This window comes from Amblyomma maculatum, chromosome 7, assembly GCF_055883805.1.
Source record: "Amblyomma maculatum isolate TAMU_Amacu chromosome 7, ASM5588380v1, whole genome shotgun sequence".
Classification (NCBI taxonomy): Eukaryota; Metazoa; Arthropoda; class Arachnida; order Ixodida; family Ixodidae; genus Amblyomma; species Amblyomma maculatum.
In genome coordinates this window covers 62,894,220-63,038,398 of record NC_139350.1, presented here as the reverse complement: position 1 = coordinate 63,038,398, position 144,179 = coordinate 62,894,220, and positions in this window count along the sequence as shown.

Sequence of the window (144,179 nt, the reverse complement as noted above, 5' to 3'; positions counted from 1 at the left end):
TGCGCGTAAATGTTATGTAGACTGCATAAAGAGCAACGAGTCTGCTATGTCATCAATAAACCCATAAAGCTGCAGATAGCTATCGGTAACTGATTTCAAAATTAGCGATTCTTGAATGTCTTCATTGTGATGTCAGTAATGCGCAGATAAATGATCCTGTTCCTGTAGTGACGTTTGTAGGTCGCTTACTCCTGAAAAAGAAACCTCCAATTTCTTCAGTACAATAATGGCTGACGAAGTAGGGCACATTAAATTCCTTTGTAAAATATATTTCCTATCTCATTCTGAGAGTAAACATTATGTAGACTGCATAAAGAGCAACGAGTCTGCTATGTCATCAATAAACCCATAAAGCTGCAGATAGCTATCGGTAACTGATTTCAAAATTAGCGATTCTTGAATGTCTTAATTGTGATGTCAGTAATGCGCAGATAAATGATCCTGTTCCTGTAGTGACGTTTGTAGGTAGCTTACTCCTGAAAAAGAAACCTCCAATTTCTTCAGTACTATAATGGCTGACGAAGTAGGGCACATTAAATTCCTTTGTGAAATATATTTCCTATCTCATTCTGCGAGTAAACATTATGTAGACTGCATAAAGAGCAACGAGTCTGCTATGTCATCAATAAACCCATAAAGCTGCAGATAGCTATCGGTAACTGATTTCAAAATTAGCGATTCTTGAATGTCTTCATTGTGATGTCAGTAATGCGCAGATAAATGATCCTGTTCCTGTAGTGATGTTTGTAGGTCGCTTACTCCTGAAAAAGAAACCTCCAATTTCTTCAGTATAATAATGGCTGACGAAGTAGGGCACATTAAATTTCTTTGTAAAATATATTTCCTATCTCTTTCTGCGCGTAAAATTTATGTAGACTGCATAAAGAGCAACGAGTCTGCTATGTCATCAATAAACTCACGCAGCTGCAGATAGCTATCGGTAACTGATTTCAAAATTAGCGATTCTTGAATGTCTTCATTGTGATGTCAGTAATGCGCAGATAAATGATCCTGTTGCCGTAGTGACGTTTGTAGGTCGCTTACTCCTGAAAAAGAAACCTCCAATTTCTTCAGTATAATAATGGCTGACGAAGTAGGGCACATTAAATTCCTTTGTAAAATATATTTCCTATCTCATTCTGAGAGTAAACATTATGTAGACTGCATAAAGAGCAACGAGTCTGCTATGTCATCAATAAACTCACACAGCTGCAGATAGCTATCGGTAACTGATTTCAAAATTAGCGATTCTTGAATGTCTTCATTGCGATGTCAGTAATGCGCAGATAAATGATCCTGTTCCTGTAGTGACGTTTGTAGGTCGCTTACACCTGAAAAGAAACCTCCAATTTCTTCAGTACAATAATGGCTGACGAAGTAGGGCACATTAAATTCCTTTGTAAAATATATTTCCTATCTCATTCTGCGAGTAAACATAATGTAGACTGCATAAAGAGCAACGAGTCTGCTATGTCATCAATAAACCCATAAAGCTGCAGATAGCTATCGGTAACTGATTTCAAAATTAGCGATTCTTGAATGTCTTCATTGTGATGTCAGTAATGCGCAGATAAATGATCCTGTTGCCGTAGTGACGTTTGTAGGTCGCTTACTCCTGAAAAAGAAACCTCCAATTTCTTCAGTATAATAATGGCTGACGAAGTAGGGCACATTAAATTCCTTTGTAAAATATATTTCCTATCTCATTCTGAGAGTAAACATTATGTAGACTGCATAAAGAGCAACGAGTCTGCTATGTCATCAATAAACTCACACAGCTGCAGATAGCTATCGGTAACTGATTTCAAAATTAGCGATTCTTGAATGTCTTCATTGCGATGTCAGTAATGCGCAGATAAATGATCCTGTTCCTGTAGTGACGTTTGTAGGTCGCTTACACCTGAAAAGAAACCTCCAATTTCTTCAGTACAATAATGGCTGACGAAGTAGGGCACATTAAATTCCTTTGTAAAATATATTTCCTATCTCATTCTGCGAGTAAACATAATGTAGACTGCATAAAGAGCAACGAGTCTGCTATGTCATCAATAAACCCATAAAGCTGCAGATAGCTATCGGTAACTGATTTCAAAATTAGCGATTCTTGACTGCCTTCATTGTGATGTCAGTAATGCGCAGATAAATGATCCTATTCCCGTAGTGACGTTTGTAGGTCGCTTACTCATGAAAAAGAAACCTCCAATTTCTTCAGTACAATAATGGCTGACGAAGTATGGCACATTAAATTCCTTTGTAAAATATATTTCCTATCTCATTCTGCGCGTAAACGTTATGTAGACTGCATAAAGAGCAACGAGTCTGCTATGTCATCAATAAACCCATAAAGCTGCAGATAGCTATCGGTAACTGATTTCAAAATTAGCGATTCTTGACTGCCTTCATTGTGATGTCAGTAATGCGCAGATAAATGATCCTGTTCCCGTAGTGACGTTTGTATGTCGCTTACTCCTGAAAAAGAAACCTCCAATTTCTTCAGTATAATAATGGCTGACGAAGTAGGGCACATTAAATTTCTTTGTAAAATATATTTCCTATCTCTTTCTGCGCGTAAAATTTATGTAGACTGCATAAAGAGCAACGAGTCTGCTATGTCATCAATAAACTCACGCAGCTGCAGATAGCTATCGGTAACTGATTTCAAAATTAGCGATTCTTGAATGTCTTCATTGTGATGTCAGTAATGCGCAGATAAATGATCCTGTTCCTGTAGTGACGTTTGTAGGTCGCTTACTCCTGAAAAAGAAACCTCCAATTTCTTCAGTACAATAATGGCTGACGAAGTAGGGCACATTAAATTCCTTTGTGAAATATATTTCCTATCTCATTCTGCGAGTAAACGTTATGTAGACTGCATAAAGAGCAACGAGTCTGCTATGTCATCAATAAACCCATAAAGCTGCAGATAGCTATCGGTAACTGATTTCAAAATTAGCGATTCTTGAATGTCTTCATTGTGATGTCAGTAATGCGCAGATAAATGATCCTGTTCCTGTAGTGACGTTTGTAGGTCGCTTACTCCTGAAAAAGAAACCTCCAATTTCTTCAGTACAATAATGGCTGACGAAGTAGGGCACAATAAATTCGTTTGTAAAATATATTTCCTGTCTCATTCTCCGCGTAAACATTATGTAGACTGCATAAAGAGGAACGAGTCTGCTATGTCATCAATAAACCCATAAAGCGTCAGATAGCTATCGGTAACTGATTTCAAAATTAGCGATTCTTGAATGTCTTCATTGTGATGTCAGTAATGCGCAGATAAATGATCCTGCTCCCGTAATGACGTTTGTAGGTCGCTTACTCCTGAAAAAGAAACCTCCAATTTCTTCAGTATAATAATGGCTGACGAAGTAGGGCACATTAAATTCCTTTGTAAAATATATTTCCTATCTCATTCTGCGCGTAAACATTATGTAGACTGCATAAAGAGCAACGAGTCTGCCATGTCATCAATAAACCCATAAAGCTGCAGATAGCTATCGGTAACTGATATCAAAATTAGCGATTCTTGAATGTCTTCATTGTGATGTCAGTAATGCGCAGATAAATGATCCTGTTCCTGTAGTGACGTTTGTAGGTCGCTTACACCTGAAAAGAAACCTCCAATTTCTTCAGTACAATAATGGCTGACGAAGAAGGGCACATTAAATTCCTTTGTAAAATATATTTCCTATCTCATTCTGCGAGTAAACATTGTGTAGACTGCATAAAGAGCAACGAGTCTGCTATGTCATCAATAAACCCATAAAGCTGCAGATAGCTATCGGTAACTGATTTCAAAATCAGCGATTCTTGACTGCCTTCATTGTGATGTCAGTAATGCGCAGATAAATGATCCTGTTCCCGTAGTGACGTTTGTAGGTCGCTTACTCATGAAAAAGAAACCTCCAATTTCTTCAGTACAATAATGGCTGACGAAGTAGGGCACATTAAATTCCTTTGTAAAATATATTTCCTATCTCATTCTGAGAGTAAACATTATGTAGACTGCATAAAGAGCAACGAGTCTGCTATGTCATCAATAAACCCATAAAGCTGCAGATAGCTATCGGTAACTGATTTCAAAATTAGCGATTTTTGAATGTCTTCATTGTGATGTCAGTAATGCGCAGATAAATGATCCTGTTCCTGTAGTGACGTTTGTAGGTAGCTTACTCCTGAAAAAGAAACCTCCAATTTCTTCAGTACAATAATGGCTGACGAAGTAGGGCACATTAAATTCCTTTGTGAAATATATTTCCTATCTCATTCTGCGAGTAAACATTATGTAGACTGCATAAAGGGCAACGAGTCTGCTATGTCATCAATAAACCCATAAAGCTGCAGATAGCTATCGGTAACTGATTTCAAAATTAGCGATTCTTGAATGTCTTCATTGTGATGGCAGTAATGCGCAGATAAATGATCCTGTTCCTGTAGTGACGTTTGTAGGTCGCTTACTCCTGAAAAAGAAACCTCCAATTTCTTCAGTACAATAATGGCTGACGAAGTAGGGCACATTAAATTCGTTTGTAAAATATATTTCCTGTCTCATTCTGCGCGTAAACATTATGTAGACTGCATAAAGAGCAACGAGTCTGCTATGTCATCAATAAACCCATAAAGCTGCAGATAGCTATCGGTAACTGATTTCAAAATTAGCGATTCTTGACTGCCTTCATTGTGATGTCAGTAATGCGCAGATAAATGATCCTGTTCCCGTAGTGACGTTTGTAGGTCGCTTACTCCTGAAAAAGAAACCTCCAATTTCTTCAGTATAATAATGGCTGACGAAGTAGGGCACATTAAATTTCTTTGTAAAATATATTTCCTATCTCTTTCTGCGCGTAAACATTATGTAGACTGCATAAAGAGCAACGAGTCTGCTATGTCATCAATAAACTCACACAGCTGCAGATAGCTATCGGTAACTGATTTCAAAATTAGCGATTCTTGAATGTCTTCATTGTGATGTCAGTAATGCGCAGATAAATGATCCTGTTCCTGTAGTGACGTTTGTAGGTCGTTTACACCTGAAAAGAAACCTCCAATTTCTTCAGTACAATAATGGCTGACGAAGTATGGCACATTAAATTCCTTTGTAAAATATATTTCCTATCTCATTCTGTGAGTAAACATTATGTAGACTGCATAAAGAGCAACGAGTCTGCTATGTCATCAAAAAACCCATAAAGCTGCAGATAGCTATCGGTAACTGATTTCAAAATTAGCGATTCTTGACTGCCTTCATTGTGATGTCGGTAATGCGCAGATAAATGATCCTGTTCCCGTAGTGACGTTTGTAGGTCGCTTACTCATGAAAAAGAAACCTCCAATTTCTTCAGTACAATAATGGCTGACGAAGTATGGCACATTAAATTTCTTTGTAAAATATATTTGCTATCTCTTTCTGCGCGTAAAATTTATGTAGACTGCATAAAGAGCAACGAGTCTGCTATGTCATCAATAAACTCACGCAGCTGCAGATAGCTATCGGTAACTGATTTCAAAATTAGCGATTCTTGAATGTCTTCATTGTGATGTCAGTAATGCGCAGATAAATGATCCTGTTCCTGTAGTGACGTTTGTAGGTCGCTTACTCCTGAAAAAGAAACCTCCAATTTCTTCAGTACAATAATGGCTGACGAAGTAGGGCACATTAAATTCCTTTGTGAAATATATTTCCTATCTCATTCTGCGAGTAAACGTTATGTAGACTGCATAAAGAGCAACGAGTCTGCTATGTCATCAATAAACCCATAAAGCTGCAGATAGCTATCGGTAACTGATTTCAAAATTAGCGATTCTTGAATGTCTTCATTGTGATGTCAGTAATGCGCAGATAAATGATCCTGTTCCTGTAGTGACGTTTGTAGGTCGCTTACTCCTGAAAAAGAAACCTCCAATTTCTTCAGTACAATAATGGCTGACGAAGTAGGGCACATTAAATTCGTTTGTAAAATATATTTCCTGTCTCATTCTCCGCGTAAACATTATGTAGACTGCATAAAGAGGAACGAGTCTGCTATGTCATCAATAAACCCATAAAGCGTCAGATAGCTATCGGTAACTGATTTCAAAATTAGCGATTCTTGAATGTCTTCATTGTGATGTCAGTAATGCGCAGATAAATGATCCTGCTCCCGTAATGACGTTTGTAGGTCGCTTACTCCTGAAAAAGAAACCTCCAATTTCTTCAGTATAATAATGGCTGACGAAGTAGGGCACATTAAATTCCTTTGTAAAATATATTTCCTATCTCATTCTGCGCGTAAACATTATGTAGACTGCATAAAGAGCAACGAGTCTGCCATGTCATCAATAAACCCATAAAGCTGCAGATAGCTATCGGTAACTGATATCAAAATTAGCGATTCTTGAATGTCTTCATTGTGATGTCAGTAATGCGCAGATAAATGATCCTGTTCCTGTAGTGACGTTTGTAGGTCGCTTACACCTGAAAAGAAACCTCCAATTTCTTCAGTACAATAATGGCTGACGAAGAAGGGCACATTAAATTCCTTTGTAAAATATATTTCCTATCTCATTCTGCGAGTAAACTTTGTGTAGACTGCATAAAGAGCAACGAGTCTGCTATGTCATCAATAAACCCATAAAGCTGCAGATAGCTATCGGTAACTGATTTCAAAATCAGCGATTCTTGACTGCCTTCATTGTGATGTCAGTAATGCGCAGATAAATGATCCTGTTCCCGTAGTGACGTTTGTAGGTCGCTTACTCATGAAAAAGAAACCTCCAATTTCTTCAGTACAATAATGGCTGACGAAGTAGGGCACATTAAATTCCTTTGTGAAATATATTTCCTATCTCATTCTGCGAGTAAACATTATGTAGACTGCATAAAGGGCAACGAGTCTGCTATGTCATCAATAAACCCATAAAGCTGCAGATAGCTATCGGTAACTGATTTCAAAATTAGCGATTCTTGAATGTCTTCATTGTGATGGCAGTAATGCGCAGATAAATGATCCTGTTCCTGTAGTGACGTTTGTAGGTCGCTTACTCCTGAAAAAGAAACCTCCAATTTCTTCAGTACAATAATGGCTGACGAAGTAGGGCACATTAAATTCGTTTGTAAAATATATTTCCTGTCTCATTCTGCGCGTAAACATTATGTAGACTGCATAAAGAGCAACGAGTCTGCTATGTCATCAATAAACCCATAAAGCTGCAGATAGCTATCGGTAACTGATTTCAAAATTAGCGATTCTTGACTGCCTTCATTGTGATGTCAGTAATGCGCAGATAAATGATCCTGTTCCCGTAGTGACGTTTGTAGGTCGCTTACTCCTGAAAAAGAAACCTCCAATTTCTTCAGTATAATAATGGCTGACGAAGTAGGGCACATTAAATTTCTTTGTAAAATATATTTCCTATCTCTTTCTGCGCGTAAACATTATGTAGACTGCATAAAGAGCAACGAGTCTGCTATGTCATCAATAAACTCACACAGCTGCAGATAGCTATCGGTAACTGATTTCAAAATTAGCGATTCTTGAATGTCTTCATTGTGATGTCAGTAATGCGCAGATAAATGATCCTGTTCCTGTAGTGACGTTTGTAGGTCGTTTACACCTGAAAAGAAACCTCCAATTTCTTCAGTACAATAATGGCTGACGAAGTATGGCACATTAAATTCCTTTGTAAAATATATTTCCTATCTCATTCTGTGAGTAAACATTATGTAGACTGCATAAAGAGCAACGAGTCTGCTATGTCATCAAAAAACCCATAAAGCTGCAGATAGCTATCGGTAACTGATTTCAAAATTAGCGATTCTTGACTGCCTTCATTGTGATGTCAGTAATGCGCAGATAAATGATCCTGTTCCCGTAGTGACGTTTGTAGGTCGCTTACTCATGAAAAAGAAACCTCCAATTTCTTCAGTACAATAATGGCTGACGAAGTATGACACATTAAATTCCTTTGTAAAATATATTTCCTATCTCATTCTGCGCGTAAACGTTATGTAGACTGCATAAAGAGCAACGAGTCTGCTATGTCATCAATAAACCCATAAAGCTGCAGATAGCTATCGGTAACTGATTTCAAAATTAGCGATTCTTGACTGCCTTCATTGTGATGTCAGTAATGCGCAGATAAATGATCCTGTTCCCGTAGTGACGTTTGTAGGTCGCTTACTCCTGAAAAAGAAACCTCCAATTTCTTCAGTATAATAATGGCTGACGAAGTAGGGCACATTAAATTTCTTTGTAAAATATATTTGCTATCTCTTTCTGCGCGTAAAATTTATGTAGACTGCATAAAGAGCAACGAGTCTGCTATGTCATCAATAAACTCACGCAGCTGCAGATAGCTATCGGTAACTGATTTCAAAATTAGCGATTCTTGAATGTCTTCATTGTGATGTCAGTAATGCGCAGATAAATGATCCTGTTCCTGTAGTGATGTTTGTAGGTCGCTTACTCCTGAAAAAGAAACCTCCAATTTCTTCAGTACAATAATGGCTGACGAAGTAGGGCACATTAAATTCCTTTGTGAAATATATTTCCTATCTCATTCTGCGAGTAAACGTTATGTAGACTGCATAAAGAGCAACGAGTCTGCTATGTCATCAATAAACCCATAAAGCTGCAGATAGCTATCGGTAACTGATTTCAAAATTAGCGATTCTTGAATGTCTTCATTGTGATGTCAGTAATGCGCAGATAAATGATCCTGTTCCTGTAGTGACGTTTGTAGGTCGCTTACTCCTGAAAAAGAAACCTCCAATTTCTTCAGTACAATAATGGCTGACGAAGTAGGGCACATTAAATTCGTTTGTAAAATATATTTCCTGTCTCATTCTCCGCGTAAACATTATGTAGACTGCATAAAGAGGAACGAGTCTGCTATGTCATCAATAAACCCATAAAGCGTCAGATAGCTATCGGTAACTGATTTCAAAATTAGCGATTCTTGAATGTCTTCATTGTGATGTCAGTAATGCGCAGATAAATGATCCTGCTCCCGTAATGACGTTTGTAGGTCGCTTACTCCTGAAAAAGAAACCTCCAATTTCTTCAGTATAATAATGGCTGACGAAGTAGGGCACATTAAATTCCTTTGTAAAATATATTTCCTATCTCATTCTGCGCGTAAACATTATGTAGACTGCATAAAGAGCAACGAGTCTGCCATGTCATCAATAAACCCATAAAGCTGCAGATAGCTATCGGTAACTGATATCAAAATTAGCGATTCTTGAATGTCTTCATTGTGATGTCAGTAATGCGCAGATAAATGATCCTGTTCCTGTAGTGACATTTGTAGGTCGCTTACACCTGAAAAGAAACCTCCAATTTCTTCAGTACAATAATGGCTGACGAAGAAGGGCACATTAAATTCCTTTGTAAAATATATTTCCTATCTCATTCTGCGAGTAAACTTTGTGTAGACTGCATAAAGAGCAACGAGTCTGCTATGTCATCAATAAACCCATAAAGCTGCAGATAGCTATCGGTAACTGATTTCAAAATCAGCGATTCTTGACTGCCTTCATTGTGATGTCAGTAATGCGCAGATAAATGATCCTGTTCCCGTAGTGACGTTTGTAGGTCGCTTACTCATGAAAAAGAAACCTCCAATTTCTTCAGTACAATAATGGCTGACGAAGTAGGGCACATTAAATTCCTTTGTAAAATATATTTCCTATCTCATTCTGAGAGTAAACATTATGTAGACTGCATAAAGAGCAACGAGTCTGCTATGTCATCAATAAACCCATAAAGCTGCAGATAGCTATCGGTAACTGATTTCAAAATTAGCGATTTTTGAATGGGTTCATTGTGATGTCAGTAATGCGCAGATAAATGATCCTGTTCCTGTAGTGACGTTTGTAGGTAGCTTACTCCTGAAAAAGAAACCTCCAATTTCTTCAGTACAATAATGGCTGACGAAGTAGGGCACATTAAATTCCTTTGTGAAATATATTTCCTATCTCATTCTGCGAGTAAACATTATGTACACTGCATAAAGGGCAACGAGTCTGCTATGTCATCAATAAACCCATAAAGCTGCAGATAGCTATCGGTAACTGATTTCAAAATTAGCGATTCTTGAATGTCTTCATTGTGATGGCAGTAATGCGCAGATAAATGATCCTGTTCCTGTAGTGACGTTTGTAGGTCGCTTACTCCTGAAAAAGAAACCTCCAATTTCTTCAGTACAATAATGGCTGACGAAGTAGGGCACATTAAATTCGTTTGTAAAATATATTTCCTGTCTCATTCTGCGCGTAAACATTATGTAGACTGCATAAAGAGCAACGAGTCTGCTATGTCATCAATAAACACATAAAGCTGCAGATAGCTATCGGTAACTGATTTCAAAATTAGCGATTCTTGACTGCCTTCATTGTGATGTCAGTAATGCGCAGATAAATGATCCTGTTCCCGTAGTGACGTTTGTAGGTCGCTTACTCCTGAAAAAGAAACCTCCAATTTCTTCAGTATAATAATGGCTGACGAAGTAGGGCACATTAAATTTCTTTGTAAAATATATTTCCTATCTCTTTCTGCGCGTAAACATTATGTAGACTGCATAAAGAGCAACGAGTCTGCTATGTCATCAATAAACTCACACAGCTGCAGATAGCTATCGGTAACTGATTTCAAAATTAGCGATTCTTGAATGTCTTCATTGTGATGTCAGTAATGCGCAGATAAATGATCCTGTTCCTGTAGTGACGTTTGTAGGTCGTTTACACCTGAAAAGAAACCTCCAATTTCTTCAGTACAATAATGGCTGACGAAGTATGGCACATTAAATTCCTTTGTAAAATATATTTCCTATCTCATTCTGTGAGTAAACATTATGTAGACTGCATAAAGAGCAACGAGTCTGCTATGTCATCAAAAAACCCATAAAGCTGCAGATAGCTATCGGTAACTGATTTCAAAATTAGCGATTCTTGACTGCCTTCATTGTGATGTCAGTAATGCGCAGATAAATGATCCTGTTCCCGTAGTGACGTTTGTAGGTCGCTTACTCATGAAAAAGAAACCTCCAATTTCTTCAGTACAATAATGGCTGACGAAGTATGGCACATTAAATTCCTTTGTAAAATATATTTCCTATCTCATTCTGCGCGTAAACGTTATGTAGACTGCATAAAGAGCAACGAGTCTGCTATGTCATCAATAAACCCATAAAGCTGCAGATAGCTATCGGTAACTGATTTCAAAATTAGCGATTCTTGACTGCCTTCATTGTGATGTCAGTAATGCGCAGATAAATGATCCTGTTCCCGTAGTGACGTTTGTAGGTCGCTTACTCCTGAAAAAGAAACCTCCAATTTCTTCAGTATAATAATGGCTGACGAAGTAGGGCACATTAAATTTCTTTGTAAAATATATTTGCTATCTCTTTCTGCGCGTAAAATTTATGTAGACTGCATAAAGAGCAACGAGTCTGCTATGTCATCAATAAACTCACGCAGCTGCAGATAGCTATCGGTAACTGATTTCAAAATTAGCGATTCTTGAATGTCTTCATTGTGATGTCAGTAATGCGCAGATAAATGATCCTGTTCCTGTAGTGACGTTTGTAGGTCGCTTACTCCTGAAAAAGAAACCTCCAATTTCTTCAGTACAATAATGGCTGACGAAGTAGGGCACATTAAATTCCTTTGTGAAATATATTTCCTATCTCATTCTGCGAGTAAACTTTATGTAGACTGCATAAAGAGCAACGAGTCTGCTATGTCATCAATAAACCCATAAAGCTGCAGATAGCTATCGGTAACTGATTTCAAAATTAGCGATTCTTGAATGTCTTCATTGTGATGTCAGTAATGCGCAGATAAATGATCCTGTTCCTGTAGTGACGTTTGTAGGTCGCTTACTCCTGAAAAAGAAACCTCCAATTTCTTCAGTACAATAATGGCTGACGAAGTAGGGCACATTAAATTCGTTTGTAAAATATATTTCCTGTCTCATTCTGCGCGTAAACATTATGTAGACTGCATAAAGAGCAACGAGTCTGCTATGTCATCAATAAACACATAAAGCTGCAGATAGCTATCGGTAACTGATTTCAAAATTAGCGATTCTTGACTGCCTTCATTGTGATGTCAGTAATGCGCAGATAAATGATCCTGTTCCCGTAGTGACGTTTGTAGGTCGCTTACTCCTGAAAAAGAAACCTCCAATTTCTTCAGTATAATAATGGCTGACGAAGTAGGGCACATTAAATTTCTTTGTAAAATATATTTCCTATCTCTTTCTGCGCGTAAACATTATGTAGACTGCATAAAGAGCAACGAGTCTGCTATGTCATCAATAAACTCACACAGCTGCAGATAGCTATCGGTAACTGATTTCAAAATTAGCGATTCTTGAATGTCTTCATTGTGATGTCAGTAATGCGCAGATAAATGATCCTGTTCCTGTAGTGACGTTTGTAGGTCGTTTACACCTGAAAAGAAACCTCCAATTTCTTCAGTACAATAATGGCTGACGAAGTATGGCACATTAAATTCCTTTGTAAAATATATTTCCTATCTCATTCTGTGAGTAAACATTATGTAGACTGCATAAAGAGCAACGAGTCTGCTATGTCATCAAAAAACCCATAAAGCTGCAGATAGCTATCGGTAACTGATTTCAAAATTAGCGATTCTTGACTGCCTTCATTGTGATGTCAGTAATGCGCAGATAAATGATCCTGTTCCCGTAGTGACGTTTGTAGGTCGCTTACTCATGAAAAAGAAACCTCCAATTTCTTCAGTACAATAATGGCTGACGAAGTATGGCACATTAAATTCCTTTGTAAAATATATTTCCTATCTCATTCTGCGCGTAAACGTTATGTAGACTGCATAAAGAGCAACGAGTCTGCTATGTCATCAATAAACCCATAAAGCTGCAGATAGCTATCGGTAACTGATTTCAAAATTAGCGATTCTTGACTGCCTTCATTGTGATGTCAGTAATGCGCAGATAAATGATCCTGTTCCCGTAGTGACGTTTGTAGGTCGCTTACTCCTGAAAAAGAAACCTCCAATTTCTTCAGTATAATAATGGCTGACGAAGTAGGGCACATTAAATTTCTTTGTAAAATATATTTGCTATCTCTTTCTGCGCGTAAAATTTATGTAGACTGCATAAAGAGCAACGAGTCTGCTATGTCATCAATAAACTCACGCAGCTGCAGATAGCTATCGGTAACTGATTTCAAAATTAGCGATTCTTGAATGTCTTCATTGTGATGTCAGTAATGCGCAGATAAATGATCCTGTTCCTGTAGTGACGTTTGTAGGTCGCTTACTCCTGAAAAAGAAACCTCCAATTTCTTCAGTACAATAATGGCTGACGAAGTAGGGCACATTAAATTCGTTTGTAAAATATATTTCCTGTCTCATTCTCCGCGTAAACATTATGTAGACTGCATAAAGAGCAACGAGTCTGCTATGTCATCAATAAACCCATAAAGCGTCAGATAGCTATCGGTAACTGATTTCAAAATTAGCGATTCTTGAATGTCTTCATTGTGATGTCAGTAATGCGCAGATAAATGATCCTGCTCCCGTAATGACGTTTGTAGGTCGCTTACTCCTGAAAAAGAAACCTCCAATTTCTTCAGTATAATAATGGCTGACGAAGTAGGGCACATTAAATTCCTTTGTAAAATATATTTCCTATCTCATTCTGCGCGTAAACATTATGTAGACTGCATAAAGAGCAACGAGTCTGCTATGTCATCAATAAACTCACACAGCTGCAGATAGCTATCGGTAACTGATTTCAAAATTAGCGATTCTTGAATGTCTTCATTGTGATGTCAGTAATGCGCAGATAAATGATCCTGTTGCCGTAGTGACGTTTGTAGGTCGCTTACTCCTGAAAAAGAAACCTGCAATTTCTTCAGTATAATAATATTTGACGAAGTAGGGCACATTAAATTCCTTTGTAAAATATATTTCCTATCTCATTCTGCGAGTAAACATTATGTAGACTGCATAAAGAGCAACGAGTCAGCTATGTCATCAATAAACCCATAAAGCTGCAGATAGCTATCGGTAACTGATTTCAAAATTAGCGATTTTTGACTGTCTTCATTGTGATGTCAGTAATGCGCAGATAAATGATCCTGTTCCCGTAGTGATGTTTGTAGGTCGCTTACTCATGAAAAAGAAACCTCCAATTTCTTCAGTATAATAATGGCTGAAGAAGTAGGGCACATTAAATTCCTTTGTAAAATATATTTCCTATCTCATTCTGCGAGTAAACATTATGTAGACTGCATAAAGAGCAACGAGTCAGCTATGTCTTCAATAAACCCATAAAGCTGCAGATAGCTATCGGTAACTGATTTCAAAATTAGCGATTCTTGACTGTCTTCATTGTGATGTCAGTAATGCGCAGATAAATAATCCTGTTGCCGTAGTGACGTTTGTAGGTCGCTTACTCCTGAAAAAGAAACCTCCAATTTCTTCAGTATAATAATGGCTGACGAAGTTGGGCACATTAAATTCCTTTGTAAAATATATTTCCTATCTCATTCTGCGAGTAAAAATTATGTAGACTGCGTAAAGAGCAACGAGTCTGCTATGTCATCAATAAACCCATAAAGCTGCAGATAGCTATCGGTAACTGATTTCAAAATTAGCGATTCTTGAATGTCTTCATTGTGATGCCAGTAATGCGCAGATAAATGATCCTGTTCCTGTAGTGACGTTTGTAGGTCGCTTACGCCTGAAAAGAAACCTCCAATTTCTTCTGTACAATAATGGCAGACGAAGTAGGGCACATTAAATTCGTTTGTAAAATATATTTCCTATCTCATTCTGCGCGTAAACATTATGTAGACTGCATAAAGAGCAACGATTCTGCTATGTCATCAATAAACTCACACAGCTGCAGATAGCTATCGGTAACTGATTTCAAAATTAGCGATTCTTGAATGTCTTCATTGTGATGTCAGTAATGCGCAGATAAATGATCCTGTTCCCGTAGTGACGTTTGTAGGTCGCTTACTCATGAAAAAGAAACCTCCAATTTCTTCAGTACAATAATGGCTGACGAAGTAGGGCACATTAAATTCTTTTGTAAAATATATTTCCTATCTCATTCTGCGCGTAAACGTTATGTAGACTGCATAAAGAGCAACGAGTCTGCTATGTCATCAATAAACCCATAAAGCTGCAGATAGCTATCGGTAACTGATTTCAAAATTAGCGATTCTTGAATGTCTTCATTGTGATGTCAGTAATGCGCAGATAAATGATCTTGTTCCTGTAGTGACGTTTGTAGGTCGCTTACTCCTGAAAAAGAAACCTCAAATTTCTTCAGTACAATAATGGCTGACGAAGTAGGGCACATTAAATTCGTTTGTAAAATATATTTCCTGTCTCATTCTCCGCGTAAACATTATGTAGACTGCATAAAGAGCAACGAGTCTGCTATGTCATCAATAAACCCATAAAGCGTCAGATAGCTATCGGTAACTGATTTCAAAATTAGCGATTCTTGAATGTCTTCATTGTGATGTCAGTAATGCGCAGATAAATGATCCTGCTCCCGTAATGACGTTTGTAGGTCGCTTACTCCTGAAAAAGAAACCTCCAATTTCTTCAGTATAATAATGGCTGACGAAGTAGGGCACATTAAATTCCTTTGTAAAATATATTTCCTATCTCATTCTGCGCGTAAACATTATGTAGACTGCATAAAGAGCAACGAGTCTGCCATGTCATCAATAAACCCATAAAGCTGCAGATAGCTATCGGTAACTGATATCAAAATTAGCGATTCTTGAATGTCTTCATTGTGATGTCAGTAATGCGCAGATAAATGATCCTGTTCCTGCAGTGACGTTTGTAGGTCGCTTACACCTGAAAAGAAACCTCCAATTTCTTCAGTACAATAATGGCTGACGAAGTAGGGCACATTAAATTCCTTTGTAAAATATATTTCCTATCTCATTCTGCGAGTAAACATTGTGTAGACTGCATAAAGAGCAACGAGTCTGCTATGTCATCAATAAACCCATAAAGCTGCAGATAGCTATCGGTAACTGATTTCAAAATTAGCGATTCTTGACTGCCTTCATTGTGATGTCAGTAATGCGCAGATAAATGATCCTGTTCCCGTAGTGACGTTTGTAGGTCGCTTACTCATGAAAAAGAAACCTCCAATTTCTTCAGTACAATAATGGCTGACGAAGTAGGGCACATTAAATTCCTTTGTAAAATATATTTCCTATCTCATTCTGAGAGTAAACATTATGTAGACTGCATAAAGAGCAACGAGTCTGCTATGTCATCAATAAACCCATAAAGCTGCAGATAGCTATCGGTAACTGATTTCAAAATTAGCGATTCTTGAATGTCTTCATTGTGATGTCAGTAATGCGCAGATAAATGATCCTGTTCCTGTAGTGACGTTTGTAGGTAGCTTACTCCTGAAAAAGAAACCTCCAATTTCTTCAGTACAATAATGGCTGACGAAGTAGGGCACATTAAATTCCTTTGTGAAATATATTTCCTATCTCATTCTGCGAGTAAACATTATGTAGACTGCATAAAGAGCAACGAGTCTGCTATGTCATCAATAAACTCACGCAGCTGCAGATAGCTATCGGTAACTGATTTCAAAATTAGCGATTCTTGAATGTCTTCATTGTGATGTCAGTAATGCGCAGATAAATGATCCTGTTGCCGTAGTGACGTTTGTAGGTCGCTTACTCCTGAAAAAGAAACCTCCAATTTCTTCAGTATAATAATGGCTGACGAAGTAGGGCACATTAAATTCCTTTGTAAAATATATTTCCTATCTCATTCTGAGAGTAAACATTATGTAGACTGCATAAAGAGCAACGAGTCTTCTATGTCATCAATAAACCCATAAAGCTGCAGATAGCTATCGGTAACTGATTTCAAAATTAGCGATTCTTGAATGTCTTCATTGTGATGTCAGTAATGCGCAGATAAATGATCCTGTTCCTGTAGTGACGTTTGTAGGTCGCTTACTCCTGAAAAAGAAACCTCCAATTTCTTCAGTACAATAATGGCTGACGAAGTAGGGCACATTAAATTCCTTTGTGAAATATATTTCCTGTCTCATTCTCCGCGTAAACATTATGTAGACTGGATAAAGAGCAACGAGTCTGCTATGTCATCAATAAACCCATAAAGCGTCAGATAGCTATCGGTAACTGATTTCAAAATTAGCGATTCTTGAATGTCTTCATTGTGATGTCAGTAATGTGCAGATAAATGATCCTGCTCCCGTAATGACGTTTGTAGGTCGCTTACTCCTGAAAAAGAAACCTCCAATTTCTTCAGTATAATAATGGCTGACGAAGTAGGGCACATTAAATTCCTTTGTAAAATATATTTCCTATCTCATTCTGCGCGTAAACATTATGTAGACTGCATAAAGAGCAACGAGTCTGCTATGTCATCAATAAACTCACACAGCTGCAGATAGCTATCGGTAACTGATTTCAAAATTAGCGATTCTTGAATGTCTTCATTGTGATGTCAGTAATGCGCAGATAAATGATCCTGTTGCCGTAGTGACGTTTGTAGGTCGCTTACTCCTGAAAAAGAAACCTGCAATTTCTTCAGTATAATAATGGCTGACGAAGTAGGGCACATTAAATTCCTTTGTAAAATATATTTCCTATCTCATTCTGCGAGTAAACATTATGTAGACTGCATAAAGAGCAACGAGTCAGCTATGTCATCAAAAAACCCATAAAGCTGCAGATAGCTATCGGTAACTGATTTCAAAATTAGCGATTTTTGACTGTCTTCATTGTGATGTCAGTAATGCGCAGATAAATGATCCTATTCCCGTAGTGATGTTTGTAGGTCGCTTACTCATGAAAAAGAAACCTCCAATTTCTTCAGTATAATAATGGCTGAAGAAGTAGGGCACATTAAATTCCTTTGTAAAATATATTTCCTATCTCATTCTGCGAGTAAACATTATGTAGACTGCATAAAGAGCAACGAGTCTGCTATGTCATCAATAAACCCATAAAGCTGCAGATAGCTATCGGTAACTGATTTCAAAATTAGCGATTCTTGAATGTCTTCATTGTGATGGCAGTAATGCGCAGATAAATGATCCTGTTCCTGTAGTGACGTTTGTAGGTCGCTTACTCCTGAAAAAGAAACCTCCAATTTCTTCAGTACAATAATGGCTGACGAAGTAGGGCACATTAAATTCGTTTGTAAAATATATTTCCTATCTCATTCTGCGCGTAAACATTATGTAGACTGCATAAAGAGCAACGAGTCTGCTATGTCATCAATAAACCCATAAAGCTGCAGATAGCTATCGGTAACTGATTTCAAAATTAGCGATTCTTGACTGCCTTCATTGTGATGTCAGTAATGCGCAGATAAATGATCCTGTTCCCGTAGTGACGTTTGTAGGTCGCTTACTCCTGAAAAAGAAACCTCCAATTTCTTCAGTACAATAATGGCTGACGAAGTATGGCACATTAAATTCCTTTGTAAAATATATTTCCTATCTCATTCTGCGAGTAAACATTATGTAGACTGCATAAAGAGCAACGAGTCTGCTATGTCATCAAAAAACCCATAAAGCTGCAGATAGCTATCGGTAACTGATTTCAAAATTAGCGATTCTTGACTGCCTTCATTGTGATGTCAGTAATGCGCAGATAAATGATCCTGTTCCCGTAGTGACGTTTGTAGGTCGCTTACTCATGAAAAAGAAACCTCCAATTTCTTCAGTACAATAATGGCTGACGAAGTATGGCACATTAAATTCCTTTGTAAAATATATTTCCTATCTCATTCTGCGCGTAAACGTTATGTAGACTGCATAAAGAGCAACGAGTCTGCTATGTCATCAATAAACCCATAAAGCTGCAGATAGCTATCGGTAACTGATTTCAAAATTAGCGATTCTTGACTGCCTTCATTGTGATGTCAGTAATGCGCAGATAAATGATCCTGTTCCCGTAGTGACGTTTGTAGGTCGCTTACTCCTGAAAAAGAAACCTCCAATTTCTTCAGTATAATAATGGCTGACGAAGTAGGGCACATTAAATTTCTTTGTAAAATATATTTCCTATCTCTTTCTGCGCGTAAAATTTATGTAGACTGCATAAAGAGCAACGAGTCTGCTATGTCATCAATAAACTCACGCAGCTGCGGATAGCTATCGGTAACTGATTTCAAAATTAGCGATTCTTGAATGTCTTCATTGTGATGTCAGTAATGCGCAGATAAATGATCCTGTTGCCGTAGTGACGTTTGTAGGTCGCTTACTCCTGAAAAAGAAACCTCCAATTTCTTCAGTATAATAATGGCTGACGAAGTAGGGCACATTAAATTCCTTTGTAAAATATATTTCCTATCTCATTCTGAGAGTAAACATTATGTAGACTGCATAAAGAGCAACGAGTCTTCTATGTCATCAATAAACCCATAAAGCTGCAGATAGCTATCGGTAACTGATTTCAAAATTAGCGATTCTTGAATGTCTTCATTGTGATGTCAGTAATGCGCAGATAAATGATCCTGTTCCTGTAGTGACGTTTGTAGGTCGCTTACTCCTGAAAAAGAAACCTCCAATTTCTTCAGTACAATAATGGCTGACGAAGTAGGGCACATTAAATTCCTTTGTGAAATATATTTCCTATCTCATTCTGCGAGTAAACGTTATGTAGACTGCATAAAGAGCAACGAGTCTGCTATGTCATCAATAAACCCATAAAGCTGCAGATAGCTATCGGTAACTGATTTCAAAATTAGCGATTCTTGAATGTCTTCATTGTGATGTCAGTAATGCGCAGATAAATGATCCTGTTCCTGTAGTGACGTTTGTAGGTCGCTTACTCCTGAAAAAGAAACCTCCAATTTCTTCAGTACAATAATGGCTGACGAAGTAGGGCACATTAAATTCGTTTGTAAAATATATTTCCTGTCTCATTCTCCGCGTAAACATTATGTAGACTGCATAAAGAGCAACGAGTCTGCTATGTCATCAATAAACCCATAAAGCGTCAGATAGCTATCGGTAACTGATTTCAAAATTAGCGATTCTTGAATGTCTTCATTGTGATGTCAGTAATGCGCAGATAAATGATCCTGCTCCCGTAATGACGTTTGTAGGTCGCTTACTCCTGAAAAAGAAACCTCCAATTTCTTCAGTATAATAATGCCTGACGAAGTAGGGCACATTAAATTCCTTTGTAAAATATATTTCCTATCTCATTCTGCGCGTAAACATTATGTAGACTGCATAAAGAGCAACGAGTCTGCTATGTCATCAATAAACTCACACAGCTGCAGATAGCTATCGGTAACTGATTTCAAAATTAGCGATTCTTGAATGTCTTCATTGTGATGTCAGTAATGCGCAGATAAATGATCCTGTTGCCGTAGTGACGTTTGTAGGTCGCTTACTCCTGAAAAAGAAACCTGCAATTTCTTCAGTATAATAATGGCTGACGAAGTAGGGCACATTAAATTCCTTTGTAAAATATATTTCCTATCTCATTCTGCGAGTAAACATTATGTAGACTGCATAAAGAGCAACGAGTCAGCTATGTCTTCAATAAACCCATAAAGCTGCAGATAGCTATCGGTAACTGATTTCAAAATTAGCGATTCTTGACTGTCTTCATTGTGATGTCAGTAATGCGCAGATAAATGATCCTGTTGCCGTAGTGACGTTTGTAGGTCGCTTACTCCTGAAAAAGAAACCTCCAATTTCTTCAGTATAATAATGGCTGAAGAAGTAGGGCACATTAAATTCCTTTGTAAAATATATTTCCTATCTCATTCTGCGAGTAAACATTATGTAGACTGCATAAAGAGCAACGAGTCTGCTATGTCATCAATAAACCCATAAAGCTGCAGATAGCTATCGGTAACTGATTTCAAAATTAGCGATTCTTGAATGTCTTCATTGTGATGGCAGTAATGCGCAGATAAATGATCCTGTTCCTGTAGTGACGTTTGTAGGTCGCTTACTCCTGAAAAAGAAACCTCCAATTTCTTCAGTACAATAATGGCTGACGAAGTAGGGCACATTAAATTCGTTTGTAAAATATATTTCCTATCTCATTCTGCGCGTAAACATTATGTAGACTGCATAAAGAGCAACGAGTCTGCTATGTCATCAATAAACCCATAAAGCTGCAGATAGCTATCGGTAACTGATTTCAAAATTAGCGATTCTTGACTGCCTTCATTGTGATGTCAGTAATGCGCAGATAAATGATCCTGTTCCCGTAGTGACGTTTGTAGGTCGCTTACTCCTGAAAAAGAAACCTCCAATTTCTTCAGTACAATAATGGCTGACGAAGTATGGCACATTAAATTCCTTTGTAAAATATATTTCCTATCTCATTCTGCGAGTAAACATTATGTAGACTGCATAAAGAGCAACGAGTCTGCTATGTCATCAAAAAACCCATAAAGCTGCAGATAGCTATCGGTAACTGATTTCAAAATTAGCGATTCTTGACTGCCTTCATTGTGATGTCAGTAATGCGCAGATAAATGATCCTGTTCCCGTAGTGACGTTTGTAGGTCGCTTACTCATGAAAAAGAAACCTCCAATTTCTTCAGTACAATAATGGCTGACGAAGTATGGCACATTAAATTCCTTTGTAAAATATATTTCCTATCTCATTCTGCGCGTAAACGTTATGTAGACTGCATAAAGAGCAACGAGTCTGCTATGTCATCAATAAACCCATAAAGCTGCAGATAGCTATCGGTAACTGATTTCAAAATTAGCGATTCTTGACTGCCTTCATTGTGATGTCAGTAATGCGCAGATAAATGATCCTGTTCCCGTAGTGACGTTTGTAGGTCGCTTACTCCTGAAAAAGAAACCTCCAATTTCTTCAGTATAATAATGGCTGACGAAGTAGGGCACATTAAATTTCTTTGTAAAATATATTTCCTATCTCTTTCTGCGCGTAAAATTTATGTAGACTGCATAAAGAGCAACGAGTCTGCTATGTCATCAATAAACTCACGCAGCTGCAGATAGCTATCGGTAACTGATTTCAAAATTAGCGATTCTTGAATGTCTTCATTGTGATGTCAGTAATGCGCAGATAAATGATCCTGTTGCCGTAGTGACGTTTGTAGGTCGCTTACTCCTGAAAAAGAAACCTCCAATTTCTTCAGTATAATAATGGCTGACGAAGTAGGGCACATTAAATTCCTTTGTAAAATATATTTCCTATCTCATTCTGAGAGTAAACATTATGTAGACTGCATAAAGAGCAACGAGTCTTCTATGTCATCAATAAACCCATAAAGCTGCAGATAGCTATCGGTAACTGATTTCAAAATTAGCGATTCTTGAATGTCTTCATTGTGATGTCAGTAATGCGCAGATAAATGATCCTGTTCCTGTAGTGACGTTTGTAGGTCGCTTACTCCTGAAAAAGAAACCTCCAATTTCTTCAGTACAATAATGGCTGACGAAGTAGGGCACATTAAATTCCTTTGTGAAATATATTTCCTATCTCATTCTGCGAGTAAACGTTATGTAGACTGCATAAAGAGCAACGAGTCTGCTATGTCATCAATAAACCCATAAAGCTGCAGATAGCTATCGGTAACTGATTTCAAAATTAGCGATTCTTGAATGTCTTCATTGTGATGTCAGTAATGCGCAGATAAATGATCCTGTTCCTGTAGTGACGTTTGTAGGTCGCTTACTCCTGAAAAAGAAACCTCCAATTTCTTCAGTACAATAATGGCTGACGAAGTAGGGCACATTAAATTCGTTTGTAAAATATATTTCCTGTCTCATTCTCCGCGTAAACATTATGTAGACTGCATAAAGAGCAACGAGTCTGCTATGTCATCAATAAACCCATAAAGCGTCAGATAGCTATCGGTAACTGATTTCAAAATTAGCGATTCTTGAATGTCTTCATTGTGATGTCAGTAATGCGCAGATAAATGATCCTGCTCCCGTAATGACGTTTGTAGGTCGCTTACTCCTGAAAAAGAAACCTCCAATTTCTTCAGTATAATAATGGCTGACGAAGTAGGGCACATTAAATTCCTTTGTAAAATATATTTCCTATCTCATTCTGCGCGTAAACATTATGTAGACTGCATAAAGAGCAACGAGTCTGCTATGTCATCAATAAACTCACACAGCTGCAGATAGCTATCGGTAACTGATTTCAAAATTAGCGATTCTTGAATGTCTTCATTGTGATGTCAGTAATGCGCAGATAAATGATCCTGTTGCCGTAGTGACGTTTGTAGGTCGCTTACTCCTGAAAAAGAAACCTGCAATTTCTTCAGTATAATAATGGCTGACGAAGTAGGGCACATTAAATTCATTTGTAAAATATATTTCCTATCTCATTCTGCGAGTAAACATTATGTAGACTGCATAAAGAGCAACGAGTCAGCTATGTCTTCAATAAACCCATAAAGCTGCAGATAGCTATCGGTAACTGATTTCAAAATTAGCGATTCTTGACTGTCTTCATTGTGATGTCAGTAATGCGCAGATAAATGATCCTGTTGCCGTAGTGACGTTTGTAGGTCGCTTACTCCTGAAAAAGAAACCTCCAAGTTCTTCAGTATAATAATGGCTGACGAAGTTGGGCACATTAAATTCGTTTGTAAAATATATTTCCTATCTCATTCTGCGCGTAAACATTATGTAGACTGCATAAAGAGCAACGATTCTGCTATGTCATCAATAAACTCACACAGCTGCAGATAGCTATCGGTAACTGATTTCAAAATTAGCGATTCTTGAATGTCTTCATTGTGATGTCAGTAATGCGCAGATAAATGATCCTGTTCCCGTAGTGACGTTTGTAGGTCGCTTACTCATGAAAAAGAAACCTCCAATTTCTTCAGTACAATAATGGCTGACGAAGTAGGGCACATTAAATTCTTTTGTAAAATATATTTCCTATCTCATTCTGCGCGTAAACGTTATGTAGACTGCATAAAGAGCAACGAGTCTGCTATGTCATCAATAAAACCATAAAGCTGCAGATAGCTATCAGTAACTGATTTCAAAATTAGCGATTCTTGAATGTCTTCATTGTGATGTCAGTAATGCGCAGATAAATGATCCTGTTCCTGTAGTGACGTTTGTAGGTCGCTTACACCTGAAAAGAAACCTCCAATTTCTTCAGTATAATGATGGCTGACGAAGTAGGGCACATTAACTTCCTTTGTAAAATTGATTTCCTATCTCATTCTGCGCGTAAACGTTATGTAGACTGCATAAAAAGCAACGAGTCTGCTATGTCATCAATAAACCCATAAAGCTGCAGATAGCTATCGGTAACTGATTTCAAAATTAGCGATTCTTGAATGTCTTCATTGTGATGTCAGTAATGCGCAGATAAATGATCCTGTTCCTGTAGTGACGTTTGTAGGTCGCTTACTCCTGAAAAAGAAACCTCCAATTTCTTCAGTACAATAATGGCTGACGAAGTAGGGCACATTAAATTCCTTTGTGAAATATATTTCCTATCTCATTCTGCGAGTAAACATTATGTAGACTGCATAAAGAGCTACGAGTCTGCTATGTCATCAATAAACCCATAAAGCTGCAGATAGCTATCGGTAACTGATTTCAAAATTAGCGATTCTTGAATGTCTTCATTGTGATGTCAGTAATGCGCAGATAAATGATCCTGTTGCCGTAGTGACGTTTGTAGGTCGCTTACTCCTGAAAAAGAAACCTCCAATTTCTTCAGTATAATAATGGCTGACAAAGTAGGGCACATTAAATTCCTTTGTAAAATATATTTCCTATCTCATTCTGAGAGTAAACATTATGTAGACTGCATAAAGAGCAACGAGTCTGCTATGTCATCAATAAACCCATAAAGCTGCAGATAGCTATCGGTAACTGATTTCAAAATTAGCGATTGTTGAATGTCTTCATTGTGATGTCAGTAATGCGCAGATAAATGATCCTGTTCCTGTAGTGACGTTTGTAGGTCGCTTACTCCTGAAAAAGAAACCTCCAATTTCTTCAGTACAATAATGGCTGACGAAGTAGGGCACATTAAATTCCTTTGTGAAATATATTTCCTATCTCATTCTGCGAGTAAACATTATGTAGACTGCATAAAGAGCAACGAGTCTGCTATGTCACCAATAAACCCATAAAGCTGCAGATAGCTATCGGTAACTGATTTCAAAATTAGCGATTCTTGAATGTCTTCATTGTGATGTCAGTAATGCGCAGATAAATGATCCTGTTCCTGTAGTGACGTTTGCAGGTCGCTTACTCCTGAAAAAGAAACCTCCAATTTCTTCAGTACAATAATGGCTGACGAAGTAGGGCACATTAAATTCGTTTGTAAAATATATTTCCTGTCTCATTCTCCGCGTAAACATTATGTAGACTGCATAAAGAGCAACGAGTCTGCTATGTCATCAATAAACCCATAAAGCGTCGGATAGCTATCGGTAACTGATTTCAAAATTAGCGATTCTTGAATGTCTTCATTGTGATGTCAGTAATGCGCAGATAAATGATCCTGCTTCCGTAATGACGTTTGTAGGTCGCTTACTCCTGAAAAAGAAACCTCCAATTTCTTCAGTATAATAATGGCTGACGAAGTAGGGCACATTAAATTCCTTTGTAAAATATATTTCCTATCTCATTCTGCGCGTAAACATTATGTAGACTGCATAAAGAGCAACGAGTCTGCTATGTCATCAATAAACTCACACAGCTGCAGATAGCTATCGGTAACTGATTTCAAAATTAGCGATTATTGAATGTCTTCATTGTGATGTCAGTAATGCGCAGATAAATGATCCTGTTGCCGTAGTGACGTTTGTAGGTCGCTTACTCCTGAAAAAGAAACCTGCAATTTCTTCAGTATAATAATGGCTGACGAAGTAGGGCACATTAAATTCCTTTGTAAAATATATTTCCTATCTCATTCTGCGAGTAAACATTATGTAGACTGCATAAAGAGCAACGAGTCAGCTATGTCATCAATAAACCCATAAAGCTGCAGATAGCTATCGGTAACTGATTTCAAAATTAGCGATTTTTGACTGTCTTCATTGTGATGTCAGTAATGCGCAGATAAATGATCCTGTTCCCGTAGTGATGTTTGTAGGTCGCTTACTCATGAAAAAGAAACCTCCAATTTCTTCAGTATAATAATGGCTGAAGAAGTAGGGCACATTAAATTCCTTTGTAAAATATATTTCCTATCTCATTCTGCGAGTAAACATTATGTAGACTGCATAAAGAGCAACGAGTCTGCTATGTCATCAATAAACCCATAAAGCTGCAGATAGCTATCGGTAACTGATTTCAAAATTAGCGATTCTTGAATGTCTTCATTGTGATGGCAGTAATGCGCAGATAAATGATCCTGTTCCTGTAGTGACGTTTGTAGGTCGCTTACTCCTGAAAAAGAAACCTCCAATTTCTTCAGTACAATAATGGCTGACGAAGTATGGCACATTAAATTCCTTTGTAAAATATATTTCCTATCTCATTCTGCGAGTAAACATTATGTAGACTGCATAAAGAGCAACGAGTCTGCTATGTCATCAAAAAACCCATAAAGCTGCAGGTAGCTATTGGTAACTGATTTCAAAATTAGCGATTCTTGACTGCCTTCATTGTGATGTCAGTAATGCGCAGATAAATGATCCTGTTCCCGTAGTGACGTTTGTAGGTCGCTTACTCATGAAAAAGAAACCTCCAATTTCTTCAGTACAATAATGGCTGACGAAGTATGGCACATTAAATTCCTTTGTAAAATATATTTCCTATCTCATTCTGCGCGTAAACGTTATGTAGACTGCATAAAGAGCAACGAGTCTGCTATGTCATCAATAAACCCATAAAGCTGCAGATAGCTATCGGTAACTGATTTCAAAATTAGCGATTCTTGACTGCCTTCATTGTGATGTCAGTAATGCGCAGATAAATGATCCTGTTGCCGTAGTGACGTTTGTAGGTCGCTTACTCCTGAAAAAGAAACCTCCAATTTCTTCAGTATAATAATGGCTGACGAAGTAGGGCACATTAAATTCCTTTGTAAAATATATTTCCTATCTCATTCTGAGAGTAAACATTATGTAGACTGCATAAAGAGCAACGAGTCTTCTATGTCATCAATAAACCCATAAAGCTGCAGATAGCTATCGGTAACTGATTTCAAAATTAGCGATTCTTGAATGTCTTCATTGTGATGTCAGTAATGCGCAGATAAATGATCCTGTTCCTGTAGTGACGTTTGTAGGTCGCTTACTCCTGAAAAAGAAACCTCCAATTTCTTCAGTACAATAATGGCTGACGAAGTAGGGCACATTAAATTCCTTTGTGAAATATATTTCCTATCTCATTCTGCGAGTAAACGTTATGTAGACTGCATAAAGAGCAACGACTCTGCTATGTCATCAATAAACCCATAAAGCTGCAGATAGCTATCGGTAACTGATTTCAAAATTAGCGATTCTTGAATGTCTTCATTGTGATGTCAGTAATGCGCAGATAAATGATCCTGTTCCTGTAGTGACGTTTGTAGGTCGCTTACTCCTGAAAAAGAAACCTCCAATTTCTTCAGTACAATAATGGCTGACGAAGTAGGGCACATTAAATTCGTTTGTAAAATATATTTCCTGTCTCATTCTCCGCGTAAACATTATGTAGACTGCATAAAGAGCAACGAGTCTGCTATGTCATCAATAAACCCATAAAGCGTCAGATAGCTATCGGTAACTGATTTCAAAATTAGCGATTCTTGAATGTCTTCATTGTGATGTCAGTAATGCGCAGATAAATGATCCTGCTCCCGTAATGACGTTTGTAGGTCGCTTACTCCTGAAAAAGAAACCTCCAATTTCTTCAGTATAATAATGGCTGACGAAGTAGGGCACATTAAATTCCTTTGTAAAATATATTTCCTATCTCATTCTGCGCGTAAACATTATGTAGACTGCATAAAGAGCAACGAGTCTGCTATGTCATCAATAAACTCACACAGCTGCAGATAGCTATCGGTAACTGATTTCAAAATTAGCGATTCTTGAATGTCTTCATTGTGATGTCAGTAATGCGCAGATAAATGATCCTGTTGCTTTAGTGACGTTTGTAGGTCGCTTACTCCTGAAAAAGAAACCTGCAATTTCTTCAGTATAATAATGGCTGACGAAGTAGGGCACATTAAATTCCTTTGTAAAATATATTTCCTATCTCATTCTGCGAGTAAACATTATGTAGACTGCATAAAGAGCAACGAGTCAGCTATGTCTTCAATAAACCCATAAAGCTGCAGATAGCTATCGGTAACTGATTTCAAAATTAGCGATTCTTGACTGTCTTCATTGTGATGTCAGTAATGCGCAGATAAATGATCCTGTTGCCGTAGTGACGTTTGTAGGTCGCTTACTCCTGAAAAAGAAACCTCCAATTTCTTCAGTATAATAATGGCTGACGAAGTTGGGCACATTAAATTCCTTTGTAAAATATATTTCCTCTCTTATTCTGCGAGTAAAAATTATGTAGACTGCATAAAGAGCAACGAGTCTGCTATGTCATCAATAAACCCATAAAGCTGCAGATAGCTATCGGTAACTGATTTCAAAATTAGCGATTCTTGAATGTCTTCATTGTGATGCCAGTAATGCGCAGATAAATGATCCTGTTCCTGTAGTGACGTTTGTAGGTCGCTTACACCTGAAAAGAAACCTCCAATTTCTTCAGTACAATAATGGCTGACGAAGTAGGGCACATTAAATTCGTTTGTAAAATATATTTCCTATCTCATTCTGCGCGTAAACATTATGTAGACTGCATAAAGAGCAACGATTCTGCTATGTCATCAATAAACTCACACAGCTGCAGATAGCTATCGGTAACTGATTTCAAAATTAGCGATTCTTGAATGTCTTCATTGTGATGTCAGTAATGCGCAGATAAATGATCCTGTTCCCGTAGTGACGTTTGTAGGTCGCTTACTCATGAAAAAGAAACCTCCAATTTCTTCAGTACAATAATGGCTGACGAAGTAGGGCACATTAAATTCTTTTGTAAAATATATTTCCTATCTCATTCTGCGCGTAAACGTTATGTAGACTGCATAAAGAGCAACGAGTCTGCTATGTCATCAATAAACCCATAAAGCTGCAGATAGCTATCGGTAACTGATTTCAAAATTAGCGATTCTTCAATGTCTTCATTGTGATGTCAGTAATGCGCAGATAAATGATCCTGTTCCTGTAGTGACGTTTGTAGGTCGCTTACACCTGAAAAGAAACCTCCAATTTCTTCAGTATAATGATGGCTGACGAAGTAGGGCACATTAAATTCCTTTGTAAAATATATTTCCTATCTCATTCTGCGCGTAAACGTTATGTAGACTGCATAAAGAGCAACGATTCTGCTATGTCATCAATAAACTCACACAGCTGCAGATAGCTATCGGTAACTGATTTCAAAATTAGCGATTCTTGAATGTCTTCATTGTGATGTCAGTAATGCGCAGATAAATGATCCTGTTCCCGTAGTGACGTTTGTAGGTCGCTTACTCATGAAAAAGAAACCTCCAATTTCTTCAGTACAATAATGGCTGACGAAGTAGGGCACATTAAATTCTTTTGTAAAATATATTTCCTATCCCATTCTGCGCGTGAACGTTATGTAGACTGCATAAAGAGCAACGAGTCTGCTATGTCATCAATAAAACCATAAAGCTGCAGATAGCTATCAGTAACTGATTTCAAAATTAGCGATTCTTGAATGTCTTCATTGTGATGTCAGTAATGCGCAGATAAATGATCCTGTTCCTGTAGTGACGTTTGTAGGTCGTTTACACCTGAAAAGAAACCTCCAATTTCTTCAGTATAATGATGGCTGACGAAGTAGGGCACATTAACTTCCTTTGTAAAATTGATTTCCTATCTCATTCTGCGCGTAAACGTTATGTAGACTGCATAAAAAGCAACGAGTCTGCTATGTCATCAATAAACCCATAAAGCTGCAGATAGCTATCGGTAACTGATTTCAAAATTAGCGATTCTTGAATGTCTTCATTGTGATGTCAGTAATGCGCAGATAAATGATCCTGTTCCTGTAGTGACGTTTGTAGGTCGCTTACTCCTAAAAAAGAAACCTCCAATTTCTTCAGTACAATAATGGCTGACGAAGTAGGGCACATTAAATTCCTTTGTGAAATATATTTCCTATCTCATTCTGCGAGTAAACATTATGTAGACTGCATAAAGAGCAACGAGTCTGCTATGTCATCAATAAACCCATAAAGCTGCAGATAGCTATCGGTAACTGATTTCAAAATTAGCGATTCTTGAATGTCTTCATTGTGATGTCAGTAATGCGCAGATAAATGATCCTGTTGCCGTAGTGACGTTTGTAGGTCGCTTACTCCTGAAAAAGAAACCTCCAATTTCTTCAGTATAATAATGGCTGACAAAGTAGGGCACATTAAATTCCTTTGTAAAATATATTTCCTATCTCATTCTGAGAGTAAACATTATGTAGACTGCATAAAGAGCAACGAGTCTGCTATGTCATCAATAAACCCATAAAGCTGCAGATAGCTATCGGTAACTGATTTCAAAATTAGCGATTGTTGAATGTCTTCATTGTGATGTCAGTAATGCGCAGATAAATGATCCTGTTCCTGTAGTGACGTTTGTAGGTCGCTTACTCCTGAAAAAGAAACCTCCAATTTCTTCAGTACAATAATGGCTGACGAAGTAGGGCACATTAAATTCCTTTGTGAAATATATTTCCTATCTCATTCTGCGAGTAAACATTATGTAGACTGCATAAAGAGCAACGAGTCTGCTATGTCACCAATAAACCCATAAAGCTGCAGATAGCTATCGGTAACTGATTTCAAAATTAGCGATTCTTGAATGTCTTCATTGTGATGTCAGTAATGCGCAGATAAATGATCCTGTTCCTGTAGTGACGTTTGTAGGTCGCTTACTCCTGAAAAAGAAACCTCCAATTTCTTCAGTACAATAATGGCTGACGAAGTAGGGCACATTAAATTCGTTTGTAAAATATATTTCCTGTCTCATTCTCCGCGTAAACATTATGTAGACTGCATAAAGAGCAACGAGTCTGCTATGTCATCAATAAACCCATAAAGCGTCGGATAGCTATCGGTAACTGATTTCAAAATTAGCGATTCTTGAATGTCTTCATTGTGATGTCAGTAATGCGCCGATAAATGATCCTGCTCCCGTAATGACGTTTGTAGGTCGCTTACTCCTGAAAAAGAAACCTCCAATTTCTTCAGTATAATAATGGCTGACGAAGTTGGGCACATTAAATTCCTTTGTAAAATATATTTCCTATCTCATTCTGCGCGTAAACATTATGTAGACTGCATAAAGAGCAACGAGTCTGCTATGTCATCAATAAACTCACACAGCTGCAGATAGCTATCGGTAACTGATTTCAAAATTAGCGATTATTGAATGTCTTCATTGTGATGTCAGTAATGCGCAGATAAATGATCCTGTTGCCGTAGTGACGTTTGTAGGTCGCTTACTCCTGAAAAAGAAACCTGCAATTTCTTCAGTATAATAATGGCTGACGAAGTAGGGCACATTAAATTCCTTTGTAAAATATATTTCCTATCTCATTCTGCGAGTAAACATTATGTAGACTGCATAAAGAGCAACGAGTCAGCTATGTCATCAATAAACCCATAAAGCTGCAGATAGCTATCGGTAACTGATTTCAAAATTAGCGATTTTTGACTGTCTTCATTGTGATGTCAGTAATGCGCAGATAAATGATCCTGTTCCCGTAGTGATGTTTGTAGGTCGCTTACTCATGAAAAAGAAACCTCCAATTTCTTCAGTATAATAATGGCTGAAGAAGTAGGGCACATTAAATTCCTTTGTAAAATATATTTCCTATCTCATTCTGCGAGTAAACATTATGTAAACTGCATAAAGAGCAACGAGTCAGCTATGTCTTCAATAAACCCTTAAAGCTGCAGATTGCTATCGGTAACTGATTTCAAAATTAGCGATTCTTGACTGTCTTCATTGTGATGTCAGTAATGCGCAGATAAATGATCCTGTTGCCGTAGTGACGTTTGTAGGTCGCTTACTCCTGAAAAAGAAACCTCCAATTTCTTCAGTATAATAATGGCTGACGAAGTTGGGCACATTAAATTCCTTTGTAAAATATATTTCCTATCTCATTCTGCGAGTAAAAATTATGTAGACTGCATAAAGAGCAACGAGTCTGCTATGTCATCAATAAACCCATAAAGCTGCAGATAGCTATCGGTAACTGATTTCAAAATTAGCGATTCTTGAATGTCTTCATTGTGATGCCAGTAATGCGCAGATAAATGATCCTGTTCCTGTAGTGACGTTTGTAGGTCGCTTACACCTGAAAAGAAACCTCCAATTTCTTCAGTACAATAATGGCTGACGAAGTAGGGCACATTAAATTCGTTTGTAAAATATATTTCCTATCTCATTCTGCGCGTAAACATTATGTAGACTGCATAAAGAGCAACGATTCTGCTATGTCATCAATAAACTCACACAGCTGCAGATAGCTATCGGTAACTGATTTCAAAATTAGCGATTCTTGAATGTCTTCATTGTGATGTCAGTAATGCGCAGATAAATGATCCTGTTCCCGTAGTGACGTTTGTAGGTCGCTTACTCATGAAAAAGAAACCTCCAATTTCTTCAGTACAATAATGGCTGACGAAGTAGGGCACATTAAATTCTTTTGTAAAATATATTTCCTATCTCATTCTGCGCGTGAACGTTATGTAGACTGCATAAAGAGCAACGAGTCTGCTATGTCATCAATAAAACCATAAAGCTGCAGATAGCTATCAGTAACTGATTTCAAAATTAGCGATTCTTGAATGTCTTCATTGTGATGTCAGTAATGCGCAGATAAATGATCCTGTTCCTGTAGTGACGTTTGTAGGTCGCTTACACCTGAAAAGAAACCTCCAATTTCTTCAGTATAATGATGGCTGACGAAGTAGGGCACATTAACTTCCTTTGTAAAATTGATTTCCTATCTCATTCTGCGCGTAAACGTTATGTAGACTGCATAAAAAGGAACGAGTCTGCTATGTCATCAATAAACCCATAAAGCTGCAGATAGCTATCGGTAACTGATTTCAAAATTAGCGATTCTTGAATGTCTTCATTGTGATGTCAGTAATGCGCAGATAAATGATCCTGTTCCTGTAGTGACGTTTGTAGGTCGCTTACTCCTGAAAAAGAAACCTCCAATTTCTTCAGTACAATAATGGCTGACGAAGTAGGGCACATTAAATTCCTTTGTGAAATATATTTCCTATCTCATTCTGCGAGTAAACATTATGTAGACTGCATAAAGAGCAACGAGTCTGCTATGTCATCAATAAACCCATAAAGCTGCAGATAGCTATCGGTAACTGATTTCAAAATTAGCGATTCTTGAATGTCTTCATTGTGATGTCAGTAATGCGCAGATAAATGATCCTGTTCCTGTAGTGACGTTTGTAGGTCGCTTACTCCTGAAAAAGAAACCTCCAATTTCTTCAGTATAATAATGGCTGACGAAGTAGGGCACATTAAATTCCTTTGTGAAATATATTTCCTATCTCATTCTGCGAGTAAACATTATGTAGACTGCATAAAGAGCAACGAGTCTGCTATGTCACCAATAAACCCATAAAGCTGCAGATAGCTATCGGTAACTGATTTCAAAATTAGCGATTCTTGAATGTCTTCATTGTGATGTCAGTAATGCGCAGATAAATGATCCTGTTCCTGTAGTGACGTTTGTAGGTCGCTTACTCCTGAAAAAGAAACCTCCAATTTCTTCAGTACAATAATGGCTGACGAAGTAGGGCACATTAAATTCGTTTGTAAAATATATTTCCTGTCTCATTCTCCGCGTAAACATTATGTAGACTGCATAAAGAGCAACGAGTCTGCTATGTCATCAATAAACCCATAAAGCGTCGGATAGCTATCGGTAACTGATTTCAAAATTAGCGATTCTTGAATGTCTTCATTGTGATGTCAGTAATGCGCAGATAAATGATCCTGCTCCCGTAATGACGTTTGTAGGTCGCTTACTCCTGAAAAAGAAACCTCCAATTTCTTCAGTATAATAATGGCTGACGAAGTTGGGCACATTAAATTCCTTTGTAAAATATATTTCCTATCTCATTCTGCGCGTAAACATTATGTAGACTGCATAAAGAGCAACGAGTCTGCTATGTCATCAATAAACTCACACAGCTGCAGATAGCTATCGGTAACTGATTTCAAAATTAGCGATTATTGAATGTCTTCATTGTGATGTCAGTAATGCGCAGATAAATGATCCTGTTGCCGTAGTGACGTTTGTAGGTCGCTTACTCCTGAAAAAGAAACCTGCAATTTCTTCAGTATAATAATGGCTGACGAAGTAGGGCACATTAAATTCCTTTGTAAAATATATTTCCTATCTCATTCTGCGAGTAAACATTATGTAGACTGCATAAAGAGCAACGAGTCAGCTATGTCATCAATAAACCCATAAAGCTGCAGATAGCTATCGGTAACTGATTTCAAAATTAGCGATTTTTGACTGTCTTCATTGTGATGTCAGTAATGCGCAGATAAATGATCCTGTTCCCGTAGTGATGTTTGTAGGTCGCTTACTCATGAAAAAGAAACCTCCAATTTCTTCAGTATAATAATGGCTGAAGAAGTAGGGCACATTAAATTCCTTTGTAAAATATATTTCCTATCTCATTCTGCGAGTAAACATTATGTAAACTGCATAAAGAGCAACGAGTCAGCTATGTCTTCAATAAACCCTTAAAGCTGCAGATTGCTATCGGTAACTGATTTCAAAATTAGCGATTCTTGACTGTCTTCATTGTGATGTCAGTAATGCGCAGATAAATGATCCTGTTGCCGTAGTGACGTTTGTAGGTCGCTTACTCCTGAAAAAGAAACCTCCAATTTCTTCAGTATAATAATGGCTGACGAAGTTGGGCACATTAAATTCCTTTGTAAAATATATTTCCTATCTCATTCTGCGAGTAAAAATTATGTAGACTGCATAAAGAGCAACGAGTCTGCTATGTCATCAATAAACCCATAAAGCTGCAGATAGCTATCGGTAACTGATTTCAAAATTAGCGATTCTTGAATGTCTTCATTGTGATGCCAGTAATGCGCAGATAAATGATCCTGTTCCTGTAGTGACGTTTGTAGGTCGCTTACACCTGAAAAGAAACCTCCAATTTCTTCAGTACAATAATGGCTGACGAAGTAGGGCACATTAAATTCGTTTGTAAAATATATTTCCTATCTCATTCTGCGCGTAAACATTATGTAGACTGCATAAAGAGCAACGATTCTGCTATGTCATCAATAAACTCACACAGCTGCAGATAGCTATCGGTAACTGATTTCAAAATTAGCGATTCTTGAATGTCTTCATTGTGATGTCAGTAATGCGCAGATAAATGATCCTGTTCCCGTAGTGACGTTTGTAGGTCGCTTACTCATGAAAAAGAAACCTCCAATTTCTTCAGTACAATAATGGCTGACGAAGTAGGGCACATTAAATTCTTTTGTAAAATATATTTCCTATCTCATTCTGCGCGTGAACGTTATGTAGACTGCATAAAGAGCAACGAGTCTGCTATGTCATCAATAAAACCATAAAGCTGCAGATAGCTATCAGTAACTGATTTCAAAATTAGCGATTCTTGAATGTCTTCATTGTGATGTCAGTAATGCGCAGATAAATGATCCTGTTCCTGTAGTGACGTTTGTAGGTCGCTTACACCTGAAAAGAAACCTCCAATTTCTTCAGTATAATGATGGCTGACGAAGTAGGGCACATTAACTTCCTTTGTAAAATTGATTTCCTATCTCATTCTGCGCGTAAACGTTATGTAGACTGCATAAAAAGCAACGAGTCTGCTATGTCATCAATAAACCCATAAAGCTGCAGATAGCTATCGGTAACTGATTTCAAAATTAGCGATTCTTGAATGTCTTCATTGTGATGTCAGTAATGCGCAGATAAATGATCCTGTTCCTGTAGTGACGTTTGTAGGTCGCTTACTCCTGAAAAAGAAACCTCCAATTTCTTCAGTACAATAATGGCTGACGAAGTAGGGCACATTAAATTCCTTTGTGAAATATATTTCCTATCTCATTCTGCGAGTAAACATTATGTAGACTGCATAAAGAGCAACGAGTCTGCTATGTCATCAATAAACCCATAAAGCTGCAGATAGCTATCGGTAACTGATTTCAAAATTAGCGATTCTTGAATGTCTTCATTGTGATGTCAGTAATGCGCAGATAAATGATCCTGTTGCCGTAGTGACGTTTGTAGGTCGCTTACTCCTTAAAAAGAAACCTCCAATTTCTTCAGTATAATAATGGCTGACAAAGTAGGGCACATTAAATTCCTTTGTAAAATATATTTCCTATCTCATTCTGAGAGTAAACATTATGTAGACTGCATAAAGAGCAACGAGTCTGCTATGTCATCAATAAACCCATAAAGCTGCAGATAGCTATCGGTAACTGATTTCAAAATTAGCGATTGTTGAATGTCTTCATTGTGATGTCAGTAATGCGCAGATAAATGATCCTGTTCCTGTAGTGACGTTTGTAGGTCGCTTACTCCTGAAAAAGAAACCTCCAATTTCTTCAGTACAATAATGGCTGACGAAGTAGGGCACATTAAATTCCTTTGTGAAATATATTTCCTATCTCATTCTGCGAGTAAACATTATGTAGACTGCATAAAGAGCAACGAGTCTGCTATGTCACCAATAAACCCATAAAGCTGCAGATAGCTATCGGTAACTGATTTCAAAATTAGCGATTCTTGAATATCTTCATTGTGATGTCAGTAATGCGCAGATAAATGATCCTGTTCCTGTAGTGACGTTTGTAGGTCGCTTACTCCTGAAAAAGAAACCTCCAATTTCTTCAGTACAATAATGGCTGACGAAGTAGGGCACATTAAATTCGTTTGTAAAATATATTTCCTGTCTCATTCTCCGCGTAAACATTATGTAGACTGCATAAAGAGCAACGAGTCTGCTATGTCATCAATAAACCCATAAAGCGTCGGATAGCTATCGGTAACTGATTTCAAAATTAGCGATTCTTGAATGTCTTCATTGTGATGTCAGTAATGCGCAGATAAATGATCCTGCTCCCGTAATGACGTTTGTAGGTCGCTTACTCCTGAAAAAGAAACCTCCAATTTCTTCAGTATAATAATGGCTGACGAAGTAGGGCACATTAAATTCCTTTGTAAAATATATTTCCTATCTCATTCTGCGCGTAAACATTATGTAGACTGCATAAAGAGCAACGAGTCTGCTATGTCATCAATAAACTCACACAGCTGCAGATAGCTATCGGTAACTGATTTCAAAATTAGCGATTATTGAATGTCTTCATTGTGATGTCAGTAATGCGCAGATAAATGATCCTGCTCCCGTAATGACGTTTGTAGGTCGCTTACTCCTGAAAAAGAAACCTCCAATTTCTTCAGTATAATAATGGCTGACGAAGTAGGGCACATTAAATTCCTTTGTAAAATATATTTCCTATCTCATTCTGCGCGTAAACATTATGTAGACTGCATAAAGAGCAACGAGTCTGCTATGTCATCAATAAACTCACACAGCTGCAGATAGCTATCGGTAACTGATTTCAAAATTAGCGATTCTTGAATGTCTTCATTGTGATGTCAGTAATGCGCAGATAAATGATCCTGTTCCCGTAGTGACGTTTGTAGGTCGCTTACTCCTGAAAAAGAAACCTCCAATTTCTTCAGTATAATAATGGCTGACAAAGTAGGGCACATTAAATTCCTTTGTAAAATATATTTCCTATCTCATTCTGAGAGTAAACATTATGTAGACTGCATAAAGAGCAACGAGTCAGCTATGTCTTCAATAAACCCATAAAGCTGCAGATAGCTATCGGTAACTGATTTCAAAATTAGCGATTCTTGACTGTCTTCATTGTGATGTCAGTAATGCGCAGATAAATGATCCTGTTGCCGTAGTGACGTTTGTAGGTCGCTTACTCCTGAAAAAGAAACCTCCAATTTCTTCAGTATAATAATGGCTGACGAAGTTGGGCACATTAAATTCCTTTGTAAAATATATTTCCTATCTCATTCTGCGAGTAAAAATTATGTAGACTGCATAAAGAGCAACGAGTCTGCTATGTCATCAATAAACCCATAAAGCTGCAGATAGCTATCGGTAACTGATTTCAAAATTAGCGATTTTTGACTGTCTTCATTGTGATGTCAGTAATGCGCAGATAAATGATCCTGTTCCCGTAGTGATGTTTGTAGGTCGCTTACTCATGAAAAAGAAACCTCCAATTTCTTCAGTATAATAATGGCTGAAGAAGTAGGGCACATTAAATTCCTTTGTAAAATATATTTCCTATCTCATTCTGCGAGTAAACATTATGTAGACTGCATAAAGAGCAACGAGTCAGTTATGTCTTCAATAAACCCATAAAGCTGCAGATAGCTATCGGTAACTGATTTCAAAATTAGCGATTCTTGACTGTCTTCATTGTGATGTCAGTAATGCGCAGATAAATGATCCTGTTGCCGTAGTGACGTTTGTAGGTCGCTTACTCCTGAAAAAGAAACCTCCAATTTCTTCAGTATAATAATGGCTGACGAAGTTGGGCACATTAAATTCCTTTGTAAAATATATTTCCTATCTCATTCTGCGAGTAAAAATTATGTAGACTGCATAAAGAGCAACGAGTCTGCTATGTCATCAATAAACCCATAAAGCTGCAGATAGCTATCGGTAACTGATTTCAAAATTAGCGATTCTTGAATGTCTTCATTGTGATGCCAGTAATGCGCAGATAAATGATCCTGTTCCTGTAGTGACGTTTGTAGGTCGCTTACACCTGAAAAGAAACCTCCAATTTCTTCAGTACAATAATGGCTGACGAAGTAGGGCACATTAAATTCGTTTGTAAAATATATTTCCTATCTCATTCTGCGCGTAAACATTATGTAGACTGCATAAAGAGCAACGATTCTGCTATGTCATCAATAAACTCACACAGCTGCAGATAGCTATCGGTAACTGATTTCAAAATTAGCGATTCTTGAATGTCTTCATTGTGATGTCAGTAATGCGCAGATAAATGATCCTGTTCCCGTAGTGACGTTTGTAGGTCGCTTACTCATGAAAAAGAAACCTCCAATTTCTTCAGTACAATAATGGCTGACGAAGTAGGGCACATTAAATTCTTTTGTAAAATATATTTCCTATCTCATTCTGCGCGTAAACGTTATGTAGACTGCATAAAGAGCAACGAGTCTGCTATGTCATCAATAAACCCATAAAGCTGCAGATAGCTATCGGTAACTGATTTCAAAATTAGCGATTCTTCAATGTCTTCATTGTGATGTCAGTAATGCGCAGATAAATGATCCTGTTCCTGTAGTGACGTTTGTAGGTCGCTTACACCTGAAAAGAAACCTCCAATTTCTTCAGTATAATGATGGCTGACGAAGTAGGGCACATTAAATTCCTTTGTAAAATATATTTCCTATCTCATTCTGCGCGTAAACGTTATGTAGACTGCATAAAGAGCAACGATTCTGCTATGTCATCAATAAACTCACACAGCTGCAGATAGCTATCGGTAACTGATTTCAAAATTAGCGATTCTTGAATGTCTTCATTGTGATGTCAGTAATGCGCAGATAAATGATCCTGTTCCCGTAGTGACGTTTGTAGGTCGCTTACTCATGAAAAAGAAACCTCCAATTTCTTCAGTACAATAATGGCTGACGAAGTAGGGCACATTAAATTCTTTTGTAAAATATATTTCCTATCTCATTCTGCGCGTGAACGTTATGTAGACTGCATAAAGAGCAACGAGTCTGCTATGTCACCAATAAAACCATAAAGCTGCAGATAGCTATCGGTAACTGATTTCAAAATTAGCGATTCTTGAATGTCTTCATTGTGATGTCAGTAATGCGCAGATAAATGATCCTGTTCCTGTAGTGACGTTTGTAGGTCGCTTACACCTGAAAAGAAACCTCCAATTTCTTCAGTAGAATGATGGCTGACGAAGTAGGGCACATTAACTTCCTTTGTAAAATTGATTTCCTATCTCATTCTGCGCGTAAACGTTATGTAGACTGCATAAAAAGCAACGAGTCTGCTATGTCATCAATAAACCCATAAAGCTGCAGATAGCTATCGGTAACTGATTTCAAAATTAGCGATTCTTGAATGTCTTCATTGTGATGTCAGTAATGCGCAGATAAATGATCCTGTTCCTGTAGTGACGTTTGTAGGTCGCTTACTCCTGAAAAAGAAACCTCCAATTTCTTCAGTACAATAATGGCTGACGAAGTAGGGCACATTAAATTCCTTTGTGAAATATATTTCCTATCTCATTCTGCGAGTAAACATTATGTAGACTGCATAAAGAGCAACGAGTCTGCTATGTCATCAATAAACCCATAAAGCTGCAGATAGCTATCGGTAACTGATTTCAAAATTAGCGATTCTTGAATGTCTTCATTGTGATGTCAGTAATGCGCAGATAAATGATCCTGTTGCCGTAGTGACGTTTGTAGGTCGCTTACTCCTGAAAAAGAAACCTCCAATTTCTTCAGTATAATAATGGCTGACAAAGTAGGGCACATTAAATTCCTTTGTAAAATATATTTCCTATCTCATTCTGAGAGTAAACATTATGTAGACTGCATAAAGAGCAACGAGTCTGCTATGTCATCAATAAACCCATAAAGCTGCAGATAGCTATCGGTAACTGATTTCAAAATTAGCGATTGTTGAATGTCTTCATTGTGATGTCAGTAATGCGCAGACAAATGATCCTGTTCCTGTAGTGACGTTTGTAGGTCGCTTACTCCTGAAAAAGAAACCTCCAATTTCTTCAGTACAATAATGGCTGACGAAGTAGGGCACATTAAATTCCTTTGTGAAATATATTTCCTATCTCATTCTGCGAGTAAACATTATGTAGACTGCATAAAGAGCAACGAGTCTGCTATGTCACCAATAAACCCATAAAGCTGCAGATAGCTATCGGTAACTGATTTCAAAATTAGCGATTCTTGAATGTCTTCATTGTGATGTCAGTAATGCGCAGATAAATGATCCTGTTCCTGTAGTGACGTTTGTAGGTCGCTTACTCCTGAAAAAGAAACCTCCAATTTCTTCAGTACAATAATGGCTGACGAAGTAGGGCACATTAAATTCGTTTGTAAAATATATTTCCTGTCTCATTCTCCGCGTAAACATTATGTAGACTGCATAAAGAGCAACGAGTCTGCTATGTCATCAATAAACCCATAAAGCGTCGGATAGCTATCGGTAACTGATTTCAAAATTAGCGATTCTTGAATGTCTTCATTGTGATGTCAGTAATGCGCAGATAAATGATCCTGCTCCCGTAATGACGTTTGTAGGTCGCTTACTCCTGAAAAAGAAACCTCCAATTTCTTCAGTATAATAATGGCTGACGAAGTAGGGCACATTAAATTCCTTTGTAAAATATATTTCCTATCTCATTCTGCGCGTAAACATTATGTAGACTGCATAAAGAGCAACGAGTCTGCTATGTCATCAATAAACTCACACAGCTGCAGATAGCTATCGGTAACTGATTTCAAAATTAGCGATTATTGAATGTCTTCATTGTGATGTCAGTAATGCGCAGATAAATGATCCTGTTGCCGTAGTGACGTTTGTAGGTCGCTTACTCCTGAAAAAGAAACCTCCAATTTCTTCAGTATAATAATGGCTGACGAAGTTGGGCACATTAAATTCCTTTGTAAAATATATTTCCTATCTCATTCTGCGAGTAAAAATTATGTAGACTGCATAAAGAGCAACGAGTCTGCTATGTCATCAATAAACCCATAAAGCTGCAGATAGCTATCGGTAACTGATTTCAAAATTAGCGATTCTTGAATGTCTTCATTGTGATGCCAGTAATGCGCAGATAAATGATCCTGTTCCTGTAGTGACGTTTGTAGGTCGCTTACACCTGAAAAGAAACCTCCAATTTCTTCAGTACAATAATGGCTGACGAAGTAGGGCACATTAAATTCGTTTGTAAAATATATTTCCTATCTCATTCTGCGCGTAAACATTATGTAGACTGCATAAAGAGCAACAATTCTGCTATGTCATCAATAAACTCACACAGCTGCAGATAGCTATCGGTAACTGATTTCAAAATTAGCGATTCTTGAATGTCTTCATTGTGATGTCAGTAATGCGCAGATAAATGATCCTGTTCCCGTAGTGACGTTTGTAGGTCGCTTACTCATGAAAAAGAAACCTCCAATTTCTTCAGTACAATAATGGCTGACGAAGTAGGGCACATTAAATTCTTTTGTAAAATATATTTCCTATCTCATTCTGCGCGTAAACGTTATGTAGACTGCATAAAGAGCAACGAGTCTGCTATGTCATCAATAAACCCATAAAGCTGCAGATAGCTATCGGTAACTGATTTCAAAATTAGCGATTCTTCAATGTCTTCATTGTGATGTCAGTAATGCGCAGATAAATGATCCTGTTCCTGTAGTGACGTTTGTAGGTCGCTTACACCTGAAAAGAAACCTCCAATTTCTTCAGTATAATGATGGCTGACGAAGTAGGGCACATTAAATTCCTTTGTAAAATATATTTCCTATCTCATTCTGCGCGTAAACGTTATGTAGACTGCATAAAGAGCAACGATTCTGCTATGTCATCAATAAACTCACACAGCTGCAGATAGCTATCGGTAACTGATTTCAAAATTAGCGATTCTTGAATGTCTTCATTGTGATGTCAGTAATGCGCAGATAAATGATCCTGTTCCCGTAGTGACGTTTGTAGGTCGCTTACTCATGAAAAAGAAACCTCCAATTTCTTCAGTACAATAATGGCTGACGAAGTAGGGCACATTAAATTCTTTTGTAAAATATATTTCCTATCTCATTCTGCGCGTGAACGTTATGTAGACTGCATAAAGAGCAACGAGTCTGCTATGTCACCAATAAAACCATAAAGCTGCAGATAGCTATCGGTAACTGATTTCAAAATTAGCGATTCTTGAATGTCTTCATTGTGATGTCAGTAATGCGCAGATAAATGATCCTGTTCCTGTAGTGACGTTTGTAGGTCGCTTACACCTGAAAAGAAACCTCCAATTTCTTCAGTAGAATGATGGCTGACGAAGTAGGGCACATTAACTTCCTTTGTAAAATTGATTTCCTATCTCATTCTGCGCGTAAACGTTATGTAGACTGCATAAAAAGCAACGAGTCTGCTATGTCATCAATAAACCCATAAAGCTGCAGATAGCTATCGGTAACTGATTTCAAAATTAGCGATTCTTGAATGTCTTCATTGTGATGTCAGTAATGCGCAGATAAATGATCCTGTTCCTGTAGTGACGTTTGTAGGTCGCTTACTCCTGAAAAAGAAACCTCCAATTTCTTCAGTACAATAATGGCTGACGAAGTAGGGCACATTAAATTCCTTTGTGAAATATATTTCCTATCTCATTCTGCGAGTAAACATTATGTAGACTGCATAAAGAGCAACGAGTCTGCTATGTCATCAATAAACCCATAAAGCTGCAGATAGCTATCGGTAACTGATTTCAAAATTAGCGATTCTTGAATGTCTTCATTGTGATGTCAGTAATGCGCAGATAAATGATCCTGTTGCCGTAGTGACGTTTGTAGGTCGCTTACTCCTGAAAAAGAAACCTCCAATTTCTTCAGTATAATAATGGCTGACAAAGTAGGGCACATTAAATTCCTTTGTAAAATATATTTCCTATCTCATTCTGAGAGTAAACATTATGTAGACTGCATAAAGAGCAACGAGTCTGCTATGTCATCAATAAACCCATAAAGCTGCAGATAGCTATCGGTAACTGATTTCAAAATTAGCGATTGTTGAATGTCTTCATTGTGATGTCAGTAATGCGCAGACAAATAATCCTGTTCCTGTAGTGACGTTTGTAGGTCGCTTACTCCTGAAAAAGAAACCTCCAATTTCTTCAGTACAATAATGGCTGACGAAGTAGGGCACATTAAATTCCTTTGTGAAATATATTTCCTATCTCATTCTGCGAGTAAACATTATGTAGACTGCATAAAGAGCAACGAGTCTGCTATGTCACCAATAAACCCATAAAGCTGCAGATAGCTATCGGTAACTGATTTCAAAATTAGCGATTCTTGAATGTCTTCATTGTGATGTCAGTAATGCGCAGATAAATGATCCTGTTCCTGTAGTGACGTTTGTAGGTCGCTTACTCCTGAAAAAGAAACCTCCAATTTCTTCAGTACAATAATGGCTGACGAAGTAGGGCACATTAAATTCGTTTGTAAAATATATTTCCTGTCTCATTCTCCGCGTAAACATTATGTAGACTGCATAAAGAGCAACGAGTCTGCTATGTCATCAATAAACCCATAAAGCGTCGGATAGCTATCGGTAACTGATTTCAAAATTAGCGATTCTTGAATGTCTTCATTGTGATGTCAGTAATGCGCAGATAAATGATCCTGCTCCCGTAATGACGTTTGTAGGTCGCTTACTCCTGAAAAAGAAACCTCCAATTTCTTCAGTATAATAATGGCTGACGAAGTAGGGCACATTAAATTCCTTTGTAAAATATATTTCCTATCTCATTCTGCGCGTAAACATTATGTAGACTGCATAAAGAGCAACGAGTCTGCTATGTCATCAATAAACTCACACAGCTGCAGATAGCTATCGGTAACTGATTTCAAAATTAGCGATTATTGAATGTCTTCATTGTGATGTCAGTAATGCGCAGATAAATGATCCTGTTGCCGTAGTGACGTTTGTAGGTCGCTTACTCCTGAAAAAGAAACCTGCAATTTCTTCAGTATAATAATGGCTGACGAAGTAGGGCACATTAAATTCCTTTGTAAAATATATTTCCTATCTCATTCTGCGAGTAAACATTATGTAGACTGCATAAAGAGCAACGAGTCAGCTATGTCATCAATAAACCCATAAAGCTGCAGATAGCTATCGGTAACTGATTTCAAAATTAGCGATTCTTGACTGTCTTCATTGTGATGTCAGTAATGCGCAGATAAATGATCCTGTTCCTGTAGTGACGTTTGTAGGTCGCTTACACCTGAAAAGAAACCTCCAATTTCTTCAGTACAATAATGGCTGACGAAGTAGGGCACATTAAATTCTTTTGTAAAATATATTTCCTATCTCATTCTGCGCGTAAACGTTATGTAGACTGCATAAAGAGCAACGAGTCTGCTATGTCATCAATAAACCCATAAAGCTGCAGATAGCTATTGGTAACTGATTTCAAAATTAGCGATTCTTCAATGTCTTCATTGTGATGTCAGTAATGCGCAGATAAATGATCCTGTTCCTGTAGTGACGTTTGTAGGTCGCTTACACCTGAAAAGAAACCTCCAATTTCTTCAGTATAATGATGGCTGACGACGTAGGGCACATTAAATTCCTTTGTAAAATATATTTCCTATCTCATTCTGCGAGTAAACATTATGTAGACTGCATAAAGAGCAACGAGTCTGCTATGTCATCAATAAACCCATAGAGCGTCAGATAGCTATCGGTAACTGATTTCAAAATTAGCGATTCTTGAATGTCTTCATTGTGATGTCAGTAATGCGCAGATAAATGATCCTGTTCCCGTAGTGACGTTTGTAGGTCGCTTACTCATGAAAAAGAAACCTCCAATTTCTTCAGTACAATAATGGCTGACGAAGTAGGGCACATTAAATTCTTTTGTAAAATATATTTCCTATCTCATTCTGCGCGTAAACGTTATGTAGACTGCATAAAGAGCAACGAGTCTGCTATGTCATCAATAAACCCATAAAGCTGCAGATAGCTATCGGTAACTGATTTCAAAATTAGCGATTCTTGAATGTCTTCATTGTGATGTCAGTAATGCGCAGATAAATGATCCTGTTGCCGTAGTGACGTTTGTAGGTCGCTTACTCCTGAAAAAGAAACCTGCAATTTCTTCAGTATAATAATGGCTGACGAAGTAGGGCACATTAAATTCCTTTGTAAAATATATTTCCTATCTCATTCTGCGAGTAAACATTATGTAGACTGCATAAAGAGCAACGAGTCTGCTATGTCATCAATAAACCCATAAAGTTGCAGATAGCTATCGGTAACTGATTTCAAAATTAGCGATTCTTGACTGTCTTCATTGTGATGTCAGTAATGCGCAGATAAATGATCCTGTTCCCGTAGTGATGTTTGTAGGTCGCTTACTCATGAAAAAGAAACCTCCAATTTCTTCAGTATAATAATGGCTGAAGAAGTAGGGCACATTAAATTCCTTTGTAAAATATATTTCCTATCTCATTCTGCGAGTAAACATTATGTAGACTGCATAAAGAGCAACGAGTCAGCTATGTCTTCAATAAACCCATAAAGCTGCAGATAGCTATCGGTAACTGATTTCAAAATTAGCGATTCTTGACTGTCTTCATTGTGATGTCAGTAATGCGCAGATAAATGATCCTGTTGCCGTAGTGACGTTTGTAGGTCGCTTACTCCTGAACAAGAAACCTCCAATTTCTTCAGTATAATAATGGCTGACGAAGTAGGGCACATTAAATTCCTTTGTAAAATATATTTCCTATCTCATTCTGCGAGTAAACATTATGTAGACTGCATAAAGAGGAACGAGTCTGCTATGTCATCAATAAACCCATAAAGCTGCAGATAGCTATCGGTAACTGATTTCAAAATTAGCGATTCTTGAATGTCTTCATTGTGATGTCAGTAATGCGCAGATAAATGATCCTGTTCCTGTAGTGACGTTTGTAGGTCGCTTACACCTGAAAAGAAACCTCCAATTTCTTCAGTACAATAATGGCTGACGAAGTAGGGCACATTAAATTCGTTTGTAAAATATATTTCCTATCTCATTCTGCGCGTAAACATTATGTAGACTGCATAAAGAGCAACGATTCTGCTATATCATCAATAAACTCACACAGCTGCAGATAGCTATCGGTAACTGATTTCAAAATTAGCGATTCTTGAATGTCTTCATTGTGATGTCAGTAATGCGCAGATAAATGATCCTGTTCCCGTAGTGACGTTTGTAGGTCGCTTACTCATGAAAAAGAAACCTCCAATTTCTTCAGTACAATAATGGCTGACGAAGTAGGGCACATTAAATTCTTTTGTAAAATATATTTCCTATCTCATTCTGCGCGTGAACGTTATGTAGACTGCATAAAGAGCAACGAGTCTGCTATGTCATCAATAAAACCATAAAGCTGCAGATAGCTATCGGTAACTGATTTCAAAATTAGCGATTCTTGAATGTCTTCATTGTGATGTCAGTAATGCGCAGATAAATGATCCTGTTCCTGTAGTGACGTTTGTAGGTCGCTTACTCCTGAAAAAGAAACCTCCAATTTCTTCAGTACAATAATGGCTGACGAAGTAGGGCACATTAAATTCGTTTGTAAAATATATTTCCTATCTCATTCTGCGCGTAAACATTATGTAGACTGCATAAAGAGCAACGAGTCTGCTATGTCATCAATAAACCCATAAAGCTGCAGATAGCTATCGGTTACTGATTTCAAAATTAGCGATTCTTGAATGTCTTCATTGTGATGTCAGTAATGCGCAGATAAATGATCCTGTTCCCGTAGTGACGTTTGTATGTCGCTTACACCTGAAAAAGAAACCTCCAATTTCTTCAGTATAATAACGGCTGACGAAGTAGGGCACATTAAATTCCTTTGTAAAATATATTTCCTATCTCATTCTGCGCGTAAACGTATGTAGACTACATAAAGAGCAACGAGTCTGCTATGTCATCAATAAACTCACACAGCTGCAGATAGCTATCGGTAACTGATTTCAAAATTAGCGATTCTTGAATGTCTTCATTGTGATGTCAGTAATGCGCAGATAAATGATCCTGTTCCCGTAATGACGTTTGTAGGTCGCTTACTCATGAAAAAGAAACCTCCAATTTCTTCAGTACAATAATGGCTGACGAAGTAGGGCACATTAAATTCCTTTGTAAAATATATTTCCTATCTCATTCTGCGCGTAAACGTTATGTAGACTGCATAAAGAGCAGCGAGTCTGCTATGTCATCAATAAACCCATAAAGCTACAGATAGCTATCGGTAACTGATTTGAAAATTAGCGATTCTTGAATGTCTTCATTGTGATGTCAGTAATGCGCAGATAAATGATCCTGTTGCCGTAGTGACGTTTGTAGGTCGCTTACTCCTGAAAAAGAAACCTCCAATTTCTTCAGTATAATAATGGCTGACGAAGTAGGGCACATTAAATTCCTTTGTAAAATATATTTCCTATCTCATTCCGCGAGTAAACATTATGTGCACTGCAAAAGAGTAACGAGTCTGCTATGTCATCAATAAACCATACAACTGCAGATAGCTATCGGTAACTGATTTCAAAATTAGCGATTCTTGACTGCCTTCATTGTGATGTCAGTGATTCGCAGATAAATGATCCTGTTCCCGTAGTGACGTTTGTAGGTCGCTTACTCCTGAAAAAGAAACCTCCAATTTCTTCAGTATAATAATGGCTGACGAAGTAGGGCACATTAAATTCCTTTGTAAAATATATTTCCTATCTCATTCTGCGCGTAAACATTATGTAGACTGCATAAAGAGCAACGAGTCTGCTATGTCATCAATAAACTCACACAGCTGCAGATAGCTATCGGTAACTGATTTCAAAATTAGCGATTCTTGAATGTCTTCATTGTGATGTCAGTAATGCGCAGATAAATGATCCTGTTCCCGTAATGACGTTTGTAGGTCGCTTACTCATGAAAAAGAAACCTCCAATTTCTTCAGTACAATAATGGCTGACGAAGTAGGGCACATTAAATTCCTTTGTAAAATATATTTCCTATCTCATTCTGCGCGTAAACGTTATGTAGACTGCATAAAGAGCAGCGAGTCTGCTATGTCATCAATAAACCCATAAAGCTACAGATAGCTATCGGTAACTGATTTGAAAATTAGCGATTCTTGAATGTCTTCATTGTGATGTCAGTAATGCGCAGATAAATGATCCTGTTGCCGTAGTGACGTTTGTAGGTCGCTTACTCCTGAAAAAGAAACCTCCAATTTCTTCAGTATAATAATGGCTGACGAAGTAGGGCACATTAAATTCCTTTGTAAAATATATTTCCTATCTCATTCCGCGAGTAAACATTATGTGCACTGCAAAAGAGTAACGAGTCTGCTATGTCATCAATAAACCATACAACTGCAGATAGCTATCGGTAACTGATTTCAAAATTAGCGATTCTTGACTGCCTTCATTGTGATGTCAGTGATTCGCAGATAAATGATCCTGTTCCCGTAGTGACGTTTGTAGGTCGCTTACTCATGAAAAAGAAACCTCCAATTTCTTCAGTACAATAATGGCTGACGAAGTAGGGCACATTAAATTCCTTTGTAATATATATTTCCTATCTCATTCTGCGCGTAAACGTTATGTAGACTGCATAAAGAGCAACGAGTCTGCTATGTCATCAATAAACCCATAAAGCTACAGATAGCTATCGGTAACTGATTTGAAAATTAGCGATTCTTGAATGTCTTCATTGTGATGTCAGTAATGCGCAGATAAATGATCCTGCTGCCGTAGTGACGTTTGTAGGTCGCTTACTCCTGAAGAAGAAACCTCCAATTTCTTCAGTATAATAATGGCTGACGAAGTAGGGCACATTAAATTCCTTTGTAAAATATATTTCCTATCTCATTCTGCGAGTAAACATTATGTAGACTGCATAAAGAGCAACGAGTCAGCTATGTCATCAATAAACCCATAAAGCTGCAGATAGCTATCGGTAACTGATTTTAAAATTAGCGATTCTTGACTGTCTTCATTGTGATGTCAGTAATGCGCAGATAAATGATCCTGTTCACGTAGTGATGTTTGTAGGTCGCTTACTCATGAAAAAGAAACCTCCAATTTCTTCAGTACAATAATGGCTGACGAAGTAGGTCACATTAAGTTCCTTTGTAAAATGTATTTCCTATCTCATTCTGCGAGTAAACATTATGTGCACTGCAAAAGAGTAACGAGTCTGCTATGTCATCAATAAACCATACAGCTGCAGATAGCTATCGGTAACTGATTTCAAAATTAGCGATTCTTGACTGCCTTCATTGTGATGTCAGTGATTCGCAGATAAATGATCCTGTTCCCGTAGTGACGTTTGTAGGTCGCTTACTCCTGAAAAAGAAACCTCCAATTTCTTCAGTATAATAATGGCTGACGAAGTAGGGCACATTAAATTTCTTTGTAAAATATATTTCCTATCTCATTCTGCGCATAAACATTATGTAGACTGCATAAAGAGCAACGATTCTGCTATGTCATCAATAAACTCACACAGCTGCAGATAGCTATCGGTAACTGATTTCAAAATTAGCGATTCTTGACTGTCTTCATTGGGATGTCAGTTTTGCGCAGATAAATGATCCTGTTCCCGTAGTGACGTTTGTAGGTCGCTTACTCATGAAAAAGAAACCTCCAATTTCTTCAGTACAATAATGGCTGATGAAGTAGGTCACATTAAATTCCTTTGTAAAATATATTTCCTATCTCATTCTGCGCGTAAACATTATGTAGACTGCATAAAGAGCAACGAGTCTGCTATGTCATCAATAAACCCATATAGCTGCAGATAGCTATCGGTAACTGATTTCAAAATTAGCGATTCTTGACTGTCTTCATTGTGATGTCAGTAATGCGCAGATAAATGACCCTGTTCCCGTAGTGACGTATGTAGGTCGCTTACTCCTGAAAAAGAAACCTCCAATTTCTTTAGTACAATAATGGCTGACGAAGTAGGGCACATTAAATTCTTTTGTAAAATATATTTCCTATCTCATTCTGCGCGTAAGCGGTATGTAGACTGCATAAAGAGCAACGAGTCTGCTATGTCATCAATAAACCCATAAAGCTGCAGATAGCTATCGGTAACTGATTTCAAAATTAGCGATTCTTGAATGTCTTCATTGTGATGTCAGTAATGCGCAGATAAATGATCCTGTTCCCGTAGTGACGTTTGTAGGTCGCTTACTCCTGAAAAAGAAACCTCCAATTTCTTCAGTACAATAATGGCTGACGAAGTAGGGCACATTAAATTCCTTTGTAAAATATATTTCCTATCTCATTCTGCGCGTAAACATTATGTAGACTGCATAAAGAGCAACGAGTCTGCTATGTCATCAATAAACCCATAAAGCTGCAGATAGCTATCGGTAACTGATTTCAAAATTAGCGATTCTTGAATGTCTTCATTGGGATGTCAGTAATGCGCAGATAAATGATCCTGTTCCCGTAGTGACGTTTGTAGGTCGCTTACTCATGAAAAAGAAACCTCCAATTTCTTCAGTACAATAATGGCTGACAAAGTAGGTCACATTAAATTCATTTGTAAAATATATTTCCTATCTCATTCTGCGAGTAAACATTATGTAGACTGCAAAAGAGTAACGAGTCTGCTATGTCATCAATAAACCCGTAAAGCTGCAGATAGCTATCGGTAACTGATTTCAAAATTAGCGATTCTTGACTGTCTTCATTGTGATGTCAGTAATGCGCAGATAAATGATCCTGTTCCCGTAGTGACGTTTGTAGGTCGCTTCGTCATGAAAAAGAAACCTCCAAATTCTTCAGTACAATAATGGCTGATGAAGTAGGTCACATTAAATTCCTTTGTAAAATATATTTCCTATCTCATTCTGCGCGTAAACATTATGTAGACTGCATAAAGAGCAACGAGTCTGCAATGTCATCAATAAACCCATAAAGCTGCAGATAGCTATCGGTAACTGATTTCAAAATTAGCGATTCTTGAATGTCTTCATTGTGATGTCAGTAATGCACAGATAAATGATCCTGTTCCCGTAATGACGTTTGTAGGTCGCTTACTCATGAAAAAGAAACCTCCAATTTCTTCAGTACAATAATGGCTGACGAAGTAGGGCACATTAAATTCCTTTGTAAAATATATTTCCTATCTCATTCTGCGCGTAAACGTTATGTAGACTGCGTAAAGAGCAACGAGTCTGCTATGTCATCAATAAACCCATAAAGCTACAGATAGCTATCGGTAACTGATTTGAAAATTAGCGATTCTTGAATGTCTTCATTGTGATGTCAGTAATGCGCAGATAAATGATCCTGTTCCCGTAGTGACGTTTGTAGGTCGCTTACTCATGAAAAAGAAACCTCCAATTTCTTCAGTACAATAATGGCTGACGAAGTAGGGCACATTAAATTCTTTTGTAAAATATATTTCCTATCTCATTCTGCGCGTAAACGGTATGTAGACTGCATAAAGAGCAACGAGTCTGCTATGTCATCAATAAACCCATAAAGCTGCAGATAGCTATCGGTAACTGATTTCAAAATTAGCGATTCTTGAATGTCTTCATTGTGATGTCAGTAATGCGCAGATAAATGATCCTGTTCCCGTAATGACGTTTGTAGGTCGCTTACTCATGAAAAAGAAACCTCCAATTTCTTCAGTACAATAATGGCTGACGAAGTAGGGCACATTAAATTCCTTTGTAAAATATATTTCCTATCTCATTCTGCGCGTAAACGTTATGTAGACTGCATAAAGAGCAGCGAGTCTGCTATGTCATCAATAAACCCATAAAGCTACAGATAGCTATCTGTAACTGATTTGAAAATTAGCGATTCTTGAATGTCTTCATTGTGATGTCAGTAATGCGCAGATAAATGATCCTGTTGCCGTAGTGACGTTTGTAGGTCGCTTACTCCTGAAAAAGAAACCTCCAATTTCTTCAGTATAATAATGGCTGACGAAGTAGGGCACATTAAATTCCTTTGTAAAATATATTTCCTATCTCATTCCGCGAGTAAACATTATGTGCACTGCAAAAGAGTAACGAGTCTGCTATGTCATCAATAAACCATACAGCTGCAGATAGCTATCGGTAACTGATTTCAAAATTAGCGATTCTTGAATGTCTTCATTGTGATGTCAGTAATGCGCAGATAAATGATCCTGTACCCGTAATGACGTTTGTAGGTCGCTTACTCATGAAAAAGAAACCTCCAATTTCTTCAGTACAATAATGGCTGACGAAGTAGGGCACATTAAATTCCTTTGTAAAATATATTTCCTATCTCATTCTGCGCGTAAACGTTATGTAGACTGCATAAAGAGCAACGAGTCTGCTATGTCATCAATAAACCCATAAAGCTACAGATAGCTATCGGTAACTGATTTGAAAATTAGCGATTCTTGAATGTCTTCATTGTGATGTCAGTAATGCGCAGATAAATGATCCTGCTGCCGTAGTGACGTTTGTAGGTCGCTTACTCCTGAAGAAGAAACCTCCAATTTCTTCAGTATAATAATGGCTGACGAAGTAGGGCACATTAAATTCCTTTGTAAAATATATTTCCTATCTCATTCTGCGAGTAAACATTATGTAGACTGCATAAAGAGCAACGAGTCAGCTATGTCATCAATAAACCCATAAAGCTGCAGATAGCTATCGGTAACTGATTTTAAAATTAGCGATTCTTGACTGTCTTCATTGTGATGTCAGTAATGCGCAGATAAATGATCCTGTTCACGTAGTGATGTTTGTAGGTCGCTTACTCATGAAAAAGAAACCTCCAATTTCTTCAGTACAATAATGGCTGACGAAGTAGGTCACATTAAGTTCCTTTGTAAAATGTATTTCCTATCTCATTCTGCGAGTAAACATTATGTGCACTGCAAAAGAGTAACGAGTCTGCTATGTCATCAATAAACCATACAGCTGCAGATAGCTATCGGTAACTGATTTCAAAATTAGCGATTCTTGACTGCCTTCATTGTGATGTCAGTGATTCGCAGATAAATGATCCTGTTCCCGTAGTGACGTTTGTAGGTCGCTTACTCCTGAAAAAGAAACCTCCAATTTCTTCAGTATAATAATGGCTGACGAAGTAGGGCACATTAAATTTCTTTGTAAAATATATTTCCTATCTCATTCTGCGCATAAACATTATGTAGACTGCATAAAGAGCAACGATTCTGCTATGTCATCAATAAACTCACACAGCTGCAGATAGCTATCGGTAACTGATTTCAAAATTAGCGATTCTTGACTGTCTTCATTGGGATGTCAGTTTTGCGCAGATAAATGATCCTGTTCCCGTAGTGACGTTTGTAGGTCGCTTACTCATGAAAAAGAAACCTCCAATTTCTGCAGTACAATAATGGCTGATGAAGTAGGTCACATTAAATTCCTTTGTAAAATATATTTCCTATCTCATTCTGCGCGTAAACATTATGTAGACTGCATAAAGAGCAACGAGTCTGCTATGTCATCAATAAACCCATATAGCTGCAGATAGCTATCGGTAACTGATTTCAAAATTAGCGATTCTTGACTGTCTTCATTGTGATGTCAGTAATGCGCAGATAAATGACCCTGTTCCCGTAGTGACGTTTGTAGGTCGCTTACTCCTGAAAAAGAAACCTCCAATTTCTTTAGTACAATAATGGCTGACGAAGTAGGGCACATTAAATTCTTTTGTAAAATATATTTCCTATCTCATTCTGCGCGTAAGCGGTATGTAGACTGCATAAAGAGCAACGAGTCTGCTATGTCATCAATAAACCCATAAAGCTGCAGATAGCTATCGGTAACTGATTTCAAAATTAGCGATTCTTGAATGTCTTCATTGTGATGTCAGTAATGCGCAGATAAATGATCCTGTTCCCGTAGTGACGTTTGTAGGTCGCTTACTCCTGAAAAAGAAACCTCCAATTTCTTCAGTACAATAATGGCTGACGAAGTAGGGCACATTAAATTCCTTTGTAAAATATATTTCCTATCTCATTCTGCGCGTAAACATTATGTAGACTGCATAAAGAGCAACGAGTCTGCTATGTCATCAATAAACCCATAAAGCTGCAGATAGCTATCGGTAACTGATTTTAAAATTAGCGATTCTTGACTGTCTTCATTGTGATGTCAGTAATGCGCAGATAAATGATCCTGTTCACGTAGTGATGTTTGTAGGTCGCTTACTCATGAAAAAGAAACCTCCAATTTCTTCAGTACAATAATGGCTGACGAAGTAGGTCACATTAAGTTCCTTTGTAAAATGTATTTCCTATCTCATTCTGCGAGTAAACATTATGTGCACTGCAAAAGAGTAACGAGTCTGCTATGTCATCAATAAACCATACAGCTGCAGATAGCTATCGGTAACTGATTTCAAAATTAGCGATTCTTGACTGCCTTCATTGTGATGTCAGTGATTCGCAGATAAATGATCCTGTTCCCGTAGTGACGTTTGTAGGTCGCTTACTCCTGAAAAAGAAACCTCCAATTTCTTCAGTATAATAATGGCTGACGAAGTAGGGCACATTAAATTTCTTTGTAAAATATATTTCCTATCTCATTCTGCGCATAAACATTATGTAGACTGCATAAAGAGCAACGATTCTGCTATGTCATCAATAAACTCACACAGCTGCAGATAGCTATCGGTAACTGATTTCAAAATTAGCGATTCTTGACTGTCTTCATTGGGATGTCAGTTTTGCGCAGATAAATGATCCTGTTCCCGTAGTGACGTTTGTAGGTCGCTTACTCATGAAAAAGAAACCTCCAATTTCTTCAGTACAATAATGGCTGATGAAGTAGGTCACATTAAATTCCTTTGTAAAATATATTTCCTATCTCATTCTGCGCGTAAACATTATGTAGACTGCATAAAGAGCAACGAGTCTGCTATGTCATCAATAAACCCATATAGCTGCAGATAGCTATCGGTAACTGATTTCAAAATTAGCGATTCTTGACTGTCTTCATTGTGATGTCAGTAATGCGCAGATAAATGACCCTGTTCCCGTAGTGACGTATGTAGGTCGCTTACTCCTGAAAAAGAAACCTCCAATTTCTTTAGTACAATAATGGCTGACGAAGTAGGGCACATTAAATTCTTTTGTAAAATATATTTCCTATCTCATTCTGCGCGTAAGCGGTATGTAGACTGCATAAAGAGCAACGAGTCTGCTATGTCATCAATAAACCCATAAAGCTGCAGATAGCTATCGGTAACTGATTTCAAAATTAGCGATTCTTGAATGTCTTCATTGTGATGTCAGTAATGCGCAGATAAATGATCCTGTTCCCGTAGTGACGTTTGTAGGTCGCTTACTCCTGAAAAAGAAACCTCCAATTTCTTCAGTACAATAATGGCTGACGAAGTAGGGCACATTAAATTCCTTTGTAAAATATATTTCCTATCTCATTCTGCGCGTAAACATTATGTAGACTGCATAAAGAACAACGAGTCTGCTATGTCATCAATAAACCCATAAAGCTGCAGATAGCTATCGGTAACTGATTTCAAAATTAGCGATTCTTGAATGTCTTCATTGGGATGTCAGTAATGCGCAGATAAATGATCCTGTTCCCGTAGTGACGTTTGTAGGTCGCTTACTCATGAAAAAGAAACCTCCAATTTCTTCAGTACAATAATGGCTGACAAAGTAGGTCACATTAAATTCATTTGTAAAATATATTTCCTATCTCATTCTGCGAGTAAACATTATGTAGACTGCAAAAGAGTAACGAGTCTGCTATGTCATCAATAAACCCGTAAAGCTGCAGATAGCTATCGGTAACTGATTTCAAAATTAGCGATTCTTGACTGTCTTCATTGTGATGTCAGTAATGCGCAGATAAATGATCCTGTTCCCGTAGTGACGTTTGTAGGTCGCTTCGTCATGAAAAAGAAACCTCCAAATTCTTCAGTACAATAATGGCTGATGAAGTAGGTCACATTAAATTCCTTTGTAAAATATATTTCCTATCTCATTCTGCGCGTAAACATTATGTAGACTGCATAAAGAGCAACGAGTCTGCAATGTCATCAATAAACCCATAAAGCTGCAGATAGCTATCGGTAACTGATTTCAAAATTAGCGATTCTTGAATGTCTTCATTGTGATGTCAGTAATGCACAGATAAATGATCCTGTTCCCGTAATGACGTTTGTAGGTCGCTTACTCATGAAAAAGAAACCTCCAATTTCTTCAGTACAATAATGGCTGACGAAGTAGGGCACATTAAATTCCTTTGTAAAATATATTTCCTATCTCATTCTGCGCGTAAACGTTATGTAGACTGCGTAAAGAGCAACGAGTCTGCTATGTCATCAATAAACCCATAAAGCTACAGATAGCTATCGGTAACTGATTTGAAAATTAGCGATTCTTGAATGTCTTCATTGTGATGTCAGTAATGCGCAGATAAATGATCCTGTTCCCGTAGTGACGTTTGTAGGTCGCTTACTCATGAAAAAGAAACCTCCAATTTCTTCAGTACAATAATGGCTGACGAAGTAGGGCACATTAAATTCTTTTGTAAAATATATTTCCTATCTCATTCTGCGCGTAAACGGTATGTAGACTGCATAAAGAGCAACGAGTCTGCTATGTCATCAATAAACCCATAAAGCTGCAGATAGCTATCGGTAACTGATTTCAAAATTAGCGATTCTTGAATGTCTTCATTGTGATGTCAGTAATGCGCAGATAAATGATCCTGTTCCCGTAATGACGTTTGTAGGTCGCTTACTCATGAAAAAGAAACCTCCAATTTCTTCAGTACAATAATGGCTGACGAAGTAGGGCACATTAAATTCCTTTGTAAAATATATTTCCTATCTCATTCTGCGCGTAAACGTTATGTAGACTGCATAAAGAGCAGCGAGTCTGCTATGTCATCAATAAACCCATAAAGCTACAGATAGCTATCGGTAACTGATTTGAAAATTAGCGATTCTTGAATGTCTTCATTGTGATGTCAGTAATGCGCAGATAAATGATCCTGTTGCCGTAGTGACGTTTGTAGGTCGCTTACTCCTGAAAAAGAAACCTCCAATTTCTTCAGTATAATAATGGCTGACGAAGTAGGGCACATTAAATTCCTTTGTAAAATATATTTCCTATCTCATTCCGCGAGTAAACATTATGTGCACTGCAAAAGAGTAACGAGTCTGCTATGTCATCAATAAACCATACAGCTGCAGATAGCTATCGGTAACTGATTTCAAAATTAGCGATTCTTGAATGTCTTCATTGTGATGTCAGTAATGCGCAGATAAATGATCCTGTACCCGTAATGACGTTTGTAGGTCGCTTACTCATGAAAAAGAAACCTCCAATTTCTTCAGTACAATAATGGCTGACGAAGTAGGGCACATTAAATTCCTTTGTAAAATATATTTCCTATCTCATTCTGCGCGTAAACGTTATGTAGACTGCATAAAGAGCAACGAGTCTGCTATGTCATCAATAAACCCATAAAGCTACAGATAGCTATCGGTAACTGATTTGAAAATTAGCGATTCTTGAATGTCTTCATTGTGATGTCAGTAATGCGCAGATAAATGATCCTGCTGCCGTAGTGACGTTTGTAGGTCGCTTACTCCTGAAGAAGAAACCTCCAATTTCTTCAGTATAATAATGGCTGACGAAGTAGGGCACATTAAATTCCTTTGTAAAATATATTTCCTATCTCATTCTGCGAGTAAACATTATGTAGACTGCATAAAGAGCAACGAGTCAGCTATGTCATCAATAAACCCATAAAGCTGCAGATAGCTATCGGTAACTGATTTTAAAATTAGCGATTCTTGACTGTCTTCATTGTGATGTCAGTAATGCGCAGATAAATGATCCTGTTCACGTAGTGATGTTTGTAGGTCGCTTACTCATGAAAAAGAAACCTCCAATTTCTTCAGTACAATAATGGCTGACGAAGTAGGTCACATTAAGTTCCTTTGTAAAATGTATTTCCTATCTCATTCTGCGAGTAAACATTATGTGCACTGCAAAAGAGTAACGAGTCTGCTATGTCATCAATAAACCATACAGCTGCAGATAGCTATCGGTAACTGATTTCAAAATTAGCGATTCTTGACTGCCTTCATTGTGATGTCAGTGATTCGCAGATAAATGATCCTGTTCCCGTAGTGACGTTTGTAGGTCGCTTACTCCTGAAAAAGAAACCTCCAATTTCTTCAGTATAATAATGGCTGACGAAGTAGGGCACATTAAATTTCTTTGTAAAATATATTTCCTATCTCATTCTGCGCATAAACATTATGTAGACTGCATAAAGAGCAACGATTCTGCTATGTCATCAATAAACTCACACAGCTGCAGATAGCTATCGGTAACTGATTTCAAAATTAGCGATTCTTGACTGTCTTCATTGGGATGTCAGTTTTGCGCAGATAAATGATCCTGTTCCCGTAGTGACGTTTGTAGGTCGCTTACTCATGAAAAAGAAACCTCCAATTTCTTCAGTACAATAATGGCTGATGAAGTAGGTCACATTAAATTCCTTTGTAAAATATATTTCCTATCTCATTCTGCGCGTAAACATTATGTAGACTGCATAAAGAGCAACGAGTCTGCTATGTCATCAATAAACCCATATAGCTGCAGATAGCTATCGGTAACTGATTTCAAAATTAGCGATTCTTGACTGTCTTCATTGTGATGTCAGTAATGCGCAGATAAATGACCCTGTTCCCGTAGTGACGTTTGTAGGTCGCTTACTCCTGAAAAAGAAACCTCCAATTTCTTTAGTACAATAATGGCTGACGAAGTAGGGCACATTAAATTCTTTTGTAAAATATATTTCCTATCTCATTCTGCGCGTAAGCGGTATGTAGACTGCATAAAGAGCAACGAGTCTGCTATGTCATCAATAAACCCATAAAGCTGCAGATAGCTATCGGTAACTGATTTCAAAATTAGCGATTCTTGAATGTCTTCATTGTGATGTCAGTAATGCGCAGATAAATGATCCTGTTCCCGTAGTGACGTTTGTAGGTCGCTTACTCCTGAAAAAGAAACCTCCAATTTCTTCAGTACAATAATGGCTGACGAAGTAGGGCACATTAAATTCCTTTGTAAAATATATTTCCTATCTCATTCTGCGCGTAAACATTATGTAGACTGCATAAAGAGCAACGAGTCTGCTATGTCATCAATAAACCCATAAAGCTGCAGATAGCTATCGGTAACTGATTTCAAAATTAGCGATTCTTGAATGTCTTCATTGGGATGTCAGTAATGCGCAGATAAATGATCCTGTTCCCGTAGTGACGTTTGTAGGTCGCTTACTCATGAAAAAGAAACCTCCAATTTCTTCAGTACAATAATGGCTGACAAAGTAGGTCACATTAAATTCATTTGTAAAATATATTTCCTATCTCATTCTGCGAGTAAACATTATGTAGACTGCAAAAGAGTAACGAGTCTGCTATGTCATCAATAAACCCGTAAAGCTGCAGATAGCTATCGGTAACTGATTTCAAAATTAGCGATTCTTGACTGTCTTCATTGTGATGTCAGTAATGCGCAGATAAATGATCCTGTTCCCGTAGTGACGTTTGTAGGTCGCTTCGTCATGAAAAAGAAACCTCCAAATTCTTCAGTACAATAATGGCTGATGAAGTAGGTCACATTAAATTCCTTTGTAAAATATATTTCCTATCTCATTCTGCGCGTAAACATTATGTAGACTGCATAAAGAGCAACGAGTCTGCAATGTCATCAATAAACCCATAAAGCTGCAGATAGCTATCGGTAACTGATTTCAAAATTAGCGATTCTTGAATGTCTTCATTGTGATGTCAGTAATGCACAGATAAATGATCCTGTTCCCGTAATGACGTTTGTAGGTCGCTTACTCATGAAAAAGAAACCTCCAATTTCTTCAGTACAATAATGGCTGACGAAGTAGGGCACATTAAATTCCTTTGTAAAATATATTTCCTATCTCATTCTGCGCGTAAACGTTATGTAGACTGCGTAAAGAGCAACGAGTCTGCTATGTCATCAATAAACCCATAAAGCTACAGATAGCTATCGGTAACTGATTTGAAAATTAGCGATTCTTGAATGTCTTCATTGTGATGTCAGTAATGCGCAGATAAATGATCCTGTTCCCGTAGTGACGTTTGTAGGTCGCTTACTCATGAAAAAGAAACCTCCAATTTCTTCAGTACAATAATGGCTGACGAAGTAGGGCACATTAAATTCTTTTGTAAAATATATTTCCTATCTCATTCTGCGCGTAAACGGTATGTAGACTGCATAAAGAGCAACGAGTCTGCTATGTCATCAATAAACCCATAAAGCTGCAGATAGCTATCGGTAACTGATTTCAAAATTAGCGATTCTTGAATGTCTTCAAGGTGATGTCAGTAATGCGCAGATAAATGATCCTGTTCCCGTAGTGACGTTTGTAGGTCGCTTACTCCTGAAAAAGAAACCTCCAATTTCTTCAGTATAATAATGGCTGACGAAGTAGGGCACATTAAATTCCTTTGTAAAATATATTTCCTATCTCATTCTGCGAGTAAACATTATGTAGACTGCATAAAGAGCAACGAGTCAGCTATGTCATCAATAAACCCATAAAGCTGCAGATAGCTATCGGTAACTGATTTCAAATTTAGCGATTCTTGACTGTCTTCATTGTGATGTCAGTAATGCGCAGATAAATGATCCTGTTCCCGTAGTGATGTTTGTAGGTCGCTTACTCATGAAAAAGAAACCTCCAATTTCTTCAGTACAATAATGGCTGACGAAGTAGGTCACATTAAGTTCCTTTGTAAAATGTATTTCCTATCTCATTCTGCGAGTAAACATTATGTGCACTGCAAAAGAGTAACGAGTCTGCTATGTAATCAATAAACCATACAGCTGCAGATAGCTATCGGTAACTGATTTCAAAATTAGCGATTCTTGACTGCCTTCATTGTGTATGTCAGTGATTCGCAGATAAATGATCCTGTTCCCGTAGTGACATTTGTAGGTCGCTTACTCCTGAAAAAGAAACCTCCAATTTCTTCAGTATAATAATGGCTGACGAAGTAGGGCACAATAAATTTCTTTGTAAAATATATTTGCTATCTCATTCTGCGCATAAACATTATGTAGACTGCATAAAGAGCAACGATTCTGCTATGTCATCAATAAACTCACACAGCTGCAGATAGCTATCGGTAACTGATTTCAAAATTAGCGATTCTTGACTGTCTTCATTGGGATATCAGTAATGCGCAGATAAAGGATCCTGTGCCCGTAGTGACGTTTGTAGGTCGCTTACTCATGAAAAAGAAACCTCCAATTTCTTCAGTACAATAATGGCTGACGAAGTAGGTCACATTAAATTCATTTGTAAAATATATTTCCTATCTAATTCTGCGAGTAAACATTATGTAGACTGCAAAAGAGTAACGAGTCTGCTATGTCATCAATAAACCCGTAAAGCTGCAGATAGCTATCGGTAACTGATTTCAAAATTAGCGATTCTTGACTGTCTTCAATGTGATGTCAGTAATGCGCAGATAAATGATCCTGTTCCCGTAGTGACGTTTGTAGGTCGCTTACTCATGAAAAAGAAACCTCCAATTTCTTCAGTACAATAATGGCTGATGAATTAGGTCACATTAAATTCCTTTGTAAAATATATTTCCTATCTCATTCTGCGCGTAAACATTATGTAGACTGCATAAAGAGCAACGAGTCTGCTATGTCATCAATAAACCCATATAGCTGCAGATGGCTATCGGTAACTGATTTCAAAATTAGCGATTCTTGACTGTCTTCACTGCGATGTCAGTAATGCGCGGATAAATGACCCTGTTCCCGTAGTGACGTTTGTAGGTCGCTTATTCATGAAAAAGAAACCTCCAATTTCTTCAGTACAATAATGGCTGACGAAGTAGGTGACATTAAATTCCTTTGTAAAATATATTTCCTATCTCATTCTGCGCGTAAACATTATGTAGACTGCATAAAGACCAACGAGTCTGCTATGTCATCGATAAACACATAAAGCTGCAGATAGCTATCGGTAACTGATTTCAAAATTAGCGATTCTTGAATGTCTTCATTGGGATGTCAGTAATGCGCAGATAAATGATCCTGTTCCCGTAGTGACGTTTGTAGGTCGCTTACTCATGAAAAAGAAACCTCCAATTTCTTCAGTACAATAATGGCTGACGAAGTAGGTCACATTAAATTCATTTGTAAAATATATTTCCTATCTCATTCTGCGAGTAAACATTATGTAGACTGCAAAAGAGTAACGAGTCTGCTATGTCATCAATAAACCCGTAAAGCTGCAGATAGCTATCGGTAACTGATTTCAAAATTAGCGATTCTTGAATGTCTTCATTGTGATGTCAGTAATGCGCAGACAAATGATCCTGTTCCCGTAGTGACGTTTGTAGGTCGCTTCGTCATGAAAAAGAAACCTCCAATTTCTTTAGTACAATAATGGCTGACGAAGTAGGGCACATTAAATTCCTTTGTAAAATATATTTCCTATCTCGTTCTGCCCGTAAACATTATGTAGACTGCATAAAGAGCAACGAGTCTGCTATGTCATCAATAAACTCACACAGCTGCAGATAGCTGTCGGTAACTGATTTCAAAATTAGCGATTCTTGAATGTCTTCATTGTGATGTCAGTAATGCGCAGATAAATGATCCTGTTCCCGTAGTGACGTTTGTAGGTCGCTTACTCATGAAAAAGAAACCTCCAATTTCTTCAGTACAATAATGGCTGACGAAGTAGGGCACATTAAATTCTTTTGTAAAATATATTTCCTATCTCATTCTGCGCGTAAACGGTATGTAGACTGAATAAAGAGCAACGAGTCTGCTATGTCATCAATAAACCCATAAAGCTGCAGATAGCTATCGGTAACTGATTTCAAAATTAGCGATTCTTGAATGTCTTCAAGGTGATGTCAGTAATGCGCAGATAAATGATCCTGTTCCCGTAGTGACGTTTGTAGGTCGCTTACTCCTGAAAAAGAAACCTCCAATTTCTTCAGTACAATAATGGCTGACGAAGTAGGGCACATTAAATTCCTTTGTAAAATATATTTCCTATCTCATTCTGCGCGTAAACATTATGTAGACTGCATAAAGAGCAACGAGTCTGCTATGTCATCAATAAACCCATAAAGCTGCAGATAGCTATCGGTAACTGATTTCAAAATTAGCGATTCTTGAATGTCTTCATTGTGATGTCAGTAATGCGCAGATAAATGATCCTGTTCCCGTAGTGACGTTTGTAGGTCGCTTACTCATGAAAAAGAAACCTCCAATTTCTTCAGTACAATAATGGCTGACGAAGTAGGGCACATTAAATTCTTTTGTAAAATATATTTCCTATCTCATTCTGCGCGTAAACGGTATGTAGACTGCATAAAGAGCAACGAGTCTGCTATGTCATCAATAAACCCATAAAGCTGCAGATAGCTATCGGTAACTGATTTCAAAATTAGCGATTCTTGAATGTCTTCAAGGTGATGTCATTAATGCGCAGATAAATGATCCTGTTCCCGTAGTGACGTTTGTAGGTCGCTTACTCCTGAAAAAGAAACCTCCAATTTCTTCAGTATAATAATGGCTGACGAAGTAGGGCACATTAAATTCCTTTGTAAAATATATTTCCTATCTCATTCTGCGAGTAAACATTATGTAGACTGCATAAAGAGCAACGAGTCAGCTATGTCATCAATAAACCCATAAAGCTGCAGATAGCTATCGGTAACTGATTTCAAAATTAGCGATTCTTGACTGTCTTCATTGTGATGTCAGTAATGCGCAGATAAATGATCCTGTTCCCGTAGTGATGTTTGTAGGTCGCTTACTCATGAAAAAGAAACCTCCAATTTCTTCAGTACAATAATGGCTGACGAAGTAGGTCACATTAAGTTCCTTTGTAAAATGTATTTCCTATCTCATTCTGCGAGTAAACATTATGTGCACTGCAAAAGAGTAACGAGTCTGCTATGTCATCAATAAACCATACAGCTGCAGATAGCTATCGGTAACTGATTTCAAAATTAGCGATTCTTGACTGCCTTCATTGTGATGTCAGTGATTCGCAGATAAATGATCCTGTTCCCGTAGTGACGTTTGTAGGTCGCTTACTCCTGAAAAAGAAACCTCCAATTTCTTCAGTATAATAATGGCTGACGAAGTAGGGCACATTAAATTTCTTTGTAAAATATATTTCCTATCTCATTCTGCGCATAAACATTATGTAGACTGCATAAAGAGCAACGATTCTGCTATGTCATCAATAAACTCACACAGCTGCAGATAGCTATCGGTAACTGATTTCAAAATTAGCGATTCTTGACTGTCTTCATTGGGATGTCAGTAATGCGCAGATAAATGATCCTGTTCCCGTAGTGACGTTTGTAGGTCGCTTACTCATGAAAAAGAAACCTCCAATTTCTTCAGTACAATAATGGCTGATAAAGTAGGTCACATTAAATTCCTTTGTAAACTATATTTCCTATCTCATTCTGCGCATAAACATTATGTAGACTGCATAAAGAGCAACGAGTCTGCTATGTCATCAATAAACCCATATAGCTGCAGATAGCTATCGGTAACTGATTTCAAAATTAGCGATTCTTGACTGTCTTCATTGTGATGTCAGTAATGCGCAGATAAATGACCCTGTTCCCGTAGTGACGTTTGTAGGTCGCTTATTCATGAAAAAGAAACCTCCAATTTCTTCAGTACAATAATGGCTGACGAAGTAGGTGACATTAAATTCCTTTGTAAAATATATTTCCTATCTCATTCTGCGCGTAAACATTATGTAGACTGCATAAAGAGCAACGAGTCTGCTATGTCATCGATAAACACATAAAGCTGCAGATAGCTATCGGTAACTGATTTCAAAATTAGCGATTCTTGACTGTCTTCATTGTGATGTCAGTAATGCGCAGATAAATGATCCTGTTCCCGTAGTGACGTTTGTAGGTCGCTTACTCCTGAAAAAGAAACCTCCAATTTCTTTAGTACAATAATGGCTGACGAAGTAGGGCACATTAAATTCCTTTGTAAAATATATTTCCTATCTCAGTCTGCCCGTAAACATTATGTAGACTGCATAAAGAGCAACGAGTCTGCTATGTCATCAATAAACTCACACAGCTGCAGATAGCTGTCGGTAACTGATTTCAAAATTAGCGATTCTTGAATGTCTTCATTGTGATGTCAGTAATGCGCAGATAAATGATCCTGTTCCCGTAGTGACGTTTGTAGGTCGCTTACTCATGAAAAAGAAACCTCCAATTTCTTCAGTACAATAATGGCTGACGAAGTAGGGCACATTAAATTCTTTTGTAAAATATATTTCCTATCTCATTCTGCGCGTAAACGGTATGTAGACTGCATAAAGAGCAACGAGTCTGCTATGTCATCAATAAACCCATAAAGCTGCAGATAGCTATCGGTAACTGATTTCAAAATTAGCGATTCTTGAATGTCTTCAAGGTGATGTCAGTAATGCGCAGATAAATGATCCTGTTCCTGTAGTGACGTTTGTAGGTCGCTTACTCCTGAAAAAGAAACCTCCAATTTCTTCAGTACAATAATGGCTGACGAAGTAGGGCACATTAAATTCCTTTGTAAAATATTTCCTCTCTCATTCTGCGCGTAAACATTATGTAGACTGCATAAAGAGCAACGAGTCTGCTATGTCATCAATAAACCCATAAAGCTGCAGATAGCTATCGGTAACTGATTTCAAAATTAGCGATTCTTGAGTGTCTTCATTGGGATGTCAGTAATGCGCAGATAAATGATCCTGTTCCCGTAGTGACGTTTGTAGGTCGCTTACTCATGAAAAAGAAACCTCCAAATTCTTCAGTACAATAATGGCTGATTAAGTAGGTCACATTAAATTCCTTTGTAAAATATATTTCCTATCTCATTCTGCGCGTAAATATTATGTAGACTGCATAAAGAGCAACGAGTCTGCTATGTCATCAATAAACCCATAAAGCTGCAGATAGCTATCGGTAACTGATTTCAAAATTAGCGATTCTTGACTGTCTTCATTGTGATGTCAGTAATGCGCAGATAAATGACCCTGTTCCCGTAGTGACGTTTGTAGGTCGCTTACTCATGAAAAAGAAACCTCCAATTTCTTCAGTACAATAATGGCTGACGAAGTAGGTGACATTAAATTCCTTTGTAAAATATATTTCCTATCTCATTCTGCGCGTAAACATTATGTAGACTGCATAAAGAGCAACGAGTCTGCTATGTCATCAATAAACCCATAAAGCTGCAGATAGCTATCGGTAACTGATTTCAAAATTAGCGATTCTTGACTGTCTTCATTGTGATGTCAGTAATGCGCAGATAAATGATCCTGTTCCCGTAGTGACGTTTGTAGGTCGCTTACTCCTGAAAAAGAAACCTCCAATTTCTTTAGTACAATAATGGCTGACGAAGTAGGGCACATTAAATTCCTTTGTAAAATATATTTCCTATCTCATTCTGCGCGTAAACATTATGTAAACTGCATAAAGAGCAACGAGTCTGCTATGTCATCGATAAACACATAAAGCTGCAGATAGCTATCGGTAACTGATTTCAAAATTAGCGATTCTTGACTGTCTTCATTGTGATGTCAGTAATGCGCAGATAAATGATCCTGTTCCCGTAGTGATGTTTGTAGGTCGCTTACTCCTGAAAAAGAAACCTCCAATTTCTTTAGTACAATAATGGCTGACGAAGTAGGGCACATTAAATTCCTTTGTAAAATATATTTCCTATCTCATTCTGCCCGTAAACATTATGTAGACTGCATAAAGAGCAACGAGTCTGCTATGTCATTAATAAACTCACACAGCTGCAGATAGCTGTCGGTAACTGATTTCAAAATTAGCGATTCTTGAATGTCTTCATTGTGATGTCAGTAATGCGCAGATAAATGATCCTGTTCCCGTAGTGACGTTTGTAGGTCGCTTACTCATGAAAAAGAAACCTCCAATTTCTTCAGTACAATAATGGCTGACGAAGTAGGGCACATTAAATTCTTTTGTAAAATATATTTCCTATCTCATTCTGCGCGTAAACGGTATGTAGACTGCATAAAGAGCAACGAGTCTGCTATGTCATCAATAAACCCATAAAGCTGCAGATAGCTATCGGTAACTGATTTCAAAATTAGCGATTCTTGAATGTCTTCATTGTGATGTCAGTAATGCGCAGATAAATGATCCTGTTCCCGTAGTGACGTTTGTAGGTCGCTTACTCATGAAAAAGAAACCTCCACTTTCTTCAGTACAATAATGGCTGACGAAGTAGGGCACATTAAATTCCTTTGTAAAATATATTTCCTATCTCATTCTGCGCGTAAACATTATGTAGACTGCATAAAGAGCAACGAGTCTGCTATGTCATCAATAAACCCATAAAGCTGCAGATAGCTATCGGTAACTGATTTCAAAATTAGCGATTCTTGAGTGTCTTCATTGGGATGTCAGTAATGCGCAGATAAATGATCCTGTTCCCGTAGTGACGTTTGTAGGTCGCTTACTCCTGAAAAAGAAACCTCCAATTTCTTCAGTACAATAATGGCTGACGAAGTAGGTCACATTAAGTTCCTTTGTAAAATGTATTACCTATCTCATTCTGCGAGTAAACATTATGTGCACTGCAAAAGAGTAACGAGTCTGCTATGTCATCAATAAACCATACAGCTGCAGATAGCTATCGGTAACTGATTTCAAAATTAGCGATTCTTGACTGCCTTCATTGTGATGTCAGTGATTCGCAGATAAATGATCCTGTTCCCGTATTGACGTTTGTAGGTCGCTTACTCCTGAAAAAGAAACCTCAAATTTCTTCAGTATAATAATGGCTGACGAAGTAGGTGACATTAAATTCCTTTGTAAAATATATTTCCTATCTCATTCTGCGCGTAAACATTATGTAGACTGCATAAAGAACAACGAGTCTGCTATGTCATCGATAAACACATAAAGCTGCAGATAGCTATCGGTAACTGATTTCAAAATTAGCGATTCTTGACTGTCTTCATTGTGATGTCAGTAATGCGCAGATAAATGATCCTGTTCCCGTAGTGACGTTTGTAGGTCGCTTACTCCTGAAAAAGAAACCTCCAATTTCTTTAGTACAATAATGGCTGACGAAGTAGGGCACATTAAATTCCTTTGTAAAATATATTTCCTATCTCATTCTGCGCGTAAACATTATGTAAACTGCATAAAGAGCAACGAGTCTGCTATGTCATCGATAAACACATAAAGCTGCAGATAGCTATCGGTAACTGATTTCAAAATTAGCGATTCTTGACTGTCTTCATTGTGATGTCAGTAATGCGCAGATAAATGATCCTGTTCCCGTAGTGATGTTTGTAGGCCGCTTACTCCTGAAAAAGAAACCTCCAATTTCTTTAGTACAATAATGGCTGACGAAGTAGGGCACATTAAATTCCTTTGTAAAATATATTTCCTATCTCATTCTGCCCGTAAACATTATGTAGACTGCATAAAGAGCAACGAGTCTGCTATGTCATCAATAAACTCACACAGCTGCAGATAGCTGTCGGTAACTGATTTCAAAATTAGCGATTCTTGAATGTCTTCATTGTGATGTCAGTAATGCGCAGATAAATGATCCTGTTCCCGTAGTGACGTTTGTAGGTCGCTTACTCATGAAAAAGAAACCTCCAATTTCTTCAGTACAATAATGGCGGACGAAGTAGGGCACATTAAATTCTTTTGTAAAATATATTTCCTATCTCATTCTGCGCGTAAACGTTATGTAGACTGCATAAAGAGCAACGAGTCTGCTATGTCATCAATAAACCCATAACGCTGCAGATAGCTATCGGTAACTGATTTCAAAATTAGCGATTCTTGAATGTCTTCATTGTGATGTCAGTAATGCGCAGATAAATGATCCTGTTCCCGTAGTGACGTTTGTAGGTCGCTTACTCCTGAAAAAGAAACCTCCAATTTCTTCAGTACAATAATGGCTGACGAAGTAGGGCACATTAAATTCCTTTGTAAAATATATTTCCTATCTCATTCTGCGCGTAAACATTATGTAGACTGCATAAAGAGCAACGAGTCTGCTATGTCATCAATAAACCCATAAAGCTGCAGATAGCTATCGGTAACTGATTTCAAAATTAGCGATTCTTGAATGTCTTCATTGTGATGTCAGTAATGCGCAGATAAATGATCCTGTTCCCGTAGTGACGTTTGTAGGTCGCTTACTCCTGAAAAAGAAACCTCCAATTTCTTCAGTACAATAATGGCTGACGAAGTAGGTCACATTAAGTTCCTTTGTAAAATGTATTTCCTATCTCATTCTGCGCGTAAACATTATGTAGACTGCATAAAGAGCAACGAGTCTGCTATGTCATCAATAAACTCACACAGCTGCAGATAGCTATCGGTAACTGATTTCAAAATTAGCGATTCTTGAATGTCTTCATTGTGATGTCAGTAATGCGCAGATAAATGATCCTGTTCCCGTAATGACGTTTGTAGGTCGCTTACTCATGAAAAAGAAACCTCCAATTTCTTCAGTACAATAATGGCTGACGAAGTAGGGCACATTAAATTCCTTTGTAAAATATATTTCCTATCTCGTTCTGCGCGTAAACGTTATGTAGACTGCATAAAGAGCAACGAGTCTGCTATGTCATCAATAAACCCATAAAGCTACATATAGCTATCGGTAACTGATTTGAAAATTAGCGATTCTTGAATGTCTTCATTGTGATGTCAGTAATGCGCAGATAAATGATCCTGTTCCCGTAGTGATGTTTGTAGGTCGCTTACTCATGAAAAAGAAACCTCCAATTTCTTTAGTACAATAATGGCTGACGAAGTAGGGCACATTAAATTCCTTTGTAAAATATATTTCCTATCTCATTTTGCCCGTAAACATTATGTAGACTGCATAAAGAGCAACGAGTCTGCTATGTCATCAATAAACTCACACAGCTGCAGATAGCTGTCGGTAACTGATTTCAAAATTAGCGATTCTTGAATGTCTTCATTGTGATGTCAGTAATGCGCAGATAAATGATCCTGTTCCCGTAGTGACGTTTGTAGGTCGCTTACTCATGAAAAAGAAACCTCCAATTTCTTCAGTACAATAATGGCGGACGAAGTAGGGCACATTAAATTGTTTTGTAAAATATATATCCTATCTCATTCTGCGCGTAAACGTTATGTACACTGCATAAAGAGCAACGAGTCTGCTATGTCATCAATAAACCCATAAAGCTGCAGATAGCTATCGGTAACTGATTTCAAAATTAGCGATTCTTGAATGTCTTCATTGTGATGTCAGTAATGCGCAGATAAATGATCCTGTTCCCGTAGTGACGTTTGTAGGTCGCTTACTCCTGAAAAAGAAACCTCCAATTTCTTCAGTACAATAATGGCTGACGAAGTAGGGCACATTAAATTCCTTTGTAAAACATATTTCCTATCTCATTCTGCGCGTAAACATTATGTAGACTGCATAAAGAGCAACGAGTCTGCTATGTCATCAATAAACCCATAAAGCTGCAGATAGCTATCGGTAACTGATTTCAAAATTAGCGATTCTTGAATGTCTTCATTGTGATGTCAGTAATGCGCACATAAATGATCCTGTTCCCGTAGTGACGTTTGTAGGTAGCTTACTCCTGAAAAAGAAACCTCCAATTTCTTCAGTACAATAATGGCTGACGAAGTAGGTCACATTAAGTTCCTTTGTAAAATGTATTTCCTATCTCATTCTGCGCGTAAACATTATGTAGACTGCATAAAGAGCAACGAGTCTGCTATGTCATCAATAAACTCACACAGCTGCAGATAGCTATCGGTAACTGATTTCAAAATTAGCGATTCTTGAATATCTTCATTGTGATGTCAGTAATGCGCAGATAAATGATCCTGTTCCCGTAATGACGTTTGTAGGTCGCTTACTCATGAAAAAGAAACCTCCAATTTCTTCAGTACAATAATGGCTGACGAAGTAGGGCACATTAAATTCCTTTGTAAAATATATTTCTTATCTCATTCTGCCCGTAAACATTATGTAGACTGCATAAAGAGCAACGAGTCTGCTATGTCATCAATAAACTCACACAGTTGCAGATAGCTGTCGGTAACTGATTTCAAAATTAGCGATTCTTGAATGTCTTCATTGTGATGTCAGTAATGCGCAGATAAATGATCCTGTTCCCGTAGTGACGTTTGTAGGTCGATTACTCATGAAAAAGAAACCTCCAATTTCTTCAGTACAATAATGGCGGACGAAGTAGGGCACATTAAATTCTTTTGTAAAATATATTTCCTATCTCATTCTGCGCGTAAACGTTATGTAGACTGCATAAAGAGCAACGAGTCTGCTATGTCATCAATAAACCCATAAAGCTGCAGATAGCTATCGGTAACTGATTTCAAAATTAGCGATTCTTGAATGTCTTCATTGTGATGTCAGTAATGCGCAGATAAATGATCCTGTTCCCGTAGTGACGTTTGTACGTCGCTTACTCCTGAAAAAGAAACCTCCAATTTCTTCAGTACAATAATGGCTGACGAAGTAGGGCACATTAAATTCCTTTGTAAAATATATTTCCTATCTCATTCTGCGCGTAAACATTATGTAGACTGCATAAAGAGCAACGAGTCTGCTATGTCATCAATAAACCCATAAAGCTGCAGATAGCTATCGGTAACTGAGTTCAAAATTAGCGATTCTTGAATGTCTTCATTGTGATGCCAGTAATGCGCAGATAAATGATCCTGTTCCCGTAGTGACGTTTGCAGGTCGCTTACTCCTGAAAAAGAAACCTCCAATTTCTTCAGTACAATAATGGCTGACGAAGTAGGTCACATTAAGTTCCTTTGTAAAATGTATTTCCTATCTCATTCTGCGCGTAAACATTATGTAGACTGCATAAAGAGCAACGAGTCTGCTATGTCATCAATAAACTCACACAGCTGCAGATAGCTATCGGTAACTGATTTCAAAATTAGCGATTCTTGAATGTCTTCATTGTGATGTCAGTAATGCGCAGATAAATGATCCTGTTCCCGTAATGACGTTTGTAGGTCGCTTACTCATGAAAAAGAAACCTCCAATTTCTTCAGTACAATAATGGCTGACGAAGTAGGGCACATTAAATTCCTTTGTAAAATATATTTCCTATCTCGTTCTGCGCGTAAACGTTATGTAGACTGCATAAAGAGCAACGAGTCTGCTATGTCATCAATAAACCCATAAAGCTACAGATAGCTATCGGTAACTGATTTGAAAATTAGCGATTCTTGAATGTCTTCATTGTGATGTCAGTAATGCGCAGATAAATGATCCTGTTGCCGTAGTGACGTTTGTAGGTCGCTTACTCCTGAAAAAGAAACCTCCAATTTCTTCAGTATAATAATGGCTGACGAAGTAGGGCACATTGCATTCCTTTGTAAAATATATTTCCTATCTCATTCTGCGAGTAAACATTATGTAGACTGCATAAAGAGCAACGAGTCAGCTATGTCATCAATAAACCCATAAAGCTGCAGATAGCTATCGGTAACTGATTTCAAAATTAGCGATTCTTGACTGTCTTCATTGTGATGTCAGTAATGCGCAGATAAATGATCCTGTTCCCGTAGTGATGTTTGTAGGTCGCTTACTCATGAAAAAGAAACCTCCAATTTCTTTAGTACAATAATGGCTGACGAAGTAGGGCACATTAAATTCCTTTGTAAAATATATTTCCTATCTCATTCTGCCCGTAAACATTATGTAGACTGCATAAAGAGCAACGAGTCTGCTATGTCATCAATAAACTCACACAGCTGCAGATAGCTGTCGGTAACTGATTTCAAAATTAGCGATTCTTGAATGTCTTCATTGTGATGTCAGTAATGCGCAGATAAATGATCCTGTTCCCGTAGTGACGTTTGTAGGTCGCTTACTCATGAAAAAGAAACCTCCAATTTCTTCAGTACAATAATGGCGGACGAAGTAGGGCACATTAAATTCTTTTGTAAAATATATTTCCTATCTCATTCTGCGCGTAAACGTTATGTAGACTGCATAAAGAGCAACGAGTCTGCTATGTCATCAATAAACCCATAAAGCTGCAGATAGCTATCGGTAACTGATTTCAAAATTAGCGATTCTTGAATGTCTTCATTGTGATGTCAGTAATGCGCAGATAAATGATCCTGTTCCCGTAGTGACGTTTGTAGGTCGCTTACTCCTGAAAAAGAAACCTCCAATTTCTTCAGTACAATAATGGCTGACGAAGTAGGGCACATTAAATTCCTTTGTAAAATATATTTCCTATCTCATTCTGCGCGTAAACATTATGTAGACTGCATAAAGAGCAACGAGTCTGCTATGTCATCAATAAACCCATAAAGCTGCAGATAGCTATCGGTAACTGATTTCAAAATTAGCGATTCTTGAATGTCTTCATTGTGATGTCAGTAATGCGCAGATAAATGATCCTGTTCCCGTAGTGACGTTTGTAGGTCGCTTACTCCTGAAAAAGAAACCTCCAATTTCTTCAGTACAATAATGGCTGACGAAGTAGGTCACATAAGTTCCTTTGTAAAATGTATTTCCTATCTCATTCTGCGCGTAAACATTATGTAGACTGCATAAAGAGCAACGAGTCTGCTATGTCATCAATAAACTGACACAGCTGCAGATAGCTATCGGTAACTGATTTCAAAATTAGCGATTCTTGAATGTCTTCATTGTGATGTCAGTAATGCGCAGATAAATGATCCTGTTCCCGTAATGACGTTTGTAGGTCGCTTACTCATGAAAAAGAAACCTCCAATTTCTTCAGTACAATAATGGCTGACGAAGTAGGGCACATTAAATTCCTTTGTAAAATATATTTCCTATCTCGTTCTGCGCGTAAATATTATGTAGACTGCATAAAGAGCAACGAGTCTGCTATGTCATCAATAAACCCATAAAGCTGCAGATAGCTATCGGTAACTGATTTCAAAATTAGCGATTCTTGAGTGTCTTCATTGGGATGTCAGTAATGCGCAGATAAATGATCCTGTTCCCGTAGTGACGTTTGTAGGTCGCTTACTCATGAAAAAGAAACCTCCAAATTCTTCAGTACAATAATGGCTGATTAAGTAGGTCACATTAAATTCCTTTGTAAAATATATTTCCTATCTCATTCTGCGCGTAAATATTATGTAGACTGCATAAAGAGCAACGAGTCTGCTATGTCATCAATAAACCCATAAAGCTGCAGATAGCTATCGGTAACTGATTTCAAAATTAGCGATTCTTGACTGTCTTCATTGTGATGTCAGTAATGCGCAGATAAATGACCCTGTTCCCGTAGTGACGTTTGTAGGTCGCTTACTCATGAAAAAGAAACCTCCAATTTCTTCAGTACAATAATGGCTGACGAAGTAGGTGACATTAAATTCCTTTGTAAAATATATTTCCTATCTCATTCTGCGCGTAAACATTATGTAGACTGCATAAAGAACAACGAGTCTGCTATGTCATCGATAAACACATAAACCTGCAGATAGCTATCGGTAACTGATTTCAAAATTAGCGATTCTTGACTGTCTTCATTGTGATGTCAGTAATGCGCAGATAAATGATCCTGTTCCCGTAGTGATGTTTGTAGGTCGCTTACTCATGAAAAAGAAACCTCTAATTTCTTTAGTACAATAATGGCTGACGAAGTAGGGCACATTAAATTCCTTTGTAAAATATATTTCCTATCTCATTCTGCCCGTAAACATTATGTAGACTGCATAAAGAGCAACGAGTCTGCTATGTCATCAATAAACTCACACAGCTGCAGATAGCTGTCGGTAACTGATTTCAAAATTAGCGATTCTTGAATGTCTTCATTGTGATGTCAGTAATGCGCAGATAAATGATCCTGTTCCCGTAGTGACGTTTGTAGGTCGCTTACTCATGAAAAAGAAACCTCCAATTTCTTCAGTACAATAATGGCGGACGAAGTAGGGCACATTAAATTCTTTTGTAAAATATATTTCCTATCTCATTCTGCGCGTAAACGTTATGTAGACTGCATAAAGAGCAACGAGTCTGCTATGTCATCAATAAACCCATAAAGCTGCAGATAGCTATCGGTAACTGATTTCAAAATTAGCGATTCTTGAATGTCTTCATTGTGATGTCAGTAATGCGCAGATAAATGATCCTGTTCCCGTAGTGACGTTTGTAGGTCGCTTACTCCTGAAAAAGAAACCTCCAATTTCTTCAGTACAATAATGGCTGACGAAGTAGGGCACATTAAATTCCTTTGTAAAATATATTTCCTATCTCATTCTGCGCGTAAACATTATGTAGACTGCATAAAGAGCAACGAGTCTGCTATGTCATCAATAAACCCATAAAGCTGCAGATAGCTATCGGTAACTGATTTCAAAATTAGCGATTCTTGAATGTCTTCATTGTGATGTCAGTAATGCGCAGATAAATGATCCTGTTCCCGTAGTGACGTTTGTAGGTCGCTTACTCCTGAAAAAGAAACCTCCAATTTCTTCAGTACAATAATGGCTGACGAAGTAGGTCACATAAGTTCCTTTGTAAAATGTATTTCCTATCTCATTCTGCGCGTAAACATTATGTAGACTGCATAAAGAGCAACGAGTCTGCTATGTCATCAATAAACTGACACAGCTGCAGATAGCTATCGGTAACTGATTTCAAAATTAGCGATTCTTGAATGTCTTCATTGTGATGTCAGTAATGCGCAGATAAATGATCCTGTTCCCGTAATGACGTTTGTAGGTCGCTTACTCATGAAAAAGAAACCTCCAATTTCTTCAGTACAATAATGGCTGACGAAGTAGGGCACATTAAATTCCTTTGTAAAATATATTTCCTATCTCGTTCTGCGCGTAAATATTATGTAGACTGCATAAAGAGCAACGAGTCTGCTATGTCATCAATAAACCCATAAAGCTGCAGATAGCTATCGGTAACTGATTTCAAAATTAGCGATTCTTGAGTGTCTTCATTGGGATGTCAGTAATGCGCAGATAAATGATCCTGTTCCCGTAGTGACGTTTGTAGGTCGCTTACTCATGAAAAAGAAACCTCCAAATTCTTCAGTACAATAATGGCTGATTAAGTAGGTCACATTAAATTCCTTTGTAAAATATATTTCCTATCTCATTCTGCGCGTAAATATTATGTAGACTGCATAAAGAGCAACGAGTCTGCTATGTCATCAATAAACCCATAAAGCTGCAGATAGCTATCGGTAACTGATTTCAAAATTAGCGATTCTTGACTGTCTTCATTGTGATGTCAGTAATGCGCAGATAAATGACCCTGTTCCCGTAGTGACGTTTGTAGGTCGCTTACTCATGAAAAAGAAACCTCCAATTTCTTCAGTACAATAATGGCTGACGAAGTAGGTGACATTAAATTCCTTTGTAAAATATATTTCCTATCTCATTCTGCGCGTAAACATTATGTAGACTGCATAAAGAACAACGAGTCTGCTATGTCATCGATAAACACATAAACCTGCAGATAGCTATCGGTAACTGATTTCAAAATTAGCGATTCTTGACTGTCTTCATTGTGATGTCAGTAATGCGCAGATAAATGATCCTGTTCCCGTAGTGACGTTTGTAGGTCGCTTACTCCTGAAAAAGAAACCTCCAATTTCTTTAGTACAATAATGGCTGACGAAGTAGGGCACATTAAATTCCTTTGTAAAATATATTTCCTATCTCATTCTGCGCGTAAACATTATGTAAACTGCATAAAGAGCAACGAGTCTGCTATGTCATCGATAAACACATAAAGCTGCAGATAGCTATCGGTAACTGATTTCAAAATTAGCGATTCTTGACTGTCTTCATTGTGATGTCAGTAATGCGCAGATAAATGATCCTGTTCCCGTAGTGATGTTTGTAGGTCGCTTACTCCTGAAAAAGAAACCTCCAATTTCTTTAGTACAATAATGGCTGACGAAGTAGGGCACATTAAATTCCTTTGTAAAATATATTTCCTATCTCATTCTGCCCGTAAACATTATGTAGACTGCATAAAGAGCAACGAGTCTGCTATGTCATCAATAAACTCACACAGCTGCAGATAGCTGTCGGTAACTGATTTCAAAATTAGCGATTCTTGAATGTCTTCATTGTGATGTCAGTAATGCGCAGATAAATGATCCTGTTCCCGTAGTGACGTTTGTAGGTCGCTTACTCCTGAAAAAGAAACCTCCAATTTCTTCAGTACAATAATGGCTGACGAAGTAGGGCACATTAAATTCCTTTGTAAAATATATTTCCTATCTCATTCTGCGCGTAAACATTATGTAGACTGCATAAAGAGCAACGAGTCTGCTATGTCATCAATAAACCCATAAAGCTGCAGATAGCTATCGGTAACTGATTTCAAAATTAGCGATTCTTGAATGTCTTCATTGTGATGTCAGTAATGCGCAGATAAATGATCCTGTTCCCGTAGTGACGTTTGTAGGTCGCTTACTCCTGAAAAAGAAACCTCCAATTTCTTCAGTACAATAATGGCTGACGAAGTAGGTCACATAAGTTCCTTTGTAAAATGTATTTCCTATCTCATTCTGCGCGTAAACATTATGTAGACTGCATAAAGAGCAACGAGTCTGCTATGTCATCAATAAACTCACACAGCTGCAGATAGCTATCGGTAACTGATTTCAAAATTAGCGATTCTTGAATGTCTTCATTGTGATGTCAGTAATGCGCAGATAAATGATCCTGTTCCCGTAATGACGTTTGTAGGTCGCTTACTCATGAAAAAGAAACCTCCAATTTCTTCAGTACAATAATGGCTGACGAAGTAGGGCACATTAAATTCCTTTGTAAAATATATTTCCTATCTCGTTCTGCGCGTAAACGTTATGTAGACTGCATAAAGAGCAACGAGTCTGCTATGTCATCAATAAACCCATAAAGCTGCAGATAGCTATCGGTAACTGATTTCAAAATTAGCGATTCTTGAGTGTCTTCATTGTGATGTCAGTAATGCGCAGATAAATGATCCTGTTCCCGTAGTGACGTTTGTAGGTCGCTTACTCATGAAAAAGAAACCTCCAAATTCTTCAGTACAATAATGGCTGATTAAGTAGGTCACATTAAATTCCTTTGTAAAATATATTTCCTATCTCATTCTGCGCGTAAATATTATGTAGACTGCATAAAGAGCAACGAGTCTGCTATGTCATCAATAAACCCATAAAGCTGCAGATAGCTATCGGTAACTGATTTCAAAATTAGCGATTCTTGACTGTCTTCATTGTGATGTCAGTAATGCGCAGATAAATGATCCTGTTCCCGTAGTGACGTTTGTAGGTCGCTTACTCCTGAAAAAGAAACCTCCAATTTCTTTAGTACAATAATGGCTGACGAAGTAGGGCACATTAAATTCCTTTGTAAAATATATTTCCTATCTCATTCTGCGCGTAAACATTATGTAAACTGCATAAAGAGCAACGAGTCTGCTATGTCATCAATAAACTCACACAGCTGCAGATAGCTGTCGGTAACTGATTTCAAAATTAGCGATTCTTGACTGTCTTCATTGTGATGTCAGTAATGCGCAGATAAATGATCCTGTTCCCGTAGTGATGTTTGTAGGTCGCTTACTCCTGAAAAAGAAACCTCCAATTTCTTTAGTACAATAATGGCTGACGAAGTAGGGCACATTAAATTCCTTTGTAAAATATATTTCCTATCTCATTCTGCCCGTAAACATTATGTAGACTGCATAAAGAGCAACGAGTCTGCTATGTCATCAATAAACTCACACAGCTGCAGATAGCTGTCGGTAACTGATTTCAAAATTAGCGATTCTTGAATGTCTTCATTGTGATGTCAGTAATGCGCAGATAAATGATCCTGTTCCCGTAGTGACGTTTGTAGGTCGCTTACTCATGAAAAAGAAACCTCCAATTTCTTCAGTACAATAATGGCTGACGAAGTAGGGCACATTAAATTCTTTTGTAAAATATATTTCCTATCTCATTCTGCGCGTAAACGTTATGTAGACTGCATAAAGAGCAACGAGTCTGCTATGTCATCAATAAACCCATAAAGCTGCAGATAGCTATCGGTAACTGATTTCAAAATTAGCGATTCTTGAATGTCTTCATTGTGATGTCAGTAATGCGCAGATAAATGATCCTGTTCCCGTAGTGACGTTTGTAGGTCGCTTACTCCTGAAAAAGAAACCTCCAATTTCTTCAGTACAATAATGGCTGACGAAGTAGGCCACATTAAATTCCTTTGTAAAATATATTTCCTATCTCATTCTGCGCGTAAACATTATGTAGACTGCATAAAGAGCAACGAGTCTGCTATGTCATCAATAAACCCATAAAGCTGCAGATAGCTATCGGTAACTGATTTCAAAATTAGCGATTCTTGAATGTCTTCATTGTGATGTCAGTAATGCGCAGATAAATGATCCTGTTCCCGTAGTGACGTTTGTAGGTCGCTTACTCCTGAAAAAGAAACCTCCAATTTCTTCAGTACAATAATGGCTGACGAAGTAGGTCACATAAGTTCCTTTGTAAAATGTATTTCCTATCTCATTCTGCGCGTAAACATTATGTAGACTGCATAAAGAGCAACGAGTCTGCTATGTCATCAATAAACTCACACAGCTGCAGATAGCTATCGGTAACTGATTTCAAAATTAGCGATTCTTGAATGTCTTCATTGTGATGTCAGTAATGCGCAGATAAATGATCCTGTTCCCGTAATGACGTTTGTAGGTCGCTTACTCATGAAAAAGAAACCTCCAATTTCTTCAGTACAATAATGGCTGACGAAGTAGGGCACATTAAATTCCTTTGTAAAATATATTTCCTATCTCGTTCTGCGCGTAAACGTTATGTAGACTGCATAAAGAGCAACGAGTCTGCTATGTCATCAATAAACCCATAAAGCTGCAGATAGCTATCGGTAACTGATTTCAAAATTAGCGATTCTTGAGTGTCTTCATTGGGATGTCAGTAATGCGCAGATAAATGATCCGGTTCCCGTAGTGACGTTTGTAGGTCGCTTACTCATGAAAAAGAAACCTCCAAATTCTTCAGTACAATAATGACTGATTAAGTAGGTCACATTAAATTCCTTTGTAAAATATATTTCCTATCTCATTCTGCGCGTAAATATTATGTAGACTGCATAAAGAGCAACGAGTCTGCTATGTCATCAATAAACCCATAAAGCTGCAGATAGCTATCGGTAACTGATTTCAAAATTAGCGATTCTTGACTGTCTTCATTGTGATGTCAGTAATGCGCAGATAAATGATCCTGTTCCCGTAGTGACGTTTGTAGGTCGCTTACTCCTGAAAAAGAAACCTCCAATTTCTTTAGTACAATAATGGCTGACGAAGTAGGGCACATTAAATTCCTTTGTAAAATATATTTCCTATCTCATTCTGCGCGTAAACATTATGTAAACTGCATAAAGAGCAACGAGTCTGCTATGTCATCGATAAACACATAAAGCTGCAGATAGCTATCGGTAACTGATTTCAAAATTAGCGATTCTTGACTGTCTTCATTGTGATGTCAGTAATGCGCAGATAAATGATCCTGTTCCCGTAGTGATGTTTGTAGGTCGCTTACTCCTGAAAAAGAAACCTCCAATTTCTTTAGTACAATAATGGCTGACGAAGTAGGGCACATTCAATTCCTTTGTAAAATATATTTCCTATCTCATTCTGCCCGTAAACATTATGTAGACTGCATAAAGAGCAACGAGTCTGCTATGTCATCAATAAACTCACACAGCTGCAGATAGCTGTCGGTAACTGATTTCAAAATTAGCGATTCTTGAATGTCTTCATTGTGATGTCAGTAATGCGCAGATAAATGATCCTGTTCCCGTATTGACGTTTGTAGGTCGCTTACTCATGAAAAAGAAACCTCCAATTTCTTCAGTACAATAATGGCTGACGAAGTAGGGCACATTAAATTCTTTTGTAAAATATATTTCCTATCTCATTCTGCGCGTAAACGGTATGTAGACTGCATAAAGAGCAACGAGTCTGCTATGTCATCAATAAACCCATAAAGCTGCAGATAGCTATCGGTAACTGATTTCAAAATTAGCGATTCTAGAATGTCTTCAAGGTGATGTCAGTAATGCGCAGATAAATGATCCTGTTCCTGTAGTGACGTCTGTAGGTCGCTTACTCCTGAAAAAGAAACCTCCAATTTCTTCAGTACAATAATGGCTGACGAAGTAGGGCACATTAAATTCCTTTGTAAAATATATTTCCTATCTCATTCTGCGCGTAAACATTATGTAGACTGCATAAAGAGCAACGAGTCTGCTATGTCATCAATAAACCCATAAAGCTGCAGATAGCTATCGGTAACTGATTTCAAAATTAGCGATTCTTGAGTGTCTTTATTGGGATGTCAGTAATGCGCAGATAAATGATCCTGTTCCCGTAGTGACGTTTGTAGGTCGCTTACTCATGAAAAAGAAACCTCCAAATTCTTCAGTACAATAATGGCTGATTAAGTAGGTCACATTAAATTCCTTTGTAAAATATATTTCCTATCTCATTCTGCGCGTAAATATTATGTAGACTGCATAAAGAGCAACGAGTCTGCTATGTCATCAATAAACCCATAAAGCTGCAGATAGCTATCAGTAACTGATTTCAAAATTAGCGATTCTTGACTGTCTTCATTGTGATGTCAGTAATGCGCAGATAAATGACCCTGTTCCCGTAGTGACGTTTGTAGGTCGCTTACTCATGAAAAAGAAACCTCCAATTTCTTCAGTACAATAATGGCTGACGAAGTAGGTGACATTAAATTCCTTTGTAAAATATATTTCCTATCTCATTCTGCGCGTAAACATTATGTAGACTGCATAAAGAACAACGAGTCTGCTATGTCATCGATAAACACATAAAGCTGCAGATAGCTATCGGTAACTGATTTCAAAATTAGCGATTCTTGACTGTCTTCATTGTGATGTCAGTAATGCGCAGATAAATGATCCTGTTCCCGTAGTGACGTTTGTAGGTCGCTTACTCCTGAAAAAGAAACCTCCAATTTCTTTAGTACAATAATGGCTGACGAAGTAGGGCACATTAAATTCCTTTGTAAAATATATTTCCTATCTCATTCTGCGCGTAAACATTATGTAAACTGCATAAAGAGCAACGAGTCTGCTATGTCATCGATAAACACATAAAGCTGCAGATAGCTATCGGTAACTGATTTCAAAATTAGCGATTCTTGACTGTCTTCATTGTGATGTCAGTCAGTAATGCGCAGATAAATGATCCTGTTCCCGTAGTGATGTTTGTAGGTCGCTTACTCCTGAAAAAGAAACCTCCAATTTCTTTAGTACAATAATGGCTGACGAAGTAGTGCACATTAAATTCCTTTGTAAAATATATTTCCTATCTCATTCTGCCCGTAAACATTATGTAGACTGCATAAAGAGCAACGAGTCTGCTATGTCATCAATAAACTCACACAGCTGCAGATAGCTGTCGGTAACTGATTTCAAAATTAGCGATTCTTGAATGTCTTCATTGTGATGTCAGTAATGCGCAGATAAATGATCCTGTTCCCGTAGTGACGTTTGTAGGTCGCTTACTCATGAAAAAGAAACCTCCAATTTCTTCAGTACAATAATGGCGGACGAAGTAGGGCACATTAAATTCTTTTGTAAAATATATTTCCTATCTCATTCTGCGCGTAAACGTTATGTAGACTGCATAAAGAGCAACGAGTCTGCTATGTCATCAATAAACCCATAAAGCTGCAGATAGCTATCGGTAACCGATTTCAAAATTAGCGATTCTTGAATGTCTTCATTGTGATGTCAGTAATGCGCAGATAAATGATCCTGTTCCCGTAGTGACGTTTGTAGGTCGCTTACTCCTGAAAAAGAAACCTCCAATTTCTTCAGTACAATAATGGCTGACGAAGTAGGGCACATTAAATTCCTTTGTAAAATATATTTCCTATCTCATTCTGCGCGTAAACATTATGTAGACTGCATAAAGAGCAATGAGTCTGCTATGTCATCAATAAACCCATAAAGCTGCAGATAGCTATCGGTAACTGATTTCAAAATTAGCGATTCTTGAATGTCTTCATTGTGATGTCAGTAATGCGCAGATAAATGATCCTGTTCCCGTAGTGACGTTTGTAGGTCGCTTACTCCTGAAAAAGAAACCTCCAATTTCTTCAGTACAATAATGGCTGACGAAGTAGGTCACATTAAGTTCCTTTGTAAAATGTATTTCCTATCTCATTCTGCGCGTAAACATTATGTAGACTGCATAAAGAGCAACGAGTCTGCAATGTCATCAATAAACTCACACAGCTGCAGATAGCTATCGGTAACTGATTTCAAAATTAGCGATTCTTGAATGTCTTCATTGTGATGTCAGTAATGCGCAGATAAATGATCCTGTTCCCGTAATGACGTTTGTAGGTCGCTTACTCATGAAAAAGAAACCTCCAATTTCTTCAGTACAATAATGGCTGACGAAGTAGGGCACATTAAATTCCTTTGTAAAATATATTTCCTATCTCGTTCTGCGCGTAAACGTTATGTAGACTGCATAAAGAGCAACGAGTCTGCTATGTCATCAATAAACCCATAAAGCTACAGATAGCTATCGGTAACTGATTTGAAAATTAGCGATTCTTGAATGTCTTCATTGTGATGTCAGTAATGCGCAGATAAATGATCCTGTTCCCGTAGTGATGTTTGTAGGTCGCTTACTCATGAAAAAGAAACCTCCAATTTCTTTAGTACAATAATGGCTGACGAAGTAGGGCACATTAAATTCCTTTGTAAAATATATTTCCTATCTCATTCTGCCCGTAAACATTATGTAGACTGCATAAAGAGCAACGAGTCTGCTATGTCATCAATAAACTCACACAGCTGCAGATAGCTGTCGGTAACTGATTTCAAAATTAGCGATTCTTGAATGTCTTCATTGTGATGTCAGTAATGCGCAGATAAATGATCCTGTTCCCGTAGTGACGTTTGTAGGTCGCTTACTCATGAAAAAGAAACCTCCAATTTCTTCAGTACAATAATGGCGGACGAAGTAGGGCACATTAAATTGTTTTGTAAAATATATATCCTATCTCATTCTGCGCGTAAACGTTATGTACACTGCATAAAGAGCAATGAGTCTGCTATGTCATCAATAAACCCATAAAGCTGCAGATAGCTATCGGTAACTGATTTCAAAATTAGCGATTCTTGAATGTCTTCATTGTGATGTCAGTAATGCGCAGATAAATGATCCTGTTCCCGTAGTGACGTTTGTAGGTAGCTTACTCCTGAAAAAGAAACCTCCAATTTCTTCAGTACAATAATGGCTGACGAAGTAGGTCACATTAAGTTCCTTTGTAAAATGTATTTCCTATCTCATTCTGCGCGTAAACATTATGTAGACTGCATAAAGAGCAACGAGTCTGCTATGTCATCAATAAACTCACACAGCTGCAGATAGCTATCGGTAACTGATTTCAAAATTAGCGATTCTTGAATATCTTCATTGTGATGTCAGTAATGCGCAGATAAATGATCCTGTTCCCGTAATGACGTTTGTAGGTCGCTTACTCATGAAAAAGAAACCTCCAATTTCTTCAGTACAATAATGGCTGACGAAGTAGGGCACATTAAATTCCTTTGTAAAATATATTTCCTATCTCATTCTGCCCGTAAACATTATGTAGACTGCATAAAGAGCAACGAGTCTGCTATGTCATCAATAAACTCACACAGTTGCAGATAGCTGTCGGTAACTGATTTCAAAATTAGCGATTCTTGAATGTCTTCATTGTGATGTCAGTAATGCGCAGATAAATGATCCTGTTCCCGTAGTGACGTTTGTAGGTCGCTTACTCATGAAAAAGAAACCTCCAATTTCTTCAGTACAATAATGGCGGACGAAGTAGGGCACATTAAATTCTTTTGTAAAATATATTTCCTATCTCATTCTGCGCGTAAACGTTATGTAGACTGCATAAAGAGCAACGAGTCTGCTATGTCATCAATAAACCCATAAAGCTGCAGATAGCTATCGGTAACTGATTTCAAAATTAGCGATTCTTGAATGTCTTCATTGTGATGTCAGTAATGCGCAGATAAATGATCCTGTTCCCGTAGTGACGTTTGTACGTCGCTTACTCCTGAAAAAGAAACCTCCAATTTCTTCAGTACAATAATGGCTGACGAAGTAGGGCACATTAAATTCCTTTGTAAAATATATTTCCTATCTCATTCTGCGCGTAAACATTATGTAGACTGCATAAAGAGCAACGAGTCTGCTATGTCATCAATAAACCCATAAAGCTGCAGATAGCTATCGGTAACTGAGTTCAAAATTAGCGATTCTTGAATGTCTTCATTGTGATGCCAGTAATGCGCAGATAAATGATCCTGTTCCCGTAGTGACGTTTGCAGGTCGCTTACTCCTGAAAAAGAAACCTCCAATTTCTTCAGTACAATAATGGCTGACGAAGTAGGTCACATTAAGTTCCTTTGTAAAATGTATTTCCTATCTCATTCTGCGCGTAAACATTATGTAGACTGCATAAAGAGCAACGAGTCTGCTATGTCATCAATAAACTCACACAGCTGCAGATAGCTATCGGTAACTGATTTCAAAATTAGCGATTCTTGAATGTCTTCATTGTGATGTCAGTAATGCGCAGATAAATGATCCTGTTCCCGTAATGACGTTTGTAGGTCGCTTACTCATGAAAAAGAAACCTCCAATTTCTTCAGTACAATAATGGCTGACGAAGTAGGGCACATTAAATTCCTTTGTAAAATATATTTCCTATCTCGTTCTGCGCGTAAACGTTATGTAGACTGCATAAAGAGCAACGAGTCTGCTATGTCATCAATAAACCCATAAAGCTACAGATAGCTATCGGTAACTGATTTGAAAATTAGCGATTCTTGAATGTCTTCATTGTGATGTCAGTAATGCGCAGATAAATGATCCTGTTGCCGTAGTGACGTTTGTAGGTCGCTTACTCCTGAAAAAGAAACCTCCAATTTCTTCAGTATAATAATGGCTGACGAAGTAGGGCACATTGCATTCCTTTGTAAAATATATTTCCTATCTCATTCTGCGAGTAAACATTATGTAGACTGCATAAAGAGCAACGAGTCAGCTATGTCATCAATAAACCCATAAAGCTGCAGATAGCTATCGGTAACTGATTTCAAAATTAGCGATTCTTGACTGTCTTCATTGTGATGTCAGTAATGCGCAGATAAATGATCCTGTTCCCGTAGTGATGTTTGTAGGTCGCTTACTCATGAAAAAGAAACCTCCAATTTCTTTAGTACAATAATGGCTGACGAAGTAGGGCACATTAAATTCCTTTGTAAAATATATTTCCTATCTCATTCTGCCCGTAAACATTATGTAGACTGCATAAAGAGCAACGAGTCTGCTATGTCATCAATAAACTCACACAGCTGCAGATAGCTGTCGGTAACTGATTTCAAAATTAGCGATTCTTGAATGTCTTCATTGTGATGTCAGTAATGCGCAGATAAATGATCCTGTTCCCGTAGTGACGTTTGTAGGTCGCTTACTCATGAAAAAGAAACCTCCAATTTCTTCAGTACAATAATGGCGGACGAAGTAGGGCACATTAAATTCTTTTGTAAAATATATTTCCTATCTCATTCTGCGCGTAAACGTTATGTAGACTGCATAAAGAGCAACGAGTCTGCTATGTCATCAATAAACCCATAAAGCTGCAGATAGCTATCGGTAACTGATTTCAAAATTAGCGATTCTTGAATGTCTTCATTGTGATGTCAGTAATGCGCAGATAAATGATCCTGTTCCCGTAGTGACGTTTGTAGGTCGCTTACTCCTGAAAAAGAAACCTCCAATTTCTTCAGTACAATAATGGCTGACGAAGTAGGGCACATTAAATTCCTTTGTAAAATATATTTCCTATCTCATTCTGCGCGTAAACATTATGTAGACTGCATAAAGAGCAACGAGTCTGCTATGTCATCAATAAACCCATAAAGCTGCAGATAGCTATCGGTAACTGATTTCAAAATTAGCGATTCTTGAATGTCTTCATTGTGATGTCAGTAATGCGCAGATAAATGATCCTGTTCCCGTAGTGACGTTTGTAGGTCGCTTACTCCTGAAAAAGAAACCTCCAATTTCTTCAGTACAATAATGGCTGACGAAGTAGGTCACATAAGTTCCTTTGTAAAATGTATTTCCTATCTCATTCTGCGCGTAAACATTATGTAGACTGCATAAAGAGCAACGAGTCTGCTATGTCATCAATAAACTCACACAGCTGCAGATAGCTATCGGTAACTGATTTCAAAATTAGCGATTCTTGAATGTCTTCATTGTGATGTCAGTAATGCGCAGATAAATGATCCTGTTCCCGTAATGACGTTTGTAGGTCGCTTTCTCATGAAAAAGAAACCTCCAATTTCTTCAGTACAATAATGGCTGACGAAGTAGGGCACATTAAATTCCTTTGTAAAATATATTTCCTATCTCGTTCTGCGCGTAAACGTTATGTAGACTGCATAAAGAGCAACGAGTCTGCTATGTCATCAATAAACCCATAAAGCTACAGATAGCTATCGGTAACTGATTTGAAAATTAGCGATTCTTGAATGTCTTCATTGTGATGTCAGTAATGCGCAGATAAATGATCCTGTTGCCGTAGTGACGTTTGTAGGTCGCTTACTCCTGAAAAAGAAACCTACAATTTCTTCAGTATAATAATGGCTGACGAAGTAGGGCACATTAAATTCCTTTGTAAAATATATTTCCTATCTCATTCTGCGAGTAAACATTATGTAGACTGCATAAAGAGCAACGAGTCAGCTATGTCATCAATAAACCCATAAAGCTGCAGATAGCTATCGGTAACTGATTTCAAAATTAGCGATTCTTGACTGTCTTCATTGTGATGTCAGTAATGCGCAGATAAATGATCCTGTTCCCGTAGTGATGTTTGTAGGTCGCTTACTCATGAAAAAGAAACCTCCAATTTCTTCAGTACAATAATGGCTGACGAAGTAGGTCACATTAAGTTCCTTTGTAAAATGTATTTCCTATCTCATTCTGCGAGTAAACATTATGTGCACTGCAAAAGAGTAACGAGTCTGCTATGTCATCAATAAACCCATAAAGCTGCAGATAGCTATCGGTAACTGATTTCAAAATTAGCGATTCTTGAATGTCTTCATTGTGATGTCAGTAATGCGCAGATAAATGATCCTGTTCCCGTAATGACATTTGTAGGTCGCTTACTCATGAAAAAGAAACCTCCAATTTCTTCAGTACAATAATGGCTGACGAAGTAGGGCACATTAAATTCCTTTGTAAAATATTTTTCCTATCTCATTCTGCGCGTAAACGTTATGTAGACTGCATAAAGAGCAACGAGTCTGCTATGTCATCAATAAACCCATAAAGCTACAGATAGCTATCGGTAACTGATTTGAAAATTAGCGATTCTTGAATGTCTTCATTGTGATGTCAGTAATGCGCAGATAAATGATCCTGTTCCCGTAATGACGTTTGTAGGTCGCTTACTCATGAAAAAGAAACCTCCAATTTCTTCAGTACAATAATGGCTGACGAAGTAGGGCACATTAAATTCCTTTGTAAAATATATTTCCTATCTCATTCTGCGCGTAAACGTTATGTAGACTGCATAAAGAGCAACGAGTCTGCTATGTCATCAATAAACCCATAAAGCTACAGAAAGCTATCGGTAACTGATTTGAAAATTAGCGATTCTTGAATGTCTTCATTGTGATGTCAGTAATGCGCAGATAAATGATCCTGTTGCCGTAGTGACGTTTGTAGGTCGCTTACTCCTGAAAAAGAAACCTCCAATTTCTTCAGTATAATAATGTCTGACGAAGTAGGGCACATTAAATTCCTTTGTAAAATATATTTCCTATCTCATTCTGCGAGTAAACATTATGTAGACTGCATAAAGAGCAACGAGTCAGCTATGTCATCAATAAACCCATAAAGCTGCAGATAGCTATCGGTAACTGATTTCAAAATTAGCGATTCTTGACTGTCTTCATTGTGATGTCAGTAATGCGCAGATAAATGATCCTGTTCCCGTAGTGACGTTTGTAGGTCGCTTACTCATGAAAAAGAAACCTCCAATTTCTTCAGTGCAATAATGGCTGACGAAGTAGGTCACATTAAATTCATTTCTAAATATATTTCCTATCTCATTCTGCGAGTAAACATTATGTAGACTGCAAAAGAGCAACGAGTCTGCTATGTCATCAATAAACTCACACAGCTGCAGATAGCTATCGGTAACTGATTTCAAAATTAGCGATTCTTGAATGTCTTCATTGTGATGTCAGTAATGCGCAGATAAATGATCCTGTTCCCGTAGTGACGTTTGTAGGTCGCTTACTCCTGAAAAAGAAACCTCCAATTTCTTCAGTACAATAATGGCTGACGAAGTAGGTCACATTAAGTTCCTTTGTAAAATGTATTTCCTATCTCATTCTGCGCGTAAACATTATGTAGACTGCATAAAGAGCAATGAGTCTGCTATGTCATCAATAAACTCACACAGCTGCAGATAGCTATCGGTAACTGATTTCAAAATTAGCGATTCTTGAATGTCTTCATTGTGATGTCAGTAATGCGCAGATAAATGATCCTGTTCCCGTAATGACGTTTGTAGGTCGCTTACTCATGAAAAAGAAACCTCCAATTTCTTCAGTACAATAATGGCTGACGAAGTAGGGCACATTAAATTCCTTTGTAAAATATATTTCCTATCTCGTTCTGCGCGTAAACGTTATGTAGACTGCATAAAGAGCAACGAGTCTGCTATGTCATCAATAAACCCATAAAGCTACAGATAGCTATCGGTAACTGATTTGAAAATTAGCGATTCTTGAATGTCTTCATTGTGATGTCAGTAATGCGCAGATAAATGATCCTGTTGCCGTAGTGACGTTTGTAGGTCGCTTACTCCTGAAAAAGAAACCTACAATTTCTTCAGTATAATAATGGCTGACGAAGTAGGGCACATTAAATTCCTTTGTAAAATATATTTCCTATCTCATTCTGCGAGTAAACATTATGTAGACTGCATAAAGAGCAACGAGTCAGCTATGTCATCAATAAACCCATAAAGCTGCAGATAGCTATCGGTAACTGATTTCAAAATTAGCGATTCTTGACTGTCTTCATTGTGATGTCAGTAATGCGCAGATAAATGATCCTGTTCCCGTAGTGATGTTTGTAGGTCGCTTACTCATGAAAAAGAAACCTCCAATTTCTTCAGTACAATAATGGCTGACGAAGTAGGTCACATTAAGTTCCTTTGTAAAATGTATTTCCTATCTCATTCTGCGAGTAAACATTATGTGCACTGCAAAAGAGTAACGAGTCTGCTATGTCATCAATAAACCCATAAAGCTACAGATAGCTATCGGTAACTGATTTGAAAATTAGCGATTCTTGAATGTCTTCATTGTGATGTCAGTAATGCGCAGATAAATGATCCTGTTGCCGTAGTGACGTTTGTAGGTCGCTTACTCCAGAAAAAGAAACCTCCAATTTCTTCAGTACTATAATGGCTGACGAAGTAGGGCACATTAAATTCCTTTGTAAAATATATTTCCTATCTCATTCTGCGCGTAAACGTTATGTAGACTGCATAAAGAGTAACGAGTCTGCTATGTCATCAATAAACCCATAAAGCTACAGATAGCTATCGGTAACTGATTTGAAAATTAGCGATTCTTGAATGTCTTCATTGTGATGTCAGTAATGCGCAGATAAATGATCCTGTTCCCGTAGTGACGTTTGTAGGTCGCTTACTCATGAAAAAGAAACCTCCAATTTCTTCAGTACAATAATGGCGGACGAAGTAGGGCACATTAAATTCTTTTGTAAAATATATTTCCTATCTCATTCTGCGCGTAAACGTTATGTAGACTGCATAAAGAGCAACGAGTCTGCTATGTCATCAATAAACCCATAAAGCTGCAGATAGCTATCGGTAACTGATTTCAAAATTAGCGATTCTTGACTGTCTTCATTGTGATGTCAGTAATGCGCAGATAAATGATCCTGTTCCCGTAGTGACGTTTGTAGGTCGCTTACTCCTGAAAAAGAAACCTCTAATTTCTTCAGTACAATAATGGCTGACGAAGTAGGGCACATTAAATTCCTTTGTAAAATATATTTCCTATCTCATTCTGCGCGTAAACATTATGTAGACTGCATAAAGAGCAACGAGTCTGCTATGTCATCAATAAACCCATAAAGCTGCAGATAGCTATCGGTAACTGATTTCAAAATTAGCGATTCTTGAATGCCTTCATTGTGATGTCAGTAATGCGCAGATAAATGATCCTGTTCCCGTAGTGACGTTTGTAGGTCGCTTACTCCTGAAAAAGAAACCTCCAATTTCTTTAGTACAATAATGGCTGACGAAGTAGGGCACATTAAATTCCTTTGTAAAATATATTTCCTATCTCATTCTGCGCGTAAACGTTATGTAGACTGCATAAAGAGTAACGAGTCTGCTATGTCATCAATAAACCCATAAAGCTACAGATAGCTATCGGTAACTGATTTGAAAATTAGCGATTCTTGAATGTCTTCATTGTGATGTCAGTAATGCGCAGATAAATGATCCTGTTCCCGTAGTGACGTTTGTAGGTCGCTTACTCATGAAAAAGAAACCTCCAATTTCTTCAGTACAATAATGGCGGACGAAGTAGGGCACATTAAATTCTTTTGTAAAATATATTTCCTATCTCATTCTGCGCGTAAACGTTATGTAGACTGCATAAAGAGCAACGAGTCTGCTATGTCATCAATAAACCCATAAAGCTGCAGATAGCTATCGGTAACTGATTTCAAAATTAGCGATTCTTGACTGTCTTCATTGTGATGTCAGTAATGCGCAGATAAATGATCCTGTTCCCGTAGTGACGTTTGTAGGTCGCTTACTCCTGAAAAAGAAACCTCTAATTTCTTCAGTACAATAATGGCTGACGAAGTAGGGCACATTAAATTCCTTTGTAAAATATATTTCCTATCTCATTCTGCGCGTAAACATTATGTAGACTGCATAAAGAGCAACGAGTCTGCTATGTCATCAATAAACCCATAAAGCTGCAGATAGCTATCGGTAACTGATTTCAAAATTAGCGATTCTTGAATGCCTTCATTGTGATGTCAGTAATGCGCAGATAAATGATCCTGTTCCCGTAGTGACGTTTGTAGGTCGCTTACTCCTGAAAAAGAAACCTCCAATTTCTTCAGTACAATAATGGCTGACGAAGTAGGTCACATTAAGTTCCTTTGTAAAATGTATTTCCTATCTCATTCTGCGCGTAAACATTATGTAGACTGCATAAAGAGCAACGAGTCTGCTATGTCATCAATAAACTCACACAGCTGCAGATAGCTATCGGTAACTGATTTCAAAATTAGCGATTCTTGAATGTCTTCATTGTGATGTCAGTAATGCGCAGATAAATGATCCTGTTCCCGTAATGACGTTTGTAGGTCGCTTACTCATGAAAAAGAAACCTCCAATTTCTTCAGTACAATAATGGCTGACGAAGTAGGGCACATTAAATTCCTTTGTAAAATATATTTCCTATCTCGTTCTGCGCGTAAACGTTATGTAGACTGCATAAAGAGCAACGAGTCTGCTATGTCATCAATAAACCCATAAAGCTACAGATAGCTATCGGTAACTGATTTCAAAATTAGCGATTCTTGACTGTCTTCATTGTGATGTCAGTAATGCGCAGATAAATGATCCTGTTCCCGTAGTGACGTTTGTAGGTCGCTTACTCCTGAAAAAGAAACCTCCAATTTCTTCAGTACAATAATGGCTGACGAAGTAGGGCACATTAAATTCCTTTGTAAAATATATTTCCTATCTCATTCTGCGCGTAAACATTATGTAGACTGCATAAAGAGCAACGAGTCTGCTATGTCATCAATAAACCCATAAAGCTGCAGATAGCTATCGGTAACTGATTTCAAAATTAGCGATTCTTGAATGTCTTCATTGTGATGTCAGTAATGCGCAGATAAATGATCCTGTTCCCGTAGTGACGTTTTTAGGTCGCTTACTCCTGAAAAAGAAACCTCCAATTTCTTCAGTACAATAATGGCTGACGAAGTAGGTCACATTAAGTTCCTTTGTAAAATGTATTTCCTATCTCATTCTGCGCGTAAACATTATGTAGACTGCATAAAGAGCAACGAGTCTGCTATGTCATCAATAAACTCACACAGCTGCAGATAGCTATCGGTAACTGATTTCAAAATTAGCGATTCTTGAATGTCTTCATTGTGATGTCAGTAATGCGCAGATAAATGATCCTGTTCCCGTAATGACGTTTGTAGGTCGCTTACTCATGAAAAAGAAACCTCCAATTTCTTCAGTACAATAATGGCTGACGAAGTAGGGCACATTAAATTCCTTTGTAAAATATATTTCCTATCTCGTTCTGCGCGTAAACGTTATGTAGACTGCATAAAGAGCAACGAGTCTGCTATGTCATCAATAAACCCATAAAGCTACAGATAGCTATCGGTAACTGATTTGAAAATTAGCGATTCTTGAATGTCTTCATTGTGATGTCAGTAATGCGCAGATAAATGATCCTGTTGCCGTAGTGACGTTTGTAGGTCGCTTACTCCTGAAAAAGAAACCTACAATTTCTTCAGTATAATAATGGCTGACGAAGTAGGGCACATTAAATTCCTTTGTAAAATATATTTCCTATCTCATTCTGCGAGTAAACATTATGTAGACTGCATAAAGAGCAACGAGTCAGCTATGTCATCAATAAACCCATAAAGCTGCAGATAGCTATCGGTAACTGATTTCAAAATTAGCGATTCTTGACTGTCTTCATTGTGATGTCAGTAATGCGCAGATAAATGATCCTGTTCCCGTAGTGATGTTTGTAGGTCGCTTACTCATGAAAAAGAAACCTCCAATTTCTTCAGTACAATAATGGCTGACGAAGTAGGTCACATTAAGTTCCTTTGTAAAATGTATTTCCTATCTCATTCTGCGAGTAAACATTATGTGCACTGCAAAAGAGTAACGAGTCTGCTATGTCATCAATAAACCCATAAAGCTGCAGATAGCTATCGGTAACTGATTTCAAAATTAGCGATTCTTGAATGTCTTCATTGTGATGTCAGTAATGCGCAGATAAGTGATCCTGTTCCCGTAATGACATTTGTAGGTCGCTTACTCATGAAAAAGAAACCTCCAATTTCTTCAGTACAATAATGGCTGACGAAGTAGGGCACATTAAATTCCTTTGTAAAATATTTTTCCTATCTCATTCTGCGCGTAAACGTTATGTAGACTGCATAAAGAGCAACGAGTCTGCTATGTCATCAATAAACCCATAAAGCTACAGATAGCTATCGGTAACTGATTTGAAAATTAGCGATTCTTGAATGTCTTCATTGTGATGTCAGTAATGCGCAGATAAATGATCCTGTTCCCGTAATGACGTTTGTAGGTCGCTTACTCATGAAAAAGAAACCTCCAATTTCTTCAGTACAATAATGGCTGACGAAGTAGGGCACATTAAATTCCTTTGTAAAATATATTTCCTATCTCATTCTGCGCGTAAACGTTATGTAGACTGCATAAAGAGCAACGAGTCTGCTATGTCATCAATAAACCCATAAAGCTACAGATAGCTATCGGTAACTGATTTGAAAATTAGCGATTCTTGAATGTCTTCATTGTGATGTCAGTAATGCGCAGATAAATGATCCTGTTGCCGTAGTGACGTTTGTAGGTCGCTTACTCCTGAAAAAGAAACCTCCAATTTCTTCAGTATAATAATGTCTGACGAAGTAGGGCACATTAAATTCCTTTGTAAAATATATTTCCTATCTCATTCTGCGAGTAAACATTATGTAGACTGCATAAAGAGCAACGAGTCAGCTATGTCATCAATAAACCCATAAAGCTGCAGATAGCTATCGGTAACTGATTTCAAAATTAGCGATTCTTGACTGTCTTCATTGTGATGTCAGTAATGCGCAGATAAATGATCCTGTTCCCGTAGTGACGTTTGTAGGTCGCTTACTCATGAAAAAGAAACCTCCAATTTCTTCAGTGCAATAATGGCTGACGAAGTAGGTCACATTAAATTCATTTCTAAATATATTTCCTATCTCATTCTGCGAGTAAACATTATGTAGACTGCAAAAGAGCAACGAGTCTGCTATGTCATCAATAAACTCACACAGCTGCAGATAGCTATCGGTAACTGATTTCAAAATTAGCGATTCTTGAATGTCTTCATTGTGATGTCAGTAATGCGCAGATAAATGATCCTGTTCCCGTAATGACGTTTGTAGGTCGCTTACTCATGAAAAAGAAACCTCCAATTTTTTCAGTACAATAATGGCTGACGAAGTAGGGCACATTAAATTCCTTTGTAAAATATATTTCCTATCTCATTCTGCGCGTAAACGTTATGTAGACTGCATAAAGAGCAACGAGTCTGCTATGTCATCAATAAACCCATAAAGCTACAGATAGCTATCGGTAACTGATTTGAAAATTAGCGATTCTTGAATGTCTTCATTGTGATGTCAGTAATGCGCAGATAAATGATCCTGTTGCCGTAGTGACGTTTGTAGGTCGCTTACTCCTGAAAAAGAAACCTACAATTTCTTCAGTATAATAATGGCTGACGAAGTAGGGCACATTAAATTCCTTTGTAAAATATATTTCCTATCTCATTCTGCGAGTAAACATTATGTAGACTGCATAAAGAGCAACGAGTCAGCTATGTCATCAATAAACCCATAAAGCTGCAGATAGCTATCGGTAACTGATTTCAAAATTAGCGATTCTTGACTGTCTTCATTGTGATGTCAGTAATGCGCAGATAAATGATCCTGTTCCCGTAGTGATGTTTGTAGGTCGCTTACTCATGAAAAAGAAACCTCCAATTTCTTCAGTACAATAATGGCTGACGAAGTAGGTCACATTAAGTTCCTTTGTAAAATGTATTTCCTATCTCATTCTGCGAGTAAACATTATGTGCACTGCAAAAGAGTAACGAGTCTGCTATGTCATCAATAAACCCATAAAGCTGCAGATAGCTATCGGTAACTGATTTCAAAATTAGCGATTCTTGAATGTCTTCATTGTGATGTCAGTAATGCGCAGATAAATGATCCTGTTCCCGTAATGACATTTGTAGGTCGCTTACTCATGAAAAAGAAACCTCCAATTTCTTCAGTACAATAATGGCTGACGAAGTAGGGCACATTAAATTCCTTTGTAAAATATTTTTCCTATCTCATTCTGCGCGTAAACGTTATGTAGACTGCATAAAGAGCAACGAGTCTGCTATGTCATCAATAAACCCATAAAGCTACAGATAGCTATCGGTAACTGATTTGAAAATTAGCGATTCTTGAATGTCTTCATTGTGATGTCAGTAATGCGCAGATAAATGATCCTGTTCCCGTAATGACGTTTGTAGGTCGCTTACTCATGAAAAAGAAACCTCCAATTTCTTCAGTACAATAATGGCTGACGAAGTAGGGCACATTAAATTCCTTTGTAAAATATATTTCCTATCTCATTCTGCGCGTAAACGTTATGTAGACTGCATAAAGAGCAACGAGTCTGCTATGTCATCAATAAACCCATAAAGCTACAGATAGCTATCGGTAACTGATTTGAAAATTAGCGATTCTTGAATGTCTTCATTGTGATGTCAGTAATGCGCAGATAAATGATCCTGTTGCCGTAGTGACGTTTGTAGGTCGCTTACTCCTGAAAAAGAAACCTCCAATTTCTTCAGTATAATAATGTCTGACGAAGTAGGGCACATTAAATTCCTTTGTAAAATATATTTCCTATCTCATTCTGCGAGTAAACATTATGTAGACTGCATAAAGAGCAACGAGTCAGCTATGTCATCAATAAACCCATAAAGCTGCAGATAGCTATCGGTAACTGATTTCAAAATTAGCGATTCTTGACTGTCTTCATTGTGATGTCAGTAATGCGCAGATAAATGATCCTGTTCCCGTAGTGACGTTTGTAGGTCGCTTACTCATGAAAAAGAAACCTCCAATTTCTTCAGTGCAATAATGGCTGACGAAGTAGGTCACATTAAATTCATTTCTAAATATATTTCCTATCTCATTCTGCGAGTAAACATTATGTAGACTGCAAAAGAGCAACGAGTCTGCTATGTCATCAATAAACTCACACAGCTGCAGATAGCTATCGGTAACTGATTTCAAAATTAGCGATTCTTGAATGTCTTCATTGTGATGTCAGCAATGCGCAGATAAATGATCCTGTTCCCGTAATGACGTTTGTAGGTCGCTTACTCATGAAAAAGAAACCTCCAATTTTTTCAGTACAATAATGGCTGACGAAGTAGGGCACATTAAATTCCTTTGTAAAATATATTTCCTATCTCATTCTGCGCGTAAACGTTATGTAGACTGCATAAAGAGCAACGAGTCTGCTATGTCATCAATAAACCCATAAAGCTACAGATAGCTATCGGTAACTGATTTGAAAATTAGCGATTCTTGAATGTCTTCATTGTGATATCAGTAATGCGCAGATAAATGATCCTGTTGCCGTAGTGACGTTTGTAGGTCGCTTACTCCTGAAAAAGAAACCTCCAATTTCTTCAGTATAATAATGGCTGACGAAGTAGGGCACATTAAATTCCTTTGTAAAATATATTTCCTATCTCATTCTGCGAGTAAACATTATGTAGACTGCATAAAGAGCAACGAGTCAGCTATGTCATCAATAAACCCATAAAGCTGCAGATAGCTATCGGTAACTGATTTCAAAATTAGCGATTCTTGACTGTCTTCATTGTGATGTCAGTAATGCGCAGATAAATGATCCTGTTCCCGTAGTGATGTTTGTAGGTCGCTTACTCATGAAAAAGAAACCTCCAATTTCTTCAGTACAATAATGGCTGACGAAGTAGGTGACATTAAATTCCTTTGTAAAATATATTTCCTATCTCATTCTGCGCGTAAACATTATGTAGACTGCATAAAGAGCAACGAGTCTGCTATGTCATCGATAAATACATAAAGCTGCAGATAGCTATCGGTAACTGATTTCAAAATTAGCGATTCTTGACTGTCTTCATTGTGATGTCAGTAATGCGCAGATAAATGATCCTGTTCCCGTAGTGACGTTTGTAGGTCGCTTACTCCTGAAAAAGAAAACTCCAATTTCTTTAGTACAATAATGGCTGACGAAGTATGGCACATTAAATTCCTTTGTAAAATATATTTCCTATCTCATTCTGCCCGTAAACATTATGTAGACTGCATAAAGAGCAACGAGTCTGCTATGTCATCAATAAACTCACACAGCTGCAGATAGCTGTCGGTAACTGATTTCAAAATTAGCGATTCTTGAATGTCTTCATTGTGATGTCAGTAATGCGCAGATAAATGATCCTGTTCCCGTAGTGACGTTTGTAGGTCGCTTACTCATGAAAAAGAAACCTCCAATTTCTTCAGTACAATAATGGCTGACGAAGTAGGGCACATTAAATTCTTTTGTAAAATATATTTCCTATCTCATTCTGCGCGTAAACGTTATGTAGACTGCATAAAGAGCAACGAGTCTGCTATGTCATCAATAAACCCATAAAGCTGGAGATAGCTATCGGTAACTGATTTCAAAATTAGCGATTCTTGAATGTCTTCATTGTGATGTCAGTAATGCGCAGATAAATGATCCTGTTCCCGTAGTGACGTTTGTAGGTCGCTTACTCCTAAAAAAGAAACCTCCAATTTCTTCAGTACAATAATGGCTGACGAAGTAGGGCACATAAATTCCTTTGTAAAATATATTTCCTATTTCATTCTGCGCGTAAACATTATGTAGACTGCATAAAGAGCAACGAGTCTGCTATGTCATCAATAAACCCATAAAGCTGCAGATAGCTATCGGTAACTGATGTCAAAATTAGCGATTCTTGAGTGTCTTCATTGGGATGTCAGTAATGCGCAGATAAATGATCCTGTTCCCGTAGTGATGTTTGTAGGTCGCTTACTCATGAAAAAGAAACCTCCAATTTCTTCAGTACAATAATGGCTGACGAAGTAGGTCACATTAAGTTCCTTTGTAAAATGTATTTCCTATCTCATTCTGCGAGTAAACATTATGTGCACTGCAAAAGAGTAACGAGTCTGCTATGTCATCAATAAACCATACAGCTGCAGATAGCTATCGGTAACTGATTTCAAAATTAGCGATTCTTGACTGTCTTCATTGTGATGTCAGTAATGCGCAGATAAATGACCCTGTTCCCGTAGTGACGTTTGTAGGTCGCTTATTCATGAAAAAGAAACCTCCAATGTCTTCAGTACAATAATGGCTGACGAACTAGGTGACATTAAATTCCTTTGTAAAATATATTTCCTATCTCATTCTGCGCGTAAACATTATGTAGACTGCATAAAGAGCAACGAGTCTGCTATGTCATCGATAAACACATAAAGCTGCAGATAGCGATCGGTAACTGATTTCAAAATTAGCGATTCTTGACTGTCTTCATTGTGATGTCAGTAATGCGCAAATAAATGATCCTGTTCCCGTAGTGACGTTTGTACGTCGCTTACTCCTGAAAAAGAAACCTCCAATTTGTTTAGTACAATAATGGCTGACGAAGTAGGGCACATTAAATTCCTTTGTAAAATATATTTCCTATCTCATTCTGCGCGTAAACATTATGTAGACTGCATAAAGAGCAACGAGTCTGCTATGTCATCAATAAACCCATAAAGCTGCAGATAGCTATCGGTAACTGATTTCAAAATTAGCGATTCTTGAGTGTCTTCATTGGGATGTCAGTAATGCGCAGATAAATGATCCTGTTCCCGTAGTGATGTTTGTAGGTCGCTTACTCATGAAAAAGAAACCTCCAATTTCTTCAGTACAATAATGGCTGACGAAGTAGGTCACATTAAGTTCCTTTGTAAAATGTATTTCCTATCTCATTCTGCGAGTAAACATTATGTGCACTGCAAAAGAGTAACGAGTCTGCTATGTCATCAATAAACCATACAGCTGCAGATAGCTATCGGTAACTGATTTCAAAATTAGCGATTCTTGACTGCCTTCATTGTGATGTCAGTGATTCGCAGATAAATGATCCTGTTCCCGTATTGACGTTTGTAGGTCGCTTACTCCTAAAAAAGAAACCTCAAATTTCTTCAGTATAATAATGGCTGACGAAGTAGGGCACATTAAATTTCTTTGTAAAATATATTTCCTATCTCATTCTGCGCATAAACATTATGTAGACTGCATAAAGAGCAACGATTCTGCTATGTCATCAATAAACTCACACAGCTGCAGATAGCTATCGGTAACTGATTTCAAAATTAGCGATTCTTGAATGTCTTCATTGTGATGTCAGTAATGCGCAGATAAATGATCCTGTTCCCGTAGTGACGTTTGTAGGTCGCTTACTCATGAAAAAGAAACCTCCAATTTCTTCAGTACAATAATGGCTGACGAAGTAGGGCACATTAAATTCCTTTGTAAAATATATTTCCTATCTCATTCTGCGCGTAAACATTATGAACCCTGCATAAAGAGCAACGAGTCTGCTATGTCATCAATAAACCCATAAAGCTGCAGATAGCTATCTGTAACTGATTTCAAAATTAGCGATTCTTGAGTGTCTTCATTGGGATGTCAGTAATGCGCAGATAAATGATCCTGTTCCCGTAGTGACGTTTGTAGGTCGCTTACTCATGAAAAAGAAACCTCCAATTTCTTCAGTACAATAATGGCTGACGAAGTAGGTCACATTAAATTCATTTGTAAAATATATTTCCTATCTCATTCTGCGAGTAAACATTATGTAGACTGCAGAAGAGTAACGAGTCTGCTATGTCATCAATAAACCCGTAAAGCTGCAGATAGCTATCGGTAACTGATTTCAAAATTAGCGATTCTTGACTGTCTTCATTGTGATGTCAGTATTGCGCAGATAAATGATCCTGTTCCCGTAGTGACGTTTGTAGGTCGCTTACTCATGAAAAAGAAACATCCAAATTCTTCAGTACAATAATGGCTGATGAAGTAGGTCACATTAAATTCCTTTGTAAAATATATTTCCTATCTCATTCTGCGCGTAAACATTATGTAGACTGCATAAAGAGCAACGAGTCTGCTATGTCATCAATAAACCCATAAAGCTACAGATAGCTATCGGTAACTGATTTGAAAATTAGCGATTCTTGAATGTCTTCATTGTGATGTCAGTAATGCGCAGATAAATGATCCTGTTGCCGTAGTGACGTTTGTAGGTCGCTTACTCCTGAAAAAGAAACCTCCAATTTCTTCAGTATAATAATGGCTGACGAAGTAGGGCACATTAAATTCCTTTGTAAAATATATTTCCTATCTCATTCTGCGCGTAAACATTATGTAGACTGCATAAAGAGCAACGAGTCTGCTATGTCATCAATAAACCCATAAAGCTGCAGATAGCTATCGGTAACTGATTTCAAAATTAGCGATTCTTGACTGTCTTCATTGTGATGTCAGTAATGCGCAGATAAATGATCCTGTTCCCGTAGTGATGTTTGTAGGTCGCTTACTCATGAAAAAGAAACCTCCAATTTCTTCAGTACAATAATGGCTGACGAAGTAGGTCACATTAAGTTCCTTTGTAAAATGTATTTCCTAACTCATTCTGCGAGTAAACATTATGTGCACTGCAAAAGAGTAACGAGTCTGCTATATCATCAATAAACCATACAGCTGCAGATAGCTATCGGTAACTGATTTCAAAATTAGCGATTCTTGACTGCCTTCATTGTGATGTCAGTGATTCGCAGATAAATGATCCTGTTCCCGTATTGACGTTTGTAGGTCGCTTACTCCTAAAAAAGAAACCTCAAATTTCTTCAGTATAATAATGGCTGACGAAGTAGGGCACATTAAATTTCTTTGTAAAATATATTTCCTATCTCATTCTGCGCATAAACATTATGTAGACTGCATAAAGAGCAACAATTCTGCTATGTCATCAATAAACTCACACAGCTGCAGATAGCTATCGGTAACTGATTTCAAAATTAGCGATTCTTGAATGTCTTCATTGTGATGTCAGTAATGCGCAGATACATGATCCTGTTCCCGTAGTGACGTTTGTAGGTCGCTTACTCATGAAAAAGAAACCTCCAATTTCTTCAGTACAATAATGGCTGACGAAGTAGGGCACATTAAATTCCTTTGTAAAATATATTTCCTTTCTCATTCTGCGCGTAAACATTATGAACCCTGCATAAAGAGCAACGAGTCTGCTATGTCATCAATAAACCCATAAAGCTGCAGATAGCTATCTGTAACTGATTTCAAAATTAGCGATTCTTGAGTGTCTTCATTGGGATGTCAGTAATGCGCAGATAAATGATCCTGTTCCCGTAGTGACGTTTGTAGGTCGCTTACTCATGAAAAAGAAACCTCCAATTTCTTCAGTACAATAATGGCTGACGAAGTAGGTCACATTAAATTCATTTGTAAAATATATTTCCTATCTCATTCTGCGCGTAAACATTATGTAGACTGCATAAAGAGCAACGAGTCTGCTATGTCATCAATAAACCCATAAAGCTACAGATAGCTATCGGTAACTGATTTGAAAATTAGCGATTCTTGAATGTCTTCATTGTGATGTCAGTAATGCGCAGATAAATGATCCTGTTGCCGTAGTGACGTTTGTAGGTCGCTTACTCCTGAAAAAGAAACCTCCAATTTCTTCAGTATAATAATGGCTGACGAAGTAGGGCACATTAAATTCCTTTGTAAAATATATTTCCTATCTCATTCTGCGCGTAAACATTATGTAGACTGCATAAAGAGAAACGAGTCTGCTATGTCATCAATAAACCCATAAAGCTGCAGATAGCTATCGGTAACTGATTTCAAAATTAGCGATTCTTGACTGTCTTCATTGTGATGTCAGTAATGCGCAGATAAATGATCCTGTTCCCGTAGTGATGTTTGTAGGTCGCTTACTCATGAAAAAGAAACCTCCAATTTCTTCAGTACAATAATGGCTGACGAAGTAGGTCACATTAAGTTCCTTTGTAAAATGTATTTCCTATCTCATTCTGCGAGTAAACATTATGTGCACTGCCAAAGAGTAACGAGTCTGCTATGTCATCAATAAACCCATAAAGCTGCAGATAGCTATCGGTAACTGATTTCAAAATTAGCGATTCTTGAATGTCTTCATTGTGATGTCAGTATTGCGCAGATAAATGATCCTGTTCCCGTAGTGACGTTTGTAGGTCGCTTACTCATGAAAAAGAAACATCCAAATTCTTCAGTACAATAATGGCTGATGAAGTAGGTCACATTAAATTCCTTTGTAAAATATATTTCCTATCTCATTCTGCGCGTAAACATTATGTAGACTGCATAAAGAGCAACGAGTCTGCTATGTCATCAATAAACCCATAAAGCTACAGATAGCTATCGGTAACTGATTTGAAAATTAGCGATTCTTGAATGTCTTCATTGTGATGTCAGTAATGCGCAGATAAATGATCCTGTTGCCGTAGTGACGTTTGTAGGTCGCTTACTCCTGAAAAAGAAACCTCCAATTTCTTCAGTATAATAATGGCTGACGAAGTAGGGCACATTAAATTCCTTTGTAAAATATATTTCCTATCTCATTCTGCGCGTAAACATTATGTAGACTGCATAAAGAGCAACGAGTCTGCTATGTCATCAATAAACCCATAAAGCTGCAGATAGCTATCGGTAACTGATTTCAAAATTAGCGATTCTTGACTGTCTTCATTGTGATGTCAGTAATGCGCAGATAAATGATCCTGTTCCCGTAGTGATGTTTGTAGGTCGCTTACTCATGAAAAAGAAACCTCCAATTTCTTCAGTACAATAATGGCTGACGAAGTAGGTCACATTAAGTTCCTTTGTAAAATGTATTTCCTAACTCATTCTGCGAGTAAACATTATGTGCACTGCAAAAGAGTAACGAGTCTGCTATATCATCAATAAACCATACAGCTGCAGATAGCTATCGGTAACTGATTTCAAAATTAGCGATTCTTGACTGCCTTCATTGTGATGTCAGTGATTCGCAGATAAATGATCCTGTTCCCGTATTGACGTTTGTAGGTCGCTTACTCCTAAAAAAGAAACCTCAAATTTCTTCAGTATAATAATGGCTGACGAAGTAGGGCACATTAAATTTCTTTGTAAAATATATTTCCTATCTCATTCTGCGCATAAACATTATGTAGACTGCATAAAGAGCAACAATTCTGCTATGTCATCAATAAACTCACACAGCTGCAGATAGCTATCGGTAACTGATTTCAAAATTAGCGATTCTTGAATGTCTTCATTGTGATGTCAGTAATGCGCAGATACATGATCCTGTTCCCGTAGTGACGTTTGTAGGTCGCTTACTCATGAAAAAGAAACCTCCAATTTCTTCAGTACAATAATGGCTGACGAAGTAGGGCACATTAAATTCCTTTGTAAAATATATTTCCTTTCTCATTCTGCGCGTAAACATTATGAACCCTGCATAAAGAGCAACGAGTCTGCTATGTCATCAATAAACCCATAAAGCTGCAGATAGCTATCTGTAACTGATTTCAAAATTAGCGATTCTTGAGTGTCTTCATTGGGATGTCAGTAATGCGCAGATAAATGATCCTGTTCCCGTAGTGACGTTTGTAGGTCGCTTACTCATGAAAAAGAAACCTCCAATTTCTTCAGTACAATAATGGCTGACGAAGTAGGTCACATTAAATTCATTTGTAAAATATATTTCCTATCTCATTCTGCGCGTAAACATTATGTAGACTGCATAAAGAGCAACGAGTCTGCTATGTCATCAATAAACCCATAAAGCTACAGATAGCTATCGGTAACTGATTTGAAAATTAGCGATTCTTGAATGTCTTCATTGTGATGTCAGTAATGCGCAGATAAATGATCCTGTTGCCGTAGTGACGTTTGTAGGTCGCTTACTCCTGAAAAAGAAACCTCCAATTTCTTCAGTATAATAATGGCTGACGAAGTAGGGCACATTAAATTCCTTTGTAAAATATATTTCCTATCTCATTCTGCGCGTAAACATTATGTAGACTGCATAAAGAGAAACGAGTCTGCTATGTCATCAATAAACCCATAAAGCTGCAGATAGCTATCGGTAACTGATTTCAAAATTAGCGATTCTTGACTGTCTTCATTGTGATGTCAGTAATGCGCAGATAAATGATCCTGTTCCCGTAGTGATGTTTGTAGGTCGCTTACTCATGAAAAAGAAACCTCCAATTTCTTCAGTACAATAATGGCTGACGAAGTAGGTCACATTAAGTTCCTTTGTAAAATGTATTTCCTATCTCATTCTGCGAGTAAACATTATGTGCACTGCCAAAGAGTAACGAGTCTGCTATGTCATCAATAAACCCATAAAGCTGCAGATAGCTATCGGTAACTGATTTCAAAATTAGCGATTCTTGAATGTCTTCATTGTGATGTCAGTAATGCGCAGATAAATGATCCTGTTCCCGTAATGACATTTGTAGGTCGCTTACTCATGAAAAAGAAACCTCCAATTTCTTCAGTACAATAATGGCTGACGAAGTAGGGCACATTAAATTCCTTTGTAAAATATTTTTCCTATCTCATTCTGCGCGTAAACGTTATGTAGACTGCATAAAGAGCAACGAGTCTGCTATGTCATCAATAAACCCATAAAGCTACAGATAGCTATCGGTAACCGATTTGAAAATTAGCGATTCTTGAATGTCTTCATTGTGATGTCAGTAATGCGCAGATAAATGATCCTGTTCCCGTAATGACGTTTGTAGGTCGCTTACTCATGAAAAAGAAACCTCCAATTTCTTCAGTACAATAATGGCTGACGAAGTAGGGCACATTAAATTCCTTTGTAAAATATATTTCCTATCTCATTCTGCGCGTAAACGTTATGTAGACTGCATAAAGAGCAACGAGTCTGCTATGTCATCAATAAACCCATAAAGCTACAGATAGCTATCGGTAACTGATTTGAAAATTAGCGATTCTTGAATGTCTTCATTGTGATGTCAGTAATGCGCAGATAAATGATCCTGTTGCCGTAGTGACGTTTGTAGGTCGCTTACTCCTGAAAAAGAAACCTCCAATTTCTTCAGTATAATAATGTCTGACGAAGTAGGGCACATTAAATTCCTTTGTAAAATATATTTCCTATCTCATTCTGCGAGTAAACATTATGTAGACTGCATAAAGAGCAACGAGTCAGCTATGTCATCAATAAACCCATAAAGCTGCAGATAGCTATCGGTAACTGATTTCAAAATTAGCGATTCTTGACTGTCTTCATTGTGATGTCAGTAATGCGCAGATAAATGATCCTGTTCCCGTAGTGACGTTTGTAGGTCGCTTACTCATGAAAAAGAAACCTCCAATTTCTTCAGTGCAATAATGGCTGACGAAGTAGGTCACATTAAATTCATTTCTAAATATATTTCCTATCTCATTCTGCGAGTAAACATTATGTAGACTGCAAAAGAGCAACGAGTCTGCTATGTCATCAATAAACTCACACAGCTGCAGATAGCTATCGGTAACTGATTTCAAAATTAGCGATTCTTGAATGTCTTCATTGTGATGTCAGTAATGCGCAGATAAATGATCCTGTTCCCGTAATGACGTTTGTAGGTCGCTTACTCATGAAAAAGAAACCTCCAATTTTTTCAGTACAATAATGGCTGACGAAGTAGGGCACATTAAATTCCTTTGTAAAATATATTTCCTATCTCATTCTGCGCGTAAACGTTATGTAGACTGCATAAAGAGCAACGAGTCTGCTATGTCATCAATAAACCCATAAAGCTACAGATAGCTATCGGTAACTGATTTGAAAATTAGCGATTCTTGAATGTCTTCATTGTGATATCAGTAATGCGCAGATAAATGATCCTGTTGCCGTAGTGACGTTTGTAGGTCGCTTACTCCTGAAAAAGAAACCTCCAATTTCTTCAGTATAATAATGGCTGACGAAGTAGGGCACATTAAATTCCTTTGTAAAATATATTTCCTATCTCATTCTGCGAGTAAACATTATGTAGACTGCATAAAGAGCAACGAGTCAGCTATGTCATCAATAAACCCATAAAGCTGCAGATAGCTATCGGTAACTGATTTCAAAATTAGCGATTCTTGACTGTCTTCATTGTGATGTCAGTAATGCGCAGATAAATAATCCTGTTCCCGTAGTGACGTTTGTAGGTCGCTTACTCATGAAAAAGAAACCTCCAATTTCTTCAGTACAATAATGGCTGACGAAGTAGGGCACATTAAATTCTTTTGTAAAATATATTTCCTATCTCATTCTGCGCGTAAACGTTATGTAGACTGCATAAAGAGCAACGAGTCTGCTATGTCATCAATAAACCCATAAAGCTGGAGATAGCTATCGGTAACTGATTTCAAAATTAGCGATTCTTGAATGTCTTCATTGTGATGTCAGTAATGCGCAGATAAATGATCCTGTTCCCGTAGTGACGTTTGTAGGTCGCTTACTCCTAAAAAAGAAACCTCCAATTTCTTCAGTACAATAATGGCTGACGAAGTAGGGGACATAAATTCCTTTGTAAAATATATTTCCTATTTCATTCTGCGCGTAAACATTATGTAGACTGCATAAAGAGCAACGAGTCTGCTATGTCATCAATAAACCCATAAAGCTGCAGATAGCTATCGGTAACTTATTTCAAAATTAGCGATTCTTGACTGTCTTCATTGTGATGTCAGTAATGCGCAGATAAATGACCCTGTTCCCGTAGTGACGTTTGTAGGTCGCTTATTCATGAAAAAGAAACCTCCAATGTCTTCAGTACAATAATGGCTGACGAAGTAGGTGACATTAAATTCCTTTGTAAAATATATTTCCTATCTCATTCTGCGCGTAAACATTATGTAGACTGCATAAAGAGCAACGAGTCTGCTATGTCATCGATAAACACATAAAGCTGCAGATAGCTATCGGTAACTGATTTCAAAATTAGCGATTCTTGACTGTCTTCATTGTGATGTCAGTAATGCGCAGATAAATGATCCTGTTCCCGTAGTGACGTTTGTAGGTCGCTTACTCCTGAAAAAGAAACCTCCAATTTCTTTAGTACAATAATGGCTGACGAAGTAGGGCACATTAAATTCCTTTGTAAAATATATTTCCTATCTCATTCTGCCCGTAAACATTATGTAGACTGCATAAAGAGCAACGAATCTGCTATGTCATCAATAAACTCACACAGCTGCAGATAGCTGTCGGTAACTGATTTCAAAATTAGCGATTCTTGAATGTCTTCATTGTGATGTCAGTAATGCGCAGATAAATGATCCTGTTCCCGTAGTGACGTTTGTAGGTCGCTTACTCATGAAAAAGAAACCTCCACTTTCTTCAGTACAATAATGGCTGACGAAGTAGGGCACATTAAATTCCTTTGTAAAATATATTTCCTATCTCATTCTGCGCGTAAACATTATGTAGACTGCATAAAGAGCAACGAGTCTGCTATGTCATCAATAAACCCATAAAGCTGCAGATAGCTATCGGTAACTGATTTCAAAATTAGCGATTCTTGAGTGTCTTCATTGGGATGTCAGTAATGCGCAGATAAATGATCCTGTTCCCGTAGTGACGTTTGTAGGTCGCTTACTCCTGAAAAAGAAACCTCCAATTTCTTCAGTACAATAATGGCTGACGAAGTAGGTCACATTAAGTTCCTTTGTAAAATGTATTTCCTATCTCATTCTGCGAGTAAACATTATGTGCACTGCAAAAGAGTAACGAGTCTGCTATGTCATCAATAAACCATACAGCTGCAGATAGCTATCGGTAACTGATTTCAAAATTAGCGATTCTTGACTGCCTTCATTGTGATGTCAGTGATTCGCAGATAAATGATCCTGTTCCCGTATTGACGTTTGTAGGTCGCTTACTCCTGAAAAAGAAACCTCAAATTTCTTCAGTATAATAATGGCTGACGAAGTAGGGCACATTAAATTTCTTTGTAAAATATATTTCCTATCTCATTCTGCGCATAAACATTATGTAGACTGCATAAAGAGCAACGATTCTGCTATGTCATCAATAAACTCACACAGCTGCAGATAGCTATCGGTAACTGATTTCAAAATTAGCGATTCTTGAATGTCTTCATTGTGATGTCAGTAATGCGCAGATAAATGATCCTGTTCCCGTAGTGACGTTTGTAGGTCGCTTACTCATGAAAAAGAAACCTCCAATTTCTTCAGTACAATAATGGCTGACGAAGTAGGGCACATTAAATTCCTTTGTAAAATATATTTCCTATCTCATTCTGCGCGTAAACATTATGAACCCAGCATAAAGAACAACGAGTCTGCTATGTCATCAATAAACCCATAAAGCTGCAGATAGCTATCTGTAACTGATTTCAAAATTAGCGATTCTTGAGTGTCTTCATTGGGATGTCAGTAATGCGCATATAAATGATCCTGTTCCCGTAGTGACGTTTGTAGGTCGCTTACTCATGAAAAAGAAACCTCCAATTTCTTCAGTACAATAATGGCTGACGAAGTAGGTCACATTAAATTCATTTGTAAAATATATTTCCTATCTCATTCTGCGAGTAAACATTATGTAGACTGCAGAAGAGTAACGAGTCTGCTATGTCATCAATAAACCCGTAAAGCTGCAGATAGCTATCGGTAACTGATTTCAAAATTAGCGATTCTTGACTGTCTTCATTGTGATGTCAGTATTGCGCAGATAAATGATCCTGTTCCCGTAGTGACGTTTGTAGGTAGCTTACTCATGAAAAAGAAACATCCAAATTCTTCAGTACAATAATGGCTGATGAAGTAGGTCACATTAAATTCCTTTGTAAAATATATTTCCTATCTCATTCTGCGCGTAAACATTATGTAGACTGCATAAAGAGCAACGAGTCTGCTATGTCATCAATAAACCCATAAAGCTGCAGAAAGCTATCGGTAACTGATTCTTGACTGTCTTCATTGTGATGTCAGTAATGCGCAGATAAATGACCCTGTTCCCGTAGTGACGTTTGTAGGTCGCTTACTCGTGAAAAAGAAACCTCCAATTTCTTCAGTACAATAATGGCTGACGAAGTAGGTGACATTAAATTCCTTTGTAAAATATATTTCCTATCTCATTCTGCGCGTAAACATTATGTAGACTGCATAAAGAGCAACGAGTCTGCTATGTCATCGATAAACACATAAAGCTGCAGATAGCTATCGGTAACTGATTTCAAAATTAGCGATTCTTGACTGTCTTCATTGTGATGTCAGTAATGCGCAGATAAATGATCCTGTTCCCGTAGTGACGTTTGTAGGTCGCTTACTCCTGAAAAAGAAACCTCCAATTTCTTTAGTACAATAATGGCTGACGAAGTAGGGCACATTAAATTCCTTTGTAAAATATTTTTCCTATCTCATTCTGCCCGTAAACATTATGTAGACTGCATAAAGAGCAACGAGTCTGCTATGTCATCAATAAACCCATAAAGCTGCAGATAGCTATCGGTAACTGATTTCAAAATTAGCGATTCTTAAATGTCTTCATTGTGATGTCAGTAATGCGCAGATAAATGATCCTGTTCCCGTAGTGACGTTTGTAGGTCGCTTACTCCTGAAAAAGAAACCTCCAATTTCTTCAGTACAATAATGGCTGACGAAGTAGGGCACAATTAATTCCTTTGTAAAATATATTTCCTATCTCATTCTGCGCATAAACATTATGTAGACTGCATAAAGAGCAACGAGTCTGCTATGTCATCAATAAACCCATAAAGCTGCAGATAGCTATCGGTAACTGATTTCAAAATTAGCGATTCTTCACTGTCTTCATTGTGATGTCAGTAATGCGCAGATAAATGATCCTGTTCCCGTAGTGACGTTTGTAGGTCGCTTACTCCTGAAAAAGAAACCTCCAATTTCTTTAGTACAATAATGGCTGACGAAGTAGGGCACAATAAATTCCTTTGTAAAATATATTTCCTATCTCATTCTGCCCGTAAACATTATGTAGACTGCATAAAGAGCAACGAGTCTGCTATGTCATCAATAAACTCACACAGCTGCAGATAGCTGTCGGTAACTGATTTCAAAATTAGCGATTCTTGAATGTCTTCATTGTGATGTCAGTAATGCGCAGATAAATGATCCTGTTCCCGTAGTGACGTTTGCCGGTCGCTTACTCATGAAAAAGAAACCTCCAATTTCTTCAGTACAATAATGGCTGACGAAGTAGGGCACATTAAATTCCTTTGTAAAATATATTTCCTATCTCATTCTGCGCGTAAACATTATGTAGACTGCATAAAGAGCAACGAGTCTGCTATGTCATCAATAAACCCATAAAGCTGCAGATAGCTATCGGTAACTGATTTCAAAATTAGCGATTCTTGAGTGTCTTCATTGGGATGTCAGTAATGCGCAGATAAATGATCCTGTTCCCGTAGTGATGTTTGTAGGTCGCTTACTCATGAAAAAGAAACCTCCAATTTCTTCAGTACAATAATGGCTGACGAAGTAGGTCACATTAAGTTCCTTTGTAAAATGTATTTCCTATCTCATTCTGCGAGTAAACATTATGTGCACTGCAAAAGAGTAACGAGTCTGCTATGTCATCAATAAACCATACAGCTGCAGATAGCTATCGGTAACTGATTTCAAAATTAGCGATTCTTGACTGCCTTCATTGTGACGTCAGTGATTCGCAGATAAATGATCCTGTTCCCGTAGTGACGTTTGTAGGTCGCTTACTCCTGAAAAAGAAACCTCAAATTTCTTCAGTATAATAATGGCTGACGAAGTAGGGCACATTAAATTTCTTTGTAAAATATATTTCCTATCTCATTCTGCGCATAAACATTATGTAGACTGCATAAAGAGCAACGATTCTGCTATGTCATCAATAAACTCACACAGCTGCAGATAGCTATCGGTAACTGATTTCAAAATTAGCGATTCTTGAATGTCTTCATTGTGATGTCAGTAATGCGCAGATAAATGATCCTGTTCCCGTAGTGACGTTTGTAGGTCGCTTACTCCTGAAAAAGAAACCTCCAATTTCTTCCGTACAATAATGGCTGACGAAGTAGGGCACATAAATTCCTTTGTAAAATATATTTCCTATCTCATTCTGCGCGTAAACATTATGTAGACTGCATAAAGAGCAACGAGTCTGCTATGTCATCAATAAACCCATAAAGCTGCAGATAGCTATCGGTAACTGATTTCAAAATTAGCGATTCTTGACTGTCTTCATTGTGATGTCAGTAATGCGCAGATAAATGACCCTGTTCCCGTAGTGACGTTTGTAGGTCGCTCATTCATGAAAAAGAAACCTCCAATTTCTTCAGTACAATAATGGCTGACGAAGTAGGTGACATTAAATTCCTTTGTAAAATATATTTCCTATCTCATTCTGCGCGTAAACATTATGTAGACTGCATAAAGAGCAACGAGTCTGCTATGTCATCGATAAACACATAAAGCTGCAGATAGCTATTGGTAACTGATTTCAAAATTAGCGATTCTTGACTGTCTTCATTGTGATGTCAGTATTGTGCAGATAAATGATCCTGTTCCCGTAGTGATGTTTGTAGGTCGCTTACTCATGAAAAAGAAACATCCAAATTCTTCAGTACAATAATGGCTGATCAAGTAGGTCACATTAAATTCCTTTGTAAAATATATTTCCCATCTCATTCTGCGCGTAAACATTATGTAGACTGCATAAAGAGCAACGAGTCTGCTATGTCATCAATAAACCCATAAAGCTGCAGATAGCTATCGGTAACTGATTCTTGACTGCCTTCATTGTGATGTCAGTAATGCGCAGATAAATGACCCTGTTCCCGTAGTGACGTTTGTAGGTCGCTTACTCATGAAAAAGAAACCTCCAATTTCTTCAGTACAATAATGGCTGACGAAGTAGGTGACATTAAATTCCTTTGTAAAATATATTTCCTATCTCATTCTGCCCGTAAACATTATGTAGACTGCATAAAGAGCAACGAGTCTGCTATGTCATCAATAAACTCACACAGCTGCAGATAGCTGTCGGTAACTGATTTCAAAATTAGCGATTCTTGAATGTCTTCATTGTGATGTCAGTAATGCGCAGATAAATGATCCTGTTCCCGTAGTGACGTTTGTAGGTCGCTTACTCATGAAAAAGAAACCTCCAATTTCTTCAGTACAATAATGGCTGACGAAGTAGGGCACATTAAATTCTTTTGTAAAATATATTTCCTATCTCATTCTGCGCGTAAACGTTATGTAGACTGCATAAAGAGCAACGAGTCTGCTATGTCATCAATAAACCCATAAAGCTGCAGATAGCTATCGGTAACTGATTTCAAAATTAGCGATTCTTGAATGTCTTCATTGTGATGTCAGTAATGCGCAGATAAATGATCCTGTTCCCGTAGTGACGTTAGTAGGTCGCTTACTCCTGAAAAAGAAACCTCCAATTTCTTCAGTACAATAATGGCTGACGAAGTAGGGCACATTCAATTCCTTTGTAAAATATATTTCCTATCTCATTCTGCGCGTAAACATTATGTAGACTGCATAAAGAGCAACGAGTCTGCTATGTCATCAATAAACCCATAAAGCTGCAGATAGCTATCGGTAACTGATTTCAAAATTAGCGATTCTTGACTGTCTTCATTGTGATGTCAGTAATGCGCAGATAAATGACCCTGTTCCCGTAGTGACGTCTGTAGGTCGCTTACTCCTGAAAAAGAAACCTCCAATTTCTTTAGTACAATAATGGTTGACGAAGTAGGGCACATTAAATTCCTTTGTAAAATATATTTCCTATCTCATTCTGCGCGTAAACGTTATGTAGACTGCATAAAGAGCAACGAATCTGCTATGTCATCAATAAACCCATAAAGCTGCAGATAGCTATCGGTAACTGATTTCAAAATTAGTGATTTTTGAATGTCTTCACTGTGATGTCAGTAATGCGCAGATAAATGATCCTGTTCCCGTAGTGACGTTTGTAGGTCGCTTACTCCTGAAAAAGAAACCTCCAATTTCTTCAGTACAATAATGGCTGACGAAGTAGGTCACATTAAATTCATTTGTAAAATATATTTCCTATCTCATTCTGCGAGTAAACATTATGTAGACTGCAGAAGAGTAACGAGTCTGCTATGTCATCAATAAACCCGTAAAGCTGCAGATAGCTATCGGTAACTGATTTCAAAATTAGCGATTCTTGACTGTCTTCATTGTGATGTCAGTATTGCGCAGATAAATGATCCTGTTCCCGTAGTGACGTTTGTAGGTAGCTTACTCATGAAAAAGAAACATCCAAATTCTTCAGTACAATAATGGCTGATGAAGTAGGTCACATTAAATTCCTTTGTAAAATATATTTCCTATCTCATTCTGCGCGTAAACATTATGTAGACTGCATAAAGAGCAACGAGTCTGCTATGTCATCAATAAACCCATAAAGCTGCAGAAAGCTATCGGTAACTGATTCTTGACTGTCTTCATTGTGATGTCAGTAATGCGCAGATAAATGACCCTGTTCCCGTAGTGACGTTTGTAGGTCGCTTACTCGTGAAAAAGAAACCTCCAATTTCTTCAGTACAATAATGGCTGACGAAGTAGGTGACATTAAATTCCTTTGTAAAATATATTTCCTATCTCATTCTGCGCGTAAACATTATGTAGACTGCATAAAGAGCAACGAGTCTGCTATGTCATCGATAAACACATAAAGCTGCAGATAGCTATCGGTAACTGATTTCAAAATTAGCGATTCTTGACTGTCTTCATTGTGATGTCAGTAATGCGCAGATAAATGATCCTGTTCCCGTAGTGACGTTTGTAGGTCGCTTACTCCTGAAAAAGAAACCTCCAATTTCTTTAGTACAATAATGGCTGACGAAGTAGGGCACATTAAATTCCTTTGTAAAATATTTTTCCTATCTCATTCTGCCCGTAAACATTATGTAGACTGCATAAAGAGCAACGAGTCTGCTATGTCATCAATAAACCCATAAAGCTGCAGATAGCTATCGGTAACTGATTTCAAAATTAGCGATTCTTAAATGTCTTCATTGTGATGTCAGTAATGCGCAGATAAATGATCCTGTTCCCGTAGTGACGTTTGTAGGTCGCTTACTCCTGAAAAAGAAACCTCCAATTTCTTCAGTACAATAATGGCTGACGAAGTAGGGCACAATTAATTCCTTTGTAAAATATATTTCCTATCTCATTCTGCGCATAAACATTATGTAGACTGCATAAAGAGCAACGAGTCTGCTATGTCATCAATAAACCCATAAAGCTGCAGATAGCTATCGGTAACTGATTTCAAAATTAGCGATTCTTCACTGTCTTCATTGTGATGTCAGTAATGCGCAGATAAATGATCCTGTTCCCGTAGTGACGTTTGTAGGTCGCTTACTCCTGAAAAAGAAACCTCCAATTTCTTTAGTACAATAATGGCTGACGAAGTAGGGCACAATAAATTCCTTTGTAAAATATATTTCCTATCTCATTCTGCCCGTAAACATTATGTAGACTGCATAAAGAGCAACGAGTCTGCTATGTCATCAATAAACTCACACAGCTGCAGATAGCTGTCGGTAACTGATTTCAAAATTAGCGATTCTTGAATGTCTTCATTGTGATGTCAGTAATGCGCAGATAAATGATCCTGTTCCCGTAGTGACGTTTGCCGGTCGCTTACTCATGAAAAAGAAACCTCCAATTTCTTCAGTACAATAATGGCTGACGAAGTAGGGCACATTAAATTCCTTTGTAAAATATATTTCCTATCTCATTCTGCGCGTAAACATTATGTAGACTGCATAAAGAGCAACGAGTCTGCTATGTCATCAATAAACCCATAAAGCTGCAGATAGCTATCGGTAACTGATTTCAAAATTAGCGATTCTTGAGTGTCTTCATTGGGATGTCAGTAATGCGCAGATAAATGATCCTGTTCCCGTAGTGATGTTTGTAGGTCGCTTACTCATGAAAAAGAAACCTCCAATTTCTTCAGTACAATAATGGCTGACGAAGTAGGTCACATTAAGTTCCTTTGTAAAATGTATTTCCTATCTCATTCTGCGAGTAAACATTATGTGCACTGCAAAAGAGTAACGAGTCTGCTATGTCATCAATAAACCATACAGCTGCAGATAGCTATCGGTAACTGATTTCAAAATTAGCGATTCTTGACTGCCTTCATTGTGACGTCAGTGATTCGCAGATAAATGATCCTGTTCCCGTAGTGACGTTTGTAGGTCGCTTACTCCTGAAAAAGAAACCTCAAATTTCTTCAGTATAATAATGGCTGACGAAGTAGGGCACATTAAATTTCTTTGTAAAATATATTTCCTATCTCATTCTGCGCATAAACATTATGTAGACTGCATAAAGAGCAACGATTCTGCTATGTCATCAATAAACTCACACAGCTGCAGATAGCTATCGGTAACTGATTTCAAAATTAGCGATTCTTGAATGTCTTCATTGTGATGTCAGTAATGCGCAGATAAATGATCCTGTTCCCGTAGTGACGTTTGTAGGTCGCTTACTCATGAAAAAGAAACCTCCAATTTCTTCAGTACAATAATGGCTGACGAAGTAGGGCACATTAAATTCTTTTGTAAAATATATTTCCTATCTCATTATGCGCGTAAACGTTATGTAGACTGCATAAAGAGCAACGAGTCTGCTATGTCATCAATAAACCCATAAAGCTGCAGATAGCTATCGGTAACTGATTTAAAAATTAGTGATTTTTGAATGTCTTCACTGTGATGTCAGTAATGCGCAGATAAATGATCCTGTTCCCGTAGTGACGTTTGTAGGTCGCTTACTCCTGAAAAAGAAACCTCCAATTTCTTCCGTACAATAATGGCTGACGAAGTAGGGCACATAAATTCCTTTGTAAAATATATTTCCTATCTCATTCTGCGCGTAAACATTATGTAGACTGCATAAAGAGCAACGAGTCTGCTATGTCATCAATAAACCCATAAAGCTGCAGATAGCTATCGGTAACTGATTTCAAAATTAGCGATTCTTGACTGTCTTCATTGTGATGTCAGTAATGCGCAGATAAATGACCCTGTTCCCGTAGTGACGTTTGTAGGTCGCTCATTCATGAAAAAGAAACCTCCAATTTCTTCAGTACAATAATGGCTGACGAAGTAGGTGACATTAAATTCCTTTGTAAAATATATTTCCTATCTCATTCTGCGCGTAAACATTATGTAGACTGCATAAAGAGCAACGAGTCTGCTATGTCATCGATAAACACATAAAGCTGCAGATAGCTATTGGTAACTGATTTCAAAATTAGCGATTCTTGACTGTCTTCATTGTGATGTCAGTATTGTGCAGATAAATGATCCTGTTCCCGTAGTGACGTTTGTAGGTCGCTTACTCATGAAAAAGAAACATCCAAATTCTTCAGTACAATAATGGCTGATCAAGTAGGTCACATTAAATTCCTTTGTAAAATATATTTCCCATCTCATTCTGCGCGTAAACATTATGTAGACTGCATAAAGAGCAACGAGTCTGCTATGTCATCAATAAACCCATAAAGCTGCAGATAGCTATCGGTAACTGATTCTTGACTGCCTTCATTGTGATGTCAGTAATGCGCAGATAAATGACCCTGTTCCCGTAGTGACGTTTGTAGGTCGCTTACTCATGAAAAAGAAACCTCCAATTTCTTCAGTACAATAATGGCTGACGAAGTAGGTGACATTAAATTCCTTTGTAAAATATATTTCCTATCTCATTCTGCCCGTAAACATTATGTAGACTGCATAAAGAGCAACGAGTCTGCTATGTCATCAATAAACTCACACAGCTGCAGATAGCTGTCGGTAACTGATTTCAAAATTAGCGATTCTTGAATGTCTTCATTGTGATGTCAGTAATGCGCAGATAAATGATCCTGTTCCCGTAGTGACGTTTGTAGGTCGCTTACTCATGAAAAAGAAACCTCCAATTTCTTCAGTACAATAATGGCTGACGAAGTAGGGCACATTAAATTCTTTTGTAAAATATATTTCCTATCTCATTCTGCGCGTAAACGTTATGTAGACTGCATAAAGAGCAACGAGTCTGCTATGTCATCAATAAACCCATAAAGCTGCAGATAGCTATCGGTAACTGATTTCAAAATTAGCGATTCTTGAATGTCTTCATTGTGATGTCAGTAATGCGCAGATAAATGATCCTGTTCCCGTAGTGACGTTAGTAGGTCGCTTACTCCTGAAAAAGAAACCTCCAATTTCTTCAGTACAATAATGGCTGACGAAGTAGGGCACATTCAATTCCTTTGTAAAATATATTTCCTATCTCATTCTGCGCGTAAACATTATGTAGACTGCATAAAGAGCAACGAGTCTGCTATGTCATCAATAAACCCATAAAGCTGCAGATAGCTATCGGTAACTGATTTCAAAATTAGCGATTCTTGACTGTCTTCATTGTGATGTCAGTAATGCGCAGATAAATGACCCTGTTCCCGTAGTGACGTTTGTAGGTCGCTTACTCCTGAAAAAGAAACCTCCAATTTCTTTAGTACAATAATGGTTGACGAAGTAGGGCACATTAAATTCCTTTGTAAAATATATTTCCTATCTCATTCTGCGCGTAAACGTTATGTAGACTGCATAAAGAGCAACGAATCTGCTATGTCATCAATAAACCCATAAAGCTGCAGATAGCTATCGGTAACTGATTTCAAAATTAGTGATTTTTGAATGTCTTCACTGTGATGTCAGTAATGCGCAGATAAATGATCCTGTTCCCGTAGTGACGTTTGTAGGTCGCTTACTCCTGAAAAAGAAACCTCCAATTTCTTCAGTACAATAATGGCTGACGAAGTAGGGCACATAAATTCCTTTGTAAAATATATTTCCTATCTCATTCTGCGCGTAAACATTATGTAGACTGCATAAAGAGCAACGAGTCTGCTATGTCATCAATAAACCCATAAAGCTGCAGATAGCTATCGGTAACTGATTTCATAATTAGCGATTCTTGACTGTCTTCATTGTGATGTCAGTAATGCGCAGATAAATGACCCTGTTCCCGTAGTGACGTTTGTAGGTCGCTTACTCCTGAAAAAGAAACCTCCAATTTCTTTAGTACAATAATGGCTGACGAAGTAGGGCACATTAAATTCCTTTGTAAAATATATTTCCTATCTCATTCTGCCCGTAAACATTATGTAGACTGCATAAAGAGCAACGAGTCTGCTATGTCATCAATAAACTCACACAGCTGCAGATAGCTGTCGGTAACTGATTTCAAAATTAGCGATTCTTGAATGTCTTCATTGTGATGTCAGTAATGCGCAGATAAATGATCCTGTTCCCGTAGTGACGTTTGTAGGTCGCTTACTCATGAAAAAGAAACCTCCAATTTCTTCAGTACAATAATGGCTGACGAAGTAGGGCACATTAAATTCTTTTGTAAAATATATTTCCTATCTCATTCTGCGCGTAAACGTTATGTAGACTGCATAAAGAGCAACGAGTCTGCTATGTCATCAATAAACCCATAAAGCTGCAGATAGCTATCGGTAACTGATTTCAAAATTAGCGATTCTTGAATGTCTTCATTGTGATGTCAGTAATGCGCAGATAAATGATCCTGTTCCCGTAGTGACGTTAGTAGGTCGCTTACTCCTGAAAAAGAAACCTCCAATTTCTTCAGTACAATAATGGCTGACGAAGTAGGGCACATTCAATTCCTTTGTAAAATATATTTCCTATCTCATTCTGCGCGTAAACATTATGTAGACTGCATAAAGAGCAACGAGTCTGCTATGTCATCAATAAACCCATAAAGCTGCAGATAGCTATCGGTAACTGATTTCAAAATTAGCGATTCTTGACTGTCTTCATTGTGATGTCAGTAATGCGCAGATAAATGACCCTGTTCCCGTAGTGACGTTTGTAGGTCGCTTACTCCTGAAAAAGAAACCTCCAATTTCTTTAGTACAATAATGGTTGACGAAGTAGGGCACATTAAATTCCTTTGTAAAATATATTTCCTATCTCATTCTGCGCGTAAACGTTATGTAGACTGCATAAAGAGCAACGAATCTGCTATGTCATCAATAAACCCATAAAGCTGCAGATAGCTATCGGTAACTGATTTCAAAATTAGTGATTTTTGAATGTCTTCACTGTGATGTCAGTAATGCGCAGATAAATGATCCTGTTCCCGTAGTGACGTTTGTAGGTCGCTTACTCCTGAAAAAGAAACCTCCAATTTCTTCAGTACAATAATGGCTGACGAAGTAGGGCACATAAATTCCTTTGTAAAATATATTTCCTATCTCATTCTGCGCGTAAACATTATGTAGACTGCATAAAGAGCAACGAGTCTGCTATGTCATCAATAAACCCATAAAGCTGCAGATAGCTATCGGTAACTGATTTCATAATTAGCGATTCTTGACTGTCTTCATTGTGATGTCAGTAATGCGCAGATAAATGACCCTGTTCCCGTAGTGACGTTTGTAGGTCGCTTATTCATGAAAAAGAAACCTCCAATTTCTTCAGTACAATAATGGATGACGAAGTAGGTGACATTAAATTCCTTTGTAAAATATATTTCCTATCTCATTCTGCGCGTAAACATTATGTAGACTGCATAAAGAGCAACGAGTCTGCTATGTCATCGATAAACACATAAAGCTCCAGATAGCTATCGGTAACTGATTTCAAAATTAGCGATTCTTGACTGTCTTCATTGTGATGTCAGTAATGCGCAGATAAATGATCCTGTTCCCGTAGTGACGTTTGTAGGTCGCTTACTTCTGAAAAAGAAACCTCCAATTTCTTTAGTACAATAATGGCTGACGAAGTAGGGCACATTAAATTCCTTTGTAAAATATATTTCCTATCTCATTCTGCCCGTAAACATTATGTCGACTGCATAAAGAGCAACGAGTCTGCTATGTCATCAATAAACTCATACAGCTGCAGATAGCTGTCGGTAACTGATTTCAAAATTAGCGATTCTTGAATGTTTTCATTGTGATGTCAGTAATGCGCAGATAAATGATCCTGTTCCCGTAGTGACGTTTGTAGGTCGCTTACTCATGAAAAAGGAACCTCCAATTTCTTCAGTGCAATAATGGCTGACGAAGTAGGTCACATTAAATTCATTTGTAAAATATATTTCCTATCTCATTCTGCGAGTAAACATTATGTAGACTGCAAAAGAGTAACGAGTCTGCTATGTCATCAATAAACCCGTAAAGCTGCAGATAGCTATCGGTAACTGATTTCAAAATTAGCGATTCTTGACTGTCTTCATTGTGATGTCAGTATTGCGCAGATAAATGATCCTGTTCCCGTAGTGACGTTTGTAGGTCGCTTACTCATGAAAAAGAAACATCCAAATTCTTCAGTACAATAATGGCTGATCAAGTAGGTCACATTAAATTCCTTTGTAAAATATATTTCCTATCTCATTCTGCGCGTAAACATTATGTAGACTGCATAAAGAGCAACGAGTCTGCTATGTCATCAATAAACCCATAAAGCTGCAGATAGCTATCGGTAACTGATTCTTGACTGTCTTCATTGTGATGTCAGTAATGCGCAGATAAATGACCCTGTTCCCGTAGTGACGTTTGTAGGTCGCTTACTCATGAAAAAGAAACCTCCAATTTCTTCAGTACAATAATGGCTGACGAAGTAGGTGACATTAAACTCCTTTGTAAAATATATATCCTATCTCATTCTGCGCGTAAACATTATGTAGACTGCATAAAGAGCAACGAGTCTGCTATGTCATCGATAAACACATAAAGCTGCAGATAGCTATCGGTAACTGATTTCAAAATTAGCGATTCTTGACTGTCTTCATTGTGATGTCAGTAATGCGCAGATAAATGATCCTGTTCCCGTAGTGACGTTTGTAGGTCGCTTACTCCTGAAAAAGAAACCTCCAATTTCTTTAGTACAATAATGGCTGACGAAGTAGGGCACATTAAATTCCTTTGTAAAATGTATTTCCTATCTCATTCTGCCCGTAAACATTATGTAGACTGCATAAAGAGCAACGAGTCTGCTATGTCATCAATAAACTCACACAGCTGCAGATAGCTGTCGGTAACTGATTTCAAAATTAGCGATTCTTGAATGTCTTCATTGTGATGTCAGTAATGCGCAGATAAATGATCCTGTTCCCGTAGTGACGTTTGTAGGTCGCTTACTCATGAAAAAGAAACCTCCAATTTCTTCAGTACAATAATGGCTGACGAAGTAGGGCACATTAAATTCTTTTGTAAAATATATTTCCTATCTCATTCTGCGCGTAAACGTTATGTAGACTGCATAAAGAGCAACGAGTCTGCTATGTCATCAATAAAACCATAAAGCTGCAGATAGCTATCGGTAACTGATTTCAAAATTAGCGATTCTTGAATGTCTTCATTGTGATGTCAGTAATGCGCAGATAAATGATCCTGTTCCCGTAGTGACGTTTGTAGGTCGCTTACTCCTGAAAAAGAAACCTCCAATTTCTTCAGTACAATAATGGCTGACGAAGTAGGGCACATTCAATTCCTTTGTAAAATATATTTCCTATCTCATTCTGCGCGTAAACATTATGTAGACTGCATAAAGAGCAACGAGTCTGCTATGTCATCAATAAACCCATAAAGCTGCAGATAGCTATCGGTAACTGATTTCAAAATTAGCGATTCTTGACTGTCTTCATTGTGATGTCAGTAATGCGCAGATAAATGACCCTGTTCCCGTAGTGACGTTTGTAGGTCGCTTACTCCTGAAAAAGAAACCTCCAATTTCTTTAGTACAATAATGGTTGACGAAGTAGGGCACATTAAATTCCTTTGTAAAATATATTTCCTATCTCATTCTGCCCGTAAACATTATGTAGACTGCATAAAGAGCAACGAGTCTGCTATGTCATCAATAAACTCACACAGCTGCAGATAGCTGTCGGTAACTGATTTCAAAATTAGCGATTCTTGAATGTCTTCATTGTGATGTCAGAAATGCGCAGATAAATGATCCTGTTCCCGTAGTGACGTTTGTCGGTCGCTTACTCATGAAAAAGAAACCTCCAATTTCTTCAGTACAATAATGGCTGACGAAGTAGGGCACATTAAATTCCTTTGTAAAATATATTTCCTATCTCATTCTGCGCGTAAACATTATGTAGACTGCATAAAGAGCAACGAGTCTGCTATGTCATCAATAAACCCATAAAGCTGCAGATAGCTATCGGTAACTGATTTCAAAATTAGCGATTCTTGAGTGTCTTCATTGGGATGTCAGTAATGCGCAGATAAATGATCCTGTTCCCGTAGTGATGTTTGTAGGTCGCTTACTCATGAAAAAGAAACCTCCAATTTCTTCAGTACAATAATGGCTGACGAAGTAGGTCACATTAAGTTCCTTTGTAAAATGTATTTCCTATCTCATTCTGCGAGTAAACATTATGTGCACTGCAAAAGAGTAACGAGTCTGCTATGTCATCAATAAACCATACAGCTGCAGATAGCTATCGGTAACTGATTCAAAATTAGCGATTCTTGACTGCCTTCATTGTGATGTCAGTGATTCGCAGATAAATGATCCTGTTCCCGTAGTGACGTTTGTAGGTCGCTTACTCCTGAAAAAGAAACCTCAAATTTCTTCAGTATAATAATGGCTGACGAAGTAGGGCACATTAAATTTCTTTGTAAAATATATTTCCTATCTCATTCTGCGCATAAACATTATGTAGACTGCATAAAGAGCAACGATTCTGCTATGTCATCAATAAACTCACACAGCTGCAGATAGCTATCGGTAACTGATTTCAAAATTAGCGATTCTTGAATGTCTTCATTGTGATGTCAGTAATGCGCAGATAAATGATCCTGTTCCCGTAGTGACGTTTGTAGGTCGCTTACTCATGAAAAAGAAACCTCCAATGTCTTCAGTACAATAATGGCTGACGAAGTAGGTGACATTAAATTCCTTTGTAAAATATATTTCCTATCTCATTCTGCGCGTAAACATTATGTAGACTGCATAAAGAGCAACGAGTCTGCTATGTCATCGATAAACACATAAAGCTGCAGATAGCTATCGGTAACTGATTTCAAAATTAGCGATTCTTGACTGTCTTCATTGTGATGTCAGTAATGCGCAGATAAATGATCCTGTTCCCGTAGTGACGTTTGTAGGTCGCTTACTCCTGAAAAAGAAACCTCCAATTTCTTCAGTACAATAATGGCTGACGAAGTAGGGCACATTAAATTCCTCTGTAAAATATATTTCCTATCTCATTCTGCGCGTAAACATTATGTAGACTGCATAAAGAGCAACGAGTCTGCTATGTCATCAATAAACCCATAAAGCTGCAGATAACTATCGGTAACTGATTTCAAAATTAGCGATTCTTGACTGTCTTCATTGTGATGTCAGTATTGCGCAGATAAATGATCCTGTTCCCGTAGTGACGTTTGTAGGTCGCTGACTCATGAAAAAGAAACATCCAAATTCTTCAGTACAATAATGGCTGATGAAGTAGGTCACATTAAATTCCTTTGTAAAATATATTTCCTATCTCATTCTGCGCGTAAACATTATGTAGACTGCATAAAGAGCAACGAGTCTGCTATGTCATCAATAAACCCATAAAGCTGCAGATAGCTATCGGTAACTGATTCTTGACTGTCTTCATTGTGATGTCAGTAATGCGCAGATAAATGACCCTGTTCCCGTAGTGACGTTTGTAGGTCGCTTACTCATGAAAAAGAAACCTCCAATTTCTTCAGTACAATAATGGCTGACGAAGTAGGTGACATTAAATTCCTTTGTAAAATATATTTCCTATCTCATTCTGCGCGTAAACATTATGTAGACTGCATAAAGAGCAACGAGTCTGCTATGTCATCGATAAACACATAAAGCTGCAGATAGCTATCGGTAACTGATTTCAAAATTAGCGATTCTTGACTGTCTTCATTGTGATGTCAGTAATGCGCAGATAAATGACCCTGTTCCCGCAGTGACGTTTGTAGGTCGCTTACTCCTGAAAAAGAAACCTCCAATTTCTTTAGTACAATAATGGCTGACGAAGTAGGGCACATTAAATTCCTTTGTAAAATATATTTCCTATCTCATTCTGCCCGTAAACATTATGTAGACTGCATAAAGAGCAACGAGTCTGCTATGTCATCAATAAACTCACACAGCTGCAGATAGCTGTCGGTAACTGATTTCAAAATTAGCGATTCGGAATGTCTTCATTGTGATGTCAGTTATGCGCAGATAAATGATCCTGTTCCCGCAGTGACGTTTGTAGGTCGCTTACTCATGAAAAAAAAACCTCCAATTTCTTCAGTACAATAATGGCTGACGAAGTAGGGCACATTAAATTCCTTTGCAAAATATATTTCCTATATCATTTTGCGCGTAAACATTATGTAGACTGCATAAAGAGCAACGAGTCTGCTATATCATCAATAAACTCGCACAGCTGCAGATAGCTAGCGGTAACTGATTTCAAAATTAGCGATTGTTGAATGTCTTCATTGAGATGTCAGTAATGCGCAGATAAATGATCCTGTTCCCGTAGTGACGTTTGTAGGTCGCTTACTCCTGAAAAAGAAACCTCCAATTTCTTCAGTACAATAATGGCTGACGAAGTAGGGCACATTAAATTCCTTCGTGAAATATATTTCCTATCTCATTCTGCGAGAAAACATTATGTAGACTGCATAAAGAGCAACGAGTCTGCTATGTCATCAATAAACCCATAAAGCTGCAGATAGCTATCGGTAACTGATTTCAAAATTAGCTATTCTTGAATGTCTTCATTGTGATGTCAGTAATGCGCAGATAAATGATCCTGTTCCTGTAGTGACGTTTGTAGGTCGCTTACTCCTGAAAAAGAAACCTCCAATTTCTTCGGTACAATAATGGCTGACGGAGTAGGGCACATCAAATTCGTTTGTAAAATATATTTCCGATCTCATTCTGCGCGTAAACATTATGTAGACTGCATAAAGAGCAACGAGTCTGCTATGTGATCAATAAACCCATAAAGCTGCAGATAGCTATCGGTAACTGATTTCAAAATTAGCGATTCTTGACTGCCTTCATTGTGATGTCAGTAATGCGCAGATAAATGATACTGTTCCCGTAATGACGTTTGTAGGTCGCTTACTCCTGAAAAAGAAACCTCCAATTTCTTCAGTATAATAATGGCTGACGAAGTAGGGCACATTAAATTTCTTTGTAAAATATATTTCCTATCTTATTCTGCGCGTAAACATTATGTAGACTGCATAAAGAGCAACGAGTCTGCTATGTCATCAATAAACTCACACAGCTGCAGATAGCTATCGGTAACTGATTTCAAAATTAGCGATTCTTGACTGCCTTCATTGTGATGTCAGTAATGCGCAGATAAATGATACTGTTCCCGTAATGACGTTTGTAGGTCGCTTACTCCTGAAAAAGAAACCTCCAATTTCTTCAGTACAATAATGGCTGACGAAGTAGGGCACATTAAATTCCTTTGCAAAATATATTTCCTATATCATTTTGCGCGTAAACATTATGTAGACTGCATAAAGAGCAACGAGTCTGCTATATCATCAATAAACTCGCACAGCTGCAGATAGCTAGCGGTAACTGATTTCAAAATTAGCGATTGTTGAATGTCTTCATTGAGATGTCAGTAATGCGCAGATAAATGATCCTGTTCCCGTAGTGACGTTTGTAGGTCGCTTACTCCTGAAAAAGAAACCTCCAATTTCTTCAGTACAATAATGGCTGACGAAGTAGGGCACATTAAATTCCTTTGTGAAATATATTTCCTATCTCATTCTGCGAGAAAACATTATGTAGACTGCATAAAGAGCAACGAGTCTGCTATGTCATCAATAAACCCATAAAGCTGCAGATAGCTATCGGTAACTGATTTCAAAATTAGCTATTCTTGAATGTCTTCATTGTGATGTCAGTAATGCGCAGATAAATGATCCTGTTCCTGTAGTGACGTTTGTAGGTCGCTTACTCCTGAAAAAGAAACCTCCAATTTCTTCAGTATAATAATGGCTGACGAAGTAGGGCACATTAAATTTCTTTGTAAAATATATTTCCTATCTTATTCTGCGCGTAAACATTATGTAGACTGCATAAAGAGCAACGAGTCTGCTATGTCATCAATAAACTCACACAGCTGCAGATAGCTATCGGTAACTGATTTCAAAATTAGCGATTCTTGAATGTCTTCATTGTGATGTCAGTAATGCGCAGATAAATGATACTGTTCCCGTAATGACGTTTGTAGGTCGCTTACTCATGAAAAAGAAACCTCCAATTTCTTCAGTACAATAATGGCTGACGAAGTAGGGCACATAAATTCCTTTGTAAAATATATTTCCTATCTCATTCTGCGCGTAAACGTTATGTAGACTGCATAAAGAGCAACGAGTCTGCTATGTCATCAATAAACCCATAAAGCTGCCGATAGCTATCGGTAACTGATTTCAAAATTAGCGATTCTTGAATGTCTTCATTGTGATGTCAGTAATGCGCAGATAAATGATCCTGTTCTCGTAGTGACGTTTGTAGGTCGCTTACTCATGAAAAAGAAACCTCCAATTTCTTCAGTACAATAATGGCTGACGAAGTAGGGCACATTAAATTCTTTTGTAAAATATATTTCCTATCTCATTCTGCGCGTAAACATTATGTAGACTGCATAAAGAGCAACGAGTCTGCTATGTCATCAATAAACTCACACAGCTGCAGATAGCTATCGGTAACTGATTTCAAAATTAGCGATTCTTGAATGTCTTCATTGTGATGTCAGTAATGAGCAGATAAATGATACTGTTCCCGTAATGACGTTTGTAGGTCGCTTACTCCTGAAAAAGAAACCTCCAATTTCTTCGGTACAATAATGGCTGACGAAGTAGGGCACATTAAATTCGTTTGTAAAATATATTTCCTATCTCATTCTGCGCGTAAACGTTATGTAGACTGCATAAAGAGCAACGAGTCTGCTATGTCATCAATAAACCCATAAAGCTGCAGATAGCTATCGGTAACTGATTTCAAAATTAGCGATTCTTGAATGTCTTCATTGTGATGTCAGTAATGCGCAGATAAATGATCCTGTTCCCGTAGTGACGTTTGAAGGTCGCTTACTCATGAAAAAGAAACCTACAATTTCTTCAGTACAATAATGTCTGACGAAGTAGGGCACATTAAATTCTTTTGTAAACTATATTTCCTATCTCATTCTGCGCGTAAACGTTATGTAGACTGCATAAAGAGCAACGAGTCTGCTATGTCATCAATAAACCCATAAAGCTGCAGATAGCTATCGGTAACTGATTTCAAAATTAGCGATTCTTGACTGTCTTCATTGGGATGTCAGTAATGCGCAGATAAATGATCCTGTTCCCGTAGGGACGTTTGTAGGTCGCTTACTCATGAAAAAGAAACCTCCAATTTCTTCAGTACAATAATGGCTGACGAAGTAGGTCACATTAAATTCATTTGTAAAATATATTTCCTATCTCATTCTGCGAGTAAACATTATGTAGACTGCAAAAGAGTAACGAGTCTGCTATGTCATCAATAAACTCACACAGCTGCAGATAGCTATCGGTAACTGATTTCAAAATTATCGATTCTTGACTGTCTTCATTTGGATGTCAGTAATGCGCAGATAAGTGATCCTGTTACCGTAGTGACGTTTGTAGGTCGCTTACTCATGAAAAAGAAACCTCCAATTTCTTCAGTACAATAATGGCTGACGAAGTAGGTCACATTAAATTCATTTGTAAAATATATTTCCTATCTCATTCTGCGAGTAAATATTATGTAGACTGCAAAAGAGTAACGAGTCTGCTATGTCATCAATAAACCCGTAAAGCTGCAGATAGCTATCGGTAACTGATTTCAAAATTAGCGATTCTTGACTGTCTTCATTGTGATGTCAGTATTGCGCAGATAAATGATCCTGTTCCCGTAGTGACGTTTGTAGGTCGCTTACTCATGAAAAAGAAACCTCCAAATTCTTCAGTACAATAATGGCTGATGAAGTAGGTCACATTAAATTCCTTTGTAAAATATATTTCCTATCTCATTCTGCGCGTAAACATTATGTAGACTGCATAAAGAGCAACGAGTCTGCTATGTCATTAATAAACCCATAAAGCTGCAGATAGCTATCGGTAACTGATTTCAAAATTAGCGATTCTTGACTGTCTTCATTGTGATGTCAGTAATGCGCAGATAAATGACCCTGTTCCCGTAGTGACGTTTGTAGGTCGCTTACTCATGAAAAAGAAACCTCCAATTTCTTCAGTACAATAATGGCTGACGAAGTAGGTGACATTAAATTCCTCTGTAAAATATATTTCCTATCTCATTCTGCGCGTAAACATTATGTAGACTGCATAAAGAGCAACGAGTCTGCTATGTCATCAATAAACTCACACAGCTGCAGATAGCTGTCGGTAACTGATTTCAAAATTAGCGATTCTTGAATGTCTTCATTGTGATGTCAGTAATGCGCAGATAAATGATCCTGTTCCCGTAGTGACGTTTGTAGGTCGCTTACTCATGAAAAAGAAACCTCCAATTTCTTCAGTACAATAATGGCTGACGAAGAAGGGCACATTAAATTCTTTTGTAAAATATATTTCCTATCTCATTCTGCGCGTAAACGTTATGTAGACTGCATAAAGAGCAACGAGTCTGCTATGTCATCAATAAACCCATAAAGCTGCAGATAGCTATCGGTAACTGATTTCAAAATTAGCGATTCTTGAATGTCTTCATTGTGATGTCAGTAATGCGCAGATAAATGATCCTGTTCCCGTAGTGACGTTTGTAGGTCGCTTACTCCTGAAAAAGAAACCTCCAATTTCTTCAGTACAATAATGGTGACGAAGTAGGGCACATTAAATTCCTTTGTAAAATATATTTCCTATCTCATTCTGCGCGTAAACATTATGTAGACTGCATAAAGAGCAACGAGTCTGCTATGTCATCAATAAACCCATAAAGCTGCAGATAGCTATCGGTAACTGATTTCAAAATTAGCGATTCTTGACTGTCTTCCTTGGGATGTCAGTAATGCGCAGATAAATGATCCTGTTCCCGTAGTGACGTTTGTAGGTCGCTCACTCATGAAAAAGAAACCTCCAATTTCTTCAGTACAATAATGGCTGACGAAGTAGGTCACATTAAATTCATTTGTAAAATATATTTCCTATCTCATTCTGCGAGTAAACATTATGTAGACTGGAAAAGAGTAACGAGTCTGCTATGTCATCAATAAACTCGCACAGCTGCAGATAGCTAGCGGTAACTGATTTCAAAATTAGCGATTGTTGAATGTCTTCATTGAGATGTCAGTAATGCGCAGATAAATGATCCTGTTCCCGTAGTGACGTTTGTAGGTCGCTTAATCCTGAAAAAGAAACCTCCAATTTCTTCAGTACAATAATGGCTGACGAAGTAGGGCACAATAAATTCCTTTGTGAAATATATTTCCTATCTCATTCTGCGAGTAAACATTATGTAGACTGCATAAAGAGCAACGAGTCTGCTATGTCATCAATAAACCCATAAAGCTGCAGATAGCTATCGGTAACTGATTTCAAAATTAGCTATTCTTGAATGTCTTCATTGTGATGTCAGTAATGCGCAGATAAATGATCCTGTTCCCGTAGTGAAGTTTGTAGGTCGCTTACTCCTGAAAAAGAAACCTCCAATTTCTTCAGTATAATAATGGCTGACGAAGTAGGGCACATTAAATTCCTTTGTAAAATATATTTCCTATCTCATTCTGCGAGTAAACATTATGTAGACTGCATAAAGAGCAACGAGTCAGCTATGTCATCAATAAACCCATAAAGCTGCAGATAGCTATCGGTAACTGATTTCAAAATTAGCGATTCTTGACTGTCTTCATTGTGATGTCAGTAATGCGCAGATAAATGATCCTGTTCCCGTAGTGATGTTTGTAGGTCGCTTACTCATGAAAAAGAAACCTCCAATTTCTTCAGTACAATAATGGCTGACGAAGTAGGTCACATTAAGTTCCTTTGTAAAATGTATTTCCTATCTCATTCTGCGAGTAAACATTATGTAGACTGCAAAAGAGTAACAAGTCTGCTATGTCATCAATAAACCATACAGCTGCAGATAGCTATCGGTAACTGATTTCAAAATTAGCGATTCTTGAATGTCTTCATTGTGATGTCAGTAATGCGCAGATAAATGATCCTGTTCCCGTAGTGACGTTTGTAGGTCGCTTACTCCTGAAAAAGAAACCTCCAATTTCTTCAGTATAATAATGGCTGACGAAGTAGGGCACATTAAATTCCTTTGTAAAATATATTTCCTATCTCATTCTGCGAGTAAACATTATGTAGACTGCATAAAGAGCAACGAGTCAGCTATGTCATCAATAAACCCATAAAGCTGCAGATAGCTATCGGTAACTGATTTCAAAATTAGCGATTCTTGACTGTCTTCATTGTGATGTCAGTAATGCGCAGATAAATGATCCTGTTCCCGTAGTGATGTTTGTAGGTCGCTTACTCATGAAAAAGAAACCTCCAATTTCTTCAGTACAATAATGGCTGACGAAGTAGGTCACATTAAGTTCCTTTGTAAAATGTATTTCCTATCTCATTCTGCGAGTAAACATTATGTAGACTGCAAAAGAGTAACAAGTCTGCTATGTCATCAATAAACCATACAGCTGCAGATAGCTATCGGTAACTGATTTCAAAATTAGCGATTCTTGAATGTCTTCATTGTGATGTCAGTAATGCGCAGATAAATGATCCTGTTCCCGTAGTGACGTTTGTAGGTCGCTTACTCCTGAAAAAGAAACCTCCAATTTCTTCAGTACAATAATGGCTGACGAAGTAGGGCAGATAAATTCCTTTGTAAAATATATTTCCTATCTCATTCTGCGCGTAAACATTATGTAGACTGCATAAAGAGCAACGAGTCAGCTATGTCATCAATAAACCCATAAAGCTGCAGATAGCTATCGGTAACTGATTTCAAAATTAGCGATTCTTGACTGTCTTCATTGTGATGTCAGTAATGCGCAGATAAATGATCCTGTTCCCGTAGTGATGTTTGTAGGTCGCTTACTCATGAAAAAGAAACCTCCAATTTCTTCAGTACAATAATGGCTGACGAAGTAGGTCACATTAAGTTCCTTTGTAAAATGTATTTCCTATCTCATTCTGCGAGTAAACATTATGTAGACTGCAAAAGAGTAACAAGTCTGCTATGTCATCAATAAACCATACAGCTGCAGATAGCTATCGGTAACTGATTTCAAAATTAGCGATTCTTGAATGTCTTCATTGTGATGTCAGTAATGCGCAGATAAATGATCCTGTTCCCGTAGTGACGTTTGTAGGTCGCTTACTCCTGAAAAAGAAACCTCCAATTTCTTCAGTACAATAATGGCTGACGAAGTAGGGCAGATAAATTCCTTTGTAAAATATATTTCCTATCTCATTCTGCGCGTAAACATTATGTAGACTGCATAAAGAGCAACGAGTCTGCTATGTCATCAATAAACCCATAAAGCTGCAGATAGCTATCGGTAACTGATTTCAAAATTAGCGATTCTTGACTGTCTTCATTGGGATGTCAGTAATGCGCAGATAAATGATCCTGTTCCCGTAGTGACGTTTGTAGGTCGCTTACTCATGAAAAAGAAACCTCCAATTTCTTCAGTACAATAATGGCTGACGAAGTAGGTGACATTAAATTCCTTTGTAAAATATATTTCCTATCTCATTCTGCGCGTAAACATTATGTAGACTGCATAAAGAGCAACGAGTCTGCTATGTCATCAATAAACTCACACAGCTGCAGATAGCTGTCGGTAACTGATTTCAAAATTAGCGATTCTTGAATGTCTTCATTGTGATGTCAGTAATGCGCAGATAAATGATCCTGTTCCCGTAGTGACGTTTGTAGGTCGCTTACTCATGAAAAAGAAACCTCCAATTTCTTCAGTACAATAATGGCTGACGAAGTAGGGCACATTAAATTCTTTTGTAAAATATATTTCCTATCTCATTCTGCGCGTAAACGTTATGTAGACTGCATAAAGAGCAACGAGTCTGCTATGTCATCAATAAACCCATAAAGCTGCAGATAGCTATCGGTAACTGATTTCAAAATTAGCGATTCTTGAATGTCTTCATTGTGATGTCAGTAATGCGCAGATAAATGATCCTGTTCCCGTAGTGACGTTTGTAGGTCGCTTACTCCTGAAAAAGAAACCTCCAATTTCTTCAGTACAATAATGGTGACGAAGTAGGGCACATTAAATTCCTTTGTAAAATATATTTCCTATCTCATTCTGCGCGTAAACATTATGTAGACTGCATAAAGAGCAACGAGTCTGCTATGTCATCAATAAACCCATAAAGCTGCAGATAGCTATCGGTAACTGATTTCAAAATTAGCGATTCTTGACTGTCTTCATTGGGATGTCAGTAATGCGCAGATAAATGATCCTGTTCCCGTAGTGACGTTTGTAGGTCGCTTACTCATGAAAAAGAAACCTCCAATTTCTTCAGTACAATAATGGCTGACGAAGTAGGTCACATTAAATTCATTTGTAAAATATATTTCTATCTCATTCTGCGAGTAAACATTATGTAGACTGGAAAAGAGTAACGAGTCTGCTATGTCATCAATAAACTCGCACAGCTGCAGATAGCTAGCGGTAACTGATTTCAAAATTAGCGATTGTTGAATGTCTTCATTGAGATGTCAGTAATGCGCAGATAAATGATCCTGTTCCCGTAGTGACGTTTGTAGGTCGCTTAATCCTGAAAAAGAAACCTCCAATTTCTTCAGTACAATAATGGCTGACGAAGTAGGGCACAATAAATTCCTTTGTGAAATATATTTCCTATCTCATTCTGCGAGTAAACATTATGTAGACTGCATAAAGAGCAACGAGTCTGCTATGTCATCAATAAACCCATAAAGCTGCAGATAGCTATCGGTAACTGATTTCAAAATTAGCTATTCTTGAATGTCTTCATTGTGATGTCAGTAATGCGCAGATAAATGACCCTGTTCCCGTAGTGACGTTTGTAGGTCGCTTACTCCTGAAAAAGAAACCTCCAATTTCTTTAGTACAATAATGGTTGACGAAGTAGGGCACATTAAATTCCTTTGTAAAATATATTTCCTATCTCATTCTGCCCGTAAACATTATGTAGACTGCATAAAGAGCAACGAGTCTGCTATGTCATCAATAAACTCACACAGCTGCAGATAGCTGTCGGTAACTGATTTCAAAATTAGCGATTCTTGAATGTCTTCATTGTGATGTCAGAAATGCGCAGATAAATGATCCTGTTCCCGTAGTGACGTTTGTCGGTCGCTTACTCATGAAAAAGAAACCTCCAATTTCTTCAGTACAATAATGGCTGACGAAGTAGGGCACATTAAATTCCTTTGTAAAATATATTTCCTATCTCATTCTGCGCGTAAACATTATGTAGACTGCATAAAGAGCAACGAGTCTGCTATGTCATCAATAAACCCATAAAGCTGCAGATAGCTATCGGTAACTGATTTCAAAATTAGCGATTCTTGAGTGTCTTCATTGGGATGTCAGTAATGCGCAGATAAATGATCCTGTTCCCGTAGTGATGTTTGTAGGTCGCTTACTCATGAAAAAGAAACCTCCAATTTCTTCAGTACAATAATGGCTGACGAAGTAGGTCACATTAAGTTCCTTTGTAAAATGTATTTCCTATCTCATTCTGCGAGTAAACATTATGTGCACTGCAAAAGAGTAACGAGTCTGCTATGTCATCAATAAACCATAGAGCTGCAGATAGCTATCGGTAACTGATTCAAAATTAGCGATTCTTGACTGCCTTCATTGTGATGTCAGTGATTCGCAGATAAATGATCCTGTTCCCGTAGTGACGTTTGTAGGTCGCTTACTCCTGAAAAAGAAACCTCAAATTTCTTCAGTATAATAATGGCTGACGAAGTAGGGCACATTAAATTTCTTTGTAAAATATATTTCCTATCTCATTCTGCGCATAAACATTATGTAGACTGCATAAAGAGCAACGATTCTGCTATGTCATCAATAAACTCACACAGCTGCAGATAGCTATCGGTAACTGATTTCAAAATTAGCGATTCTTGAATGTCTTCATTGTGATGTCAGTAATGCGCAGATAAATGATCCTGTTCCCGTAGTGACGTTTGTAGGTCGCTTACTCATGAAAAAGAAACCTCCAATGTCTTCAGTACAATAATGGCTGACGAAGTAGGTGACATTAAATTCCTTTGTAAAATATATTTCCTATCTCATTCTGCGCGTAAACATTATGTAGACTGCATAAAGAGCAACGAGTCTGCTATGTCATCGATAAACACATAAAGCTGCAGATAGCTATCGGTAACTGATTTCAAAATTAGCGATTCTTGACTGTCTTCATTGTGATGTCAGTAATGCGCAGATAAATGATCCTGTTCCCGTAGTGACGTTTGTAGGTCGCTTACTCCTGAAAAAGAAACCTCCAATTTCTTCAGTACAATAATGGCTGACGAAGTAGGGCACATTAAATTCCTCTGTAAAATATATTTCCTATCTCATTCTGCGCGTAAACAGTATGTAGACTGCATAAAGAGCAACGAGTCTGCTATGTCATCAATAAACCCATAAAGCTGCAGATAACTATCGGTAACTGATTTCAAAATTAGCGATTCTTGACTGTCTTCATTGTGATGTCAGTATTGCGCAGATAAATGATCCTGTTCCCGTAGTGACGTTTGTAGGTCGCTGACTCATGAAAAAGAAACATCCAAATTCTTCAGTACAATAATGGCTGATGAAGTAGGTCACATTAAATTCCTTTGTAAAATATATTTCCTATCTCATTCTGCGCGTAAACATTATGTAGACTGCATAAAGAGCAACGAGTCTGCTATGTCATCAATAAAAACATAAAGCTGCAGATAGCTATCGGTAACTGATTCTTGACTGTCTTCATTGTGATGTCAGTAATGCGCAGATAAATGACCCTGTTCCCGTAGTGACGTTTGTAGGTCGCTTACTCATGAAAAAGAAACCTCCAATTTCTTCAGTACAATAATGGCTGACGAAGTAGGTGACATTAAATTCCTTTGTAAAATATATTTCCTATCTCATTCTGCGCGTAAACATTATGTAGACTGCATAAAGAGCAACGAGTCTGCTATGTCATCGATAAACACATAAAGCTGCAGATAGCTATCGGTAACTGATTTCAAAATTAGCGATTCTTGACTGTCTTCATTGTGATGTCAGTAATGCGCAGATAAATGACCCTGTTCCCGCAGTGACGTTTGTAGGTCGCTTACTCCTGAAAAAGAAACCTCCAATTTCTTTAGTACAATAATGGCTGACGAAGTAGGGCACATTAAATTCCTTTGTAAAATATATTTCCTATCTCATTCTGCCCGTAAACATTATGTAGACTGCATAAAGAGCAACGAGTCTGCTATGTCATCAATAAACTCACACAGCTGCAGATAGCTGTCGGTAACTGATTTCAAAATTAGCGATTCTTGAATGTCTTCATTGTGATGTCAGTAATGCGCAGATAAATGATCCTGTTCCCGTAGTGACGTTTGTAGGTCGCTTACTCATGAAAAAGAAACCTCCAATTTCTTCAGTACAATAATGGCTGACGAAGTAGGTCACATTAAATTCATTTGTAAAATATATTTCCTATCTCATTCTGCGAGTAAACATTATGTAGACTGCAGTCATCAATAAATTCACACAGCTGCAGATAGCTATCGGTAACTGATTTCAAAATTAGCGATTCTTGAATGTCTTCATTGTGATGTCAGTTATGCGCAGATAAATGATCCTGTTCCCGCAGTGACGTTTGTAGGTCGCTTACTCATGAAAAAAAAACCTCCAATTTCTTCAGTACAATAATGGCTGACGAAGTAGGGCACATTAAATTCCTTTGCAAAATATATTTCCTATATCATTTTGCGCGTAAACATTATGTAGACTGCATAAAGAGCAACGAGTCTGCTATATCATCAATAAACTCGCACAGCTGCAGATAGCTAGCGGTAACTGATTTCAAAATTAGCGATTGTTGAATGTCTTCATTGAGATGTCAGTAATGCGCAGATAAATGATCCTGTTCCCGTAGTGACGTTTGTAGGTCGCTTACTCCTGAAAAAGAAACCTCCAATTTCTTCAGTACAATAATGGCTGACGAAGTAGGGCACATTAAATTCCTTTGTGAAATATATTTCCTATCTCATTCTGCGAGAAAAGATTATGTAGACTGCATAAAGAGCAACGAGTCTGCTATGTCATCAATAAACCCATAAAGCTGCAGATAGCTATCGGTAACTGATTTCAAAATTAGCTATTCTTGAATGTCTTCATTGTGATGTCAGTAATGCGCAGATAAATGATCCTGTTCCTGTAGTGACGTTTGTAGGTCGCTTACTCCTGAAAAAGAAACCTCCAATTTCTTCGGTACAATAATGGCTGACGGAGTAGGGCACATCAAATTCGTTTGTAAAATATATTTCCGATCTCATTCTGCGCGTAAACATTATGTAGACTGCATAAAGAGCAACGAGTCTGCTATGTGATCAATAAACCCATAAAGCTGCAGATAGCTATCGGTAACTGATTTCAAAATTAGCGATTCTTGACTGCCTTCATTGTGATGTCAGTAATGCGCAGATAAATGATACTGTTCCCGTAATGACGTTTGTAGGTCGCTTACTCCTGAAAAAGAAACCTCCAATTTCTTCAGTATAATAATGGCTGACGAAGTAGGGCACATTAAATTTCTTTGTAAAATATATTTCCTATCTTATTCTGCGCGTAAACATTATGTAGACTGCATAAAGAGCAACGAGTCTGCTATGTCATCAATAAACTCACACAGCTGCAGATAGCTATCGGTAACTGATTTCAAAATTAGCGATTCTTGAATGTCTTCATTGTGATGTCAGTAATGCGCAGATAAATGATACTGTTCCCGTAATGACGTTTGTAGGTCGCTTACTCATGAAAAAGAAACCTCCAATTTCTTCAGTACAATAATGGCTGACGAAGAAGGGCACATAAATTCCTTTGTAAAATATATTTCCTATCTCATTCTGCGCGTAAACGTTATGTAGACTGCATAAAGAGCAACGAGTCTGCTATGTCATCAATAAACCCATAAAGCTGCCGATAGCTATCGGTAACTGATTTCAAAATTAGCGATTCTTGAATGTCTTCATTGTGATGTCAGTAATGCGCAGATAAATGATCCTGTTCTCGTAGTGACGTTTGTAGGTCGCTTACTCATGAAAAAGAAACCTCCAATTTCTTCAGTACAATAATGGCTGACGAAGTAGGGCACATTAAATTCTTTTGTAAAATATATTTCCTATCTCATTCTGCGCGTAAACATTATGTAGACTGCATAAAGAGCAACGAGTCTGCTATGTCATCAATAAACTCACACAGCTGCAGATAGCTATCGGTAACTGATTTCAAAATTAGCGATTCTTGAATGTCTTCATTGTGATGTCAGTAATGAGCAGATAAATGATACTGTTCCCGTAATGACGTTTGTAGGTCGCTTACTCCTGAAAAAGAAACCTCCAATTTCTTCGGTACAATAATGGCTGACGAAGTAGGGCACATTAAATTCGTTTGTAAAATATATTTCCTATCTCACTCTGCGCGTAAACGTTATGTAGACTGCATAAAGAGCAACGAGTCTGCTATGTCATCAATAAACCCATAAAGCTGCAGATAGCTATCGGTAACTGATTTCAAAATTAGCGATTCTTGAATGTCTTCATTGTGATGTCAGTAATGCGCAGATAAATGATCCTGTTCCCGTAGTGACGTTTGAAGGTCGCTTACTCATGAAAAAGAAACCTACAATTTCTTCAGTACAATAATGTCTGACGAAGTAGGGCACATTAAATTCTTTTGTAAAATATATTTCCTATCTCATTCTGCGCGTAAACGTTATGTAGACTGCATAAAGAGCAACGAGTCTGCTATGTCATCAATAAACCCATAAAGCTGCAGATAGCTATCGGTAACTGATTTCAAAATTAGCGATTCTTGACTGTCTTCATTGGGATGTCAGTAATGCGCAGATAAATGATCCTGTTCCCGTAGGGACGTTTGTAGGTCGCTTACTCATGAAAAAGAAACCTCCAATTTCTTCAGTACAATAATGGCTGACGAAGTAGGTCACATTAAATTCATTTGTAAAATATATTTCCTATCTCATTCTGCGAGTAAACATTATGTAGACTGCAAAAGAGTAACGAGTCTGCTATGTCATCAATAAACTCACACAGCTGCAGATAGCTATCGGTAACTGATTTCAAAATTAGCGATTCTTGACTGTCTTCATTTGGATGTCAGTAATGCGCAGATAAGTGATCCTGTTACCGTAGTGACGTTTGTAGGTCGCTTACTCATGAAAAAGAAACCTCCAATTTCTTCAGTACAATAATGGCTGACGAAGTAGGTCACATTAAATTCATTTGTAAAATATATTTCCTATCTCATTCTGCGAGTAAATATTATGTAGACTGCAAAAGAGTAACGAGTCTGCTATGTCATCAATAAACCCGTAAAGCTGCAGATAGCTATCGGTAACTGATTTCAAAATTAGCGATTCTTGACTGTCTTCATTGTGATGTCAGTATTGCGCAGATAAATGATCCTGTTCCCGTAGTGACGTTTGTAGGTCGCTTACTCATGAAAAAGAAACCTCCAAATTCTTCAGTACAATAATGGCTGATGAAGTAGGTCACATTAAATTCCTTTGTAAAATATATTTCCTATCTCATTCTGCGCGTAAACATTATGTAGACTGCATAAAGAGCAACGAGTCTGCTATGTCATTAATAAACCCATAAAGCTGCAGATAGCTATCGGTAACTGATTTCAAAATTAGCGATTCTTGACTGTCTTCATTGTGATGTCAGTAATGCGCAGATAAATGACCCTGTTCCCGTAGTGACGTTTGTAGGTCGCTTACTCATGAAAAAGAAACCTCCAATTTCTTCAGTACAATAATGGCTGACGAAGTAGGTGACATTAAATTCCTCTGTAAAATATATTTCCTATCTCATTCTGCGCGTAAACATTATGTAGACTGCATAAAGAGCAACGAGTCTGCTATGTCATCAATAAACTCACACAGCTGCAGATAGCTGTCGGTAACTGATTTCAAAATTAGCGATTCTTGAATGTCTTCATTGTGATGTCAGTAATGCGCAGATAAATGATCCTGTTCCCGTAGTGACGTTTGTAGGTCGCTTACTCATGAAAAAGAAACCTCCAATTTCTTCAGTACAATAATGGCTGACGAAGTAGGGCACATTAAATTCTTTTGTAAAATATATTTCCTATCTCATTCTGCGCGTAAACGTTATGTAGACTGCATAAAGAGCAACGAGTCTGCTATGTCATCAATAAACCCATAAAGCTGCAGATAGCTATCGGTAACTGATTTCAAAATTAGCGATTCTTGAATGTCTTCATTGTGATGTCAGTAATGCGCAGATAAATGATCCTGTTCCCGTAGTGACGTTTGTAGGTCGCTTACTCCTGAAAAAGAAACCTCCAATTTCTTCAGTACAATAATGGTGACGAAGTAGGGCACATTAAATTCCTTTGTAAAATATATTTCCTATCTCATTCTGCGCGTAAACATTATGTAGACTGCATAAAGAGCAACGAGTCTGCTATGTCATCAATAAACCCATAAAGCTGCAGATAGCTATCGGTAACTGATTTCAAAATTAGCGATTCTTGACTGTCTTCCTTGGGATGTCAGTAATGCGCAGATAAATGATCCTGTTCCCGTAGTGACGTTTGTAGGTCGCTTACTCATGAAAAAGAAACCTCCAATTTCTTCAGTACAATAATGGCTGACGAAGTAGGTCACATTAAATTCATTTGTAAAATATATTTCCTATCTCATTCTGCGAGTAAACATTATGTAGACTGGAAAAGAGTAACGAGTCTGCTATGTCATCAATAAACTCGCACAGCTGCAGATAGCTAGCGGTAACTGATTTCAAAATTAGCGATTGTTGAATGTCTTCATTGAGATGTCAGTAATGCGCAGATAAATGATCCTGTTCCCGTAGTGACGTTTGTAGGTCGCTTAATCCTGAAAAAGAAACCTCCAATTTCTTCAGTACAATAATGGCTGACGAAGTAGGGCACAATAAATTCCTTTGTGAAATATATTTCCTATCTCATTCTGCGAGTAAACATTATGTAGACTGCATAAAGAGCAACGAGTCTGCTATGTCATCAATAAACCCATAAAGCTGCAGATAGCTATCGGTAACTGATTTCAAAATTAGCTATTCTTGAATGTCTTCATTGTGATGTCAGTAATGCGCAGATAAATGATCCTGTTCCTGTAGTGACGTTTGTAGGTCGCTTACTCCTGAAAAAGTAACCTCCAATTTCTTCGGTACAATAATGGCTGACGAAGTAGGGCACATTAAATTCGTTTGTAAAATATATTTCCTATCTCATTCTGCGCGTAAACATTATGTAGACTGCATAAAGAGCAACGAGTCTGCTATGTCATCAATAAACTCACACAGCTGCAGATAGCTATCGGTAACTGATTTCAAAATTAGCGATTCTTGAATGTCTTCATTGTGATGTCAGTAATGCGCAGATAAATGATACTGTTCCCGTAATGACGTTTGTAGGTCGCTTACTCATGAAAAAGAAACCTCCAATTTCTTCAGTACAATAATGGCTGACGAAGTAGGGCACATTAAATTCCTTTGTAAAATATATTGCCTATCTCATTCTGCGCGTAAACGTTATGAAGACTGCATAAAGAGCAACGAGTCTGCTATGTCATCAATAAACCCATAAAGCTACAGATAGCTATCGGTAACTGATTTGAAAATTAGCGATTCTTGAATGTCTTCGTTGTGATGTCAGTAATGCGCAGATAAATGATCCTGTTCCCGTAGTGAAGTTTGTAGGTCGCTTACTCCTGAAAAAGAAACCTCCAATTTCTTCAGTATAATAATGGCTGACGAAGTAGGGCACATTAAATTCCTTTGTAAAATATATTTCCTATCTCATTCTGCGAGTAAACATTATGTAGACTGCATAAAGAGCAACGAGTCAGCTATGTCATCAATAAACCCATAAAGCTGCAGATAGCTATCGGTAACTGATTTCAAAATTAGCGATTCTTGACTGTCTTCATTGTGATGTCAGTAATGCGCAGATAAATGATCCTGTTCCCGTAGTGATGTTTGTAGGTCGCTTACTCATGAAAAAGAAACCTCCAATTTCTTCAGTACAATAATGGCTGACGAAGTAGGTCACATTAAGTTCCTTTGTAAAATGTATTTCCTATCTCATTCTGCGAGTAAACATTATGTAGACTGCAAAAGAGTAACAAGTCTGCTATGTCATCAATAAACCATACAGCTGCAGATAGCTATCGGTAACTGATTTCAAAATTAGCGATTCTTGAATGTCTTCATTGTGATGTCAGTAATGCGCAGATAAATGATCCTGTTCCCGTAGTGACGTTTGTAGGTCGCTTACTCCTGAAAAAGAAACCTCCAATTTCTTCAGTACAATAATGGCTGACGAAGTAGGGCAGATAAATTCCTTTGTAAAATATATTTCCTATCTCATTCTGCGCGTAATCATTATGTAGACTGCATAAAGAGCAACGAGTCTGCTATGTCATCAATAAACCCATAAAGCTGCAGATAGCTATCGGTAACTGATTTCAAAATTAGCGATTCTTGACTGTCTTCATTGGGATGTCAGTAATGCGCAGATAAATGATCCTGTTCCCGTAGTGACGTTTGTAGGTCGCTTACTCATGAAAAAGAAACCTCCAATTTCTTCGGTACA